We start from the raw sequence: 129,978 nt of genomic DNA, 5'->3' as shown, positions 1-129,978 counted from the left end.
TCTATGAGTGTGTGTGTGTGTGTGTGTGTGTGTGTGTGTGTGTGTATGTGTGTCCCACATCTGTTGCTAGGCGGTAATGAAGTTAGGGACAATATAGGATGAATCACAATAATGGTTTGATAAAATAATAATAGCTTGCCAAAAATGTAATTTTTGTAATGGCAATCCTGGTTATAGGTAACAATCCTTTGCATGAACTGCCTACGTTATTACGCATATTACTAGTTAATTATGGAAATTAAGATACGCAGTATTTTTTATATATATATTTTTAATAGTTATATATATAATGCAAATCGAGATGAGGGCGATGGAAATGCTTTTGACGGTTGATTTGCTTCGAATCTGTGGGTGGCACTGTGTGGTCAGGACGTGGCAGAGGGTATTCATGGATATATTGGAATTAGTGGATATATGGAGGCTTAAATATCCTGACCTAGTGAGGAATATATGGCGGAGGCTCAGTCAAGCTAGTAGTCTTGACTACTTTCTTATGTCATTCTCACTGGCACCAAAAGTTAAAAGAGTGTTGATGGGGACAGAATTCGGTCAGACCATCAGATTATTGGCAAAAACAGTCAATCCCTTGACTTTTTCCACATTTTGTTACGTTACAGCCTTATTCTAAAATTGATTAAATTGTTTTCCCCCTCATCAATCTACACACAATACCCCATAATGACAAAGCAAAAACAGGTTTTTTGAAATTTAAAAAAGCTGAAATATTACATTTACATAAGTATTCAGACCCTCTACTCAGTACTTTGTTGAAGCACCTTTGGCAGCGATTACAGCCTTGAGTCTTCTTGGGTATGAAGCTCACCTGTATTTGGTGAGTTTCTCCCATTCTTCTCTGCAGATCCTCTCAAGCTCTTTTTCAGGTCTCTCCAGAGATGTTCGATCAGGTTCAAGTCCGGGGACTGCCTGTGTAACAGTATTGCTTCCGTCCCTCTCCTCGCCCCAACCTGGGCTTGAACCAGGGACCCTCTGCACACATCAACAACTGACACCCACGAAGCATCGTTACCCATCGCGCCACAAAAGCCATGGCTCTTGCAGAGCAAGGGCAAGAACTACTTCAGGTCTCAGAGCGAGTGACGTCACCCGATTGAAACGCTATTAGCGCACACCACCGCTAACTAACTAGCCATTTCACATCGGTTACACCTGGGCCACTCAAGGACATTCAGAGACTTGTCCCGAAGCCAATCCTGCGTTGTCTTGGTTGTGTGCATAAGGTTGTTGACCTGTTGGAAGGTGAATCACCACCCGAGTCTGAGGTCCTGAGCACTCTGGAGCAGGTTTTCATCAAGGATCTCTCTGTACTTTGCTCCGTTAATCTTTCCCTCGATCCTGACTAGTCTCCCAGTCCCTGCCACTGAAAAACATCCCCACAGCATGATGCTACCACTACCATTCTTCACCGTAGAGATGGTGCCAGGTTTCCTCCAGACGTGACGCTTGGCATTTAGACCAAAGAGTTCAATCTTGGCTTTATCAGACCAGAGAATCTTGTTTCTCATGGTCTGAGAGTCCATTTGGTGCCTTTTGACAAACTCTAAGCGGGCTGTCATGTGCTTTTTACTGGGGAGTGGCTTCCGTCTGGCCACTCTACCATAAAGGTCTTATTAGTGGAGTGCTGCAGAGATGGTCGTCCTTCTGGAAGGTTCTCCCATCTCCACAGAGGAACTCTGGAGATCTGTCAAAGTGACCGTTGGGTTCTTGGTCACCCCTCTGACCAAGGCCCTTTCCCCCCCGATTGCTCAGTTTGGCTGTGAGGCCAGCTCTAGGAAGACATTTGGTGGTTCCAAACTTCTTCCATTTAAGAATGATGGAGGCCACTGTTCTTTGGGACCTTCAATGCTGCGGAACTGTTTTGGTACTCTTCCCCAGATCTGTGCCTCGACACAATCCTGTCTTGGAGCGCTACGGACAATTCCCTCGACCTCATGGCTTAGTTTTTGCTCTGACATGTACTGTCAACTGTGGGACCTTATATAGACAGGTGTGTTCCTTTCCAAATCATGTCCCATCAATTGAATTTACCACAGGTGGACTCCAATCAAGTTGCAGAAACACCTCAAGGATAATCGATGGAAAGAGGATGCACCTGAGCTCAATTTCGAGTCTCATAGCAAAGGGTCTAAATACTTACAGTTGAAGTTGGAAGTTTACATACACTTACGTTGGAGTCATTAAAACTTGTTTTTCAACCACTCCACAAATTTCTTGTTAACAAACTATAGTTTTGGCAAGCCAGTCAGGACATCTACTTTGTGCATGACACAAGTAATTTTTCCAACAATTGTTTACAGACAGATTCATTCACTTATAATTCACTGTATCACAATTCCAGTAGGTCAGAAGTTTACATACACTAAGTTAACTGTGCCTTTAAACAGCTTGGAAAATTCCAGAAATTATGTCATGGTTTTATAAGCTTCTGATAGGCTAATTGACATCATTTGAGTCAATTGGAGGTATACCTGTGGATGTATTTCAAGGCCTACCTTCAAACTCAGTGCCTCTTTGCTTGACATGGGAAAATCAAAAGAAATCAGCCAAGACCTCAGAAAAAAAATTGCAGACCTCCACAAGTCTGGTTCATCCTTGGGAGCAATTTCCAAACACCTGAAGGTACCACGTTCATCTGTACAACCAATAGTACGCAAATATAAACACTATGGGACCACGCAGCCGTCATACCGCTCAGGAGACACGTTCTGTCTCCTAGAAATGAACGTACTTTGGTGCGAAAAGTTCAAATCAATCCCAGAACAACACCAAAGGACCTTGTGAACATGCTAGAGGAAACGGGTACAAAAGTATCTATATCCACAGTAAAATTAGTCCTATATCGACATAACCTGAAAGGCCGCTCAGCTAGGAAGAAGCCACTGCTCCATAACCGCCATTAAAAAAAAGTCAGACTACGGGTTGCATCTGCACATGGGGACAAAGATTGTACTTTTTGAAGAAATGTCTCTGGTCTGATGAAACAAAAATAGAACTGTTTGACCAAAATGACCATCATTATGTTTGGGGGAAAAAGGGGGAGGCTTGCAAGCCGAAGAACACCAACCCAACTGTGAAGCACGGGGGTGGCAGCATCATGTTGTGGGGGTGCTTTGCTGCAGGAGGGACTGGTGCACTTCACAAAATAGATGGCATCATGAGGTAGGGAAATTATGTGGATATATTGAAGCAACATCTCAAGACATCAGTCAGGAAGTTAAAGCTTGGTCGCAAATGGGTCTTCCAAATGGACAATGACCCCAAGCATACTTCCAAAGTTGTGGCAAAATGGCTTAAGGACAACAAAGTCAAGGTATTGGAGTGGCCATTACAAAGCCCTGACCTCAATCCTATGGAACATTTGTGGGCAGAACTGAAAAAGCGTGTGCGAGCAAGGAGGCCTACAAACCTGATTCAGTTACACCAGCTCTGTCAGCAGGAATGGGCCAAAATTTACCCAACTTATTGTGGGAAGCTTATGGAAGGCTACCTGAAACATTTGACCCAAGTTAAACAATTTAAAGGCAATGCTACCAAATACTAATGGAGTGTATGTAAACTTCTGACCCACTGGGAACGTGATGAAAGAAATAAAAGCTGAAATAAATAATTCTCTCTAATATTATTCTGAAATTTCACATTCCTAAAATAAAGTGATGATCCTAACTGACCTGAGACAGGGAATTTTTACTTGGATTAAATGTCAGGAATTGAGAAACTGAGTTTAAATGTATTTGGCTAAGGTGTATGTAAACTTCAGATTTTCAAAACAAGTCATAGAAAGTTGGTTGAAATTTCAGTTTATTCCACCAGAAAAAAACGGAACAAATAATAAAACAAATATTGTGGTTAAACTGAAATATATTGATAAAAAACATAAAAAATAAAAAAAGTATAATCTTTGTAAAATGTATCATAAATAGGACCGGTGGAGTTATGTCACACATGCAGCTAACAAAAATATATGGAAATGTCTGCTCTACCCAAAATTACAACCAACTAATTGCAGCATTACCACAAAAATGGAAGAGGCAAGTGGAAGGGGGGAAAAGTAAGTAATTTGTCTGCTTGCCATGCATTAAAGACCAAAATTGGTTAAAGAAAATTGTGATAAATAAAAAAGTATACCAGTTTCATTTCAGGACCAAAAAAAATGACAGCTGTGCCATATAGATTGCAAAATAGTTGGGAAGAGATTTTTGATGTACCGATTCCATGGCACATGGTTTATGAACTGATATGCAAAACAATGCCAGATTCAAATCTTTGAATTTTTCTATTTGAATTATTATACAAAATTCTTACAACCAATAGAATGTTATATATATATATGGGGGATACAACCATCCCAGCTCTGCAGATTTTGCAGCGAAAAGACAGAATCATTAGATCATTTGTTTTGGTACTGTCCATATGTAGCTTGTTTTTGGTCACCGGTTCAGGAATGGCTAAATAATTGCAACATTTACCTGGAGCGAACTCTGCAAATAGCACTGCTGGGTGATTTGAAAAGTAATGGTCAATCGATCAATAATATAATCATATTTTTAGCAAAAATGTTTATCTTTAATTTACAATCTGTAGAAACTATGAGAATAGAAAGGTTCAGAACTTTTGTGAAACATCACAGCACAGTTTAAAAATAGATGGCAAATAGAAATAAAAATGTATGGTGTTATGAGATAGATGGGAGGGGTTGAATGGAGCTGAAGGGTGGGATTAAAAACAACAAGATAACTAATGTAAAATATACTGTGTCCGTAAAATGTATATAGGTTCAAAACTTTTGTGAAACAGCACAGTTAAAAATATATGGCAAAATAGAAATCAAACTAATGAGCTTCAGAGATAGATGGGAGGGGTTGATGGTAGCTGAAGGATGGGATTAAAAACAAAAAAGATAACTATTGCTAAATACATTGTGTCCGTAAAATGTATATAGTATGTATAAGCTGGAAGTAGAAGCCTAAGTGTTGTTGTCCATTAGTTTACTCCAATAAGGAGAGGGGTGGTAGGGTTAGGGGAAAATAATAAAAGAAAATATATTTTAAAAAGATATATATATATATATATATATATATATATATATTTACAAAAAATATATGGGGGATTAGTAATTATTGCTTCTCGTTCTTAAATTGAGTTTTTGCTTCAAACAGCTGAAAATACAATATTTTTGATTATGGAAAATGTATTTCACAGTGGTTTACATGGTACAATGATTCTCTACACTATACTTGCTTGTTTTGTCACATAAACTGAAATTAGGCAAACTAATGTAATTTTTGCAACTTGGAAATGGCGGAGCGGTTTCTGCATAGATGCCTCTAACATCAATAACGGATCATAGCTTTCACCTGGATTCACAAGGTCAGTCTATGTCATTGAAAGTGCATCATAATGTTTTGTACACAGTGTATATTAACCCTGGATTGCTGTCGCTATGTATTGGCCAATGAGGCTTTGAAGCTTCTGCATTCCTCCATAGGAATTAATGGAATGGAGTATTTCAATGGAGTATTTCAATTTAATGTTTCAAGGACAAAATTACATTTTGTATTTTGTTGTTGTAGTGGGGACAATAACATTTGAACTTAAAAAATATATATACACTACTGATGGTTGAGAGAATGCCAAAAGTGTGCAAAGCTGTCATCAAGGCAAAGGGTGGCTATTTGAAGAATCTCAAATATAAAATATCTTTTGATTTGTTTAACACTTTTTTGGTTACTAAATGATTCCATATGTGTTATTTCATAGTTTTAATGTCTTCACTATTATTCTACAATGTCGAAAAATAGTAAAAATGAAGAAAATCCCTTGGATGAGTAGGTGTCCTAAAACTTTTGACCAGTTGTGTACTTTAAGGAAAATGTTTGAATTAGTCGGCCCACCGGCCAGATAGGACAAGTCGGTCCACCGGCCAGATAGGACAAGTCGGTCCAGCGGCCAGATAGGACAAGTTGGCCCAACGGCCAGATTGAATAAGTTCGATAGGACAAGTCAGTCAGATAGGACAAGTTCCGACGGCCGGACAGACAGGACAAATTGGTCAGATAGGACAAGTTCGGCCAGATAGGATAAGTTCAGCTGGCCAGTCAGATAGGACAAATTCGGCCAGGACGGCCAGATAGGATTAGTCCATCTGGCCGGAAAGATAGGATGGTTGGGCAGACAGGTCAAGTTGGCCACATTGGATAAGTTCGGCCGGCTGCCCAGATAGGACAAGGCGACCAAATAGGGCAAGTTGACCGGACGGACAGATAGGATCAGTTCAGCCGCCTCGCCAGATAGTATAAGTTTGGCCGGCTGCCCAGATAGGATAAGTTCAGCCAGATAGGGCAAGTCAACCGGATGGCCAGGTAGGATAAGTCGGACAGATAGGACAAGTAAACCGGCCAGAAAGATAGGACAAGTTAGGCTGGCCAGTCAGATGACATAAATTAGGCTGGCCAGCCAGAGAGGACAAGTCGGAGAGATAGGACAAGTCTGCCGGACAGATGAAAATAAGTCGGCCAGATAGGATAAGTTTAACAGGCTGGTCAAATAGGACAAGTTCGGCCGGCTGGCCAGATAGAATAAGCCTGTCGGGATGGTAAGAAAGGACGTTTGGCTGGCCGGACAGATAGGATGTTTGGTCAGATAGGACAAGTTGGCCGGACAGATAGGACAAGTCGACCATATAGGACAAGTTCAGCCAGCCGGACAGATAAGACAAGTCGGTCCGATAGGAAAAGTTTGACCGGCTGCCCAAATAGGACAAGTGACCCAGATAGGACAAGTCAGACAGATAGGACAAGTCAGCTGGGAGGCCAGATAAGATAAGTTTGGCCAGGCGGCCAGATAGTACAAGTTGGACAGATAAGATAACAGATTCAGTCCAGATTTTGTATTTAGACTCATTACATCCGATTTTTATGCTTTCAATAAAAAAAAGTGTTGTTGCTCATTTCAAATATGGCCACACTGTACTTATAGATGCACGTTAGCACATATGCTAATGCTAAAAATATTCTTCTCATGAACCATAAATCAGATTGACTCCAGATTTGGTATACACACTATGAATTAGCCTCTAATGAATTTGAGAATGATTAGTTGATGTATAGTGCCACTAGATGGCACCATAGCACACCAGGCCTATAAACACTGAACTGATGGACATGGGGCCATGACATGTGTTATGTAAACCTTATGCACAGTGCCCTCCGTAATTATTGGGGCAGTGAATATTTTTTCTTCTTTTGGCTCTATACTCCAAAAGGTTGGATTTGAAAGAAAAAAAAATACTGTGCAGACTGTCAGCTTTAATTTGGTATTTTCATTCATATCGGGTGAATCGTTTAGAAATTACAGCACTTTGCATTCATTGTGCAAACAAGGGGTAACAGCTACCACATTGGTCCACCTGAAAAAACAAAAGATATGTTAAAAGCTTGTGAACGCCCAGAGATATTCAATGCATCATAGGCAACTCTTTCATAGTGACTACATTTCCTGTACTTCCAAATGCACCTTCTCCTACTGATACTATGTCTACTACTAACAATAATACATTCATAATAACTTACCCCTTTAACACACTGGGCTGCTTATACAGGAGTCTGAAAAGACCATGCCAAAAATTACATTGTAAAATAGCGTACTGCTTTCAAAATGGCTGCAGTTGGTGAGTTTTGCAAAGAGGTGGTATCGGGTGAGATGATTATATTAGAGTAGACCAAAGAAGAGTCTCACCCCTGTGGGGACTACAGTTTTCCCGCCTGAAATTGACAGGGTGTTGCTGACACAACCTTCAGAAGGGGTTCAAAGTTAATACTGTGTTAATACTGAATGATAGCATCAGGAGAGGTTGTGGAGGATTAGGGGTTCACAAAAAAAGTATACAAAAATAAGTTGTTTGTATCCAGTACGGAGAAAAAATGTATGAAATCTATGTATGAAATGTATAAATTCACTACTGTAAGTCGCTCTGGATAAGAGCGTCTGCTAAATGACTAAATGACTAAAATGTAAAATGTAATTATGTCAGTAACTCATTGTCTTACCCCCAAACTTCTAGAATTCTGACGTCCTTATTTTTAATCTCACTGTTGAAGATAAAAAGGAACATTTTAGGTGACTTAACTAGTATGTCAAATCAAACAGAAAGGAAGTGCAAAATGTAATTATTTCCATATTTACAATGGTAATGTAATCAGAAAATGTGATCTCAAATTAGATCTTAATCCCTGGTCCTGACTCTCATTGTCATGAGCCCACGGGGCTTTTTTAGAAGGCTACATTTCAGCAATCACCTATAAAATAAATGATGGCATAGTGTCTTTCTGATGGGATTATATACGGGATGGGATTTCTATCAAGACTGGATTATCTCTTTGAAAAAGTTACAAACAAATGAACACTAAACAAGTTCTGATCTTACCCAAATGATGAGTAACAACATGTTAAAACCAGGACTCTAAATCGGAGATAGAAAGAGGATTGAATAACACCATGTACATCAGCTATGATATCGACAATGCCCAAAAACGTATATGTAAAAAAAGTGGTATTCAGAGAAGCATACATTTTGGTTAAATGCCATTATCAGCTCTGTGCAAACACAAGTGTTGACACACATACAGAAGAACAATGGTGCATAATCAGAGTACATACACAACAAGTGGACGTAATTCAACAATGTGAGCAGAGCTAATAACATAAGTATATTATAATTAAATATCATGAGTATCAAAAGTGGACATCACAATATTCATAAATTGACATAATGAATGATAATATCATCACCGTGGAAAACATCAGTATGACAACACTCATACATTGTATTCTGATGTTGTTTTGGTGTATTCAGAATGAGAACACTTGTATTCTGATGTTGTTCTGATGTATTCAGAATGAGAACACTTGTATTCTGATGTTGTTCTGATGCATTCAGAATGAGAACACTTGTATTCTGATGTTGTTCTAAGACTATGATGAAGTTTTTCCAAAGATCAGATATCCCTAGTTTGACTTAATAAAACACGGAAAAAGCAACATACACCAAAAGTGTGATTCCAAGAACTGGCAGAGTGATGAAAGGACGGATATTTGTGCAAAAACGCATTGTTCCTCCCAAAGTTTGTAATTCTATTCAATCAAACGTTGAGTGTTTGAAGTAATGCAGGACTGTATCCCAAAGCCAGTAGAATCTGTGCCTTTTACGGTTTCACCAGCAAGAATGTAGGCCTACCCAGTGCCAGTGGACCATGTAAATATGTGTGTGACCGATGCTCATATATAAGGTAAGAAAAGCACCATATATCTATAGAACAACAAACACACTATGGAACAGGTTAAGCATGTTGTTTTGATGTTGGATGGCATTGAATGGCAGGTATTCCATAAGCTGTTCCACTTTTTTTTTGTTAAAGTGGCACTCCAGTCTCCCTTTCACCAGATCTGTCACCTGATTTACTTTTTTTTAAACATATTTTGTTCTCTATTGCTTCTATATTGTTCCTCAAGCAAGGTTCGAGGCCGATGACGTCGCTGGAGGAAGTCTTTAAACAACATTGACTTAAAAGAATGAACCGGAAGGTAAGACCACCCATATTTCAACATACAGTGACATCAGACTTATTCCACATTTTGTTGTGTTACAACCTGAATTGAAAATGTTTTAAATAAAAATCTCACCTATCTACACACACTACACCATAATGACAAAGTGATAATATGTTTTTAGGCATTTTTGCAAATTTATTGAAAACGTAATACAGAAATATCTAATTTACATAAGTATTCACACCCCTGAGTCAAACCTTTGTAGAAACACCTTTGGCAGCGATTAAAGCTGTGAGTCTTTCTGGGTACGTCTCTAAGAGATTTGGATTGTCACACTTTGCCCATGATTTTTTAATTTATTCTTCAAGCTCTGTCAAGTTCGTTTTTGATCATTGCTAGACAACCATTTCTAGATCTTGCCATACATTTTCATGTAGATTTAAGTCAATACTGTAACTCGGCCACTCAGGAACATTCACTGTTTTCTTGGTAAGCAACTCCAGTGTAGATTTGGCCTTGTGTTTTTGGCTATTGTCCTGCTGAAAGGTGAATTCATCTCCCATTGTCTGGTGAAAAGCAAACTGAACCAGGTTTTCCTCTAGGATTTTGACTGTGCTTAGCTCCATTCTGTTTCTTTATTCTGAAAAACTCCGCAGTCCTTAACTATTACAAGCATACACATAACATGATGCAGCCACCAGTATGCTTGAAAATAAGGAGAGTGGTACTGAGTAATGTGTTGTATTGGACTTGCCCCAAAATAACACTTTGTATTTTTGCAGGATTACTTTAGTGCCTTGTTGCAAACAGGATGCATGTTTTGGAATATTTGTATTCTGTACAGGCTTCCTTCTTTTGACTCTGTCCATTAGACTAGTTTTGTGGAGTAACTGCAATGTTGTTTTCTCTTATGACTCTCTGCGGTCATTAAAGATCCCATTGCACTTATCGTAAGAGTAGGGGTGTTAACTAAATTCCCAATCTGGCCCTCATACCATCATGGCCACCTAATCATCTCCAGCTTACAATTGTCTCATTCATCCCCCTCCTCTCCCCTGAAACTATTCCCCAGGTCGTTGCTGTAAATGAGAATGTGTTCTCAGTCAACTTACCTGATAAAATAAAGGTAAAATAAAATAAATAAAATTATCATAGCCATTAAACTCTGTTTTGAAGTCACTATTGGCCTCATGGTGAAATCCCTGAGCGGTTAACTTCCTCTCTGGCAAGTGAGTCGGACACCTGTATCTTTATAATGGCTGGGTGTATTGATACACCATCCAAAATGTAATCAATAACTTCACCATTACATTTTTACCCATCAACCAATAGGTGCCCTTCTTTGCGAGGCATTGGAAAACCTCCCCGATCTTTGTGGTTGAATCTGTTGTTAAAATTCACTGCTCGACTGAGGGACCTTACAGATAATTGTATGTGTGGGGTACAGAGATGAGGTAGTCTTTCAAAAATCATGTTAAACACTATTTTTAAACACAGAGAATCTATGGAGAGCTATCCATTTGTTTCCTATTCAGGGTTTTAACCAAGCCCACCCCTTCTTAGCTTTGATATTTGTCACTGACTACTATGTGTTATATTGAGAATGATTATTGAGAGATCTCTTAATAGCTAAATAGATTCACTGTCGCTATTGAAGTCATTTCAAAGGGTAGGTTTAACAGAGCAAATGAAACCTAACCATACTTTATAAGTCATACTGTATAACATCTATGATAGTATTTAGGCCTATATAGCATTTGCGAAATCATCAACAGCTATTTTTGTCTAAAAATAGACAATACATATAGGCATAGGGTTTCAAGCTTTGGTTGATTTCTAATTTAATCTCCAAGTTAATAATTAAAAAGTTGGATTCACGCCTCCATCTCAACCAAAAATCTAAGTTAAAGAATTTGAAATGCACTTTATATAAAGTTGCACAGAAGTTACAATAATTTGCACTATGAACTTTTAATGTAGTCTCAGCTGCACAGTTGTAACACATTAAGTTGTTGTATAAATACAAAATAAATACTGTATGTGTTTCCATTTGTACTTTGTTGAACTTTTACATGGTTGAAAGCGCAGTGAAAACACATTTCCAGCGCCTTCAGAATGTTTTCACACCCCTTGACTTTTTCCACATTTTGTTGTGTTACAGCCTGAATTTAAAATGGATTAAATGTAGATGTTTTTGTCACTGGCCTACACACAATACCCCATAATGATCGAAATTTGTACAAATTAATTAAAAATGAAAAGCTGCAATGTCTTCAGTCAGTAAGTATCCAACCCCTTTGTTATGGCAAGCCTAAATAAGTTCAGGAGCGAAGATATGCTTAACAAGTCACATAGTAAGTTGCATGGACTCACCCTGTGCGCAATAATAGTGTTTAACATGATTTTTGAATGACTACCTCCTCTCTGCACCCCACACATTCAATTATCTGTAAGGTCCCTCAATCGAGCAGTGAATTTCAAACACAGATTCAACCTCAAAGACCAGGGAGGTTTTCCAATGCCTCGCAAAGAGGGGCACCTATTGGTAGATAAAAAATACAAATAAAAAAGCAGACATTGAATATCCCTTTGAACATGGTGAAGTTATTAATTACGCTTTGGATGGGGGATGGTGTATCAATACACCCAGTTACTACAAAGACACAGCCTTTCTTCCTAACTCAGTTGCCAGAGATGAAGGAAAGCACTCAGGGATTTCACCATGAGGCCAATGGTGACTTTAAAACAGTTACAGAGTTTAATGGCTGTGATAGGAGAAAACTGAGGATGGGTCAACAACATTGTAGTTATTAAACAATACTAACCTAATTGACAGAGTGAAAAGAAGGAAGCCTGTAAAAAAATATTCCAAAAACATGCATCCTGTTTGCAACAAGGCACTAAGGTAATCCAGCAATAAATGTGGAAAAGCAAATACATTTTTATCCTGAATACAAAAAGCGTTATGTTTGGGGCAAATCCAATACAACACATTACTGAGTGACACTCTCCATATTTTCAAGCATAGTGGTGGCTGCATCATGTTATGGGTATGCTTGTAATCATTAAGGACTGGGGAGTTTTTCAAGATGAAAAATAAATGTTATGGATCTTAGCATAGGCAAAATCGTAGAGGAAAACCTGGTTCAGTATATTTTCCACCAGACACTGGGATATGAATTCACCTTTCAGCAGGACAATATATATATATATATATTTTAATGTAACCTTTATTTAACTAGGCAAGTCAGTTAAGAACAAATTCATATTTACAATGACGACCTACACCGGCCAAATGCGGACGACGCTGGGCCAATTGTGCGCCGCCCTATGGGACTCCCGGCCGGATGTGATACATCCTAGAATCGACGTCTCTTGCACTGAAATGCAGTGCCTTAGACCGCTGCGCCACTCGGGAGCCCTATACAATAACATAAAACACAAGGCCAAATCTACACTGGAGTTGCTTACCAAGAAGACGGTGAATGTTCCTGAGTGGCTGAGTTACAGTTTAAACTTAAATCTACTTGAAAATCTATGGCAAGACCTGAAAATGGTTGTCTAGCAATAATCAGCAATCAATTTGACAGAGCTTGAAGAATTTTTTTTATAAAAATGGGCAAATGTTGCACAATCCAGGTGTGGAAAACTCTTAGAGCCTTACCCAGAAAGACTCACAGCTGTAATCACTGCCAAAGGTGCTTCTACAAAATATTGACTTCGGGGTGTGAATACTTATGTAAATTACATATTTCTGTATGTAAATTAGACATTTCTGTATTTCATTTTCAATAAATTTGCAAACATTTCTAAAAACATGTTCTCACTTTGTCATAATAGGGTATTGTGTGTACATGGGGGAGAAAAAATTATATTTAATCAATTTTGTATTCAGGCTGTAACACAACAAAATGTGGAATAAGGGGTATGAATACTTTCTGAAGGCACTGTAGATGACAACTAAACCAAAAATCAGACATTGTTTTCTATTGGAATTTGTTTGTGCTTTTAGATGGTTGAAATCATAGTGATAACACTTTGGGAATTCAACAAACTTCTGTATGTCCTTTTTCGAGTGGGTGAATAAAGGTTGAAATCTCTGATCGACATCTCAACCAAATATTACCCACATTTCCATGTGAAAATGTCACCTTTTATTTGAGGGTATTTTCATATATCTGGTTTACCGTTTAGAAATGAAAGCACTTTATGTATCTAGTCCCCCATATGTGAAGAAGAAGTTATACGTATTTGGACAAATTCACCTATAGTGCATCAACGTAGTCAAAAGTGTAGTATTTGGTCTCATATTCTTTGCACACAATGACCTTTGTGCCTCTGTAACCTTTTCACTCAGTATTATTCATGATTATCCATAATCATGGTAGCGTCCACATGAATATAGAAGTGTTCAGAAACATAAAAGCGACTCCAAAACAGTCACAAGACCATTCAGTTACTATTGGGCAAAACATTATCCAAAACACAACCAAAACAAACCGCAAAATGCATCCAACAAGTTTGTAGTCACCAGCTTGATGTAGTCATTGCATGCAAGGAATATGGAAACAAATACTAAATACTTTTGACTACTTAATGCATTATACAGTAAGTGAATTTATCCAAATACATTACTTGTTCAAATGGGGGGAGTAGATACCCAAAGTGCTTTCATTTCGAAACAGGTAAACAGATATGTATGAAAATACTGTTGCCTAATATGAAACATTATGTCTTGAATCTAAAATGCTGGAGTATAGAGCCAAATTAAAAAATGTTGCTTCACTGTCCAAATACATATGCAAGGGAGTGTATTTCATACAGGACATGGCATTAGTTAAATTACAAATGAAGTCACCACAGACGATTACAGAGTGATTATTTTTTACCTTTTTTACCTCTCTTCTTTGATTACACAAGTTCTATCACTTTGCTCCAAAACACATTAATGATTATTGCTGATTATTGAAGGAAGTCAAGTTGCTGTCTCAAAACTTTTTTCACCACTTTGGGTACAGAAGTGTGTACACAAACAATGTGTCATGCCTTCATCATGTTACCCCTACTGTGCTCACAGAGTACAGTACAGTTGGCATTACACTAAGTAAAGCCTCAATGTCATTGTGAAGTGGGCGCCCAAAGTCCTGTGACAAGGAACAACCTATCCCATTGCCAAGGGGAAAATAACTGAAAGGCTACTTAGTCAATCAAATGTGTAAACTTTGCATTATACATTGTCAGGACAATGTTTACTGAACAAAAATATAAATGCTACATACCAACAGTTTCAACAATTTTACTGAGTTACAGTTCATATAAGGAAATCAGTCAATTGAAATACATGAATTGGGCCCTAACCTATAGATTTCACATGGCTGGGACTACAGATATGCATCTGTTGGTCACAGATACCTTAAAAAAAAGGTAGGGGTGTAGATCAGAAAACCAGTCAGTATCTGGTTTGACCACCATTTTTGCCTAATGCAGCATGACACATCTCACTAAAAGTGGCAGTAATAAAGCCTCTCTTGAAAAAGCCAAATCTTGACCCAGAAATTATAAAAAACTATCGGCCTATATCGAATCTTCCATTGCTCTCAAAAATGTTAGAAAAAGCTGTTTCGCAGCAACTCACTGCCTTCCTGAAGACAAACAATGTATACGAAATGCTTCAGTCTGGTTTTAGACCCCATCATAGCACTGAGACTGCACTTGTGAAGGTGGTAAATTACCTTTTAATGGCGTCAGACCGAGGCTCTGCATCTGTCCTCGTGCTCCTAGACCTTAGTGCTGCTTTTGATACCATCGATCACCACATTCTTTTGGAGAGATTGGAAACCCAAATTGGTCTACACGGACAAGTTCTGGCCTGGTTTAGATCTTATCTGTCGGACAGATATCAGTTTGTCTCTGTGAATGGTTTGTCTTCTGACAAATCAACTGTACATTTCGGTGTTCCTTAAGGTTCCGTTTTAGGACCACTATTGTTTTCACTATATATTTTACCTCTTGGGGATGTCATTTGAAAACATAATGTTACATTTCACTGCTATGCGGATGACACACAGCTGTACATTTCAATGAAACATGGTGAAGCCCCAAAATTGCCCTCGCTAGAAGCCTGTCTCAGACATAAGGAAGTGGATGGCTGCAAACGTTCTACTTTTAAACTGGGACAAAACAGAGATGCTTGTTCTAGGTCCCAAGAAACAAAGAGATCTTCTGTTGAATCTGACAATTAATCTGGATGGTTGTACAGTCGTCTCAAATAAAACTGTGAAGGACCTCGGCGTTACTCTGGACCCTGATCTCTCTTTTGAAGAACATATCAAGACTATTTCAAGGACAGCTTTTTTCCGTCTACGTAACATTGCAAAAATCAGAAACTTTCTGTCCAAAAATGATGCAGAAAAATTAATCCATGCCTTTGTTACTTCTAGGTTGGACTACTGCAATGCTCTACTTTCCGGCTACCCGGATAAAGCACTAAATAAACTTCAGTTAGTGCTAAATACGGCTGCTAGAATCCTGACTAGAACCAAAAAATGTGATCATATTACTCCAGTGCTAGCCTCCCTACACTGGCTTCCTGTTAAGGCAAGGGCTGATTTCAAGGTTTTACTGCTAACCTACAAAGCATTACATGGGCTTGCTCCTACCTATCTTTCCGATTTGGTCCTGCCGTACATACCTACACGTACCCTACGGTCACAAGACGCGGGCCTCCTAATCGTCCCTAGAATTTCTAAGCAAACAGCTGGAGGCAGGGCTTTCTCCTATAGAGCTCCATTTTTATGGAATGGTCTGCCTACCCATGTGAGAGACGCAGACTCAGTCTCAATCTTTAAGTCTTTACTGAAGACTCATCTCTTCAGTAGGTCCTATGATTAAGTGTAGTCTGGCCCAGGGGTGTGAAGGTGAACGGAAAGGCTGGAGCAACGAACCGCCCTTGCTGTCTCTGCCTGGCCGGTTCCCCTCTCTCCACTGGGATTCTCTGCCTCTAACCCTATTACAGGGGCTGAGTCACTGGCTTACTGGTGTTCTTCCATGCCGTCCCTAGGAGGGGTGCGTCACTTGAGTGGGTTGAGTCACTGACGTGGTCTTCCTGTCTGGGTTGGCGCCCCCCCCCTTGGGTTGTGCCGTGGCGGAGATCTTTGTGGGCTATACTCGGCCTTGTCTCAGGATGGTAAGTTGGTGGTTGGAGATATTCCTCCAGTGGTGTGGGGGCTGTGCTTTGGCAAAGTGGGTGGGGTTATATCCTACCTGTTTGGCCCTGTCCGGGGATTTCATCGGATGGGGCCACAGTGTCTCCTGACCCCTCCTGTCTCAGCCTCCAGTATTTATGCTGCAGTAGTTTATGTGTCGGGGGGCTAGGGTCAGTCTGTCACATCTGGAGTATTTCTCTTGTCTTATCCGATGTCTTGTGTGAATTTAAATATGCTCTCTAATTTTCTCTCTCTTTCTTTCTTTCTTTCTCTCTCGGAGGACCTGAGCCCTAGGACCATGCCTCAGGGCTACCTGGCATGATGACTCCTTGCTGTCCCCAGTCCACCTGGCCGTGCTGCTGCTCCAGTTTCAACTGTTCTGCCTGCGGCTATGGAACCCTGACCTGTTCACCGGACGTGCTACCTGTCCCAGACCTGCTGGAACCCTGACCTGTTCACGGGACGTGCTACCTGTCCCAGACCTGCTGTTTTCAACTCTCTAGAGACAGCAGGAGCGGTAGAGATACTCTCAAAGATCGGCTTTGAAAAAGCCAACTGACACTTACTCTTGTGTTGCTGACTTGTTGCACCCTCGACAACTACTATGATTATTATTATTTGACCATGCTGGTTATTTATGAACATTTGAACATCTTGGCCATGTGCTGTTATAATCTCCACCCGGCACAGCCAGAAGAGGACTGGCCACCCCTCATAGCCTGGTTCCTCTCTAGGTTTCTTCCTAGGTTTTGGCCTTTCTAGGGAGTTTTTCCTAGCCACCGTGCTTCTACACCTGCATTGCTTGCTGTTTGGGGTTTTAGGCTGGGTGTCTGTACAGCACTTTGAGATATCAGCTGATGTAAGAAGGGCTATATAAATACATTTGATCTCCTTCGCATAAAGTTGATCAGGCAGTTGCCTGCCCATACCATAGCCCGACCGCCACCATGGGGCACTCTGTTCACAATGTTGACATCAGCAAACCACTCACCCACACGACGCCATAGACCTGGTCTGCGTTTGTACATACTGCCAAAATCTCCAAAAGGCATTGGAGGCAGCTTATGGTAGAGAAATGAACATTAAATTAACTGGCAACAGCTCTGGTGGACATTCCTGTATGTCAATTGCACGATCCCTCAAAACTTGAGACATCTGTTGCATTGTGACAAAACATTTTAGAGTGGCCATTTAATGTCCCCAGCACAAGGTGCACCTGTTTAATGATCGTGCTGTTTCATCAGCTTCTTGATATGCTACACATATCTGGTGGATGGATTATCTTGGCAAAAGAGAAATGCTCACTTACAGGGATGTAAACAAATGTGTGCATCAAATTTCAGAGAAATAAGCTTTTGTGCATATGGAAGATTTCTGGGATCTTTTATTTCAGCTCATGAAACCAACACTTGTTGCGTTTATATTTTTGTTCATTGTACATGACCTATAATACAATGAGCTCAAGAAGAAATACTAACACGAATGTAAAAATCACTTTAGTCTGACAAAGATCCAATGAGTTTCTTACGAGTTTTCAAACGTATTCTCATGTTGCTCATCCGAGTAAATTCTTTCCCACATTTAATAAAAAGTGTTTGATGGATAATAAATGTAGCATCATATACATAATGATATACATATATCATACACATGCTGTAGTATTAGTTAATTTACAAATGATTGAGTCACCATACAATTACTGAGTGATTGTAATAAATAATCAGACCTGGGTTTAAATATGTATTTGGATATCTGGTATTTAAAATACGTTTTTCAGTGTATTTGAGTATTTTCAAATACAAAGCCCAAAACAAGTTCTTCTATTTGAATGGCTATTTGTAAAAACCAAATAGTACGAGTATTTTCAAACACTTATTTTAAATACTATTTTCAAATGCCTGGGTTAAATGCATGGGAGTGTATTTTAGTATTTTCAAATACATTAGAATATTCAACTACTTGTCTTTTGAAATAAAATATATCTGAATACTCACTTGGACAACGTAGGTGAAAGTTGAGATATTTGAAATAGTATTTGAACCCAGATCTGATTACAATGGAAAACAAAGTGTACCTAATTGCACTTTAGCCCAGCATGAACCAGAAGGGAATCAGGTGCCTAAAATTTCCTCAGACAAGCACACGTGAACGGGTACCTATGCAGGAGAAAAGGGAGGACTCTGTTTCAACATACATCAGGAGCTTGCCCTAAAACACATGAATTATTATTAAAGGACAACTTGATAGTTGCGGTCAAAACGTTTTTTCATTACTTCAGGTACAGAACGGCCTACACGAACTATGTGTCATGCTTACATCATGTAAACCCTACTGTGCTCACAGAGTACAGTACAGTTGGCAGTGCACTAAGTAAAACCTCAGTGTCATTGTGAAGTCTGTGGCCAAAGTTCCTTAACAACCGATCACATTACCAAGGAGAAAATAACAGAATGGCTACTTAGTCAATAAATGGTGAAAACTTTGTCAGGACGATGTACATTACCGATAACACAATTTCATTTTTTCCTTACTTTTGGCTTTATGAGCTCAAGGAGAAATAAACATTATACTAGTGTAAAAATTCCTTTAGTCTGACAAAGATCCGATGACATTATTTTTTATGAGTTTTCAAATGTATTCTCATGTTGCTCAACTGACTAAATCCTTTCCCACACGTGTGGCAGTAATGGGGCTTCTCCTCAGTATGAATAAACATGTGTCTTTTAAGGCCACCAGTTTCCGCAAAGCCCTTTGAACACAGGGAGCAGGTGAACGGGCGCTCGTTTGAGTGCCATCGCTTATGCGACGTGAGAGCGCATGACGTGCTGAAAGCCTTTCCACACGGTTTACAGCGGTAAGGTCGTTCCCCTGTGTGAAAACGCATGTGCACTAAGAGTTCCCCGGAAACAAAGAAAGCCTTCCCGCATACGCTACACAGGTATGGTCTCTCTCCTTTGTGCATCCGGAGGTGTCTAACTAATGTGTGCTTTTGATTGAACTTCTTCCCACAGACTGAGCAGGAGTAAGGCCGCTCTCCGGTGTGGGTGCGTATGTGTATTTTGAGGACTGCTGCACTAGTGTAACTCTTGCCACAGTGTTGGCAAATAGGCCTGTGCATCGGTTCCAAGTCGTGACTTTTCTTGTGCAGTTGTAGATATCTCTCCGATTTGAATCTCTTCTCACACTGGTTGCAACGGAACGGCTGCACACTGGTGTGAACACTTTGGTGTCGTTTCAGGTCAGTTGTGCATCTGAAACCCTTCCCACACTGTTTGCAGGTGTTCTTATTGATTCTCTTGGCTGAGGAGCTCTTGGCTGAGGAGCTCTTGGCTGAGGAGCTCTTGGCTGTTTGACTGGATGGCAGTGAGTTCTCAGCTCCTCCAGAGTCCAGGCTCCTGCTGTCCTCCTCTGTTAGATGTTCCTTCCTGATGTGCTGGTGAAGATCCACCATCTCCCTGTGGGAGAATGGGCACTGGGGGCAGGAGAAGACCTGGGAGGGCATGCCACTAGCCAGTTCTGTAGGCAGAAAGCAGACATACAACATTTCAGACGCTTTTACATATCCTTCTATGATCCAGATCCTGGAGTGCTTGGTACCATGATCCACATTACAAAACAATGCGAAGGGCAAACAAAGCCTGACCCAAATGAATCCTGGACCTACCCGAGTGGCGGGTCCAAGACCTTAGACCAGAACAGCATGTATTGTGATGCAGCAAATGCGAATCACATTTCGGCCAGTTGTAAATGAGCTAGCGCGCTGCCGTCATGCTGAATGTGCCTGATTTAGGGACAGCTATATTGTTGATACAGCCAGACATTTTTTAAGTACATTAGCTTATTATTTAGCAAGTTTCAGCATGTTCCAGTTAACGTCGCTCGCCAACCAACATCCCATTGAAATGAATGGTTCCGCTAGCGGTGGCAGCCATTGTTGGAAACAGCCTTCAGTGTGGTGTTCACAAAAGCACAAAAATGTCCTTCTCCAAAACAATATACACAGCCCCTCTATATTTGACAGTTTTATAAGTAGGAACTAATATCAACCTCTGTAATTCATTATCATAAGTATAAAATTTGACAGTGGTGTGAAGCAATTCCTGATTTTTCCCCTGAAGGTCAAGGAGCGTAAAAAAAACAATTTGCAAATAATATCTCTAGGTAATGTAACAAGTCAGGCTTTTACAAATCACTTAAAAATACATGGTGGAAATGGACTATCATTATGAATCTCCTTACCACCCGAGTCCTCTGGTTCACTCAGAGGGGAAGTCCAGTTTGTGTCATCCTCATCCTTCAATCCTCTCTCAGTGTCTTCATTTCTCTCACTTCCATCATCCTCCAAGTTCTTTTCAAAATGCAACTCTCCTCCTTCCTCTTGGTCTTCCTCACTGTTGATCTTCCACCCTTCTGTGCTCCCTTTCATGCCTTCATGTCCATCAAGACTTGACTTTAGGCCATGAATTTGAGGAATTGACAATGTGGACAAGATGTTGTCTGCAACCTGGTTGGAGAATTCATCTGAAGGGAGAGAGAATTTTCATCTCAGGAAAGGAAACGGAAAAATGCAACTCCACTAATTTACAGAAGAGCACATGGCTAACATAGGTTGATATCCTCTTATAAAGACTCACTTTTGCTCAAGTGACCCAGATGTCTATGATGCTGCAGCAGTGTCTTCAGGTGCTCGGGGTCAGAAACAGAATGCCAGAACTCCTCCAGGTCAGAGGGGGCAAGGCTGAGACAAGATGCTGTCTGAGAAGATAAAAGGAACATTAAAACATATTAGGTTTTTGTTGTTGTTATTCTTGCCATGCACAAGCCGTAAAACAAAGGCTTTTACATGTTTCCACTACCTGAGAGTGCCTTGATTACTTTTACAGCATTGTTTACTATCCAGTGTCAACATATTTTTGATCTATAATATTTCATCCCATGATCAAAGAGCACCTCATGGATTGTATATTTTAGTCATTTAGCAGAAGCTCATATCCAGAGTGACATACAGTTAGTGGGGTGGGTGGGGGGGGGGGTGTAGTTGGGATGCCAGGACAGAGAAGAGCTTTGACTGGGCTGAGTGGGAGCTGCCCTCCCGTAGGGGTGCGAGGACCAAGAGACCAGAAGTGTCAGAACAGAGGGCTTGGGTTGGGGTGTAGGGTTTGAGCATAGCCTAAAGATAAGGAGGTGCAGTTCCCTTTGCCGCTTCGTAGCGAAGCACCATGGTCTTCAATCAAAGAAGCACTCCTCTCCTTTGTCTCTACATTAATCATATAGGATTCAACTTTAGCTGACAAAAAGGACAGTCATGAACAAGAAACTCTGTTCCCAAAGACTGGACCTTATACAGTGCCATTACTAAAACAGTTACACCTCCAAGCGTGTGATACTTAAGAAACAACATGACAAGCCTGACCATCTCTAAAGATGTCATGCTATTAAGATATTGAGCCTGTACCTCTGTGAGGTCTGGTACAGGCAGCAGCTCCTCCAGTCGGGAGAGAAACTCCCACACCAGTATCTGCAGTGCTGTGTCATACCGAGGGCCGTAACGTATTGGGAACACCACCTGAGAGAGAAAAATAAAACAAGCGTAGTTGAAACCAACACCTTGCTGGATTTTTCATTTTGTACAGCCTTTCATCAGCTACAGTAAAACAAGCAACATTTCACTACTGAGTTTTACATTGCTGGAACATGCTGTCCTATTGACTCTGAAAGCAACAACTACGATTCATTAGGATATTTCCCACCTGGAAGAAGTGCTTCTTCTCAGAAGGGTCTTCGAGCAGGGTTTTGACCAGCTCCACAAAGTTAGACTCTGAAGCCTCCAACTCATTTCTACTCTGTGACTGGGCATGTAAAATGAATGATACAATCAGCTTCAAAAGAAAGACAATATAAGCTCCCTCTATTCAATAGCATCCAGACGACTTTAGACACTGAAAGTTACATACATCCTCATTGACAGCATGTACTGAAGAAGTTTTGATTCTGTCCAAATGAAGTTGGATGGTCTGGGGGTCCGGTGGGTTTTCATTACGAAACAACTCTAAAACCATCTGAAAGTAGATTTTATGAGAATAATAGTCATTGGACTAAAGAGCCTTTCTGAACATCCATGCCTCCACTCCATCTCCACCCTCCCACTTCTCACCCTTGCTCTCAGACCCAGGATGAGCTGGGTCCTCTGCCTAGAGCTCAGCAGCTCTGGAACCATCTCTGTCACCAAAGTCACAAACTCCTCCAGCTTCCCATAGTGCATCACATTACGCTCTTGAGCCACTTGCCACATGAAAGCTGACATCAGTCGTAGAGGTGGAACCAGGAGACGGAAAGAAGATAAAGGGAACAGTGGACCTACAGTAAAATAAAAAAGGAGCCAGTATGGAAACATAAGGATTGTATCTGTAGCCAACTACACAATACCAGTAACCAACTACACAATACCTGTAGCCAACTACACAATACCTGTAACCAACTACACACCACTAATATTGGCTTACCTGCCTGGTCTGAAAACAAGGGAGTCTGATCCAGGTTGTCATTAGGACTCTCAACTCTGTCTGCTGAGATCTATGGAAACCAACAAAACAAGAGACATATTTAAAAGATTAACAGTAAGGCTGGCCTGTTGCAAACAATAAAACAGTACGTTCTCATTTTATGACTAAATTAATCAGTCACTGTCATATGTTCTGATTAAAGCCGGATTGCCATAAACAGTTGACTCAGTGTTTTAATTTTTCAAAAAGAAAATGTTACATTAATCTCCGCAATCTCGTACTGATGTATGTGCGTCCTCTGCTGCTGGTGTTGATATTGCACTCATTTGAATTGCGAACCCAGTGCCAAAAATAGTGGTTTCTTCAGTCGAACTATTAGATAATCTTCTTTGATAATACCGATAATTACTGGTCTATACGTCTATGGTATTACACACATAACTAGTCATGATAGCAGTAGCTAGCTGGCTGGCTGTGAATAACACAGGTCTGGCAACTAGATAAGTTACTGTAACCACACATTTTATGTATCTTCGCTAACTAGCTACCTCGGGAAAGTTTGGGTTGGTTTGCCGATGTTTTATAAAAACGGTGAGCCAACTCAGGCTTCCAGGCCTCGGTACACCCTCTGGCATATCCTTAGACTTTTTCAGTGCTCTCACATGACGGTCCCTCGCAAGTCTCCATTTCTTCCTGCAAGTATCTGGATCGGAGTTTAAATATGTAGCAATTTCGCGCCAACTGTGTTCGAGAGCCTCTTTGTCGAAATGTAAACGCATTGAGGTATCATACAAGTGTGTATGCTCTTTGACAGCTTTTACGAGACGTTCTTCAAACGATTCAGCCATTTCCCCAAAATTCACAAGCTGGTTAGCTATCTAGCTAGCTAGATAAGCAGCAAAATAACCGAACATTCACGGTCGTCGTTTACATATGACGTTTTAGGCCAAAAACGTTCACTTCCGGTATCAACATCTTCTTCTGAGTTTAACAGCGGTTGGCATGCAATATGTTCCATTAACAGCCAGAACTGGACTATAATATAAATTAATTATACTTTACTATAAAATTGAAAATAAATAAATATATACAGTCCCAGTCAAAAGTTTGGACACACCTACTCATCCAAGGGTTTTTCTTAATTTTGACATTTGACATATGAAATAACACATATGGAATCATGTCGTAACCAAAAAAGTGTTAAACAAATATATCAAAATATATTTCAGATTTTTGATTCTTCAAAGTAGCCGCCCTTTGCCTTGATGACAGCTTTGCACACTCTTGCAACCAGCTTCACCTGGAACGCTTTTCCAACAGTCTTGAAGGAGTTCCCACACATGCTGAGCACTTGTTGGCTGCTTTTCCTTCACTCTGCGGTCCAACTCATCCCAAACCATCTCAATTGGGTTGAGGTTGGGTAATTGTGGAGGCCAGGTCATCTGATGCAACATTCTATCACTCTCCTTCTTGTTCTAATAGCCTTTACAGAGCCATGAGGTGTGTTTGGGTCATTGTCCTGTTGAAAAACAAATGATAGTTCCACTAAGTGCAAACCAGATGGGATGGCGTATTGCTGCAGACTGTTGTGGCAGCCATGCTGGTTAAGTGCGCCTTGAATTCTAAATAAATCAGACTGTGCCACCAGCAAAGCACCACCGCACCATCACACCTCCTCCTCCATGCTTCACGGTGGGAACCACACATGCGGAGATCATCCGTTCACCTACTCTGCGTCTCACAAAGACATGGCGGTTGGAAGTAAAAATCTCAAATTTGCACTCATCAGACCAAAAGACAGATTTCCACCAGTCTAATGTCCATTGATCATGTTTCTTGGCCGAAGCAAGTCTCTTCTTATTATTGGTGTCCTTTAGTGGTGGTTTCTTTGCAGCAAATTGACCATGAAGTCCTGATTCACGCAGTCTCCTCTGAACAGTTGGTGTTGAGATGTGTCTGTTGCTCGAACTCTGTGAAGCATTTATTTGGCCTGCAATCTAAGGTGCAGTGAACTCTAATGAACCTATCCTCTGCAGCAGGGGTAACTCTGGGTCTTTCTTTCCAGTTTCATCATAGCGCTTGATGGTTTTTGCGACTGCACTTGAAGAAACTTTCAAAGTTCTTGAAATTTTACAGATTGACTGACCTTCATGTCTTAAAGTAATGATGGACTGTCATTTCTCTTTGCTTATTTGAGCTGTTCTTGCCATAATATGGACTTGGTCTTTTACCAAATAGGTCTATCTTCTGTATACCAGCACTACCTTGTCACAACAACTGACTGGCTCAAACGCATTAAGAAAGAAAGAAATTCCACAAAATAACTTTTAACAAGGCACACCTGTTAATTGAAATGCATTCCAAGTGACTACCTCATGAAGCTGGTTGAGAGAATGCCAAGAGTGTGCAAAGCTGTCATCAAGGCAAAGGATGGCTACTTTGAAGAATCTCAAATATAACATATTTTCATTTGTTTAACACCTTTTTGATTACTACATGATTCCATATCTGTTGCTTCATTGTTTTGATGCCTTTACTATTATTATACAATGTAGAACATTTTAAAAATAAAGAAAAACTCTGGAATGAGCAGGTGTGTCCAAACTTCTGACTGGTACTGTATATATATTTACATACACACACACATACTACCGTTCAAAAGTTTGGGGTCACTCAGAAATATCATTGTTTTTGAAAGAAAAGCCATTTTTTTGTCCATTAAAATAACATCAAATTGATCAGAAATACAGTGTTGACATTGTTAACATTGTAAATGGCTATTGTAGCTGGAAACGGAAGATTTTTTATGGAATATCTACATAGGCAACAGAGGCCCATTATCAGCAACCATCACTTCTGTGTTCCAATGGCACGTTGTGTTAGCTAATCCAAGTTTATAATTTTAAAAGGCTAATTGATCATTAGAAAATCCTTTTGCAATTATGTTACCACAGCTGAAAACTGTTGTGCTGATTAAAGAAGTAATAAAACTGGCCTTCTTTAGACTAGTTGAGTATCTGCAGTATCAGCATTTGTGGATTCGATTACAGGCTCAAAATGGCCAGAAACAAAGAACTTTCTTCTGAAACTTGTCAGTCTATTTTTGTTCTGAGAAATGAAGGCTATTCCATGCGAGAAATTGCCAAGAAACTGAACATCTTAAACAACGCTGTGTACTACTTTCTTCACAGAACAGTGCAAACTGTCTCTAACCAGAATAGAAAGAGGCCCCTATTTCACATGTGTATGCACACCTTTAGGAAGAGCATGTGAGTATCCCTGGAAGTTGACACAAGCATATTGATACAACTATCCAGTGGCACAAAGCTATCTAGAATGTTCAAATGTCTAACAATGCAAGTTAAAATAAAGACTCCTTTATACAAATATCTGCCTTCCCATACACATTTTTCCAGGGTAAGTGCTATCTGGGATACTTGGGACATCCCTACCCTAAACCCTAACCCAAACTTTAACCCCTACCCTAACCCCCACCTTTCCCATTTTAAATTTAAACTTCAATGGGGTAACGTCAGAGTTGGGACATCACAAGGGTCCTGGATTGTATGGTCCATTTCTCCAGGCCAGGGTTTTCAACAATGGACACATCAAAGTTACAAAAAACAAGATTGTGGTTGAGTCCATATTTAAATGAAAAACAACCAAGAACTTAAAAAAGGCTTTGAGAGAGTCAGAGTATGAAAATGAACATCTATGAAGAAATGTTGTGTTCGAACAAGACAACAACCTGAACTATGGCCAATGAGTTTTATTTATGGATTCTCAAATTAAACCGCTTCCCACATAGACACGGATGAGGATTCTCTCCAGTATGAATAAGCATGTCATCTAAGGGCGCTTTTGAGATGAAGCGTTTTTCACAATGAGAGCAGGAGAATGGGAGCTCGACCGTTGCAACATGAGCATCCAAGACATTCTAAACATCTTCCCACAAAGTTGACAGCTGTGGGGGCATTTACCTGTGTGTGTTCATGAGTATACCAACAAGGCCCCTGAGGAATAAAATGTATTTCTACAAACGCTACATACAGTAAGTATGATTGCTCTCCTGTATGCATCCTGAGGTGGTGTGTTAGTAATTGCTGTTGGATAAATCTCCTCCCACATATTGAACAGGTGAATGGTCTCTCCCCAGTATGAGTAAGTATATGGGAAGTTAAAGGTCCCAGATGTCATAAACCCCCTGCCAAAATATACACAAATATATTGTCTTTCTCCTGTGTGGACACGTTCGTGCAGTATTAAAGTGCCCTTTGATTTTTGAATTTCTTCTCACACTGGTCACAATGAAACAGCTTTTCCTCTGTGTGAACATGTTTACGTTCTTTCATGTGCCCTTTGGTGAAACACTGTTTGCAGATGTACTTCTTCGTTGTCTTGGCTGAGGAGTTCTTTACTGTTTCATTGGATGGCAGTGAGTTCTCAGCTCCTCCAGAGTTCAGAGCAACTCAATATTAGGAATGGGTCTTTCATGTTTTATACACTCAGTGTAAGTGAATTTTTCCCAGTACTTTTGGTCCCCTAAATGGGGGTACTATGTACAAAACGTGCTGCAATGTCTAAAAGGTTCACCCGATATGGATGTACAGTTGAAGTTGGAAGTTTACATACACTTATGTTGGAGTCATTAAAACTCATTTTTCAACCACTCCACAAATTTCTTGTTAACAAACTATAGTTTTGGCAAGTCGGTTAGGATATCTACTTTGCGCATGACACAAGTCATTTTTCCAACAATTGTTTACAGACAGACTATTTCACTTATAACTCACTGTATCACAATTCCAGTGGGTCAGAAGTTTACATAAACTAAGTTGACTGTCCCTTTAAACAGCTTGGAAAATTCCAGACAATTATGTCATGGCTTTAGAAGCTTCTGATAGGCTAATTGACATCAGTTGAGTCAATTGGAGGTGTACCTGTGGATGCATTTCAAGGCCTACCTTCAAACTCAGTGCCTCTTTGCTTGACATCATGGGAAAATCAAAAGAAATCAGCCAAGACCTCAGAATTTGTTTTGAGACCTCCACAAGTCTGGTTCATCCTTGGGAGCAATTTCCAAACGCCTGAAGGTACCACATTCATCTGTACAAACAATAGTACGCAAGTATAAACACCATGGGACCATGCAGCCATCATACCGCTCAGGAAGAAGACGCGTTCTGTCTCCTGGAGATGAATGTACTTTGGTGCGAAAAGTGCAAATCAATCCCAGAACAACAGCAAAGGACCCTGTGAAGATGCTGGAGGATACAGGTACAAAAGTATCTATTTCCACAGTAAAATGAGTTCTATATTGACATAACCTGAAAGGCCGCTCAGCAAGGAAGAAGCCATTGCTCCAAAACTGCCATAAAAAAAGTCAGACTACGGTTTGCAACTGCACATGGGGACAAAGATTGTACTTTTTGGAGAAATGTCCTCTGGTCTGATGAAACAAAAATAGAACTGTTTGGCCATAATGACCATTATTATGTTTCGAGGAAAAAGGGGGAGGCTTGCAAGCCGTAGAAAACCATCCCAACTGTGAAGCACGAGGGTGACAGCATAATGTTGTGTGCACTTCACAAAATAGATGGCATCATGAGGCAGGAAAATTATGTGGATATATTGAAGCAACATCTCCAGACATCAGTCAGGAAATCCAATAGAAAATGTGTGGGCAGAACTGAAAAAGCTTGTGCGAGCAAGTAGGCCTACACACTTGACTCAGTTAAACCAGCTGTCAGGAGGAATGGGCCAAAATTCACCCAACTTATTGTGGGAAGCTTGTGGAAGGATACCTGAAGCGTTTGACCCAAGTTAAACAATTTAAAGGCAATGCTACCAAATACTATTTGAGTGTATGTAAACTTCTGACCCACTGGGAATGTGATGGAAGAAATAAAAGCTGAAATAAATCATTATCTCTACTATTATTCTGACATTTCACATTCTTAAAATAAAGTGGTGATCCTAACTGACCTAAGACAGGGAATTTTTACTAGGATTAAATGTCAGGAATTGTGAAACACCTTATCCAAATACATTAAAGTCAGTTCATGTAAACTTCCGACTTCAACTGTAAATACCCTCAAATTAAAGCTGACAGTCTGCGCTTTAACCTCATAGTCATTGTATCATTTCAAATCGAAAGTGCTGGAGTACGTAGCTAAAACAACACAAAATGTGTCACTGTCCCAATACTTTTGGAACTCACCGTAAATTCCATGGAGGAATTAAATGCCACTGGGAGAAAGGCAAAGCTGATAGATGTCCACAAATCACTGGACCCTACACACCACTAGCCAGCTTTGTTAGTACAATAATGGTGCTTTTATTGAATCTGTGTTTACCACCAAATCATCTACAGTGCATTCAGAAAGTATTCAGACCCCTCTACTTTTTCCACATTTTGTTACATTACAGCCTTATTCTAAAATGGATACACATTTTTTTAAACTCAACAATCTACACACAATACCCCATAATGACAAAGCGAAAACAGATAAGGAAAGATAACAATTTAATCCAGTTTAGAATAAGGCTGTAACCTAACAAAATGTGGAAAAAGTCAAGGGGTTTGAATACTTTCCGAAGGCACTGTATATAGTGAAGTTAACGAGTGGAGTGAGCAACAATGGAAAAAGGCTAAATGGAATTGTTCAATAATTTTGAAATAATCTAAATATATTTCGGGTCTATAGGAAACACAATAGATACAAGGTGGTGCCAGGTGTGTAAACACTTTTTATTTGAGGGTATTGTTTAAGAAGTCCTGCTATATTAGAAATGTAGTTTATAATAGTGTTTTTGCCCATTGTTAGTTTTACAACTGGGTAGCATTGAACTCAGGGAATTATTTCAGGGTAAAATCAAATCTGTTCGCATATAACCAGACATAACTTAAAATTTTTACAGAATGGTTACAATATTTTGAACACCAATTTTGCCTATCATCTCTGAAGTTACACCGCCTGGTATGACAAATTAGAAGATCTACGAACATGTCATAATCACCTGAAAATGTAGCAGAGAACTATATAGAGCAGAATCTCCAAATAACATTTCAACAGCTTAGTGTTGGTTTATCAATACATTTGTCGACCTTTTCTCTCTTTTTCATGCATTCGTTGATGTATTCTCATGTTTCCCCTTTCAGAGAATCTTTTGCCACACTTTACACATGGGTAAGGTTTCTCCCCAGTATGAATTCGCATGTGTTTCACTAGTCTGTTGGAGGTGGAGAAGCCTTTGGGGCACTGTGTACAGGGGTATGGGCGTTCGCCTGTATGACTTCGCTGATGCACTTTCAGTTTACTTGCTAGACTAAAAGTATTCCCACATTGTTCACAATGATACGGTCGTTCCCCTGTGTGGATCCTTGAGTGTACCATCAGTTCCCCTGAGCAAGCAAAGGTCTTTCCACAAATGCTACACAAGTATGGTTTCTCTCCACTGTGCATCCTGATGTGTCTTGTTAGTACTTGCCGTTGAATAAATCTCTTCCCACATATTGTACACCCATAAGGTCGCTCCCCAGTATGAATGCGTAAATGAGATTTTAAGATATCTGATGTCCTAAACCCCCTGCCACAATGTGAGCAATCATAAGGCCTTTCTCCTGAGTGAACTCGTTGGTGCTGTTTTAGACTACCCTTCGCTTTGAATCTTTTATCACACTGGTTGCAAAGGAACGGCTGCATGTCTGTGTGAACACCCTTATGTCGTTTCAGGTCCGATGGGCTTCTGAAACCCTTTCCACATTTAAAGCAGATGTACTTCTTGGTTGTCTTGATTGAGGGTCTCTGTATTGTTTGACTGGATGGCAGTGAGTTCTCAGCTCCTCCAGAGTCCAGGCTCCTGCTGTCCTCCTCTGTTAGATGTTCCTTCCTGATGTGCTGCTGAAGATTCACCTCTTCCCTGTGGGAGAATGGGTACTGGGGGCAGGAGAAGACCTGGGAGGGAATGTCACTAACCGGTTCTGCAGGTAAAAAGCACATGGAAGTACACTGAACAAAAATATAAACGCAACATGTAAAGTGTTGGTACCATCTTTCATGAGCTGAAATAAAAGATCCCAGACATTTTCCGTACACACAAAACGCTTATTTCTCTCAAATGTTGTGCACAAATTTGTTTACATCCCTGTTAGTGAGCAATTATCCTTTGCCAAGATAATCCATCCACCTGATAGGGGTGGCATATCAAGAAGCTGATTAAATAGCATGATCATTACACAGGTGCACCTTGTGCTGGGGACAAGAATAGGCCACTCTAAAATGTGCAGTTTTGTCACACAACACAATGCCTCAGATGTCTCAAGTTGAGGGAGCGTGCAATTGGCATGCTGACTGCAGGAATGTCCACCAGAGCTGTGTCCAGAAAATGTCATGTTCATTTTGCTACCATTAGCCACCTCCAATGTCATTTTAGAGAATTTGGCAGTATGTCCAACCGGTCTCACAACCACAGACCACGTGTATGGCATCGTGTGGGCGAGCGGTTTGCTGATGTCAACGTTGTGAACAGAAGTCCCATGGTGGTGGTGGAGTTATGGTATGGGCAGGCATATGCTATGGACAATGAACACAATTGCATTTTATCAATTGCAATTTTAATATCTGTGACCAACAGATGCATATCTGTATTTGCAGTCATGTGAAATCCATAGATAAGGGCCTAATGAATTTCCTGAGGCCAATTGTGAGGCCCATTTATTTTAAAGGTATCTGTGACGAACAGATGCATATCTGTATTCCTAGTCATGTGAAATCCATAGATTAGGGCCCAATGAATGTATTTGAATTGACTGATTTCCTGTAACTCAGTACAATCAATGAAATTATTGCATGTTGCCTTTATATTTTTGTTCAGTATATAATCAGTCCTGCTATTTTAAACATTCTTTTTCCAGATTGTTGTCGATATGTATATAGTATTTGACAAGGCAATGACCTCCAAAAAAAGGCAATCCTTGTCAAAAATGACATTACAATTTTATTAAACCTTTGTTTAACTAAATAACAACAAATTCTTATTTGCAATGACGGCCTAGGAACAGTGCGTTAACTGCCTTGTTCAGGGGCGGAACGACAGATTTATAACTTGTCAGCTCGGGGATTCGATCTAGCAACCTTTTGGTTACTGGCCCAATGCTCTAACCACTAGGCTACCTGCCCCATCAAATGAAAGAGTGGTCAAATTTGAAATGAAGTTGTGGTCGAGTAGAGTTAATACAAGCTCTATGAAAAGCCCTGTTAAGTAAATAATGCATGCAATACGTTCCTAAATGTTTTAAGTCAAACACAGATCTTATCTCGAGTGATATTGTCGCAATAGAAGTTGGATTGCAGTGTGTGAGATATTTTAGGAAATGTTTACACATTTACTTCACAGGCCTCTCCGTCGTGTTTGTACTAAAATTGTAAGACAGACAACTTCTTTCAAGGTAAAAAACGAAACAAAAATCATTAAGATTTCATTACATTTTTGTAAAATTATCCCATTAACGAATTTGGAGTCTCTATGAAGACATTCCCAAGGCAAAATGGGTTTGACAGACATCCCTCCTCTAACCACTACCTTGATAACTCCTAGAAGAATAAACCCTAATTCACACATTGAATTATTCACCAATGTATTCAGAATGCTTTAGTATATTTCCTGCAATCAAAATCCCAAAGAAATCACTATTGTTTTCAAACGTCATATGTGCTGTTTAGCTTTCTTGTTGTTAATTTGTATGTTTGCTATGCTTTTCCTTGAAGACACACTCCAAGAAGGATTGTGCCAAGCACACAATATGAATGTGTAAATGTGATTTTAAGATCTGTGATGTTCTAAACCCCCTGCCACAAGATGAGCAAACATAATGCCCTTCTCCTGTTTGAACTCGTTGGTGGGGGCAGGAGAACACCAGGAAGGGCATGTTGATTTTACAGCAAGGTCAAATGGGTACGGCTACTGTCACGGGCGGGATCTGAACCCGGGTCTCCCACAGGAGAAACCAACACCTTGACAGTGAGACCAAGAGGATACTCTCTGTAAGGCCAAGGGTGAGGCAGGGCTACCTCATCACGAGACCATGAGCCTGACTCATGTCTGCTACATGTACAGTATGTACAGTATAGTGCTTCAGCTGAACAAGCAATATAAGATATACTGAATATTGGTCATCCATGTTGGATTGTGGCCTTCTGTCCCGTAGAGGGTGAAGAAGGCATGGAAGAAATATGTAGGAATTCTACTATTCAAACTCTCCAGTGTTTTCCTTATTTTTTTAGTCAGCTATGTGTAGTGCATGGTCTGCATATAGGGCAAGCTGGCCCTGGACCACGGTCAACTGTTACACTATATTGTCAAACAACTGTCATAACCCTGGCTAGCTAGCAAATTATTATTGTAAATGTACTCCAAAACTATTGTGGTGACTGATTACACAGCATCTTCCCAAATGGTTCTCTATTTCATCTGGTGACTGACACAATTATAATAGGTATTTTCAGCATGCAGTGGCCAGACCACGGTCAACTCATCCATAATAAATACACCCCCATAGAAGAACTCAACGAAGAGCAGCTCAAGCAGATGGGTTTTTCTAGGAGGTCAACTCATTGTTACATCACATCAACATCCCAACAATGTGGTGGTAACATTTTGAAACATGTAGGCTTCTAGGAATTGTGGTAGCAACAGTAACCACTACCCCACCAGTTACAGAAACAGACCTGGTTTCAACTTCAAATAGCCTACTGTTTGAAATCATTTCACAATGGAACCAATAGAGTCACAAAACTGCAAACCCCGCCCATCTGGCACTCCAGGTAGGCTAAAGCAAACGCTAAACATATTTAAAAGATTTCAAATAGTATTTGAACACAGGTCTGATGGGAATATATTATAAAATACTGAATTGTGTAACTTGTTAAAATCTACAATCTGGAATCTTAGTAGCCCATTGGTTACGTAGAATTAGAGCTAAAAATGAATCCATGTCATATGAATTAATGTCTTACTTAATTCAACCATTAAATCCTTGGCTTTAGGGTACCAATAGTCAACGTATTTAACTCTGACCGCTCTTATTAGAATTCCTACATTGCAAACAGTGAAAATGATGTTTCATGCCACGAGAGGTACCGGATTCGGGAAAACAGGTTCCTGTTCCGGCTCAAATAAAGCTCTGTTGGTGGAGTAGCTACAGCCACAATGGAAACAGCAGCTAAAAGAAGCCTGACTTGTCTAATGGAAAAAGTACTGTCGCTTAACTTAATATTGTTCCAACTAGTAATAACAGCCAGTTATCAATAACACAGTTTGGCAACGCCATGAACGGTGCACAGAGGTATGTAATGTACTCTGCTGCAAATGTCCTTACCGTCGACGGCCACTGGACGAGCGTGTAGTGATGATCCTGGTTTCTGCTGTCCAGAACTGGATTCACCAGCCTCTTCAAGTCGTTCAGCGCCCTCATCAGTTCCCATATTGGTTCCATTGTCACTGATTTCTGGTCGCCACTCTTCTCCACCCTCCTGTTCTTTCTTCCTAGTGTCACGACCTCGAGCCTCCACAGAAGTTTGTTTCGAGTTTACCAAGGAAGTGAGGGACAGAGCGGACAGGATGGTGTCAGAGTCGTAGAACAAATGATCTGGAAAAGAGGGAGAACACAAACCAATTTTATTTACTAATACCTTGGAGGTGAATACAGTTTGTGCAACATTGAAGGTGAAGACATCTTTAACAAAACAAGGCACATTTCATTGGTGGAAAATGCAATCAAATCTAAAGAAGTTCAAAGAATTTACCCCAGCGGAAATAGATAACCTGAAGGCTACCTACCTCTGTTTAGGTGTCCAAGGTGTCTTTGATGCTGTAGCAGTGTCTTCAGGTGCTCAGGGTCAGAGACAGACTGAACACACTCCTCCAGGTCAGAGAAGGCAAGGCTGAGACAAGATGCTGTCTGAGGGTGAGAGAGGCAAACTTAAAGTTCAAATGGAAAAGGAGAGTGCAGTCCAATACAAAATCAAGCCCTAGCTCCTACCCACTGGAAACGTGTTGATGTTCAGTCCATTTATTAATCTATTAAAGGGGGTTCATTCATTCATAACAGTAAACGCAACATTTTTCACATTTGAATTGATAGGATGAAGATGCAGTCATATCAGAACCTGTGTAAAGCTGGGCACCGGCAGCAGCTCCTCCAATCTGGAGAAGAACTCCCACACCAGAATCTGCAGTGCTGTGTCATACTTAGTACCGTACTGCACTGGGAACACCTCCTTTAATGAAAATGTAGAGAGCCATTACACAGTGAGGTGAATGGTCTTGCCTATAACACTTGCTACAGTCAATATGCATTACCGTAGATTAATAAAATTCTTGTTTTATCCATTTGCACTAATATTCTTGATATTTGTCACAGTACCCAACTTGACACACAACACACACATACCATGCTTGGGAGCATTACATTGCATTTAATTTCAGGTGCATGTCTGCCTGCTTGCTCTTCAGGCATATCCAACACTTTTGCTTGATTATAACACAGAACTACCCCATTGTGAAAAGTTAGATGTTTGATATTATCTCACCTGAAAAAAGTGTTCCCTCTTTGCTGGGTCTTCCAGCAGGGTTTGGACCAGCTCCACAAAGTTAGACTTTGATGCCTCCACTTTCTTGTTTTTGCTCTGAACATGAAATTACACCCCAAAAAAGTAAGTTAAGAACTAAAATTACAACAACAAAAATGTTGTGATAGAGATTTAACAATCCACATACTCTGTGGTGTATTGCACATAACTTACCGCTTTGTGCTTTACTGTGCATGACTGGATTCTATCCAAGTGGCATTGGATGGTTTGATGGTCCACCATGTCCTCTTTACCACAGCACAACTCAAGAACCAGCTGAAATAGCAGGCACATTTTAATATACAGGAAACATTACAGATTCACAGTCAGAGTGTTTAATGTACAGGGTTGCAGGTGTGATGGCAGGGTTCAGTGAAAATCTTAGGCTCCGAGCTCCAACATGCAGGACTAAGTGAAATAAAATAATTAAAATGGTCATAAAAAAACAACAACAGAAATAGAACTACATACATAATAACAACTGTAGCAGAGATGAATTTATACATTTCCATTGGGGTGGAGGCAGAGTAAAGACTGTAGAGGGGAAAGGGGGAATGACCATATGGGAGCAGCAGGCAGGCTAAATTACCATTGAGCGGGTGTGGGGACCAAGTGAAATAGAAATGATAACAATTATAATAAAAAAGTAATAATATACATATTAACAACTGTAACAGTGATGAATGTATACTGAACAAAAATATAAACACAACATGTAGTGTTGGTCCCATGTTCCATGAGCTGAGATAAAAGAACCCAGAAATGTTCCATATACACAAAAAGCTTATTTCTCTCAAATTTTGTGCACAAATTTGTTTACATCCCGAGCATTTATCCTTTGCCAAGATAATCCATCCACCTGACAGGTGTGACATATCAAGAAGCTAATAAAACAGCATGATCATTACACGCTGTTTAATCTTGTGCTGGGGACAATAAAAGCCCACTCTAAAATGTGCAGTTTTGTCACACAACAAAATGCCACAGATGTCTCATGTTTTGAGGCAGCGCGCAATTGGCATGCTGACTGCAGAAATTGCCAACAAAGCTGTTGCCAGAGAATTGAATGTTCATTTCTCTACCATAAGCCACCTCCAACGTTGATTTAGAGAATTTGGCAGTACATCAAACTGGCCTCACAACCACAGATCACGTGTAACCACGCCAGTCCAGAACCTCCACATCTGGCTTCTTCACCCGTGGGATCATCTGAGACCAGCCACCCGGTCAGCTGATGAAACTTAGGAGTATTTCTGTCTGTAATAAAGCCCTTTTGTGGGGAAAAACTAATTCTGATTGGCTGGGCCTGGCTCCCCAGTGGGTGGGTCTTTGCCCTCCCAGGCCCACCCATGGCTGCGCCCCTGCCCAGTCATGTGAAATCCATAGACTACGGCGTAATGAATTTATTTCAATTGACAAATATATTAAATCGTTGAATGTTGCACATTTATTGTTGGTCAGTATAATTGGGGTGGGGGCAGAGTAAAAGTCATTTGAGGGGGTGGGCGGGTGAAATATCCACAGGAGGAGCAGCAGGTAAGTTAAGTGACCATTGAGGGAGTGGGGAGAAATGTTCATAGGGGGAGTAGTGGGGGGGGGGGGGGGGGGGGAAGCAGGTAGCTGACCATTTAAGACAAAGGGGACACAAACTAAGAAGTCAATGACAACAGAAGACAATGACAACAGAAGTTGATCATGAAAATGTGACGAGAACAATCTTCTGTCCAAATCCCTGGCCTTCAAGATCCAGGGGCTTATGAGGAACTAAGTTCTGAATCTCACCCCACATTGGTCACTTTTACATCCTCCCGACCCTCAACATTTCCACCTCTCTCACCCTTGCTCTCAGTCCTAGAATGAGTTGGGTCCTCTGCCTGGAGCTCAGCAGCTCTGGAACCATCTCTGTCACCAAAGTCACAAATTCCTCCAGCTTCCCATATTGCATCACATTACGCTGCTCAGCCACTTGCCACATGGATGCTGACATCAAGCGTATTGGTGGAACCAGGAGACACAAGGAGGATAGAGGGAGATTAAGACCTGTCATGAAAACGAAAGTGAGGAATTTGTTAACATAACTTACAAATTAATACGGACCCCTGCAACTAGACAGACATTTTATGAGACTCCTGTTTCCATGAATCCAGGACGAATACCGTATAACCAGACTAAGGTTGGTCGGAAATTCTCTGTGCTACACCATAACAGTACCTATCCTGTAACTCCCAGTAATAGATATCAAAGATCTTTGGTTAAATGACATTATCTGGTGTAACAATCTGTAACTAAGTTGAACTAAGCTCATGAGGCATGTATAAGTTATATTGTTCAAGAATAAATAGGCATACATAGACAATTAATTTAAAATGACTGAAAATGGATGAAGGGCGATTCCGCGGTAACAGAATTACTGTACTACACAGAAATGTGTAATTATGGATATTAATGTCATTCTCCTTTTACAAGTTTAGACATCACAGCGCAGCACTGGAGAGCGCAGTAGTGTGCAGTAGAATACAGCACAGCAGAGTAGAATAGAGTTCAGTACAGTGCAGTATAGTATATTTCAGTACAGTACAATATACTGTACTCTACTTTTCTTTACTGTACTATATTGTACTGACTGTACTAGTCTACTCACTGCACAGTACTCAGTATTGTACTGCGCTCTACTCACTGTACTGCTTTACTCACAGTACTGTATTGTACTGTACTCTACTTACTGTACTGTACTCAGTATTGTACTGTGCTCTACACACTGTACTGTGCTATCCATTTGTCTCCGTCTGTGGACGTTAACGTCATGGCCAGGGTGGACTGACCAAATATCAACTACTTTTCAATGTACATGGACGTCCAGTGTTGGTCAGTGCTCAATGGTTGAGGATGCTTGTTACAGTAAATGAAAAAAGAGGGGGCTCATGGGTAGGTGTCAGTAAGCGCTAGGAGAGGTCACATTAACTGGAGAGTGAGAAAAGGAGGGGTGTTGTCCGGAGTCATGACTGTTCTAGGACAACAAAAAATAAAATTAAACTAAAACAGATATCTGAACATAACAGTACGCCAGTGGGAGGTCAGTAGCAGGTGACCAACTGTGCTTTGTGACTATTATGATTTCCCATTGTAGCCAATTCAGTTGCAGTAAGTTTGTTACTGATTTTGGGGTAAGTTCGTAACCAATTTGGTAATAGAATTACAAGTTTTAATCACTTAATAATGAATGAAACATTTTCTATCAGTAAAAATCACTATCACTTATTGGTAAGTCTACCATTACTTGTTACTTCAGTGAACTTTCGTTATTCTCCTCACGCGGGAGAGAAATTAGAAAATATCTTAAATATATGTGGGTTTTTGGTAACAGAATTACAAGGCAATATTTCTTAAACGTACAGAAGGTAAATCATTTATTCAAAACTAAACATAAGTGTTGATATTAGCTGACAGGGGTCTTTACGTCAACATTATTGTGTTTTGATGTATTTCTAATACTTTCATGGTAGGCTAGATATTTTCCAAAACACCTTTTCTTAGACCCCATCAGTTTATCCAGAAAATCAAAGCCTTTACTTATGACTAATTTCAAAGATAGAAGATGGTTGAAAAATGTATCTATCATGATTTAATCTCCTCAAAATATAGACTCTTAGCTTTCATTTGACACTCAAATTGATATGTTCCTATTAACTTAACATGTTGGTGCTCATGGGTCCATTTCGATGGAAATGCCCTAAAGGAATCGCAGACCTTTTTCTGTCGCAACACTTTCATACAGGTGTTGACTCCACTATGTGTTTTACCCTGTTAGTGCACGTCTAGCTGCTAGTCACTAGCTATGTGAATTTAACCAAATATTGTTTTACATACTGTCCATATTTTCCTCCTCTAATCTTGAACAGAAATACATTTTGGGTGAAGCATTTTAGGAAAACATTACTTATAAACGCCAGAGACAAACCTTTTGAATCCATATCGCCAGCAAAACAAGCTGCTAATTCTGCCTCGACGGTATGTTAACGTCAAGCTTGGAGGCTTGAAACGCTAGTTAAAATGTTTGTTGTGACCACAAAGTCTTCAAAATAAAAGTCTCCCGTGTTGAAGCTAAGATCAAATATGTTTTTTATAACTGAGACAGACCACAGCCTGTCGTTTCCTATGGGAACACATTAGTCATAGTAGGCAGAGCCAATCACAAGCTAGCGAGATCCTATTGGCGCGTTATAGCAATATTTGCATATTTCCGATAGGGAACGGCTTCTATGTGAAGTGCGTGTGTAATAACTCAATTCGGTATTATTCACTCCTTCTAAACAACGCACGTTTTAGAAATGGGGTAAAGTCTACAAACCTTAGTCCACTCTGTTCGTAACAGATTATAGTTTTGGGAACAGAAAATTGTATTGAGATCAAATGTTTTTATCGATGAGAAAATGTGAAAAGAATTTCGGCTAAAATCCATCTCGTTCCGTCTTCTCCCACTGACTGTCACTGGGCTTCTTCTAACTACCATATTTGGAAGTGAGTGGAAACGCCAAGCGGATGCTTCACATTTATACACCCGGTGAAATATCTGTCTCGTTGTTCTATCGGTGGCTAGATAAAGAACACGTCACGGAAGTGACGTCTAATCATCGTACCGAGAGCTCTAATCGCAAACATGACTACTCAAGAATACCAAGCCCACTTGCACTTTCCCTTCAATTAAAGTGTTTGAGGTGAATGTGAAAAAAGCTTGAGGAGAAGAAGATGACCAAATTCATCGTTTCATCTAAAGATACAACTTTTGGTCAATAGGTAGCAGAATTCTCAGTCAGGGGGCGTAAACGTTCCGTTTCTGTTCGCTCCTCTTACAAAAACGGAACGTTAATGCCCCCTAACGGAGAATGTTGTTAGATCTAAGTCTGGACAGAGACAGGTCTCAGTAATGTTTGTAACAGACTTCATGATCTACCATGGTTGAGATGTGATTCAAACTCATCTATGCTCAGATTTAGCAAATACTATGAATATGAGTAGGCTATTCTGATCAGATCCATTCCTAAACAATATCTGTATGACATGTATAACTGATACCGTATGACTAGTAACTCTAGTTATTTAACCACTTTATACTTGTTTGGTTCATAAATCTGCTGTATCATATTACTTTAGTGTTTTCTCCAAATCTTGTAAACTATCTAACTTCTACATTTCTATTTAGAGGGCATTTCCAGTTGACTTTATTTTGATGTGTACTTTGCTGAAGATAATCTCTTTCTGTAGCTGTACTTGATGTAGTTACTTAGTTGATGTGTTCTGTTTGTTCCAGGTAACAGTGCCCCCACCCTCACTGTCCTGCCCCCCTCTAGTGAGGAACTGTCCAGTACAGCAACAGCCACACTGACGTGTCTGGCCAACAAGGGCTTCCCCTCAGACTGGACCATGAGCTGGAAAGTGGACGGGACCAGCCAGAAGCAGGAGGCCAGTCCCGGGGTCCTGGAGAAGGACGGTCTATACAGCTGGAGCAGCACCCTGACTCTCACTGCCCAGGAGTGGACCAAGGCAGGAGAGGTGACCTGTGAAGCCCAGCAGAATTCCCAGAGTCCAGACACCAAGACCCTGAGGAGGGCTGACTGTTCTGGGTAGGACCCCGCAGTCACACACCCCTGTGGAGAGAGGCTGCTGGTTCCTCTGCTTTAACACCCCTGCTGATTCCTCTGCTTTGACTCTGTTCTGAGTTCAGATGTTCTCTGTCTTATTAGTCGCTGACATGTAGACTAACAGGGGACTTTGCTTGAGTTCATGTGTCAATCCTCTCTGTAGACTGAGGTTGTATCTATCAGGTATGAAGGGAAGACCCAGATGCAGACCACTTTGAATAAACAATAGTTTAATGTTCCAACAGGGGCAAGCAGTAGACAGGACAATGCAGGCAGGGGTCAGAAAACCAGAGGTTGGGCAACGGTACCAGACAGCAGGCAGACTCAGGGTCTGGGTAAGGCAGAGGACGGTAATCCAGAGGGGGGGTAGAGGTACTGGTCAGCAGGCAGGCTCAGGTTGAGTGGTCAGGCAGGCGGGCTCAGAGTCAGGACAGGCAAGGGTCAAAACCGGGAGGGAAAGAAAAGAGAGACTAGAAAAAGCATGAGCTGAGACACAAAACGCTAGTCGACTCGAACAAACAAGACGAACTGGCAACAGACCAACAGAGAACACAGGTATAAATACACAGGGGATAATGGGGAAGAAGGGCGACACCTGGAGGGGGGTGTAGACAATCACAAAGACGGATGAAACAGATCAGGATGTGACAGTATCAGTGTTAGATGTGATGTGTTCTGTTTTATTACTATTAGATACTGTAGGAATGTTTGCTTTGATGCTTTGATGAATAGATGAAAATAAAGATTTCCCTTTGGAACAAATATTTTTCTTGTTTCTTTCAAAAATGTGACTTTTGATCAATATCTTGGACTCACCAATGTGACCACTCCTGTATTTATCTAAAAAGTTGTCAAAATAATATTACAAGTATCACATCTTCAAGATAGAGTCTTCTCTACCTCCAACCCCCTGGTGACAGGGTGAACATCTGGTGACAGTGCTGCTCTATTCCGGGACAAGCAGAACCACCCAGCCCTGTCTATGTAAATCTCAGTTTCACTCCCACAGCTACCAGTCTAACAGTTGACCACTGCCTGAAATACCCTGGACTGGGACAGATGAGTGAGTGGACTGGTTTGAACCTTTATGGTGGATTCAGGGAGGAAGACATAACAGATATGCCACCATGCAATTAATAACAGATAAAATTGTTATTATACTTTATGTAGATACTGTATATAGCTCCTCCCACCAGTAGAGTACATGTGTCTGATGTTTGAGCCCCGCATCATGTCTCATTCACAGATCTAACAGTCACTAACCTGCTCATCAAACCAGTTAATATAATGCTAGAAGATCACATCCATTTAAATCAGACATTTGGTTGTGAGGTCCACATGAGGACTTGTTTTGGGGCCTGAAGTGAATGTAACTTTTGTAATGTTGAGGCCATAACAACTTTTGTTTTACTTCTGGAGATCTTGCTTTGCAAATTGACAGGTATTGTGTTTCAAAACATCAAATTACTTCTATAGGTTATGATGACAAATACTATAAGTCATAACCATGATGATGATGAGGGTCATGTGATCTGAATGTGTCACGCCCTGATCTGTTTCACCTGTCCCTGTGATTGTCTCCACCCCCTCCAGGTGTCGCTTATTTTCCCCAGTGTATTTATCTCTGTGTTTGCTGCCTCTCTGTGCCAGTTCGTCTTGTATGTTTAGTCAAGTCAACCAGCGTATTTTTCCCCGTACTCCTTTTCTATTCTCTTTTGCCAGTCTTCCTGGTTTTGACCACTGCCTGACTCTGGACTACTTTCTCGCCTGCCTGATCATCCTGCCTGCCCTGACCTTGAATCTGTCTGCCCTTCAGTACCTATTGGACTCTGAACTGGTTTTGGACTCTGCCCCCTGTGTCTGCATCTGGGTCTCGCCTTGTGCCTTGAAAGAATGATTGCTTTCTAACCATATTGTTGTGCCACAGTTGACCTCATCTACTGATCAGTGTTCCATGTCACTGTCTCTTCCCCCTCAGCACCTGCAGTAGGTCCCAGCTGTAGCAGTACAGTCACTGTGCAGTCTGACTGAGGGAGGTTTTTGTACGGCTCTGTATCACTGTGTGAACACATTTACTATTGATGATGTGTAAACTCTGACAGTAGTAATCTCCTGCATCTTCAGCCTGGACTCCAATGATGGTCAGAGTGAAGTCACTCCCAGATCCACTACCACTGAATCTAGATGGAGTCCCAGAGAAGAGGGTGCTTCCATAGTAAACCAATGCTTTAGGAGTTTCTCCAGGTTTCTGTTGATACCAGGCTAAACATGGTTTACCTGAACTCCAACAGTTAGGATACACATCACTGCTGGCTTTACAGTTCAGAGAGACTGTCTGTCCAGGGAGAACAGTTTTCACTGTAGGTGACTGAGTCACAGTGATCTGTCCTCTAGATTCTGCAACAGAGAACAAATATCAACATGTATTAATAACACATTCTTAACAACCTTTAAGTTCACTCATTGACTTTTCATTATACAAACATGGAACTTAATTTTCTTTACCCTTGAAGCAGAAAGCAAGTGTCCAGATGAGGATGGTGATAAAAGTCATGGTTGTTGGTTCTGTTGTCATGGAGGACAGCTCTCAGTCATGAAGTGTTAAACTCACAGGAATATAAACACTCCCAGACCACTGAAGCATGTGCTGTCGATGCAGAGCATCAACACTATGCAAATCATCTTCTGATCTTCTCCCCATCCACCATTAACTTAGACCACTAAGTATCCATCAGATTAGAACTTAGATTCCATTACAATCTGATCTTGCGCCAACAATTGTCACCAAATAATAATAGAAGTCCATATTAATATGTAAATAAGTTAAGTGAATAAAAGGGTAAGAATAGAGAATGGATATTATTGGTTTAAGGGCTATCACATATGATCACATTTACTGTTTAGCAACACAAACCCATAATGAATAAAGGAGAGAATAAAACATACATTCCTACAGTACATCACGTTATCATAGAACATATATAACTTTGTCTGTTGATTCGTTTTATGGTCATATGGTATGGTAACATATCTATGGAAAAGAGGAATAGCAGTCAGTTTACACCTCCCAGTGATTATTGGTCATGTGTCGCCCCCTGCAGGGGGAGTAGTGTTAGTGCAGTGAGCTGTGTGGACTGAGTGGATTGAATAATGTACTACTGTACTATTAGACTGACACTGAGAGAAGAGGGGCTCCACTGTGTATGATGGCTACTCTGTTCCTGACTGAGCTCAGCTCCCTTCCTCCTCTCCTGTGTTTCTGATCAGACACACTTGTACTCTGTAGACCATCATTACAATACATGAAACCCAGCATCTCCTCTACATCTTAATATTTCACTGTATTTATTTATCCTTTATTTAACCAGAGAAGTCACATTGATATTTACATATTGTTCAAGTGAGCCCTGGTCAAGAGAGCAGCATACAGTATACGCATGAGACACAACACCACATAAAACATAACAATGAATGGAAGTTAAAACAGTGCAAAACGCATGACAGTTTAAAATAGCAAATTTTAAAACATATGCAATCATTGGTCAGCAGTCCTCCAATCTAGGATTTAAAAAGATGATGGGTCAGAAAATCTAAAAGCCCTTTTACCAAACTCAGTTCTTGTGTTGGGAACATTATATAAAATACAGTTCTGTGATCTCAGACAGTAATGTCCATGACTCTGTTGGGTGAATAAAGTGCTTAAATATAATGGCAGTGGCCCTAAGATGTCCTCATAGACAAATGTACCACTGAGTCTTTTACCTCACAGTTAAGAATGTGTCACGCCTGCGGCGCCAGGCTCCCCAGCATTACGCACTCCTGCCACCATCATTACGCACTCCTGCCACCATCATTACGCACTCCTGCCACCATCATTACGCACTCCTGCCACCATCAGTACGCACTCCTGCCACCATCAGTACGCACTCCTGCCACCAGCATTATGCACTCCTGCCACCATCCGTACGCACACCTGCCTTTCCCCGTCATGCGCATCAGCGTATTATTGGACTCACCTGGACTCAATCACCTGTTTATTACCTCCTCTATATTTGTCAGTTCCCCAACACTGTTTCCCACTGTTTCATTAATGTTATTATGTCGTTGTTACCCGTGTGCTGACGCTGTTCCTGTCTTGTTACCTGTCTGTTCCGCATTAAATGTTCAACTCCCCGTACCTGCTTCTCATCTCCAGCGTCGGTCCTTATAGGATGGCCATCCTACTAACTGATACAAGGTACAGTGATGTGTTAGAGGTATTGTGTTGGTTACTAATCTAACAGCATCATGGTAGAATGTCTAGTGTGTGCAGGTAAGATCCTGGAACATTCCAGAATATCACCATAGTCCAACAAAGGCTAGAAAGTGGCTGCAACAAGGTCTTTTCTCGTTTTGAAATTAAAAACAAGACTTATTCTTTAAGAAAAAGCCCAGCTTAAGTTTAAACTTTTTAGTGAGCTGTTGAATGTACCAAGTAATTTATGTTCGTAACCAAGCTCATGATCTAACATTGTTGACATGATTAAATGTAATTTATGTTCATATTCTGTAAATACTATAAATATGAGTAGGCTATTCTGATCAGATCCATTCCTAAACAATATCTGTATAACTACCACCATATGAGTAGTAACTCTTATTTAACCACTTTATACTTGTTTGGTTAATAAATATGCTTTGTACTGTATCATATTACATTTTGTGTTTTTTACTACTTTGACCAATGAAACTTTGACATTACATTTAAGTCATTTACATTTACATTTAAGTCATTTAGCAGACGCTCTTATCCAGAGCGACTTACAAATTGGTAGATTCACCTTATGATATCCAGTGGAACAACCACTTTACAATAGTGCATCTAAATCCTTTGGGGGGGGGGGGTTAGAAGGATTACTCTATGCTATCCTAGGTATTCCTTAAAGAGGTGGGGTTTCAGGTGTCTCCGGAAGGTGGTGATTGACTCCGCTGTCCTGGCGTCGTGAGGGAGCTTGTTCCACCATTGTGGTGCCAGAGCAGCGAACAGTTTTGACTGGGCTGAGCGGGAACTGTGCTTCCTCAGAGGTAGGGAGGCGAGCAGGCCAGAGGTGGATGAACGCAGTGCCCTTGTTTGGGTGTAGGGCCTGATCAGAGCCTGAAGGTACGGAGGTGCCGTTCCCCTCACAGCTCCGTAGGCAAGCACCATGGTCTTGTAGCGGATGCGACCTTCAACTGGAAGCCAGTGGAGAGAGCAGAGGAGCGGGGTGACGTGAGAGAACTTGGGAAGGTTGAACACCAGACAGGCTGCGGCGTTCTGGATGAGTTGTAGGGGTTTAATGGCACAGGCAGGGAGCCCAGCCAACAGCGAGTTGCAGTAATCCAGACGGGAGATGACAAGTGCCTGGATTAGGAACTGCGCCGCTTCCTGTGTGAGGCAGGGTCATACTCGGCGAATGTTGTAGAGCATGAACCTACAGGATCCATTCACCGCCTTGATGTTAGTGGAGAACGACAGGGTGTTGTCCAGGGTCACGCCAAGGTTCTTAGCACTCTGGGAGGAGGACACAATGGAGTTGTCAACCGTGATGGCGAGATCATGGAACGGGCAGTCCTTCCCCGGGAGGAAGAGCAGCTCCGTCTTGCTGAGGTTCAGCTTGAGGTGGTGATCCATCATCCACACTGATATGTCTGTCAGACATGCAGAGATGCGATTCGCCACCTGGTTATCAGAAGGGGGAAAGGAGAAGATTAATTGTGTGTCGTCTGCATAGCAATGATAGGAGAGACCATGTGAGGATATGACAGAGCCAAGTGATTTGGTGTATAGCGAGAATAGGAGAGGGCCTAGAACAGAGCCCTGGGGGACACCAGTGGTGAGAGCACGTGGTGCGGAGGCAGATTCTCGCCACACGACCTGTCAGGTAGGACGCAATCCAAGCGTGGGCCGCGCCGGAGATGCCCAACTCGGAGAGGGTGGAGAGGAGGATCTGATGGTTCACAGTATCAAAGGCAGCTGATAGGTCTAGAAGGATAAGAGCAGAGGAGAGAGAGTTAGCTTTAGCAGTGCGGAGAGCCTCCGTGACACAGAGAAGAGCAGTCTCAGTTGAATGACCAGTCTTGAAGCCTGACTGATTTGGATCAAGAAGGTCATTCTGAGAGAGATAGCAGGAGAGCTGGCCAAGGACGGCACGTTCAAGAGTTTCGGAGAGAAAAGAAAGAAGGGATACTGGTCTGTAGTTGTTGACATCGGAGGGATCGAGTGTAGGTTTTTTCAGAAAGGGTGCAACTCTTGCTCTCTTGAAGACGGAAGGGACGTAGCCAGCGGTCAAGGATGAGTTGATGAGCGAGGTGAGGTAAGGGAGAAGGTCTCCGGAAATGGTCTGGAGAAGAGAGGAGGGGATAGGGTCAAGCGGGCAGGTTGTTGTTTGGCCGGCCGTCACAAGACACGAGATTTCATCTGGAGAGAGAGGGGAGAAAGAGGTCAAAGCACAGGGTAGGGCAGTGTGAGCAGGACCAGCGGTGTTGTTTGACTTAGAAAACGAGGATCGAATGTCGTCGACCTTCTTTTCAAAATGGTTGGCGAAGTCATCCGCAGAAAGGGAGGAGGAGGGGGAGGGGGAGGAGGATCCAGGAGGGAGAAGAAGGTGGCAAAGAGCTTCCTAGGGTTAGATGCAGATGCTTGGAATTTAGAGTGGTAGAAAGTGGCTATAGCAGCAGAGACAGAAGAGGAAAATGTAGAGAGGAGGGAGTGAAAGGATGCCAGGTCCGCAGGGAGGCAAGTTTTCCTCCATTTCCGCTCGGCTGCCCGGAGCCCTGTTCTGTGAGCTCGCAATGAGTCGTCGAGCCACGGAGCAGGAGGGGAGGACCGAGCCGGCCTGGAGGATAGGGGACATAGAGAGTCAAAGGATGCAGAAAGGGAGGAGAGGAGGGTTGAGGAGGCAGAATCAGGGGATAGGTTGGAGAAGGTTTGAGCAGAGGGAAGAGATGATAGGATGGAAGAGGAGAGAGTAGCGGGAGAGAGAGAGCGAAGGTTGGGACGGCGCAATACCATCCGAGTAGGGGCAGAGGGAGAAGTGTTGGATGAGAGCGAGAGGGAAAAGGATACAAGGTAGTGGTCGGAGACTTGGAGGGGAGTTGCAATGAGATTAGTGGAAGAACAGCATCTAGTAAAGATGAGTATTGCCTGCCTTGTGAGTAGGGGGGGAAGGTGAGAGGGTGAGGTCAAAAGAGGAGAGGAGTGGGAAGAAGGAGGCAGAGAGGAATGAGTCAAAGGTAGACGTGGGGAGGTTAAAGTCCCCCAGAACTGTGAGAGGTGAGCCATCCTCAGGAAAGGAACTTATCAAGGCGTCAAGCTCATTGATGAACTCTCCAAGGGAACCTGGAGGGCGATAAATGATAAGGATGTTAAGCTTGAAAGGGCTGGTAACTGTGACAGCATGGAATTCAAAGGAGGCGATAGACAGATGGGTCAGGGGAGAAAGAGAGAATGTCCACTTGGGAGAGATGAGGATCCCAGTGCCACCACCCCGCTGACCAGAAGCTCTCGGGGTGTGCGAGAACACGTGGGCAGACGAGGAGAGAGCAGTTGGAGTAGCAGTGTTATCTGTGGTAATCCATGTTTCCGTCAGCGCCAAGAAGTCGAGGGACTGGAGGGTAGCATAGGCTGAGATGAACTCTGCCTTATTGGCCGCAGACCGGCAGTTCCAGAGGCTGCCGGAGACCTGGAACTCCACGTGGGTCGTGCACGCTGGGACCACCAGGTTAGAGTGGCAGCGGCCACGCGGTGTGAAGCGTTTGTATGGCCTGTGCAGAGGGGAGAGAACAGGGATAGACAGACACATAGGTGACAGGCTACAGAAGAGGCTACGCTAATGCAAAGGAGATTGGAATGACAAGTGGACTACACGTCTCGAATGTTCAGAGAGTTAGCTTACGTTGCAAAAATCTTTTGACTAAAATGATTAAAATGATACAGTACTGCTGGCTGGTGAAGTAGGCTAGCTAGCCGTGGCTGCGTTGTTGACTTTGTTTGAAAGTGTAGCTGGCTAGGTAACCTCGATAGTTTCAGTGCTACACCTTATGATACAAAGGCAGCTATGTAGCTAGCTAACATAACACTAATCAAGACGTTCCTTTGTAATGTATTTAGTTTCTACAATGCTGCTCGTTGATAATAGTTGGCTAGGTTTGGAAATGGCGTCGCGGGGGACGAAAATAGCTGGCCAGCTAACCTCGATAATTACTCTAAACTACACAATTATCAAACTATGACAAACTATGACAGAGACAACTTATTGACTAAAATGACTAAAGTGATACAGTACTGCTGGCTGGTAAAGTAGGCTAGCTAGCAGAGGCCGCGTTGTTGACTTTGTTTGAAAGTGTAGCTGGCCAGGTAACCTCGATGGCTTCAGTGCTACACCTTACAAGGCAACTATGTAGCTAGCTAACACAAGCTAACCTGGCTAGCTAACCTCGATAATTACTCTAAACTACACAATTATCTTAGATACAAAGACAGCAAAGACAACTATGTAGCTAGCTAACACTACACTAATCAGATCGTTCCGTTGTAATGTATTAGTTTCTACAGTGCTGCTAGTCGGTAGAAGTTGGCTAGCTCGCTAGCAGTTGTTGACTAAGTAGGAGAACGGTGGCGCGGCGGACGAAGATAGCTGGCTAGCTAACCTCGATAATTACTCTAAACTACACAATTATCTTTGATACAAAGACAGCTAAGTAGCTAGCTAAAAAAATTGCTCAGATCAAACAAATCAAACCGTTGTAATGTAGTGAGATGTAATATTACCTGTGGAGCGGAATGCAGCACGACCACTCGCACCAAACCCGGAAAACATTCACTGGAAGACATTTCCAAGTCACTTTATTTTATGTGTACTTTGCTGAAGATAGCTCTTACTGTAACTTTACTTGATGTAGTTTCTTAGTTGAATGTATTCATGAATGCCAAAGGAAGCCAGGCTTCCCCAAAACATTGACCAGAAACTAAAAGAGTGGAGAAAGCAACCTCGTGAGCAAAACATCTCCCCCCTGTCTCTATGTGAAGCACATCTATCTGAAGCTGTCTGGTCAAAAACATATGACATTGTTGCAGCCCCTAACTTGAATACAAGAGAAGCCAGCAAGGATTTGAGGGAAGCCAGCAAGGACTTGATATCAAATATCTGGTTCTTATTCGCTGTTTGTGCCACTCTCTGCAGCTTGCTGTAAGTCATGCTTCCAATGACACCATCCCCCGTAGTGTGGAGTACTTGGTACGAGAGACATATAACTGGTTTTCAGTGTCTCCAAAGCGCAGGGAGGCCTACAAGGCCATATATGAGACCATCAACTGTGGGGAGAAATCTTTACAGATAACCAAGGTGTGTGCCACACGTTGGCTCTCCATTGAACCCACGGTTTCAAGCATTTTGGACCAGTGGGAGGAGCTTAGGCTGCATTTCACAGTCACCAAGTCCAGTGAACACTGCTACATGGCTGAGGTTTTATACTCCTTGTACAGTGATCCTCAAAACATATTGTACCTGACTTTTTTGAAGTCAGTGCTGGGTGAGGTACAGTTGGCCATCAAGGCTTTTGAGGGAAGCTACTTGACAGCTTGTTTAGCCTGATCAAGTCTGTGAGCAGCAGGATGCTGAATCCACTGGCAAATGTTGATGTACTCAAAGCGCCAATAGATGGATACATCAGTCGCAAATCGTACCTTGGTTACCTTTTTGAGACAAAGGCAGCTGATGTCCACCTTGCACCTGAGGATGAAAACAATGTCCGAAAGTGGTGTGTAGCCTTCACCATCTCCCTCACTAATGAGTTGAGGGTGAGACTGCCAGACTACATTGAAGCATTGCAGTACATGTCAGTTTTCAATGTGGAGGAAACTCTAAAGCACAATAAGAGCCCTGGAGAAATAGAAAAAATAGCCAACCTCCTTGGCTACTCCCCTGCAGAAATAGACAAGATTGTCCAGCAATGGAGTGCCATCCATCTTAGTAAATGGAATGAGACAAAAAAACACACTGGGCTTCTGGAGTGAGATTTGAAAGTTCAGGGATGCAGCTGATATCAACCCATTTCAAGAACTTGCCATGGCTGCTGTGTCTGTGTTGTCCTTGCCACACTCGAATGCTGAAGTCGAGAGAGTATTCAGCCAGATGAGTGTGGTAAAAAGCAAACTTAGAAATCAGATGTCCTTGCAGACCCTTAACTCCATCCTGTACATTCGATATGGACTGAAGCTGTCTGGTGAGGCTTGCTTTGAGCACCAGCTGCCTGATAATGTTTTGCAGCTTTTTGGCACATCAGCTGCTTACTCATTTAAGTCAGCTCCCTCAGTTGCTGAACCTGCCATAGAGAGCCCTGACCAAAATGACGATGACCCACTCTTTGTGTGAGCCAGCATAGCCTTTGTGTGTGTGGAGGGGGGTCTGGAAAAAAAACTATTAACCTGAATTAAGGCCAGACTAGTTACCATAATTTTCTCACATTGCCATTGACAGTTTTTTCTATTGTCTCTTTTTGGTCCATTTAGATTGTTAATGTAGATTGTATACAAATTGTAAAAACTGTTATGGTTAAAAATGTTCATGTTTTACTGTGACTTGTTGTAGGCTCCTAAGGTTAAAAACCAAACCAAATGAAGAAAACTAAACTTTAAAAAAAAAATAATAATAATAAGTAACTCCGCCAGAGTCTCTTTTGGGTCACTTTTGCCAGGCCCAAGCCCGGATAAAGGAGGAGGGTTGGAATTGTGACATTAAAAAAACAAGAATAGACAGAAGAAAGTTCATTTGTAGTTCTAAACATATTTAGGGTGTTTTTTGCTCACTTTTTGTCTCTCCCACGACTTTATTCCTCTCTCCTACAGCGTCCATCAGAATTACATGCACATGGCCAATTATTCAAATTAGGCGATAACGTAATTTAGCGACTTCTAGCAACTTTTAGGACAGCCAATAGCTACTTTCCTTACTGAGGAGTTGGCAACACTGCGCTGACTTGTCATTCTCACTCGCCATCACTTACCGCTGTTATCAAATTGACTCAAGCTAGCCACAAGTTCTGACTGAGCTCAATCGTCATGAAATACAGCGATGAGTTTCTCTCTCTTGGTTTTGTACAAACTTTGAGAAATAACGAGGATCGCCCGCAATGTGTGTTGTGCGGGGAAGTGCTTAGTAATGAGTCTCTCAAAACGAACAAATTAAAATGACACGTCTTGACCAAACATCCACAGCATGACGGTAAACCCAGAACAGGGCAGAATGCTTCAGGAAACAGTGCTTCGACAGTGGAAGAGTAAGTCAATTAGCAAGGCATTGTTGTCATTTTATAACAGGTGATGAGCACCATCTCTCATAGAAGTAGATGTGAGTTTCTCTTTCAAACTATCCCCTCATACTCAGCTAATAGCTAATGTTACCCAAAGCAAGCTAGCAAGATACTGATAGTGCAACCCCAAGTAACAGTACAGATGAAGATGAAAAATGATCAGGCCTATTGTACATCTTACTGTAGAAATTATTGTTGAAAACAAGTCTAGGTTGGAACTGTTGCTGTTAAAATACAAGTCATATTTTTTATTCTAAATAAAATGATTTAACACATCACACAGATGTAGACCCTAACACACACAGCTGATAAGATAAATCAAGAGTAGTTCATATTTAGATTTTAAAAAATGTAAATAGTTTGTTGTAGGTGGTTTTTGATCAGAGGCTTTCTCTGCCCCTCTAACAGGCATTCAAAGAGAACAGAGCTATCCTCAAAGCTTCATACCAGGTGAACCTAAATATAGCCAAGGCAAAGAAGCCCCACATAATAGGAGAGGAGCTCATCAAATCCTCCAGCATGGCAATGACCCAAAACACACAGCCAAGGCAACAAAGGAGTGGCTCAAGAAGAAGCACATTAAGGTCCTGGAGTGGCCTAGCCAGTCTCCAGACCTTAATCCCATAGAAAATCTGTGGAGAGAGCTGAAGGTTTGAGTTGCCAAACATCAGCCTCAAAACCTTAATGACTTGGAAAAGATCTGCAAAGAGGAGTGGGACAAAATCCCTCCTGAGATGTGTGCAAACCTGGTGGCCAACTACAAGAATTGTCTGACCTCTGTGATTGCCAACAAGGGTTTTACCACCAAGTACTAAGTCATGTTTTGCAGAGGGGTCAAATACTTATTTCCCTCATTAAAATGCAAATAATTTTATGACATTTTTGACATGCGGTTTCTGGATTTTGTTGTCGTTATTCTGTCTCTCACTGTTCAAATAAACCTACCATTAAAATTATAGACTGATCATTTCTTTGTCAGTGGGCAAACGTACAAAATCAGCAGGGGATCAAATACATTTTTCCCTCACTGTATCTCTGAGTGAGGAGGCAGCAAAAAAGTGGACTCAGTCCCACTTTCCAATGACACAGTGGGCAAAAGAATAAGAGATGTCAGTTGACATACAAGCATCTGTGATAGATGAGACGAATCAGCACAATAAATTATCTCTTCAATTAGATAAGTCAGTAGATGTGTCTGAAATTCTGCAGTTGATGGTATATGCAAGATGCGGATTTGATGATATCCAGGAGGAATTTCTTTTCTGTGACCATCTACAAACAACAACAAGGGGAGATGACATTTTTAGGGTGGTAGACACTCATTTGAAAGACTTACAAATTGACTTAGCAAATTGGGTTGGGATTTGCACAGATGGTGCAAGATGCATGACTGGGTGCAACTCCGGATTCATAGCTCATGTCCGCAGAGTGGTGTGAAACTGACACATTGTATTCTGCACAGGGAGTCTTTGGCCAGCAAAGCATTACAACCTAACCAAGGGGCTGTTTTTGACTCAGTCTTAAAGATGATGAATCTGATCATGAAGAGACCTCTTCAAACAAGGCTGTTCAGAGAGCTTTGCAAGGAGATGGGAGCAGACCATGAGCACCTGCTCTTTCATTGTGTCCAGGGGGAGGGTCCTGGAGAGGCTGTGGGAACTGAGAGGAGGTTCTGGCCTATCTGCAGAAAGAGGACAGTGACCTTGCAGACCTCTTCCATGACAAACTGTAGTTGGCTAGGCTGGCTTACCTGGTTGACATTTTCAGAAGGCTCAATGAGCTAAACACAAGCCTCCAGGGCAAGGAATCAACCATTTTGGAGCTTGAAGATGGCCTCATAGGATTCACTGCACACCTGGGATTGTGGCAGTCACAGCTGAAGGCTGGCGCATATGGCATGTTCTCTGTTCTGTCAGCTGACATGCAGCAAATAGATTCCCCCCTATGTGAAGCTGTGAAGAAGGATATGGCTGAGCACACGGCCAGCCTGCAGCAGAACTTTGACCGGTACTTTCCTAACCCACAGAGATCTCAAAAACTTTGATGGGTGAGGAATCCCTTTCAAGCAGTGTCCTCATCAGACCTAGGACTAAGTCTGCCAGAGATGGAGGCCTTAGTGACACTACAAGCAAGCAATGGCAGCAAGATGCTTTTTGAGGCAAACACCTTCACACAGTTCTGGGTTGTTCATCTACAGCAGGAAGGGGTTTCCTGCCTGGCTGAGAAAGCAGTAGATGTTCTGATCCAGTTTGGCACCACATACCTATACGAGTCAGGGTTCTCAACTCTGGCGTTCTTAAAAAACAAGTACAGAAACAGACTCAATGCTGAACATGACCTCAGGGTTGCACTGTCAAACTGAGCCCAGAATAGACCTGCTTGTTGAAAACTTCAACCAGCCACACCTCTCATTAGGAGTGTGTGTGTGCTGGTCTACATCTGTGTGATGTGATCAATCAGTTTATTCCAGTTAAGAATACAAGTTATTTATTGTATTTTAACAGCAACAGTTCCAACCTATACTTTTTTTCAACAATCATTTCTACAGTGAGATATACAGTAGGCCTGATCATTTTTTATCTGTACTGTTACTCAGGGTTGCACTATCAAAAACTGAGTCTGTGTGTGTTCTGTTCACAGGAGGTTGGTGGCATCTTAATTGGGGAGGACAGGCTCATGGTAATGGCTGGAGCGGAATTGTATCAAATACATCAATCACATGGTTTCCAGGTGTTTGATGCCATTCCATTTGCTCCGTTCCAGACATTATTTTGAACCTTCCTCCTCAACAGCCTCCTGTGGTTCTGCTATAAATCTGTGATGTGATCAGTCAGTTTATTCCCGTTCAGAATGAATTAAGTTATTGTATTTTAACAGCAACGGTTCCAACATAGACAGTTATTAATGGGGAAAGATAAACATGAAAAGATATTTATGAGTATTTCATTTTTATTTTTATTTCTATATTGCATTTGTTTTAGGCATAAGGGCAATGAAATGTACCGATATGTAGGTATAGTTGCATGTTTTCATAAGCTTGGGTCCCAGGAAAACACAGCATTTCTAATTTGATTCCCAGGCGCATAAGTTTAAGAACCCCTGGACTAGGGGATTCTCTCTACCACATGCAAATGCTTCTGTGGAGCTCAAAAGTGTAGCCATGCAGCCTATTTTGGCGGTTCACAATATCGGCCGTACGGATGTGGAATTCGAGTGGAGGAAGCCAGCCGTGCCCAACCAGGTGCTTTCAGTGGAGGACCTGTACCCGGCCTAAGACTACAACCCTCTGTCCTGAGAGCCCACAGAGGAAGATCTTCAGTGGCTAAGGAACCATCTCCAGGACAGGTTCAGTGGAATAGCATGTCTCCTTGAACCTGTCCCAGAACAACCACTACATTTTCTGTCATCCTTGTCTGTACTAGACAAGGAATAATTTAAACTCAATATCGATATCTTGGACTCTCAACAATGTGATGATCACACCTTCCTTAAGCTACATTTGTTTTAAAAGTTGTCCACATATATTACAAGTATCAGAGATTCAAGATAGTCATATAGCCTTCTCTACCTCTAACCTCCTGGGGACAGAGTGAACATCTGGTGACAGTACTGCTCTATTCTGGGACAAGCAGAACCACCCAGCCCTGTCTGTGTAAATCTCAGTTTCACTCCCACAGCTACCAGTCTAACAGTTGACCACTGCCTGAAATACCCTGGACTGGGACAGATGTGAGTGGACTGATTTGAATCTTCATGGTGGATTCAGGGAGGAAGACATAACAGATATGCCACCATGCAATTAATGACAGATAAAATTGTTATTATACTTTATGTAGATAGTGTATATAGCTCCTCCCACCAGTAGTGTACATGTGTCTGATGGTTGAGTCCTGCATCATGTCTCATTCACAGATCTAACAGTCACTAACCTGCTCATTAAATATCGTGTATGTAATGTTAGAAGGTCACATCAATATTTGGTTGTGAGGTGCATATGGGAACTTGTTTTACAGGGCTAAAATTAAGAAATATTTATGGACTGTAATTGTGGAGTTATGACTGGTATTGTTTTTAAATCTTCAAAAAATGTTATGAACTTCCAGGTCATAACAAATATAACCAGTCACAACCACAGAGATCCTACTAAATTCCTATTATATTAAATAGTTGTAATAGGACATTCTATGATCACAACCATGATGATGAATGTCATATGATCTGAATGATTGTGTCCTAGCCATATTGTCACATGGCACAGTTTAGTGACCACTGTTCCATGTCACTGTCTCTTCCCCCTCAGCACCTGCAGTAGGTCCCAGCTGTAGCAGTACAGTCACTGTGCAGTCTGACTGAGGGAGGTTTTTGTACGACTCTGTACCACTGTGTGAACACTGGACCACTGTGGTAACTCTGACAGTAGTAATATCCTGCATCTTCAGCCTGGACTCCACTGATGGTCAGAGTGAAGTCACTATGAGATCCACTACCACTGAATCTAGATGGAGTCCCAGACTGAAGTCTGTTTGAAGAGTGCATCAGGAGTTTAGGAGCTCCTCCAGGTTTCTGTTGGTACCAGGCCATACAGGTGTAATCCCCAGGACAACCATCATATACCGTCACACTGGTTTTACAGTTTATAACAACTGGCTGTCCTTGGAGAACAACTTTCGCTGCAGGAGTCTGAGTCACAGTGGCCTGTCCTCTGGATTCTGAAACAGAGACATTTAAATACATTTTTATTGAACTGCGTTTGTTTTGTCTACATTTTCATGAATCTGAGTCTGTTGACGCAGAGGTAATTTAGATGTAATATTTCAATAAGAAAATAATTTGAAGATCATGAAATTCAATAGTTTTACCCTGTATTAAGAACATAAATATCCACAAGAATCTCATGATCAAAGTCATTGTTGAAGTTCTGTTGTCATGAAGGACAGCTCTCAGTCATGAAGTGTTCAACTCACAGGGCTATAAACACTCCCAGACCACTGAAGCATGTGCTGCCTATGCAAAGTGTTCTATGTAAATAGTCTTCCTGGTAAGGATGATACTAATTATACAGATTATGTTATCATATTTGCAATACCTAATAATGTAAATATATAATGATTTGCGTTCTTCAATGGATTTACTCATAACCCAGGACTATCAGTCCGTTTTGTATTATACTAGTTACTTCAGTACTACCAGTACATAATGTATTGTACTAGTTACTTCATTACTACCAGTACATAATGTACAGTTGTGGCCAAGAGTTTTGAGACTGACACAAATATACATTCTCACAAAGTGTCAAAGGCTTTTATTGACAATTACATGAAGTTGATGCAAAGAGTCAATATTTGCAGTGTTGACCCTTCTTTTTCAAGACATCTGCAATCCGCCCTGGCATGCTGTCAATTAACTTCTGGGCCACATCCTGACTGATGGCAGCCCATTCTTGCATAATCAATGCTTGGAGTTTGTCAGAATTTGTGGGTTTTTCTTTGTCCACCCGCCTCTTGAGGATTGACCACAAGTTCTCAATGGGATTAAGGTCTGGGGAGTTTCCTGGCCATGGACCCAAAATATCGATGTTTTGTTCCCCAAGCCACTTAGATATCACTTTTTCCTTATGGCAAGGTGCTCCATCATGCTGGAAAAGGCATTGTTCGTCACCAAACTGTTCCTGGATGGTTGGGAGAAGTTGCTCTCGGAGGATGTGTTGGTACCATTCTTTATTCATGGCTGTGTTCTTAGGCAAAATTGTGAGGGAGCCCACTCCCTTGGCTGAGAGGCAACCCCACACATGAATGGTCTCAGAATGCTTTACTGTTGGCATGACACAGGACTGATGGTAGCGCTCACCATGTCTTCTCCGGACAAGCTTTTTTCCGGATGCCCCAAACAATCGGAAAGGGGATTCATCAGAGAAAATGACTTTACCCCAGTCCTCAGCAGTCCAATCCCTGTACCTTTTGCAGAATATCAGTCTGTCCCTGATGTTTTTCCTTCTTGACACCAGGCCATCCTCCAAAAGTCTTCGCCTCACTGTGCATGCAGATGCACTCACACCTGCCTGCTGCCATTCCTGAGCAAGCTCTGTACTGGTGGTGCCCCGATCTCGCAGCTGAATCAACTTTAGGAGACGGTCCTGGCGCTTGCTGGACTTTCTTGAGCGCCCCGAAGCCTTCACAACAATTGAACCGCTCTCCTTGAAGTTCTTGATGATCCGATAAATGGTTGATTTAGGTGCAATCTTACTGGCAGCAATATCCTTGCCTGTGAAGCCCCTTTTGTACAAAACAATGATGACGGCACATGTTTCCTTGCAAGTAACCATGGGTGACAGAGGAAGAACAATGATTCCAAGCACCACCCTCCTTTTGAAGCTTCCAGTCTGTTATTCAAACTCAATCAGCATGACAGAGTGATCTTCCTCGTCAACACTCACACCTGTGTTAATGAGAGAATCACTGACATGATGTCAGCTGGTCCTTTTGTGGCAGGGCTGAAATGGAGTGGAAATGTTTTTTTGGGATTCATTTGCATGGCAAAGAGGGACTTTGCAATTAATTGCAATTAATTGCAATTTATCTGATCACTCTTCATAACATTCTGGAGTATATGCAAATTGCCATCATACAAACTGAGGCAGCAGACTTTGTGAAAATTAATATTTGTGTCATTCTCAAAACTTTTGGCCACAACTGTATTATACTAGTACTTCAGTACTATCAGTCCCTATTGTATTATACAAGTACTTCAATACTATCAGGTTGGTACTGAGAGTGCACTGTGTGTGAAGGTGCTCACTCTTGTGTGAAGGAGGTTCACACAAGAGTGGAAGTGGAAGTGGCACAAAACTGGTGTTGAAAAGTAAGTCAATTTATGTCTTTCTCTCATAAAACTAAATGTAATCATGCTATTGAACAACATTATGAGATGTTATCATCTTCTCCAGAGGAAAGCCTTCTAGGCTATATATTTTTAGAGATTTCTGTGGACAGATTGGTCAATTTTTAGAGGGCAAAGTCACTGAAGTGAGAGAATTATTATTCTAACGTGCGATTTAAAAAGGGCACATTTTGATGTACAGTATTGCATGTTAGGTCATTGTTCTGTCAAGATGTAGCAACTACTATTTCTATAATATAAGCAACACTTTGTATTGTATTCACAGTAGATGTTAACACTGACATGGTTTCTATAGTTTTGAATAGTATTTTGAGGTAATTTGGGGCTTGTATCTCAGAGTAGATTTGACATAAATTGATATTTCATGTCTTATTTAAAATTGTGAATATTAAATGATACTGTACCCAGACTATATGAAAGGGATTTTTAGTCTAGGACTAGGATTCATCTGTTTCCAGGAAACCCCCTCCTAGTGTTTTGTTGCTCTTGGTGTGCTAAACTGTAGAGCATTTATCTGATGGATTGTTTATCTAAAAATCCATCCAGAGTTTTTTTGCCATTATCTTCATAGATTCAGTGTTTCAGTGTTGTCGGTTGTTCTCTGTACTGTAGCTAGTTGTTCATCCTGTGTGGATTGTTGATCTGAAATGGTTTTGTTCACTGATAACAGTTTCCCCTCTCCTAATGTTATAGAGTAGTAGTAGTAGTAGTTACTGACCCTCTCCTAATGTTATAGAGTAGTAGTAGTAACTGACCCTCTCCTCCCCTAATGTTATAGCGTAGTAGTGGTAACTGACCCTCTCCTCTCCTAATGTTATAGAGTAGTAGTAGTAACTGACCCTCTCCTCTTCTAATGTTATAGAGTAGTAGTAGTAACTGACCCTCTCCTCTCCTAATGTTATAGAGTAGTAGTAGTAACTGACCCTCTCCTAATGTTATAGAGTAGTAGTAGTATCTGACCCTCTCCTCTTCTAATGTTATAGAGTAGTAGTAGTAGTAACTGACCCTCTCCTCTCCTAATGTTATAGAGTAGTAGTAGTAACTGACCCTCTCCTCTTCTAATGTCATAGAGTAGTAGTAGTATTAACTGACCCTCTCCTCTCCTAATGTTATAGAGTAGTAGTAGTAGTAGTAGTAGTAACTGACCCTCTCCTCTCCTAATGTTATATAGTAGTAGTAGTAACTGACCCTCTCCTCTCCTAATGTTATAGACTAGTAGTAGTAGTAGTAACTGACCCTCTCCTCTTCTAATGTTATAGAGTAGTAGTAGTAGTAACTGACCCTCTCCTCTCCTAATGTTATAGAGTAGTAGTAGTAACTGACCCTCTCCTCTCCTAATGTTATATAGTAGTAGTAGTAGTAACTGACCCTCTCATCTCCTAATGTTATAGAGTAGTAGTAGTAACTGACCCTCTCCTCTCCTAATGTTATAGAGTAGTAGTAGTAACTGACCCTCTCCTCTTCTAATGTTATAGAGTAGTAGTAGTAACTGACCCTCTCCTCTCCTAATGTTATAGAGTAGTAGTAGTAGTAGTAACTGACTCTCTCCTCTCCTAATGTTATAGAGTAGTAGTAGTAACTGATCCTCTCCTCTCCTAATGTTATATAGTAGTAGTAGTAAATGACCCTCTCCTAATGTTATAGAGTAGTAGTAGTAACGGACCCTCTCCTCTCCTAATGTTATAGAGTAGAAGTAGTATCTGACCCTCTCCTCTCCTAATGTTATAGAGTAGTTGTAGTAACTGACTCTCTCCTCTCCTAATGTTATATAGTAGAAGTAGTAACTGACCCTCTCCTCTTCTAATGTTATATAGTAGTAGTAGTAGTAACTGACCCTCTCCTCTCCTAATGTTATAGAGTAGTAGTAGTAGTAACTGACCCTCTCCTCTCCTAATGTTATATAGTAATAGTAGTAACTGACCCTCTCCTCTCCTAATGTTATAGAGTAGTAGTAGTAACTGACCCTCTCCTCTCCTAATGTTATAGAGTAGTAGTAGTAACTGACCCTCTCCTCTCCTAATGTTATAGAGTAGTAGTAGTAACTGACTCTCTCCTCTCCTAATGTTATAGAGTAGTAGTAGTAACTGACCCTCTCTTCTCCTAATGTTATAGAGTAGTAGTAGTAACTGACCCTCTCCTAATGTTATAGAGTAGTAGTAGTAACTGACCCTCTCCTCTCCTAATGTTATAGAGTAGTAGTAGTAACTGACCCTCTCCTCTCCTAATGTTATAGAGTAGTAGTAGTAACTGACCCTCTCCTCTCCTAATGTTATAGAGTAGTAGTAGTAACTGACCCTCTCCTCTCCTAATGTTATAGTGTAGTAGTAGTAACTGACCCTCTCCTCCCCTAATGTTATAGAGTAGTAGTAGTAACTGACTCTCTCCTCTCCTAATGTTATATAGTAGTAGTAGTAGTAACTGACCCTCTCCTCTCCTAATGTTATATAGTAATAGTAGTAACTGACCCTCTCCTCTCCTAATGTTATAGAGTAGTAGTAGTAACTGACCCTCTCCTCTCCTAATGTTATAGAGTAGTAGTAGTAACTGACCCTCTCCTCTCCTAATGTTATAGAGTAGTAGTAGTAACTGACTCTCTCCTCTCCTAATGTTATAGAGTAGTAGTAGTAACTGACCCTCTCTTCTCCTAATGTTATAGAGTAGTAGTAGTAGTAACTGACCCTCTCCTAATGTTATAGAGTAGTAGTAGTAACTGACCCTCTCCTCTCCTAATGTTATAGAGTAGTAGTAGTAACTGACCCTCTCCTCTCCTAATGTTATAGAGTAGTAGTAGTAACTGACCCTCTCCTCTCCTAATGTTATAGAGTAGTAGTAGTAACTGACCCTCTCTTCTCCTAATGTTATAGAGTAGTAGTAGTAACTGACCCTCTCCTCTCCTAATGTTATAGAGTAGTAGTAGTAGTAACTGACCCTCTCCTCTCCTAATGTTATAGAGTAGTAGTAGTAGTAGTAACTGACTCTCTCCTCTCCTAATGTTATAGAGTAGTAGTAGTAACTGACCCTCTCCTCTTCTAATGTTATAGAGTAGTAGTAGTAACTGACCCTCTCCTCTCCTAATGTTATAGAGTAGTAGTAGTAACTGACCCTCTCCTCTCCTAATGTTATAGAGTAGTAGTAGTAACTGACCCTCTCCTCTCCTAATGTTATAGAGTAGTAGTAGTAACTGACCCTCTCCTCTCCTAATGTTATAGTGTAGTAGTAGTAACTGACCCTCTCCTCCCCTAATGTTATAGAGTAGTAGTAGTAACTGACCCTCTCCTCTTCTAATGTTATATAGTAGTAGTGGTAGCTGACCCTCTCCTCTCTCCTCTTTTCCAGCTGGTCCCTCTGTCAGGCCCACAGTGTCTCTGCTCCCCCCGTCCTCTGAGCAGCTCTCCGGGGGCTCGGCCACACTGGCCTGCCTGCTGAGTGACTATTTCCCCCAGGGGGCGATGGTTAGCTGGGAGGTAGACGGGGTGGAGGTGAAGGAGGGGGTCCTGACCACCACAGCAGAAGAGAAGGGTGGCCGCTACAGTCGCAGCAGCACCCTGACCCTGAGCAAGGCACGCTGGGAAGAGGGAGAGCTGTACACCTGCAGGGTCGCCAACGACGATACCAGTGATTCGGCCGCCTTCCGGAAAAGTCACTGTAGTGTCTAGAAGCCATTGTAGGGGGCTAGAGAGTCCCCACATGGTGCAAGTGAAGGAAACATTAGTGTTTAAGAGCTGAATGTTACAGTAAAATAATGAATAATATCAGTAGTGCTGTGTGCTCAATGAACTATTTTGAGATTTAGTTGTACATGTCTTCTTGCCTCTGAGTTCAAATAAAGCTTGTTTTGATAAAAAAATAACCGCAAGAGTTTATTTAATCATGATTCCAATGATCTCTATCTCATGAATAGGCAGCACATTTCATACTTATTTATATCAATCAGCTTCTTTCATGATTTAGCATATAGCTACTCTCATGTTTTCAAACAGAATTAAAAGTGTATCTGATCCAACAAATACTCTGCATTAATTTCTACAAATGAATCATGCAGTTATAATGTAGCATCAATACCAGTGATAATGATTAGTGATGTTTGATAATAAACCTCTAAGATCTGCTCTCAGAACTCTCCCTTCTAAATAGTTACTTTTCATAACATATGTATATTTACAATGTTTATTAAATTAGATGTTTTAGCAATGGTTTTCAACAATGTGTATTCTACACTTCATTATTTCCCCTGGTCTTCTCTACCTCCAACACTCTGGGGACGGTGAACATCTGGTGACAGTACTGCTCTATTCTGGGACAAGCAGAACCACTCAGCCCTGTCTATGTAAACCTCAGTTTCATTTCCACAGCTACCAGTCTAGCAGTTGAACAGTTTCACAGACTGAAATAGCCTGGACTGGGCCAGATTTGAGGGATTGGCTGGTTTTAACCTCTATGGTGGATGCAGGAAGTGAAACATAACATATTTGCCATAATGTAATTAATGACAGATAAAATGAGTATTATACTTTATGTAGATAGTGTATATACTGTAGATAGTGTATGTGTGTAGTGTAGATAGTGTAGATATTGTAGATAGTGTAGTGTATATGTGTGTCATGGTTCAGTCCAGCATCAGGTCTCAATCACAGGTCTAGCAGTCAGTAACCTACTCAGGACAAAAAGTTTATAATTTGCCGTAGATTAATACATCCACTTACATCAGACATTTGATATGGGAACTTGTTCTGGGGGGCTGAAGTGGTTATAACTTTGAATTCATGTTGAGGTCATAACACCTTTTGTTTGGCTTCTCATGTGGACTGGTAATGGCTCACATTTGATCGATGTACCTACATTGACCAGCAGACAAATGACAACTATCGTCTACACATGACTATGTCTTGTTGACTGTACAGAGCTGGGTAAAAAAGTGTTCCAGTTCTCTGGCTCTTTCACTTGGAAGGAGCTTCAAAGGGACATGAAATTGCAGGAGCTTGTCTCTTTGACTGACTACTGTAGCGAGGGTAAAAACTATGGTGGACAATGAAGTGGGGGGTTGTCAATGTTTTAACCCCTAAATGCACCACATCTCCCCAAATAATGATTGTCTTCTCAATTTGTAAATTGATGTTTTTAATCTGTAGTGCTTTGTGTTTTATGTTGAAATTGTGTGTAAAACTTTGTGATGCTATATTGACCAGGTCTCTCGTAAAATAGATGTTTAATCTCAGAGACTAACCTGAATAAAGGTAAAATTAAATAAAAGATGGGTTTCAAAACATCTAACTTTTATAAGTGAACTTTCAGGTCATGACAAACATAAATAGTCACAACCTTGATAACGATGATGATGATGATGATGATGGGGAACATGTGATCTGAATGATGCTTTCTAAACATATTCAAAGTTGACCTCCTCTACTGATCAGTGTTCCATGTCACTGTCTCTTCCCCCTCAGCACCTGCAGTAGGTCCCAGCTGTAGCAGTACAGTCACTGTGCAGTCTGACTGAGGGAGGTTTTTGTACGGCTCTGTATCACTGTGGACCAAAAGGTGCTACCAAGCCAGTTTGAGTGTACACTCTGACAGTAGTAATCTCCTGCATCTTCAGCCTGGACTCCACTGATGGTCAGAGTGAAGTCACTCCCAGATCCACTACAACTGAATCTAGATGGAGTCCCAGAATGGAGTTTGTTCCCTGGGAGTATCATTAGTTTGGGTTTTTCTCCTGGTTTCTGTTGGTACCAGGATAGACACTGATGGCCCCCTGACTGACCATTGTAACAATCACTATACACATTACTGCTGGTTTTACAGTTCAGAGAGACTGTCTGTCCTGGGAGAACAGCTTTCACTGCAGGAGTCTGGGTCACAGTGATCTGTCCTCTGGATTCTGAAACAGAGAAAACAAGTAATTGTACATTACCTGGAATTAAAAACAGAATCTCAGTCTTTCAGTTCACTCAAAGTGTTTACTTTTCATTGTACAAACACATAATTCTTATTGTTTTTTACCCTTGATGTAGAAAGCAAGTGTCCAGATTAACATGGTGATAAAAGTCATGGTTGTTGTGGGTTCTGTTGTCATGAAGGACAGCTCTCAGTCATGAAGTGTTAAACTCACAAGTCTATAAATGCTCTAAGAGCAGAAGGGCAGATGCATTATGCAAATTAATGTTTCAAATCTATTTCAGTTTCCAAGTAGGCTCCCATTAGAATATATTTTGTCCTGCATGAGCTTTCTTTTATAATAACTAGGTGGTGCTTATATTTGTCCTATTTCACGCATGTGTGAATTAATAATGTTTATTTTTTTTATATCCCAACTCCCCCTGAGACAGCCTCGGAAAGGGGGGTCACGACCAGGATCTGCCATTATCAACTGCGACCCTGGAGCAATTAGGGTTAAATGCCTTGCTAAAGGGAACATCGACAGTTGTTTCACCGTGTCGGCCTGGGGATTTGAACTAGCAACCTTTCGGTTACTGGCCCAACACTCTAACCGCTAGATACATGCCGCCCCTTTAATAACATCAAACAGCAACTGTTTACTTCATTCCTTTTAACTGGCAACTTTTATGTCACACCACCATCATATTTTTATTCTGATGATGATCAGATATAATGAACTGTCTGTTCACTCTTGCTTGGTCTCTCATGTAAGTTCCTCTAATCAGTTAGTGAACACTTCTCTAAACTAAAGCTGGTAGGATTCCTCTGGTAGTGTTGTCTGTCCTCTGTGACTTTACCACCACTGTTAAATCTGAGATCAACATGTTTAATAAAGGAATATACAACATGGATCACTATCACTGCTGCTGCTGCTGTTGTCTTTCATATGGACAATATGGAGGAATACTAGCAACACTGATCTAATGCTGGACTGTACCTACGGACTAGGAAAACACCTGATACACAGAAGAAGGAAAAAATACTAATCTGGATGTCACGTTCTGACCATAGTAAGAGGTTATTTTTATGGTGACAGGGGGTGTTTTTCTATGTTTTGTTTTTCTATGTTTATGTTCTAGTTTTGTATTTATATGTTGGATTTTTTGGGCTGATCTCCAATTAGAGGCAGCTGGTCATCGTTGTCTCTAATTGGAGGTCATATTTAAGTTGGTGTTTGTCCCACCTGGGTTTGTGGGAGATTAATTTTGAGTAGTGTATTTTTCACCTCTGTGTCTCGTTTTGTTGTTTTTGTCATTCAGTTTATTTATGTATTGCATGGTTTCACAGTATAAATAAAATGTGGAACGACACACACGCTGCACTTTGGTCCGCTCCTTCTTCATCCTACGACAACCGTGACAGTGGATTTAAGATACAATTCATATTTGTATTACCTAGAAACAGCTAATATAAAGAGTTTGTTCTACCTGGAAGATGTTAAAGTGTATTTGTGTTGATTATGATTCTGTATGAGTGATCTTCACTGTAACAGCTGCAGCAACACAACACAGAGAGGTTTTTGTACCAGCAGTAATAGGGATTGTATCACTGTGGTGGACTTTTGGTAGTGGCACCAGACTTGACGTTGGAAGTAAGTAAAGAACAAAATTAACTATTTTATTCACCTTTTGATGCCGTGTTTTAATATCTCAATACATTTTGCCTTGATACTGAGGATTTTTCAAATGAACTTTTTTAGATGATTTAAAAAAAATACACTAGGCCTACACATACTATGGCCAATTTGAATATAAATGTTATAAACGTCTAATCAAATTTGACCTGCCTTTAAACTATGAAAGTGATTAGCCTACATTTTAGATTAGTTGTGTGAAAAAACATACTGCACCTACAGTAGTAGGAAATGTACTAGAAAAAGTCAGGTTTGGTCAATGTTAAGGAAATCAAAATGTAAAACACTTTATTTCTAATTGAGTAGATTAAATCATTTCTGAAAAGTATTCATACTATATCAGAGTTAATTATTTGAACCACAGTCTAAAGAAATTAAGCTTGCCAAATCTGCAGGATGTTTTTGTACGAGCAGTAATAGGGATTGTATCACTGTGGTACACTTTTGGTAGCGGCACCAGACTTGATGTTGGAAGTAAGTAACAAGCTCTTTGATATTTCTTTCAGATAATTTTTTGGGGTATTTTACTTTGTAACTCGGTCTCCATGAAAATATTGCGATTTTTACATATTTTAATTTCTAATTTAAAAAAAAATTCTATTACTTTTGACTAAGCCTTCTTTCAAATGAAATGTTACTTAACCAACATGTTCAAATGTAGGTGTTTATTTAAATGTGTGGTTTGATGGATTGCAGAGGATAGTTCTAGTATAACTATTAAATAATATGGAATATAGTTGTTGCATTGTGTATTACTGTTTGTGAGATTTTGAAATATATATTTTTATTGTCTTTAACTCAAATATTTTTGGTTAAATGTGACTTTTGACTGAGCCTTCTTTCAAATAAATATTTATTGAATCAAAATGATAAATTGTAGGTTTATTTGTATGTCTGATTTGTATAATGGCAGAATATCACTCCTAATTCTGGTATAATAACTAATAGTATTGTATATAGTATTAATCATTGCTGCATTGTACTCATGGTAGACTTCACTGTTAGTGTGAAGACAAAGGGTCTCAGTTATGGTTGTAACTGACTTCATAATCTAACATGGATGATATGTGATGAAAATACTATGAATATGACTAGGCTATTCTGATCAGATCCATTCCTAAACAATATCTGTATGACATGTATAACTAATACCGTATGACTAGTAACTGTAGTTATTTTACCACTTTATACTTGTTTGGTTCATAAATCTGCTCTGTATCATGTTACTTTAATGTTTTCTCCACATCTTCTAAACAATCTAACTTCTACATTCATATTTAGAGGGCATTTCCAATTCACTTTATTTTGTTGTGACCTTTGCTGAAGATAATCTCTTACTGTTGCTGAACTTCTTGTAATTACTTAGTTGATGTGTTCTGTTTGTTCCAGGTAACAGTGCCCCCACCCTCACCGTCCTGCCCCCCTCTAGTGAGGAGCTGTCCAGTACAACAACAGCCACACTGACGTGTCTGGCCAACAAGGGCTTCCCCTCAGACTGGACCATGAGCTGGAAAGTGGACGGGACCAGCCAGAAGCAGGAGGCCAGTTCTAGGGTCCTGGAAAAGGACGGCCTGTACAGCTGGAGCAGCACCCTGACTCTCACTGGCCAGGAGTGGACCAAGGCAGGAGAGGTGACCTGTGAAGCCCAGCAGAATTCCCAGACTCCAGTCACCAAGACCCTGAGGAAGGCTGACTGTTCTGGGTAGGACCCCTCAGTCACACACCCCTGTGGAGAGAGGCTGCTGGTTCCTCTGCTTTGACAGATGTTCTCTGTCTTATTGATCACTGACATGTAGACAAACAGAGGGCTTTGCTTGAGTTCATGTGTCAATCCTCTGTAGACTGAGGTTGTATCAGTGTTAGATTTGATGTGTTCTGTTTTATTACTATTAGATACTGTAGGAATGTTTCCTTTGATGCTTTGATGAATAGATGAAAATAAAGATTTCCCTTTGGAACAAATATTTTTTTGTCTCTTTGATAATTACACTGTAATCTTAAATGATGTTGAATGGTATAGACATATATTAATAAAGCCTGATTCACAGTTTCTTTGAAAACTATCAGACCAAAATGTTATTGCTTAGTTATTTATGTTCTCACTTGAAACCACATCATCTTCAACCAGCAAATCAAATCAAATGTTACTAGTCATATGACCTGAATGCAACGTAGACCTTACAGAGAAATGCTTATATATGAGCCCCTAATCAACAATGCAGTTTCAAAATACATATATGAAGAAGAGATAAAAGTAACAAATAATTAAAGAGCAGCAGTAGAATAACAGTAGCGAGACTGTATACAGGGGGGTACCGATACACAGTCAATGTGCGGGGCCACCAGTTAGAGGTAGTACGAACATGTAGGTAGAGTTATTAAAGTGCAATGCAAATATTCTGGGTAGCCATTTGACTAGATGTTCAGGAATCTCATGGCTTGGGGGTAGAAGCTGTTTAGAAGCCTCTTGGACCTAGACATGGTGCTCCGGTACTGCTTGCCATGCGGTACCAGAGGAACAGTCTATGACTAGGGTGGCTGGAGTCTGACAATTTTTAGGGCCTTCCTCTGACACCGCGGTCCTGGATGGCAGGAAGCTTGGCCCCAGTGATGTACTGGGCCGTTCGCACTACCCTCTGTACTACCTTGCGGTCGGAGGCCGAGCAGTTGCCATACCAGGCAGTGAAGCAACCAGTCAGGATGCTCTCGATGTTGTAGCTGTAGAACCTTTTGAGGATCTGAGGACCCATGCCAAATCTTTTCAGTCTCCTGAAGGGGAATAGGTTTGGTCGTGCCCTCTTCACGACTGTCTTGGTGTGCTTGGACCATGTTAGTTTGTTGGTGATGTGAAGCTCTCAACCTGCTCCACTGCAGCGCCATCGATGAGAATGGGGGCGTGCTCGGTCCTCTTTTTCCTGTAGTCCACAACACTCTCCTTAGTCTTGATCACATTGAGGGAGAGGTTGTTGTCCTGGCACCACATGGCCAGGTCTCTGACCTCCTCCCTATAGGCTGTCTCGTCATTGTCGGTGATCAGGCCTACCACTGTTGTGTCGTCGGCAAACTTAATTTATGGTGTTGGAGTCATGCTCGGCCATGCAGTCAAGGGTGAACAGGAAGTACAGGAGGGGACTTAGCACCCCTGAGGGGCCCCCGTGTTGAGGATCAGCATGGCAGATGTGTTCTTACCTACCCTTACCACCTGGGAGCTGCCCGTCAGGAAGTCCAGGATCCAATTGCAGATGGAGAGGTTTAGTCCCAGGGTCCTTAAGTTTATTGATGAGCTTTGAGGGCGCTGTGGTGTTGAATGCTGACCTGTCAATAAATAGCATTCTCACATAGGTGTTCCTTTTGTCCAGGTGGGAAAGAGCAGTGTGGAGTGCAATAGAGATTGCATCATATGTGGATCTGTTGGGGTGGTATGCAAATTGGAGTGCATCTAGAGTTGCTGGGATGATGGTGTAGATGTGAGCCATGACCAGCCTTTCAAAGCACTTCATGTCTACAGAAGTGAGTGCTACGGGTCGGTAGTCATTTAGGCAGGTTACCTTAGTGTTCTTGGGCACAGGCACTATGGTGGTCTGCTTGAAATGTGTTGATATTACAGACTCGGACAGGGAGAGATTGAAAATGCCAGTGAAGACACTTGCCAGTTGGTCAGAGCATGCTCGCAGTACACGCCCTGATAATCCGCCTGGCCCTGCAGCCTTGTGAATGTTGACCTGTTTAAAGGTCTTAGTCACATCGGCTGCGGAGAGCGTGATCACACAGTCTTCCGTGACAGTTGGTGCTCTCATGCATGTTTCAGTGTTATTTGCCTAGAAGAGAGCATAGAAGTAGTTTAGCTCGTCTGGTAGGCTCATTTCACTGTGCAGCTCTTAGCTGTGCTTCCCTTTGTAGTCTGTAATGGTTTGCAAGCCCTGCCACATCTGACTAGCGTCAGAGCTGGTGTAGTACGATTCGATCTTAGTCCTGTATTGATGCTTTGCCTGTTTGATGGTTAGCGGGATTTTTTATAAGCTTCCGGGTTAGAGTCCCGCTCCTTGAAAGCGGCAGCTCTAGTCTTTAACTCAGTGCGGCTGCTGCCTGTAATCCATGGCTTTTGGTTGGGTTTGTACGGTCGGTCGGTCACAAAAAAAAAACTGTGGGGACGACGTCATCGATGCACTTATTGATGAAGCCAATGACTGATGTGATGTGCTCCTCAATGCCATCGGAGGAATAATAAGTAAAAATACAAGTTACAAACAACGCAAAAAAATGACATGTAAAATGTCTGCCTTCTTCTCCGGTGCCATTTTATAGCAGTACATATTAACACAAGATGCTACAACGTTAACAGATTAAAAGGAGAGGTCTAGATACTACAATGTTAACAGATTAACAGGAGAGGTCTAGATAGTACAATGTTTAAAGATTAGCAGGACAGGTCTAGCCACATGTAGTAGGTGATGGTTATTTTGATTCATATCTTTGGAACAGTTTTTGGCCTGCTTGATTTACAGTGGCTTGTGAAAGTATTTGCCCCCCTTGGCATTTTTCCTATTCTGTTGCCTTACAACCTGAAATTAAAATATATTTTTTGTGGGGTTTTATCATTTGATTTACACTACATGCCTACCACTTTGAAGATGCAAAATATTTTTTATTGTGAAACAAACAAGAAATAAGACAAAAAAAACTGAAAACTTGAACATGCAAAACTATTCACCACCCCAAAGTCAATACTTTGTAGAGCCACCTTTTGGACAATTACAGCTGCAAGTCTCTTGGTGTATGTCTCTATAAGCTTGGCACATCTAGCCACTGGGATTTTTGCCCATTCTTCAAGACAAAACTTCTCCAGCTCCTTCAAGTTGGATGGGTTCCACTGATGTACAGCAATCCTTAAATCATATCACAGATTTTCAATTGGATTGAGGTCTGGGCTTTGACTAGGCCATTCCAAGACATTTAAATGTTCCCCTTAAACCACTTGAGTGTTGCTTTATCAGTATGCTTAGGGTCATTGTCCTGCTGGAAGGTGAACCTCCGTCCCAGTCTCAAATCTCTGGAAGACTGAAACAGGTTTCCCTCAAGAATTTCCCAGTATTTAGCGCTATCCATCATTCCTTCAATATTGACCAGTTTCCCAGTCCCTGCCGATGAAAAACATCCCCACAGCATGATGCTGCCACCACCATGGACGTTGTTCCCGGGGTGATGAGAGGTGTTGGGTTTGCGCCGGACATAGCGTTTTCCTTGATGGCCAAAAAGCTCAATTTTAGTCTCATCTGACCAGAGTACCTTCTTCCATATGTTTGGGGAGTCTCCCACATGCCTTTTGGCAAACACCAAACATGTTTGCTTATGTTTTTTCTGGCCACTCTTCCGTAAAGCCCAGCCCTGTGGAGTGTACGGCTTAAAGTGGTCCTATGGACAGATACTCCAATCTCCACTGTGGAGCTTTGCAGCTCCTTCAGGGTTATCTTTGGTCTCTTTGTTGCCTCTCTGATTAGTGCCCTCCTTGCCTGGTCTGTGAGTTTTGGTGGGCGGCCCTCTCTTGGCAGGTTTGTTGTGGTGCCATAGTCTTTACATTTTTTAATAATGGATTTAATGCTGCTCGTGGGATGTTCAAAGTTTTTGATATTTTTTTTTAAAACCAACCCTGATCTGTACTTCTCCACAACTTTGTCCCTGACCTGTTTGGAGAGCTCCTTGGTCTTCATTTTGCCACTTGCTTGGTGGTGCCCCTTGCTTAGTGGTGTTGCAGACTCTGGTGCCTTTCAGAACAGGTGTATATATACTGAGATCATGTGACACTTAGATTGCACAAAGGTGGGCTTTATTTAGCTAATTATGTAAATTCTGAATGTAATTGGTTGCACCAGATCTTATTTAGGGGCTTCATAGCAAAGGGGTCGAATACATATGCGCGCACCACTTTTACGTTTTTGATTTTTTTAGAATTTTCTGAAACAAGTAATTTTTTTAATTTCACTTGACCAATTTGGACTGTTTGTGTATGTCCATTACATGAAATCCAAATAGAAATCTATTTAAATTACAGTTTTTAATGCAACATAATAGGAAAAACGCCAAGGGGGTGAATACTTTTACAAGGCACTGTATAGACTCATAAAGACAGTAAGCTAATGTTAATGAACATTTGATCGATCACACCTGTATTAAGCTACATTTGTTTTACAAGATCCACATCATTCCACCGGTATCACATCTTCAATATAGTCATAGAGTCTTTTCTACCTCCAACCCCCTGGGAACAGAGTGAACATCTGGTGACAGTGCTGTTCTATTCTGGGACAAGCAGAACCACCCAGCCCTGTCTATGTAAATCTCAGTTTCACTCCCACAGCTACCAGTCAAGCAGTTTAACAGTTTCACTGCCTGAAATACCCTGGACTGGGCCAGATGTGAGGGATTGGACTTGTTTTAACCTCTATGGTGGATTCAGGAAGGGAGACATAACAGATATGCCACCATGTAATTCATGACAGATAAAATGGGTATTATACTTCATGATGATAGTTTATGTACAAGTAGTTTACATGTGTCTCATGTTGAATCCAGCATCAGGTCTCATTCACAGAGCTAACAGTCGGTAACCTACTCATGATAAAAGTTAATATGCTGCTGTAGATGATCACATCCATTGAATTTCCACAGTAAGGTCCATTTGGGGATGTTTTGAGGGGTTGGGAGCCTGAAGCGATTGTAACTTTCAAGTAATGTTCAATTGCGTGAATAAAAAGGGCATAAATACAATGCTATTATTGATTTATAGTTTTTTTAGCAAGACAAAAATATAATGAATAATGGATATTTTTTTAAGTGATATATCATGTAACTTCAGAACATATCACTTTATCTGTTTATTAGTGTTATGGTAATATGCTATGGTAACATATTGATATCTATGGAAAAGAGGAATTCCAGTCAGTTTCCACCTTCCAGTGATCATTGGCACGGCCAGCCCGCTCATTAGGCAGGATTAGGCGGCCGCCTATGGCATTAGATTGACAAGGGCGGCATTTTCTGAGCTAAACTGACCAAGACGAACATCCAGCAACACATAAAACCTCACATAATTCTGCCCAAAAACAATGATCATTTCTCTCAACCAGTGGCATATGGGCTTTTTAGGTGAGCGTTGATGCAGCCCTATGATAAGCAGTGCCCGCTTTGACAAAGGCAGGAGCGCAACACATTTTGCTTGTCCATTCCCAGCGCGCCTCTCCAGGGTGCTGTTGGAGAGACACAACTCTGCGGCGTTCCACCTACGTTCCGTCGAAAATAATCATCTAACATAAATCATGTAGCAGATATAGGATATGGTAGAAAGAGTACGTGGTTTTTCTGTAGCCTACAGGACAGAGATCAATGTATGACAGTGTAATGAGACGGACACTTACATCATGCAGGTTTCTCCGATCAATTTCTCTAACCTAAATGGCGCTCAATCAAATAAAGAATGTGCTGTAATGTTAACAAACAACATATCCTAAAAACAGGACAGGTCATAAAAATGGACAATATGGAATGGACAATCACAACTCTCCGGTCTGGACGTATTTTTGGGGTGTTTTACTAACAGTAGGCTTACCCAGTGGTGTAAAGTACTTAAATAAAAATACATGAAAGTACTACTTTAGTAGTTTTTTGGGGTATCTGTACTTTACTATAATATTTCTATTTTTGCCAACTTTTACTTCAGTACATTTCTAAAGAAAATAATGTATTTTTTACTCCATACATTTTCCCTGACACCCAAAAGTACTTTTTCATGCTTAGCAGGACATGAAAATTGTCCAATTCACGCATTATCCCAAGTCATCCCTACTCCCTCTGATCTGCCGGACTCATTAAACACACATGCTTCGTTTGTAAATTATGTCTGGGTGTTGGAGTGTGCCCCTGGCTATCCGTAAATAACTAAAAAAAACAAGAAATAGCGCTGTCTGGTATGCATAAACGGAATTTGAAATGATTTATACTTTTACTTTTGATACTTAAGTATATTTAAAACCACACAGCACCAGTGGACTGCCACTGAATGAAGAGGGGCTCCACTGTACAGGACTGTTAATCTGTTCCTGACTGAGTTCAGCTCCCTCCTCTCCCGTGTCTCTGATCAGACACACTGGGACTCTGTAGGCCATAATTACAATGCATGAAACCCAGCATCCTTTCTACATTTTAAGATTTCATTTTATTTATCCTTTATTTACATGAGAAGTCACATTGAGATCTACATGTTTTTCAAGTGAGCCCTGGCCAAGAGAGCAGCATCCATACAGTATACACATGAGACACAACACCACAACATAACAATGAATGGAAGTTAAAACAGTGCAAACTGCGTAAAAGAGTAGGTTTAAAAACATGTGCAGTCATTGGTCAGCAGTCCTCATATCCAGGATTTAAAATCAATAATCCGAGTTCGATGATCTAATTTGAAGTCCTTTTTCAAAATGTTCCAAGATGATGAGGCAGCAAATCTAAAAACACTCTTACCAAACTCAGTTCTTATGTTGGGGACATTATATAAAATCACTCTTACCAAACTCAGGTCTTATGTTGGGGACATTATATAAAAACACTCTTACCAAACTCAGGTCTTATGTTGGGGACATTATATAAAAACACTCTTACCAAACTCAGGTCTTATGTTGGGGACATTATATAAAAACACTCTTACCAAACTCAGTTCTTATGTTGGGGACATTATATAAAATCACTCTTACCAAACTCAGTTCTTATGTTGGGGACATTATATAAAATATAGTTCTGTGATCTCAGACAGTAATGTCCATGACTGTAGTGTGAATAAAGTTCTTAAATATATTGGCAGCTGTCCTAAAATGTCCTCATAGACAAACATGTACCAGTGAATATGTTGCCTCACAGTTAAGGATGGCCATCCTGCTAACTGATACAAGGTACAGTGATGTGTTAGAGGGCTTGTGTTAGTTACAAATCTAAGATTATCATGGTAGACTGTCTAGTGTGTGCAGGTAAGATCCTGGAACATTCCAGAATATCACCATAGTCCAACAAAGGCTAAAAGGATTTTCTATCTTGAAATGAAAAACAAGACGTATTCCTAAAGAAAATGCCCAGCTTAAGTTTAAGCTTTTAAATTAGCTGTTGAATGTACAAAATAATTTACGTACATAACCGACTTCATGATCTAATGTGGTTGATATGTGATTAAAACTAATTTATGTTCAAATTCTTCAAATACAATATGAGTAGGCTATTCTGATCAGATCAATTCCTAAACAATATCTGTATAACATGTATAACTGACACCGTATGACTAGTAACTCTAGTTATTTAACAACTTTATACTTGTTTGGTTCATAAATCTGCTTTGTATCATATTACTTTAGTGTTTTTATTTGACTTCTTCGACCATTCTAACTTTGACATTCACTGTAAGAAGGCATTTCGAAATCACTTTATTTTGATGTGTACTTTGCTGAAGATAAGCTTTTACTGTAACTTTACTTGTAGTTACTTACCAGTGGCATGTATTCATGGATGCAAAGGGAAGCCAGGCTTCCCCCAAATATTGACCCAAACCCCCATACTCCCTTCACAGTGGGAGGAGGCCCCGTTGCACAACTGAGCAAGAGGACAAGTACATTAGAGTGTCTAGTTTGAGAAACAGACATCACACACGTCCTCTGGCAGCTTCATTAAATAGTACCCGCAAAACACCAGTCTCCACGTCAACAGTGAAGAGGCGACTCCGGGATGCTGGCCTTCTAGGCAGAGTTCCTCTGTCCAGTGTCTGTGTTCTTTTGCCCGTCTTAATCTTTTATTGTTATTGGCTAGTCTGAGATATTGCTTTTTCTTTGCAACTCTGCCTAGAAGGCCAGCATCCTGGAGTCGCCTCTTCACTGTTGACTTTGAGACTGGTTGACGTTGAGACACAGCGTTGTACGAGATCTTCAGCTTCTTGGCAATTTCTCGCATGGAATAGCCTTCATTTCTCAGAACAAGAATAGACTAACGAGTTCAGATGAAAGGACTTTGTTTCTGGCCATTTTGAGCCTATAATTGAACCCACAAATACTAATGCTCCAGATATTCAACTAGTCTAAAGAAGGCCAGTTTTATTGCTTCTTTAATTAGCACAACAGTTTTAAGCTGTTGCTAGCTAATTTGTCCTGGGATATTAACAGTGGGTTGTTATTTTACCTGAAATGCACAAGGTCCTTTTTTTCTGGATCTTTGTAGAATTTTGACCCATTTTGAGTCACACAAAATCATGTGTTCTCTACTCTGACATTTAATCCACAGATAAAAGGGGAAACCTAGTTAGTTTCTAGTAATCTCTCCTCCTTCAGCAGCAGTAGTAGTAGTAGTAGTAGTAGTAGTAGTAGTAGTAATCTTCTTCTTCTTTTGTGGACTTTATATGTCGGTTGGCAACCAAGTTTAAGGTAGATTACCACCCCCAACTGGACTGGAGTGTGGATTTCAGTTCATCTTTTGTGGGTATATACGCCTAAAATCCAATGAAATAATGGGAGAGGCGGGACCTGCAGCGCCTCAAGTGTAAAAAATAGAACCAAGTTCTATTTTAACGCCTGGCTAGCCGCCAGTTTAGAGAGCAATAGATAAAAAAATATAATTTAGTTTTATTTAGCCTAGATAATTGTTTGTACAGTATTGTCACGTCCTGACCAGTATAGGGGTTATTTGTTATTGTAGTTTAGTCAGGACGTGGCAGGGGGTATTTGGTTTATGTGGTTCGGGGTGTGTGTCTATGTAGAGGGGTGTTTGATTTATGTATTCCGGGGTTTTTGGGCACTGTTCTATGTTAGTGTATTTCTATGTTCTGTCTAGTCTAGTCTATTTCTATGTTTAGTTTATTGGGGTTGGACCTTCAATTGGAAGCAGCTGGTTATCATTGCTTCTGATTGAAGGTCCTATAATTAGGAGTTTGTTTTCATGGGTTGTTTGTGGGAGATTGTGCTGTGTATAGCTTTGTGCCTTACTGGCAAATTATTAGTCGTTGTCCTTTGGTTTACATTCTTTGTCCAAATAAAAGAAGATGAGTGCACATATTCCTGCTGCGTTTTGGTCCACTCTACGACAACCGTGACAAGTATGTTGAATTTGGTGTCTATTTCAGAACTTATGTCATTTTTCAAGGATGAGCACAAGAGCATTTAAAGGAGAGAGGATCACTATAATTCTGGCAATGTGGAGAAGTGCAGCTATAGTGAGCGGCAACTAACTGGTTTGGTCAGGGCCAGTAAGCGGGATAAAGTTTATCCAGTGTCGGTGAGTGTAGCTATTAAGTTAAGTTTGAGCGTCTTATATCAATGATATAATCATTAACCAGATTAACCCGGATACCAGATTTTGATGCGTGATAACTCAGTTCTGGAATGTTGTCATTGAGAATGAATCTAAAAGTCTATTTACATCCAGCCTGTATTGTAGTTTCATTACCAGAGACAAATCTTCAAAGGCACAGTATTTATTTATTCAGAGTGGTACATGCATTCAGTCTTGATTTATAGAATCCTTCTAACTATACGATTGATATGTCATATGATAAAATACCAAGTTATCAATTAAAAGTTTAAGGAACAACTGCACTTGGCCTCATGTGAAAATAACAGGTTATTAAATATTCTACAGCTGTAATGTCATCAATCACGTCAAACGTGTGTATATAGCACGTTTACAACATATATATATATATATATATATATATATATATATATAGCACATTTCTCATAACGAATGCATTTCAAGGTGTTCAAAGTCATGCATTGAAAGGCATATGGCACTTCTTCTTGGCAGGTCTCATTAGCTGACTAAGGCAGCCTTTCATAAAGTATGGGTCGAACCCAAAGTGGGTCGCGACGTGTCAGAGTAAACGTATAATTATTTAATTGATTTGGCCAAGTGCAACTGCGCTCACTGTTTAGCAGCAGCATCTCAGCTCAGTTTGGTAGCTGCGCAAGTGGGAGGAAGATGTGTGCCTAGTTTACCGGATCTGTTTTCTGCAGTTTTCTTGAAGACCACTCCGAGACCCACAAGCTACAGCTCTGTTTTCAGCAGCAGATGATGTGCTGTCAGCCGCTGACTTGTCATTCCCGCTCGCCATCACTTACCGCTGTTATCAAATTGACTCAAGCCAGCCACAAGTTCTGACTGAGCTCAATCGTCATGAAATACAGCGATGAGTTTCTCTCTCTTGGTTTTGCACAAACTTTGAGAAATAACGAGGATCGCCCGCAACGTGTTTTGTGCGGGGAAGTGCTTAGTAATGAGTCTCTCAAAACGAACATATTTAAACGACACGTCTTGACCAAACATCCACAGCATGACGGTAAACCCAGAACAGGGCAGAATGCTTCAGGAAACAGTGCTTCGACAGTGGAAGAGTAAGTCAATTAGCAAGGCATTGTTGTCATTTTATAACAGATGATGAGCACCATCTCTCATAGAAGCAGATGTGAGTTTTTCTTTCAAACGATCCCCCTCATACTGTTAAAGTTGCGTCAATTCGATTCTGGTATCAGAACAAAATAGTCAGCTCATAGTAACTTCTGATTTATTTGTACTTTAATTAATGCAAACACGTGTATGGTAAATTAGTTGTTCGTATATATACGGTCTCTCTGTGACACCTCGCAGGGCAGACAGAAGAGAGCGTCACATCCTATTGTTCTCTCTTATATACTCTGACAGTGATGGTTCCCGCTCAATGCTGGCCTGTCAGAGGGAGGAGGAGCGTGGTTTAAACTTGCTCATCCTATCGTCGGCGTGCAGGCTGGTCCCAGCCTCGTGACGCACTTCCTGTCGCCGGGTGTAGTTCTTGTCTTCAGCAGTTGACTTGACCGTAGTTTATATACTTAATATTGTAGCATAGCTTCCCCAGTATATTATATAGGTTATGCAAACAAATAGCCAGTTCAACCCTAACAATACTCAGCTAATAGCTAATGTTACCCAAAGCAAGCTAGCAAGATACTGATAGTGCAACCCTAAGTAACAGTACAGATGAAGATGAAAAATTATCAGGCCTACTGTAGAACTTATTGTTGAAAACAAGTCTAGGTTGGAACTGTTGCTGTTAAAATACAAGTCATCTTTTTTATTCTAAATAAAATGATTTAACACATCACACAGATGTAGACCCTAACACACACAGCTGATAAGATAAATCAAGAGTAGTTCATGTTTAGATTTTTTTTTAAATTAAACAATAGTTTGTTGGTGGTTTTTGACCAGAGGCTTTCTCTTCCCCTCTAACAGGCATTCAAAGGGAACAGAGCTATCCTTAAAGCTTCATACCAGGTGAACCTAAATATAGCCAAGGCAAAGAAGCCCCCCATTATAGGAGAGGATCTCATCAAACCCTGCCTGAGGGATGTCTGTATATCTGAGTGAGGAGGCAGCAAAAAAAGTGGACTCAGTCCCACTTTCCAATGACACAGTGGGCAAAATAATAAGAGATGTCAGTTGACATACAAGCATCTGTGATAGATGAGATGAATCAGCACAATAAATTCTCTTCAATTAGATGAGTCAGTAGATGTGGCTGAAATTCTGCAGTTGATGGTATATGCAAGATGCATATTTGATGATATCCAGGAGGAATTGTTTTTCTGTGACCATCAACAAACAACAAGGGGAGATTACATTTTTAGGGTGGTAGACACTAGTTTGAAAGACTTAGAAATTGACTGGGCAAATTGTGTTGGGATTTGCACAGATTATGCATGACTGGGTGCAACTCCGGATTCATAGCTCATGTCCGCAGAGTGGTGCCCAATGTGAAACTGACACATTGTATTCTGCACAGGGAGTCTTTGGCCAGCGAAGCATTACAACCTAACCTAGGGGCTGTTTTCGACTCAGTCTTAAAGATGGTGAATCTGATCACGAAGAGACCTCTTCAAACAAGGCTGTTCAGAGAGCTTTGCAAGGAGATGGGAGAGCTCCTTGGTCTTCTATGTAAACCTCAGTTTCACTCCCACAGCTACCAGTCTAACAGTTGACCACTGCCTGAAATACTGTGGACTGGGACAGATGAGTGAGTGGACTGGTTTGAATCTTCACGGTGGATTCAGGGAGGAAGACACAACAGATATGCCACCATGCAATTAATGACAGATAAAATGGTTATTATACTTTATGTAGATACTGTATATAGCTCCTCCCACCAGTAATGTACATGTGTCTGATGGTTGAGCCCCGCATCATGTCTCATTCACAGATCTAGCAGTCACTAACCTGCTCATCAAACCAGTTAGTATAATGCTAGATGATCACATCCATTTAAATCAGACATTTGGTTGTGAGGTCCATATGAGGACTTGTTTTGGGGGGCCTGAAGTGAATGTAACTTTTGTAATGTTGAGGCCATAACTTTTTTACTTCTGGAGATCTTGCTTTGCAAATGGACAGGTATTGTGTTTCAAAACATCAAAGAACTTTTATAGGTCATGATGACAAATACTATAAGTCATAACCATGATGATGATGAGGGTCATGTGATCTGAATGTGTCACGCTCTGATCTGTTTCACCTGTCCCTGTGATTGTCTCCACCCCCTCCAGGTGTTTATTTTCCCCAGTGTATTTATCCCTGTGTTTCCTGTCTCTCTGTGCTAGTTCGTCTTGTATGTTTAGTCAAGTTAACCAGCGTGTTTTTCCCCGTACTCCTTTTCTATTCTCTTTTGTCAGTCTTCCTGGTTTTGACCACGGGGCAGGACCATGGCACCAGGCTGGGGAGTACCGGCGACCTGAGGAGCTGGAGGCAGCCAAGGCGGAGCAGCGCCATTACGAGGCATTATACGCGGCGATTGGCAAGTGCGAGAGGCAGCCCCAATACATTTTTTTGGTGGGGCACACAGAGAGTGTGGCTAAGTCAGGTCATAGACATGAGCCAACTCCCCGTGCTTATTATGGGGAGCGTTTGGAGGTGAGAGCGCCGGTCTATGGAAGTGCGCACAATCTCGCCCATGCGCACTCATAGCCCGGTGCGCTACATCCCAGCCCCTCGCAAGTGCCGTGCTAGAGTGGGCATCCAGCCAGGTAGAAGTATGCCTGCGCAGCACATCTGGCCACCAGTGTGTCTCCTAGGCCCAGGCTACCCTGCGCCTGCTCTACGCACGGCAGCCATCAGTCCTCTGCACAGCCCAGTTCGCCCTGTGCCAGCACTCCGCCCGTGCAGGGCTACTGTTACAACCCAGCCAGGAAGGGTGGTGCAGGCCGTGCGCTCCAGACCTCCAATACGTCTTCAGGGTCCTGTTTACCCTGTTCCTGCTCCTCGCACTAGCCCTAAGGTGCGTGTCTCTAGTTTGGCACCTCCAAAGCCAGCACCAGGCCTCCAGTGCGTCCTGCTCCTGCTCCTCGCGCTAGCCCTGTGGTGCGTGTAAATAGTCTGGCGCCTCCAAAGCCAGCCCCATGCATCAGGCCTTCAGTGCGCAGTGCCCGTCCAGAGCTTCCGGCGACAGTTCCCCGTCCAGAGCTTCCGGCGACAGTTCCCCGTCCAGAGCTTCCGGCGACAGTTCCCCGTCCAGAGCTTCCGGCGACAGTTCCCCGTCCAGAGCTTCCGGCGACAGTTCCCCGTCCAGAGCTTCCGGCGACAGTTCCCCGTCCAGAGCTTCCGGCGACAGTTCCCCGTCCAGAGCTTCCGGCGACAGTGCCCACAGTCCGGAGCCTGCAGGGACGGCCCACAGTCCGGAACCGGCGCAGCCAGAGTCTCAGCCCGAGGTCTCCAGCGACGCGCCTCAGCCCGAGGTCTCCAGCCTTAGCCCTGAGCCTTCAGCGGGGGTGGACAGGTTAGGTTGGGGACTAAGGCCGGAGCCTGAGCCACCTCCGTAGTTGGAGGATTGGGGAGGGGGGGTGTAGCACGGGAGCCGTCGGTGACGGTAGCCACCCTCCCTTCCCTCCCTTTAGTTTGGGATTATTTTTGTTTTGGCGTTTATTTTTGTTTTTTGTTTGAGGTGCATCCGGGGTCTGCACCTTTGGGGGGGGTGTACTGTCACGTCCTGACCAGTAAAGGGGTTGTTTGTTGTTGTAGTTTGGTCAGGGCGTGGCAGGGGATGTTTAGTGTGTTTCGGGGGTTTTTGGGCGATGTTCTATGTTGGTATATCTCTGTGTCCATTTAGTCTATTTCTATGTTCAAGGTTTTTGGTTTGGCCTTCAATTAGAAGCAGCTGTTATTCGTTGCTTTTAATTGGAGGCCATATTTAAGTAAGGGGTTTTTGTCACTGTGTTGGTGGGTAGTTGTTCCATGTATAGCGTGTTGCCTTTAAGGACTGTCTTCGTCGGTATTTTGTTCAGTGTTCACATTCCTTCTCAAATAAAGAAGATGAGTATACACATTCCCGCTGCGTTTTGGTCTACTCCATACGACGAACGTGACATTAATAAACATTGTAAGACTCCAACCATCTGCCTCCTGTGTCTGCATCTGGGTCTCGCCTTGATAGAATGATTGCTTTCTAACCATATAGTCGTGCCACAGTTGACCTCATCTACTGATCAGTGTTCCATGTCACTGTCTCTTCCCCCTCAGCACCTGCAGTAGGTCCCATCTGTAGCAGTACAGTCACTGTGCAGTCTGACTGAGGGAGGTTTTTGTACGGCTCTGTATCACTGTGTGAACCATCGAGTGCTACCAGGATAGTGGAAACTCTGACAGTAGTAATCTCCTGCATCTTCAGCCTGGACTCCACTGATGGTCAGAGTGAAGTCACTCCCAGATCCACTGCCACTGAATCTAGATGGAGTCCCAGAGAAGAGGGTGCTTCCATAGTAGACCAGTAGTTTAGGAGTTTCTCCAGGTTTCTGTTGATACCAGGCTAAACATGGTTTACCTGAACTCCAACAGTTAGGATACACATCACTGCTGGCTTTACAGTTCAGAGAGACTGTCTGTCCAGGGAGAACAGTTTTCACTGTAGGTGACTGAGTCACAGTGATCTGTCCTCTAGATTCTGCAACAGAGAACAAATATCAACATGTATTAATAACACATTCTTAAAAACCTTTAAGTTCACTCATTGACTTTTCATTATACAAACATGGAACTTAATTTTCTTTACCCTTGAAGCAGAAAGCAAGTGTCCAGATGAGGATGGTGATAAAAGTCATGGTTGTTGGTTCTGTTGTCATGAAGGACAGCTCTCAGTCATGAAGTGTTAAACTCACAGGGATATAAACACTCCCAGACCACTGAAGCATGTGCTGTCGATGCAGAGCATCAACACTATGCAAATCATCTTCTGATCTTCTCCCCATCCACCATTAACTTAGACCACTAAGTATCCATCAGATTAGAACTGAGATTCCATTACAATCTGATCTTGCGCCAACAATTTTCACCAAATAATAATAGAAGTCCATATTAATATGTAAATAAGTTAAGTGAATAAAAGGGTAAGAATAGAGAATGGATATTATTGGTTTAAGGGCTATCACATATGATCACATTTACTGTTTAACAACACAAACCCATAATGAATAAAGGAGAGAATAAAACATACATTCCTACAGTATATCACGTTATCATAGAACATATATAACTTTGTCTGTTGATTCGTTTTATGGTCATATGGTATGGTAACATATCTATGGAAAAGAGGAATAGCAGTCAGTTTACACCTCCCAGTGATTATTGGTCATGTGTCGCCCCCTGCAGGGGGAGTAGTGTTAGTGCAGTGAGCTGTGTGGACTGAGTGGATTGAATAATGTACTACTGTACTATTAGACTGACACTGAGAGAAGAGGGGCTCCACTGTGTATGACGGCTACTCTGTTCCTGACTGAGCTCAGCTCCCTTCCTCCTCTCCTGTGTTCTGATCAGACACACTTGTACTCTGTAGACCATCATTACAATACATGAAACCCAGCATCTCCTCTGCATCTTAATATTTCACTGTATTTATTTATCCTTTATTTAACCAGAGAAGTCACATTGATATTTATATATTTTTCAAGTGAGCCCTGGTCAAGAGAGCAGCATACAGTATACACATGAGACACAACACCACATAAAACATAACAATGAATGGAAGTTAAAACAGTGCAAAACGCATGACAGTTTAAAAGAGCAAATTTAAAAACATATGCAGTCATTGGTCAGCAGTCCTCCAATATAGGATTTAAAAAGATGATGGGGCAGAAAATCTAAAAGCCCTCTTACCAAACTCTGTTCTTGTGTTGGGAACATTATATAAAATACAGTTCTGTGATCTCAGACAGTAATGTCCATGACTCTGTTGGGTGAATAAAGTGCTTAAATATAATGGCAGTGGCCCTAAGATGTCCTCATAGACAAATTTACCACTGAGTCTTTTACCTCTCAGTTAAGAATGTGTCACGCCTGCGGCGCCAGGCTCCCCAGCATTACGCACTCCTGCCACCATCATTACGCACTCCTGCCACCATCATTACGCACTCCTGCCACCATCATTACGCACTCCTGCCACCATCATTACGCACTCCTGCCACCAGCATTACGCACTCCTGCCACCATCAGTACGCACTCCTGCCACCATCAGTACGCACTCCTGCCTTTCCCCGTCATGCGCATCAGCGTATTATTGGAGTCACCTGGACTCAATCACCTGTTTATTACCTCCTCTATATTTGTCAGTTCCCCAACTCTGTTTCCCGCTGTTTCATTAATGTTATTATGTCGTTGTTACCCGTGTGCTGACGCTGTTCCTGTCTTGTTACCTGTCTGTTCCGCATTAAATGTTCAACTCCCCGTACCTGCTTCTCATCTCCAGCGTCGGTCCTTATAGGATGGCCATCCTGCTAACTGATACAAGGTACAGTGATGTGTTAGAGGTATTGTGTTGGTTACTAATCTAACAGCATCATGGTAGAATGTCTAGTGTGTGCAGGTAAGATCCTGGAACATTCCAGAATATCACCATAGTCCAACAAAGGCTAGAAAGTGGCTGCAACAAGGTCTTTTCTAGTATTGAAATTAAAAACAAGACTTATTCTTTAAGAAAAAGCCCAGCTTAAGTTTAAACTTTTTAGTGAGCTGTTGAATGTACCAAGTAATTTATGTTCGTAACCAAGCTCATGATCTAACATGGTTGACGTGATTAAAAGTAATTTATGTTCATATTCTGTAAATACAATAAATATGAGTAGGCTATTCTGATCAGATCCATTCCTAAACAATATCTGTATAACATGTATAACTGATACCATATGAGTAGTAACTCTAATTTTACCACTTTATACTTGTTTGGTTCATAAATCTGCTTTGTACTGTATCATATTATGTTTTGTGTTTTTTACTACTTTGACCAATGAAACTTTGACATTCACTGGAAGGCATTTCCAAGTCACTTTATTTGATGTGTACTTTGCTGAAGATAGCTCTTACTGTAACTTTCCTTGATGTAGTTTCTTAGTTGAATGTATTCATGAATGCCAAAGGAAGCCAGGCTTCCCCAAAACATTGACCAGAAACTAAAAGAGTGGAGAAAGCAACCTCGTGAGCAAAACATCTCCCCTCTGTCTCTATGTGAAGCACATCTATCTGAAGCTGTCTGGTCAAAAACACATGACATTGTTGCAGCCCCTAACATTGAATACAATGGAAGCCAGTGTAACCGATGTGAAATGGCTAGTAGTTAGCGGTGGTGCGCGCTAATAGCGTTTCAATCAGTGACGTCACTCGCTCTGAGACCTAAAGTAGGGTTTCCCCTTGCGTTGCAAGGGCCGCGGCTTTTGTGGTGCGATGGGTAACGATGCTTCGTGGGGTGTCAGTTGTTGATGTGTGCAAGGGTCCCTGGTTCGAGCCCGGGTTGGGGCGAAGAGAGGGACGGAACCCACACTGTTACATTGGTGCCGTGACCCGGATCATTGGTTGCTGCGGAAAAGGAGGAGGTCAAAAGGGGGGTGAGTGTAACCGATGTGAAATGGCTAGTAGTTAGCGGTGGTGCGCGCTAATAGCGTTTCAATCAGTGACGACATCACTCGCTCTGAGACCTGAAGTAGGGTTTCCCCTTGCGTTGCAAGGGCCGCGGCTTTTGTGGCGCGATGGGTAACGATGCTTCGTGGGGTGTCAGTTGTTGATGTGTGCAAGGGTCCCTGGTTCAAGCCCGGGTTGGGGCGAAGAGAGGGACGGAACCCACACTGTTACACCAGCAAGGATTTGAGGGAAGCCAGCAAGGACTTGATATCAAATATCTGGTTCTTATTCGCTGTGTGTGCCACTCTCTGCAGCTTGCTGTAAGTCATCTTTTTTATTCTAATTAAAATGATTTAACACATCACACAGATGTAGACATAACACACACACAGCTGATAAGATAAATCAAGAGTAGTTCATATTTAGATAAAAAAATGTAAATAGTTTGTTGTAGGTGGTTTTTGACAAGAGGCTTTCTCTGCCCCTCTAACAGGCATTCAAAGGGAACAGAGCTATCCTCAAAGACTCATACCAGGTGAACCTAAATATAGCCAAGGCAAAGAAGCCCCACATTATAGGAGAGGATCTCATCAAACTCTGCCTGAGGGATGTCTGTGTATCTCTGAGTGAGGAGGCAGCAAAAAAAGTGGACTCAGTCCCACTTTCCAATGACACAGTGGGCAAAAGAATAAGAGATGTCAGTTGACATACAAGCATCTGTGATAGATGAGATGAATCAGCACAATAAATTATCTCTTCAATTAGATAAGTCAGTAGATGTGGCTGAAATTCTGCAGTTGATGGTATATGCAAGATGCGTATTTGAGGATAATATCCAGGAGGAATTTATTTTCTGTGACCATCTACAAACAACAACAAGGGGAGATTACATTTTTAGGGTGGTAGTCACTCATTTGAAAGACTTACAAATTGACTGGGCAAATTGTGCTGGGATTTGCACTGATGGTGCAAGATGCATGACTGGGTGCAACTCCGGATTCATAGCTCATGTCCACAGAGTGGTGTGAAACTGACACATTGTATTCTGCACAGGGAGTCTTTGGCCAGCAAAGCATTACAACCTAACCTAGGGGCTGTTTTCGACTCAGTCTTAAAGATGGTGAATCTGACCACGAAGAGACCTCTTCAAACAACGCTGTTCAGAGAGCTTTGCAAGGAGATGGGAGCAGACCATGAGCACCTGCTCTTTCATTGTGTCCAGGGGGAGGGTCCTGGAGAGGCTGTGGGAACTGAGAGGAGGTTCTGGCCTACCTGGAGAAAGAGGACAACGACCTTGCAGACCTCTTCCATGACAAACTGTGGATGGCTAGGCTGGCTTACCTGGTTGACATTTTCAGAAGGCTCAATGAGCTAAACACAAGACTCCAGGGCAAGGAATCAACCATTTTGGAGCTTGAAGATGGCATCAGAGGATTCACTGCACGCCTGGGATTGTGGCAGTCACAGCTGAAGGCTGTTCTCTGTTCTGTCAGCTCACATGCAGCAGATAGATTCCCCCCTATGTGAAGCTGTGAAGAAGGATATGGCTGAGCACATGGCCAGCCTGCAGCAGAACTTTGACCGGTACTTTCCTAACCCACAGAGATCTCAAAAACTTCAATGGGTGAGGTATCCCTTTCAAGCAGTGTCCTCATCAGACCTAGGACTAAGTCTGCCAGAGATGGAGGCCTTAGTGACACTACAAGCAAGCAATGGCAGCAAGATGCTTTTTGAGGCAAACACACTCACACAGTTCTGGGTTGTTCATCTACAGCAGGAAGGGGTTTCCTGCCTGGCTGGGAAAGCAGTAGATGTTCTGATCCAGTTTGGCACCACAGACCTATACGAGTCAGGGTTCTCAACTCTGGCGTTCTTAAAGAACAAGTACAGAAACAGACTCAATGCTGAACATGACCTCAGGGTTGCACTGTCAAACTGAGCCCAGAATAGACCTGCTTGTTGAAAACTTCAACCAGCCACACCTCTCATTAGGAGTGTGTGTGTGCTGGTCTACATCTGTGTGATGTGATCAATCAGTTTATTCCAGTTAAGAATATAAGTTATTTATTGTATTTTAACAGCAACAGTTCCAACCTATACTTTTTTTCAACAATCATTTCTACAGTGAGATGTACAGTAGGCCTGATCATGTTTTATCTGTACTGTTACTCAGGGTTGCACTATCAAAAACTGAGTCTGGGTGTGTTCTGTTCACAGGAGGTTGGTGGCATCTTAATTGGGGAGGACAGGCTCATGGTAATGGCTGGAACGGAATTGTATCAAATACATCAATCACATGGTTTCCAGGTGTTTGATGCCATTCCATTTGCTCCGTTCCAGACATTATTTTGAACCTTCCTCCTCAGCATCCTCCTGTGGTTCTGTTATAAATCTGTGATGTGATCAGTCAGTTTATTCCAGTTCAGAATGAATTAAGTTATTGTATTTTAACAGCAACAGTTCCAACATAGACAGTTATTAATGGGGAAAGATAAACATGAAAAAATATTTGAGTATTTCATTGTTTTTTTTGTTTTTTCTATATTGCATTTGTTTTAGGCATAAGGGCAATGAAATGTACCGATATGTAGGTATAGTTGCATGTTTTCATAAGCTTGGGTCCCAGGAAAACACAGCATTTCTAATTTGAGTCCCAGGCGGATAAGTTTAAGAACCCCTGGACTAGGGGATTCTCTCTACCACATGCGAATGCTTCCGTGGAGCTCAAAAGTGTAGCCATGCAGCCTATTTTGGCGGTTCACAATATCGGCCGTACGGATGTGAAATTTGAGTGGAGGAAGCCAGCCGTGCCCAACCAGGTGCTTTCAGTGGAGGACCTGTACCCGGCCTAAGACTACAACCCTCTGTCCTGAGAGCTCACAGAGGAGGATCTTCAGTGGCTAAGGAACCATCTCCAGGACAGGTTCAGTGGAATGGCATGTCTCCTTGAACCTGTCCCAGAACAACCACTACATTTTCTGTCATCCTTGTCTGTACTAGACAAGGAATAATTTAAACTCAATATCGATATCTTGAACTCTCAACAATGTGATGATCACACCTTCCTTAAGCTACATTTGTTTTAAAAGTTGTCCACATTTAAAAGTTGTCCACATCAAGATAGTCATATAGCCTTCTCTACCTCTAACCTCCTGGGGACAGAGTGAACATCTGGTGACAGTACTGCTCTATTCTGGGACAAGCAGAACCACCCAGCCCTGTCTGTGTAAATCTATGTTTCACTCCCACAGCTACCAGTCTAACAGTTGACCACTGCCTGAAATACCCTGGACTGGGCCAGATGTGAGTGGACTGATTTGAATCTTCATGGTGGATTCAGGGAGGAAGACATGACAGATATGCCACCATGCAATTAATGACAGATACAATTGTTATTATACTTTATGTAGATACTGTATATAGCTCCTCCCACCAGTAGAGTACATGTGTCTGATGGTTGAGTCCTGCATCATGTCTCATTCACAGATCTAGCAGTCACTAACCTGCTCATTAAATATAGTGTATATAAAGTTAGGTCACATCAATATTTGGTTGTGAGGTGCATATGGGAACTTGTTTTACAGGGCTAAAATTAAGAAATATTTATTTACATCCCCTTTTTGTACTTCTTATGGACTGTAATTGTGGAGTTATGACTGGTATTGTTTTTAAATCTTCAAAAAATGTTATGAACTTCCAGGTCATAACAAATATAACCAGTCACAACCACAGAGATCCTACTAAATTCTTATTATATTAAATAGTTATAATAGGACATTCTATGATCACAACCATGATGATGAATGTCATATGATCTGAATGATTGTGTCCTAGCCATATTGTCACATGGCACAGTTTAGTGACCACTGTTCCATGTCACTGTCTCTTCCCCCTCAGCACCTGCAGTAGGTCCCAGCTGTAGCAGTACAGTCACTGTGCAGTCTGACTGAGGGAGGTTTTTGTACGGCTCTGTATCACTGTGTGAACACATTACCACTGTGGTAACTCTGACAGTAGTAATCTCCTGCATCTTCAGCCTGGACTCCACTGATGGTCAGAGTGAAGTCACTCCCAGATCCACTGCCACTGAATCTAGATGGAGTCCCAGAATGGAGTTTGTTCCCTGGGAGCATCATTAGTTTGGGTTTTTCTCCTGGTTTCTGTTGGTACCAGGATAGACACTGATGGCCCCATGACTGACCATTGTAACAGTTACCATGCACATTACTGCTGGTTTTACAGTTCAGAGAGACTGTCTGTCCTGGGAGAACAGCTTTCACTGCAGGAGTCTGGGTCACAGTGACCTGTCCTCTGGATTCTGAAACAGAGAAAACAAGTAATTGTACATTACCTGGAATTAAAAACACAATCTCAGTCTTTCAGTTCACTCAAATTGTTTACTTTTCATTGTACAAACACATAGCTCTTATTGTTTTTTACCCTTGATGTAGAAAGCAAGTGTCCAGATGAACATGGTGATAAAAGTCATGGTTGTTGTGGGTTCTGTTGTCATGAAGGACAGCTCTCAGTAATGAAGTGTTAAACTCACAAGGCTATAAATGCTCTAAGAGCAGAAGGGCAGATGCATTATGCAAATGAATGTTTCAAATCTATTTCAGTTTCCAAGTAGGCTCCCATTAGAATATATTTTGTCCTGCATGAGTTTTCTTTCATAATAACTAGGTGGTGCTTATATTTGTCCTATTTCACACGTGTGAATTAACAATGTTTATTTTTTTTTATATCCCAACTCCCCCTGAGACAGCCTCAGAGAGGGGGGTCATGACCAGGATCTGCCATTATTAACTGCGACCCTGGAGCAATTAGGCTTAAATGCCTTGCTCAAGGGAACATCGACAGTTGTTTCACCGTGTCGGCCTGGGGATTTGAACTAGCAACCTTTCGGTTACTGGCCCAACACTATAACCACTAGATACATGCCGCCCCTTTAATAACATCAAACAGTAACTGTTTACTTCATTCCTTTTAACTGGCAACTTTTATGTCACACCACCATCATATTTTTATTCTGATGATGATCAGATATAATGAACTGTCTGTTCACTCATGCTTGGTCTCTCATGTAAGTTCCTCTAATCAGTTAGTGAACACTTCTCTAAACTAAAGCTGGTAGGATTCCTCTGGTAGTGTTGTCTGTCCTCTGTGACTTTACCGCCACTGTTAAATCTGATATCAACATGTTTAATAAAGGAATATACAACATGGATCACTATCACTACTGCTGCTGCTGTTGTCTTTCATATGGACTGTCACGTCCTGACCAGCAGGTGGAGTAGGTGTTAAGTGTTGGTCAGGGCGTGGCAGAAGAAGTTGGGTTTTCTTTGTTCTGTCACGGAATAAGTCGTGCGGGAGAGAGAAGGACCAAGGCGCAGCGGAAGTGTGGATACTCATATTTTAATGTTCAAAAACAGGAGTAGAGCATCCACTGAAAAAAAAAACAATAAACAAAACAATGAACGGTACTCACAATGTGACAGTGTGGCAGGCTAAACCAAACAAAGCAGTGCTCACAACAATTCCCCACAAACACACAGACAAACACACCCAACTAATATAGGACTTCCAATCAAAGGCAACACCACACAGCTGCCTTCAATTGGAAGTCCACCCCAATTACCTCTACATAGAAACACCCAACCTAGACAGAACAAAGAAAACCCAACTTCTTCTGCCACGCCCTGACCAACACTTAACACCTACTCCACCTGCTGGTCAGGACGTGACATGGACAATATGGAGGAATACTAGCAACACTGATCTAATGCTGGACTGTACCTACAGACTAGGAGAACACCTGATACACAGAAAAAGGAAAAAATACTAATCTGGATGTCACGTCCTGACCATAGTAAGAGGTTATTTTTATGGTAGATTAGGTCAGGGCGTGACAGGAGGTGTTTTTCTATGTTTTGTATTTCTATGTTTATGTTGTAGTTTTGTATTTCTATGTTGGCTTTGTTTGGGATGATCTCCAATTAGAGGCAGCTGGTCATCGTTGTCTCTAATTGGAGGTCATATTTAAGTTGGTGTTTGTCCCACCTGGGTTTGTGGGAGATTCATTTTGAGTAGTGTATGTTTCACCTCTGTGTCCCGTTTTGTTGATTTTGTCATTCAGTTTATTTATGTATTGCATGGTTTCACAGTATAAATAAAATGTGGAACGACACACACGCTGCACTTTGGTCCGCTCCTTCTTCATCCTACGACAACCGTGACACTGGATTTAAGATACAATTCATATTTGTATTACCTAGAAACAGCTTATATGAAGTGTTTGTTCTACCTGGAAGATGTTAAAGTGTATTTGTATTGATTATGATTCTGTATGAGTGATCTTCACTGTAACAGCTGCAGCAACACAACACAGAGAGGTTTTTGTACCAGCAGTAATAGGGATTGTATCACTGTGGTGGACTTTTGGTAGTGGCACCAGAGTTGATGTTGGAAGTAAGTAAACAACTAAATTAACTATTTTATTCACCTTTTGATGCCGTGTTTCAATATCTCAATACATTTTGCCTTGATACTGAGGATTTTTCAAATTAACTTTTTTTGATGATTTTTTAAAAATACACAAGGCCTACACATACTATGGCCAATTTGAATATAAATGTTATAAACGTCTAATCAAATTTGACCTGCCTTTAAACTATGAAAGTACTTAGCCTACATTTTAGATTAGTTGTATGAAAAAACATACTGCACCTAGGAGGAAATGTACAAGAAAAAGTCAGGTTTGGTCAATGTTAAGGAAATCAAAATCAAAAACACTTTATTTCTAATTGAGTAGATTAAATCATTTCTGAAAAGTATTCATACTATATCAGAGTTAATTATTTGAACCACAGTCTAAAGAAATTAAGCTTGCCAAACATGCAGGATGTTTTTGTACGAGCAGTAATAGGGATTGTATCACTGTGGTACACTTTTGGTAGCGGCACCAGACTTGATGTTGGAAGTAAGTAACAAGCTCTTTGATATTTCTTTCAGATAATTTTTTCGGGTATTTTACTTTGAAACTCTGTCTCTATGAAAATATTGCAATTTTAACAGATTAATAGGAGAGGTCTAGATACTACAACGTTAACAGATTAACAGGAGAGGTCTAGATACTACAATGTTAACAGATTAACAGGAGAGGTCTAGACACATGCAGTAGATAGTACTCCTTATTCATCTTTCTTGGATCGTTTTTTTACCTGCTTGATTTATAGACTCATAAAGACAGTAAACTAATGTTATTGAACATTTGATCGATATCTTGGACTCTCACCAATGTGATCACACCTACATGAAGCTACATTTGTTTTACATGATCCACATAATATAACCAGTATCACAGCTTCACTATAGTCAGAGTCTTCTCTACCTCCAACACTCTGGGGACGGTGAACATCTGGTGACAGTGCTGCTCTATTCTGGGACAAGCAGAACAACCCAGCCCTGTCTATGTAAATCTCAGTTTCACTCCCACAGCTACCAGTCTAGCAGTTGAACAGTTTCACAGCCTGAAATACCCTTTACTGGGCCAGATGTGAGGGAGGGACTGGACTTAACCTTTATGGTGGATTCAGGGAAGTTACAATAACAGATATTTCATCATATAATTAATGACAGATAAAATATATATTATTCAAACATGTTTCATGTTTGAGCCCAGCATCATGTCTCATTCACAGATGTAACAGTCAGCAACCTGCTCATCAAAATAGTTCATATAATGCTAGATGATCACATCAATATTTGGTTGAGGTACATATGGGGTGTTTGATTTAGCATCACAATCTTTTTTTTTTCTTCATATATCTGTGGATCAGACTCTGATTATGAACAGGTAATGTATGTTTTAAAACTTCATGTAACTTTTATAAGTGAACTTTACGACCATGACAATAATTATTCACAAGTATGAGGATGATGATGGGGAACATGTGATCTGAATGATGCTTTCTAACATATTCAAAGTTGACCTCCTCTACTGATCAGTGTTCCATGTCACTGTCTCTTCCCCCTCAGCAACTGCAGCATTCATTGGAGAGATCTGTGTGAGCAGCAGCATTTTAAAGGTAGAGGCTGATTGTTCAGCCAATCAGTGTCTTAAGTGGTTAACAAGCCTCAGCTCGGCTCAATTAAAGGCCTGGGAAGGTGCTGAAAGGATCTAGCCAGGTGTGGCAGGAGAGGCGTTTTGCCTTGACAGAACAACAGCACGTTTTAGGGGGTTACAATCATGTTATTTCATCTCAATAAATATTGCTGAATCTTAACTTGCAATTCAATACCTGACTGAGGGACCTGACAGAAGCTGGGTTTTTTATTCTGTAAATGTGAGACATTACTATTGCACATAGATGGAGTCTATTCAATGTATTATGTGACATGCTACGAAAATGTTTGTTTGCCATAGCAACATGGAAAGAATATTTATGTAGTATGGATCTACGGGTGTTGCCACTTCAGGAATGCTTTGACATGAGAGTGTCAGTTGACATATTGTCAGCATCACTGATATATTTAGCTCAGTGTCTTATAGCTTTACAGGGTCGTCCATGACGATACCGGTGATTCAGCCGCCTTCCGGAGAAGTCACTGTAGTGTCTAGAAGCCATTGTAGTGGTCTATAGAGTCCCCACATGGTGCTAGTTCTGGAAACATTAGTGTTTTATAGCTGAATGTTACGGTATAATAGTGAATAATATCAGTAGTGCTGTGTGCTGAAACTATTTTGAGATTAAGTTGTGGATATCTTCTTGCCTCTTAGTTCAAATAAAGATTGTTTTGACAATGCTGCTCTATTCTGGGACAAGCAGAACCACGCAGCCCTGTCTATGTAAATCTCAGTTTCACTCCCACAGCTACCAGTCTAGCATTTGACCAGTTTCATTGCCTGAAACACCATGGACTGGGCCAGATGTGAGGGTTTGAACCTTTATGGTGGATTCAGGGAGGGAGACACAACAGATATGCCACCATGTAATTAATGACAGATATTACTGTATGTCTGTTTGAGCCCAGCAGCATGTCTCATTCACAGATCCAGCCTCATGTCTCAACCATAGATGCAACAGTCAGTAACCTGCTCATGAAAATAGTTAATATAATGCTAGATGGTCAATATTTGGTTGAGGTGGATTATGGGGATTGTATCTAGGGGGGCTGATGCTGATGTAACATCACCTTCTTTTTCTTTACTTCTCTACATCTTATTTTGCATATTGGACTGGTATTGTGGGTATTTCAGAACTTCAAATAACTTTTGAAGGTGCACTACATTGATGATGATGATGATGATGATGATGATGATGATGGGGAACATGTGATCTGAATGATGCTTTCTAAACATATTCTAAGTTGACTTCACTAACCAGTGTTTCATGCCACTGTCTCTTGTATGACAGAACCTCAGGTTGTTATAGTGGGTTATAATCATGTTATATGATCTCAGTAAATATGGTTCAATCTTAACTTGAAATTCACTACCCAATAGAGGGACATAACAGAGACGGGGATATTTATTCTGAAATTATGTGAGACATTATTTCACATAGATAGAGACCATTCAACTTATTGTCTGAAATGTTAATTAAAAGGTTTGCTAGCCACAGCAAAAGGGCCGGCATATTTATGTAGTCTGGACCTACGGGTGTTGTCAGTTCAGGAATGCCTTAACATGAAGGTGGATAAGTTTACATTATAGTCAGCATCACTGATATATTTAGCTCAGTGAATCTTAGTTCCGTCAGTGTTCCATGTCACTGTCTCTTCCCCCTCAGCACCTGCAGTAGGAACAGCTGTAGCAGTACAGTCACTGTGCAGTCTGACTGAGGGAGGTTTTTGTACGGCTCTGTATCACTGTGTGAACCACTGAGTGCTACCAGGATAGTGTAAACTCTGACAGTAGTAATCTCCTGCATCTTCAGCCTGGATTCCACTGATGGTCAGAGCGAAATCACTCCCAGATCCACTGCCGCTGAATCTAGATGGAGTCCCAGACTGAAGTGTTGTAGCACGGTAAATAAGGAGTTTAGGAGCTCCTCCAGGTTTCTGTTGGTACCAGGCTAGGAAGTTATTACCATACACATCACTGCTGGTTTTACAGTTCAGAGAGACTTGCTGTCCTGGGACAACAGTTTTCACTGCAGGAGTCTGTGTCACAACATACTGTCCTCTGGCTTCTGAAAAATAAAAAATAAACATTTATTTAAATGAAATATTACATATTGTAATGAATAGTTCTGAAAATAAATATTAACATTGATATACTGTACATGTATACACCGTAGATTTAATTATATTCAACAATAAGTTCCAAAAACTGTAACCTTGAATGCAGAAAGCAAGTGTCCAGATGAAGATGGTGATAAAAGTCATGGTTGTTGTGGGTTCTGTTGTCATGAAGGACAGCTCTCAGTAATGAAGTGTTAAACTCACAGGGATATAAACACTCTCAGAACACTGAAGCATGTGCTGTCTATGCAAAGTGTCTTCTCTATGCAAACATACTTTATTGTTCCCAGGGAAACTGTAGTTGAAGAGTTTTTCTTCTTCTTCTTTGGGATTGGGTTGACGGATTACATCCAATTTAAAAGGTGCATACACCGCCACCTACTGGTCTAAATTGTGAGGCCAGTCACAGCCTACAGTATCTACATTATATTATCTTTATTATTCCTGTTCCCAAATGGACAAACTTGCACCACCAACTAACCCTACACACACTATTTCATAAAAATAAAATCACCTCCCCAATAACTCTTCTAGAGTAAAACCTTGTACACCAGGTACTTCTCATCATCTACCACCTACACATTAAAACCCACTACCCCATTCCACTACTTTGACCCTATCTGCTTCTGCACCATGCCAACCGCCTGGGAGGACGGAACACTACCACTCCAAAACGCCCTGTAACTCTTCTGAAGTCGGATCTCGTATACCCAAATACTTCTCTGCAGCTGCCACCACAACAGCTATTCTCTGTAATTTACATTCCATTTCTATGGTACAGTTGATAACCATTGCTATGAACGCTAAGAAGACAACCTTTCTGAAGCATAACTCACTCGCTGCCCTATCCCTCTGTGCTGGCACAAATCTACTACTCACTGGGATCCCTCACCCTTGACCCATCCTCTTCCACTTCCTTCACTGCCTCAGCATTTGACATCCTCTGCACTACTCTGGTCACATCAACCTGCCTCTCTCTCACCTGACACTTCCGATCTCCAGCAACAGGAGCACCGCTACAGTTGACACACACAACTTTATCCAGCGAAACTACACAGTCCTCTGTCCCATGACCTCCTGCACACTTCCCACACCGTGGAATCTCCCTCCTACACACTGCTGCAACATGATCATGAACGTTGCAACTGAAACAGAGCAGTGGATTCTGCACAAAAGCTCTAACAGAATAACTAATATATCCTAACATGACTTTGTCAGACTCAAATCAAAAGGACTGACAATGACTCCTCTGTCTCAACACTCTCCCCACCGGGTCTGTGTCTCACCAAACGGTGGGCGTCACAAACACCACGAATTTTAAACTTCAATTGCTCCACCTCCAGACTTAATGCTATCCCAAAATTCACCCCTTACAATTGTGCCCTGTGTCATGAAAAAATCTTCCCAGCATGAAATAGTTCCCAACCGTTCTGATTGTTTTCTGATTGTAAAATCATGCTGTAACATCTCTCCCAGCATGAAAATGTTCCCAATACAATAATTGCATGCCCATTTCTTTATGTGGATGGCTGAGCTCGTGAGGATGTTGCGGTGGCGTGTAGAGTACCACATTCACCATATGGTGTGATGATTTCCACCTTTTAATAGGGTGTTCTCTCACACCTTCCCTTGACCTCTAAAAACGGTTCTGTGGGCACGCACATTTGCTTCACACATCTGACAATCAATGGTGGCCAGGGCTATTGACTCTGACCAATCAGAAGCTTGTTGAGGTGTGAGGTCAGCATATAAACACCCGGACTTGCGCGTCAAAGTGCTGAGGGTTGATGTGAGGAGAGATTTAACAGCGATTGCAAAGACTTTGATGCTACGTTTTCGATTGACAGTGCATATATTTGTTAGTGAGTTAACTATACAAACAAGTTAAAACTGCAGACCTCTGAGAACAAGCTATCTTGACCAGTTTACAGCTAATTATGCTAGTTAGCTAGCTAAGTCAAGGGTGAGGTGGTGTGAGAGAAACATCTGCAGGAGCTCAGGCATCCACACAGACGCACGTGCAACTGACTGGGAACATTTTCACACTGTGTAAAGTTTTACATGACGTCACAATCACAACACAATCGGAACGATTGAGCATTACTTCACACTGGGAGTGTTTTTACATGTACCCTGTTGGTATAAGCAAAGCAAGAAACCGATCTTGACCCAAGTTGAGTGACGCAGAGCGTCCGCTCCCTCTAATCAGGAGAAACAAACATCACAGGTTACCTTCACTGATTCAACTGCACCCAACTCTTTTCTGACCCAACCTGAAACCACAAATGAATCTAACCAAAAGGCAGGGGTCCACCTCCTCAAAAATGTCACTCCTATTATACCAGATTCTTCTTTATCATGTCTGACGCCATTCTTCCTCAACAAACATCTTCCCACTACACTCGGCTCTTCTCCTCCTTCCTCACTGTCCACAATTGCATCTATCTGTTCACCAAGCTCTTGCCACACCTTCATCAGCTACACTGCTTGCAGAGCACTGATGGTGTTTCTCCAAAACCCAACTTCTGTTCCTGACCTCTCCATGCTTCCTTCACCTTCTCACAACCTCCATTCATTGGAGAGATCTGTGTGAGCAGCAGCATTTTAAAGGTAGAGGCTGATTGTTCAGCCAATCAGTGTCTTAAGTGGTTAACAAGCCTCAGCTCGGCTCAATTAAAGGCCTGGGAAGGTGCTGAAAGGATCTAGCCAGGTGTGGCAGGAGAGGCGTTTTGCCTTGACAGAACAACAGCATGTTTTAGGGGGTTACAATCATGTTATTTCATCTCAATAAATATTGCTGAATCTTAACTTGCAATTCAATACCTGACTGAGGGACCTGACAGAAGCTGGGTTTTTTATTCTGTAAATGTGAGACATTACTATTGCACATAGATGGAGTCTATTCAATGTATTATGTGACATGCTACGAAAACGTTTGTTTGCCATAGCAACATGGAAAGAATATTTATGTAGTATGGATCTACGGGTGTTGCCACTTCAGGAATGCTTTGACATGAGAGTGTCAGTTGACATATTGTCAGCATCACTGATATATTTAGCTCAGTGTCTTATAGCTTTACAGGGTCGTCCATGACGATACCGGTGATTCAGCCGCCTTCCGGAGAAGTCACTGTAGTGTCTAGAAGCCATTGTAGTGGTCTATAGAGTCCCCACATGGTGCTAGTTCTGGAAACATTAGTGTTTTATAGCTGAATGTTACGGTATAATAGTGAATAATATCAGTAGTGCTGTGTGCTGAAACTATTTTGAGATTAAGTTGTGGATATCTTCTTGCCTCTTAGTTCAAATAAAGATTGTTCTGACAATGCTGCTCTATTCTGGGACAAGCAGAACCACGCAGCCCTGTCTATGTAAATCTCAGTTTCACTCCCACAGCTACCAGTCTAGCATTTGACCAGTTTCATTGCCTGAAACACCATGGACTGGGCCAGATGTGAGGGTTTGAACCTTTATGGTGGATTCAGGGAGGGAGACACAACAGATATGCCACCATGTAATTAATGACAGATATTACTGTATGTCTGTTTGAGCCCAGCAGCATGTCTCATTCACAGATCCAGCCTCATGTCTCAACCATAGATGCAACAGTCAGTAACCTGCTCATGAAAATAGTTAATATAATGCTAGATGGTCAATATTTGGTTGAGGTGGATTATGGGGATTGTATCTAGGGGGGCTGATGCTGATGTAACATCACCTTCTTTTTCTTTACTTCTCTACATCTTATTTTGCATATTGGACTGGTATTGTGGGTATTTCAGAACTTCAAATAACTTTTGAAGGTGCACTACATTGATGATGATGATGATGATGATGATGATGATGATGATGGGGAACATGTGATCTGAATGATGCTTTCTAAACATATTCTAAGTTGACTTCACTAACCAGTGTTTCATGCCACTGTCTCTTGTATGACAGAACCTCAGGTTGTTATAGTGGGTTATAATCATGTTATATGATCTCAGTAAATATGGTTCAATCTTAACTTGAAATTAACTACCCAATAGAGGGACATAACAGAGACGGGGATATTTATTCTGAAATTATGTGAGACATTATTTCACATAGATAGAGACCATTCAACTTATTGTCTGAAATGTTAATTAAAAGGTTTGCTAGCCACAGCAAAAGGGCCGGCATATTTATGTAGTCTGGACCTACGGGTGTTGTCAGTTCAGGAATGCCTTAACATGAAGGTGGATAAGTTTACATTATAGTCAGCATCACTGATATATTTAGCTCAGTGAATCTTAGTTCAGTCAGTGTTCCATGTCACTGTCTCTTCCCCCTCAGCACCTGCAGTAGGAACAGCTGTAGCAGTACAGTCACTGTGCAGTCTGACTGAGGGAGGTTTTTGTACGGCTCTGTATCACTGTGTGAACACATCACCACTGTGGTAACTCTGACAGTAGTAATCTCCTGCATCTTCAGCCTGGACTCCACTGATGGTCAGAGTGAAGTCACTATGAGATCCACTGCCACTGAATCTAGATGGAGTCCCAGGCTCAAGTTCTTCAGCATCATAAATGAGGAGTTGAGGAGCGCCTCCAGGTTTCTGTTGGTACCAGGCCATACAGCTGTAATCCCCAGAACAAAGATCTGCTACATCTGCACTTGTTTTGCAGTTTATAATAACTTTCTGTTCTGGGAGAACAGTTTTCATAGCAGGAGTCTGAGTCACAGTGACCTGTCCTCTGGATTCTGAAACAGAGAAATTCAATAACTTAATTGAACTGTGTTCGTTTTGTCTAATTTTAATTAATCTCATTCTCTTAAGGCAGAAGTATTATTCAGATTACATATTTAAATTACATATTACATATTTAGATTACATATTACTTGTAAGGAAGTCATTTTAGGAGCAATAAATTGTAAAATCTTACTCTGAATTAAGAATATCAATATCCACAAAAAGCTCACGATAAAAGTCATAATTGTAGTTCTGTTGTCATGAAGGACAGCTCTCAGTCATGAAGTGTTAAACTCACAGGGATATAAATACTCTTAGAGCAGCGGAGCAGATGCATTATGCAAATTAATGTTTCAAATCTATTTCAGTTTCCAAGTAGGCTCCCATCAGAATATATTTTGTCCTGGTTGAGCTTTCTTTTATAATAATTTGGTGGGTGCTTAAATTTGTCCTATTTCACACATGTACACGTGTGTTTTATGCCCATGTGTGAATTGGAAATGTGTTTTTTTGTGTGTATCCCAACTCCCCTTTAGTCATCCTTGGAGAGTGGGTCAAGACCAGGGTCTGCCAGTGCCTTGCTCAATGGTACATCAACGTATTTTTCACCTTGTCGACCTGGATATTGGAAATCGTGACCTTTCAGTTACTGGCCCAACACTCTAACCGATAGCTACCTGCTGCCAATTTCATAAAATCAAATAGCAACTGTTTACTCAGATAACTAATGTATGGCAACTTTTATGTCACACCACCATTATATTGTTATTCTGATGAGGATCAGATATAATGAACTGTCTGTTCACTCATGCTTGGTCTCTCATGTAAGTTCCTCTAATCAGTTAGTGAACACTTCTCTAAACTAAAGCTGGTAGGATTCCTCTGGTAGTGTTGTTTGTCCTCTGTGACTTTACCACCACTGTTAAATCTGATATCAACATGTTTAATAAAGGAATATACAACATGGATCACTATCACTACTGCTGCTGCTGTTGTCTTTCATATGGACAATATGGAGGAATACTAGCAACACTGATCTAATGCTGGACTGTACCTACAGACTAGGAGAACACCTGATACACAGAAGAAGGAAAAAATACTAATATCTGGATTTAAGATACAATTCATATTTGTATTACCTAGAAACAGCTTATATGAAGTGTTTGTTTTACCTGGAAGATGTTAAAGTGTATTTGTATTGATTATGATTCTGTATGAGTGATCTTCACTGTAACAGCTGCAGCAACACAACACAGAGAGGTTTTTGTACCAGCAGTAATAGGGATTGTATCACTGTGGAGGACTTTTGGTAGCGGCACCAGACTTGATGTTGGAAGTAAGTAAACAACAAAATGTACTGTTTTATTCACCTTTGATGTCCTGTTTCAATATCACTGTACATTTTGCCTTGATATTGAGGATTTTTTCAAATTACATTTTTTAGATGATTTAAACAAAATACACACGGCCTACACATACTATGGCCAATTTGAATATACATCTTATTACATCTAATCAAATTTGACCTACCTTTAAACTATGAAAGTGATTAGCCTACATTTTAGATTAGTTGTATGAAAAAACATACTGCACCTAGTAGGAAATGTACAAGAAAAAGTCAGTTTTGATCAATGTTAAGGAAATCAAAATCAAAAACACTTTATTTCTAATTGAGTAGATTAAAACGTTTCTGAAAAGTAATCATACCATAGTAGAGTTAGATATTTGAACCACTGTCTAAATAAATTAAGCTTGCCAAACATGCAGGAGGTTTTTGTACCAGCAGTAATAGGGATTGTATCACTGTGGTACACTTTTGGTAGCGGCACCAGACTTGATGTTGGAAGTAAGTAACACGCTCTTTGATATTTCTTTCAGATAATTTTTGGGGGTATTTTACTTTCTGAAACTCTGTCTCTATGAAAATATTGCGATTTTTACATATATCACTTTCTAAATTAAAAAAAAAATGATATGACTTTTGACTAAGCCTTCTTTCAAATGAAATGTTATTTAACCAACATGTTCAAATGTAGGTGTTTATTTAAATGTGTGGTTTGGTGGATTGCAGAGGATAGTTCTAGTATAACTATTTTATAATATGGAATATAGTTGTTGCATTGCGTATTACTGTTTTTTTTAAAAATATTTAACTCAAATATTTTTGGTTAAATATTTGAGTGAGCCTTCTTTCAAATAAATATTTATTGAATCAAAATGATAAATTGAGGGTTTATTTGTATGTCTAATTTGTATAATTACAGAATATCACTCCTAATTCTGGTATAATAACTAATAGTATTGTATATAGTATTCATCATTGTTGCATTGTATTCATGGTAGACTTCACTGTTAGTGTGAAGACAAAGGCTCTCAGTTATGGTTGTAACTGACTTCATAATCTAACATGGATGATATGTGATGAAAATACTATGAATATGACTAGGCTATTCTGATCAGATCCATTCCTAAACAATATCTGTATAACATGTATAACTGACACCGTATGATTAGTAACTGTAGTTAAGCACTTTATACTTGTTTGGATCATGTTACTTTAGTGTTTTCTCCACATCTTCTAAACAATCTAACTTTAACATTCATATTTAGAGGTCATTTTCAATTCACTTTATTTTGTTGTGTCCTTTGCTGAAGATAATCTCTTACTGTTGCTGTACTTCTTGTAATTACTTAGTTGATGTGTTCTGTTTGTTCCAGGTAACAGTGCCCCCACCCTCACCGTCCTGCCCCCCTCTAGTGAGGAGCTGTCCAGTACAACAACAGCCACACTGACATGTCTGGCCAACAAGGGCTTCCCCTCAGACTGGACCATGAGCTGGAAAGTGGACGGGACCAGCCAGAAGCAGGAGGCCAGTCCCGGGGTCCTGGAGAAGGATGGCCTGTACAGCTGGAGCAGCACCCTGACTCTCACTGGCCAGGAGTGGACCAAGGCAGGAGAGGTGACCTGTGAAGCCCAGCAGAAATCCCAGACTCCAGTCACCAAGACCCTGAGGAAGGCTGACTGTTCTGGGTAGCACCCCTCAGTCACACACCCCTGTGGAGAGAGGCTGCTGGTTCCTCTGCTTTGACTCTGTTCTGAGATCAGATGTTCTCTGTCTGATTGATCACTGACATGTAGACTAACAGAGGGCTTTGCTTGAGTTCATGTGTCAATCGTCTCTGTAGACTGAGGTTGAATCAGTGTTAGATTTGATGTGTTCTGTTTTATTACTATTAGATACTGTAGGAATGTTTCCTTTGATGCTTTGATGAATAGATGAAAATAAAGATTTCCCTTTGGAACAAATATTTTTTTGTCTCTTTGATAATTACACTGTAATCTTAAATGTTGTTGAATGGTATAGACATATATTAATAAAGCCTGATTCACAGTTTCTTTGAAAACTATCAGACCAAAATGTTATTGCTTAGTTATTTATGTTCTCACTTGAAACCACATCATCTTCAACCAGCAAATCAAATCAAATCAAATGTTACTAGTCATATGACCTGAATGCAACGTAGACCTTACAGAGAAATGCTTATATATGAGCCCCTAATCAACAATGCAGTTTCAAAATACATATATGAAGAAGAGATAAAAGTAACAAATAATTAAAGAGCAGCAGTAAAATAACAGTAGCGAGACTGTATACAGGGGGGTACCGATACAGAGTCAATGTGCGGGGCCACCAGTTAGAGGTAGTACGAACATGTAGGTAGAGTTATTAAAGTGACTATGCATAGATGACAACAGAGAGTAGCAGTGGTGTAAAGAGGGAGAGGGGGGGCAATGCAAATAGTCTGGGTAGCCATTTGACTAGATGTTCAGGAATCTCATGGCTTGGGGGTAGAAGCTGTTTAGAAGCCTCTTGGACCTAGACATGGTGCTCCGGTACTGCCTGCCATGCGGTAGCAGAGGAACAGTCTATGACTAGGGTGGCTGGAGTCTTTGACAATATTTAGGGCCTTCCTCTGACACCGCGGTCCTGGATGGCAGGAAGCTTGGCCCCAGTGATGTACTGGGCCGTTCTTACTACCCTCTGTACTACCTTGCGGTCGGAGGCCGAGCAGTTGCCATACCAGGCAGTGAAGCAACCAGTCAGGATGCTCTCGATGTTGCAGCTGTAGAACCTTTTGAGGATCTGAGGACCCATGCCAAATCTTTTCAGTCTCCTGAAGGGGAATAGGTTTGGTCGTGCCCTCTTCACGACTGTCTTGGTGTGCTTGGACCATGTTAGTTTGTTGGTGATGTGAAGCTCTCAACCTGCTCCACTGCAGCGCCATCGATGAGAATGGGGGGCGTGCTCGGTCCTCTTTTTCCTGCAGTCCACAACACTCTCCTTAGTCTTGATCACATTGAGGGAGAGGTTCTTGTCCTGGCACCACATGGCCAGGTCTCTGACCTCCTCCCTATAGGCTGTCTCGTCATTGTCGGTGATCAGGCCTACCACTGTTGTGTTGTCGGCAAACTTAATTTATGGTGTTGGAGTCATGCTCGGCCATGCAGTCATGGGTGAACAGGAAGTACAGGAGGGGACTTAGCACCCCTGAGGGGCCCCCGTGTTGAGGATCAGCGTGGCAGATGTGTTCTTACCTACCCTTACCACCTGGGAGCTGCCCATCAGGAAGTCCAGGATCCAATTGCAGAGGGAGGTGTTTAGTCCCATGAGCTTTGAGGGCGCTGTGGTGTTGAACGCTGACCTGTCAATAAATAGCATTCTCACATAGGTGTCCCTTTTGTCCAGGTGGGAAAGGGCAGTGTGGAGTGCAATGGAGATTGCATCATCTGTGGATCTGTTGGGGTGGTATGCAAATTGGAGTGGGTCTAGAGTTGCTGGGATGATGGTGTAGATGTGAGCCATGACCAGCCTTTCAAAGCACTTCATGTCTACAGACGTGAGTGCTATGGGTCGGTAGTCATTTAGGCAGGTTACCTTAGTGTTCTTGGGCACAGGCACTATGGTGGTCTGCTTGAAATGTGTTGATATTACAGACTCGGACAGGGAGAGATTGAAAATGCCAGTGAACACACTTGACAGTTGGTCAGGGCATGCTCGCAGTACACGCCCTGATAATCCGCCTGGCCCTGCAGCCTTGTGAATGTTGACCTGTTTAAAGGTCTTAGTCACATTGGCTGCGAAGAGCGTGATCACACAGTCTTCCGTGACAGTTGGTGCTCTCATGCATGTTTCAGTGTTATTTGCCTCGAAGAGAGCATAGAAGTAGTTTTGCTCGTTTGGTAGGCTCGTGTCACTGTGCAGCTCTTAGCTGTGCTTCCCTTTGTAGTCTGTAATGGTTTGCAAGCCCTGCCACATCTGACTAGCGTCAGAGCTGGTGTAGTACGATTCGATCTTAGTCCTGTATTGACGCTTTGCCTGTTTGATGGTTAGCGGGATTTTTTATAAGCATCCGGGTTAGAGTCCCGCTCCTTGAAAGCGGCAGCTCTAGTCTTTAACTCAGTGCGGCTGCTGCCTGTAATCCATGGCTTTTGGTTGGGTTTGTACGGTCGGTCGGTCACAAAAAAAAAAATTAAATGTGGGGACGACGTCATCGATGCACTTATATATGAAGCCAATGACTGATGTGATGTGCTCCTCAATGCCATCGGAGGAATACCGGAACATATTCCAGTCTGTGCTAGCAAAACAGTCCTGTAGCTTAACATCTGCTTCATCTGACCACTTTATTATTGATCTAGTCACAGGTGCTTCCTGCTTTAATTTTAGCTTGTGAGCAGGAATCAGGAGGATAGATTTATGGTCAGATTTGACAAATGGAGGGCGAGGGAGAGCTTTGTATGCGTCTCTGTGTGTGGAGTATAGGTGGTCCAGAGTTATTTTTCCTCTGGTTGCACATTTAACATGCTGATAGAAATTTGGTAAAACGGATTTAAGTTTCCCTGCATTAAAGTCCCCGGCTACTAGGAGCGCCGCCTCTGGGTGAACATTTTCTTGTTTGCTTATGGTGGAATACAGCTCATTCAATGCTGTCTTAGTGCCAGCCTCTGACTGTGGTGGTATGTAAACAGCTACGAAGAATACAGATGGAAACTCTCTCGGTAGGTACTGTGGTCTACAGCTCATCATGAGATACTCTACCGAAGGTGAGCAATAGCTCGAGACTTCCTTAGATATCGTGCACCAGCTGTTATTTACAAAAATACATAGTCCACTGCCCCTTGTCTTACCAGATGCCGCTGTTCTATCCTCCCGGTACATCGTACAACCAGCCAACTGTATGTTGATATTGTCGTCGTTCAGCCACGAGTCCATGAAACATAAGATGTTACAGTTTTTAATGTCCCGTTGGCAGTTTAATCTTCCGCGTAACTCGTCGATTTTATTCTCCAAAGATTGCACGTTTGCAAGCAGAATGGAGGCAAGTGTTTTTTTTTTCCGATCGCCTACGAATTATCAGAAGTAAGCCCGCCCTTTCGGCCCCTCTTTCTCTGCCGCCTCTTCACGCAGATCACGGGGATTGGTGCCTGTTCCCAGGGAAGCAGTATTTCCTTCGCGTTGGGCTCATCAGAGTCGTGAAAGGAAATGAAGGACTCTGCTAGTCCGTGGTTTTTGCAGTCCTGATGCCTAGAAATAATTTCCGGTCATAAGAGACGTTAGCGACAACATTATGTACAAAATAAGTAAAAATAAGTAAAAAGTTACAAACAAAGCAAAAAAAGTACATGTAAAGTGTCTGCCTTCTTCTCCGGTGCCATTTTATAGCAGTACATATTAACACAAGATGCTACAATGTTAACATATTAAAAGGAGAGGTCTAGATACTACAATGTTAACAGATTAACAGGTGAGGTCTAGATAGTACAATGTTTAAAGATTAGCAGGACAGGTCTAGCCACATGTAGTAGGTGATGGTTATTTTGATTCATATCTTTGGAACAGTTTTTGGCCTGCTTGATTTACAGTGGCTCGTGAAAGTATTTACCCCCTTGGCATTTTTCCTATTCTGTTGCCTTACAACCTGAAATTAAAATAGATTTTTTGGGGGTTTATATGATTTGATTTACACGACATGCCTACCACTTTGAAGATGCAAAATATTTTTTATTGTGAAACAAACAAGAAATAAGACAAAAAAAATAGAAAACTTGAACATGCAAAACTATTCACCACCCCAAAGTCAATACTTTGTAGAAGCACCTTTTGCACAATTACAACTGCAAGTCTCTTGGTGCATGTCTCTATAAGCTTGGCACATCTAGCCACTGGGATTTTTGCCCATTCTTCAAGACGAAACTGCTCCAGCTCCTTCAAGTTGGATGGTTTCCACTGATGTACAGCAATCCGTAAGTCATATCACAGATTTTCAATTGGATTGAGGTCTGGGCTTTGACTAGGCCATTCCAAGACATTTAAATGTTCCCCTTAAACCACTTGAGTGTTGCTTTATCAGTATGCTTAGGGTCATTGTCCTGCTGGAAGGTGAACCTCCGTCCCAGTCTCAAATATCTGGAAGACTGAAACAGGTTTCCCTCAAGAATTTCCCAGTATTTAGCGCCATCCATCATTCCTTCAATATTGACCAGTTTCCCAGTCCCTGCCGATGAAAAACATCCCCACAGCATGATGCTGCCACCACCATGGACGTTGTTCCCGGGGTGATGAGAGGTGTTGGGTTTGCGCCGGACATAGCGTTTTCCTTGATGGCCAAAAAGCTCAATTTTAGTCTCATCTGACCAGAGTACCTTCTTCCATATGTTTGGGGAGTCTCCCACATGCCTTTTGGCAAACACCAAACATGTTTGCTTATGTTTTTTCTGGCTACTCTTCCGTAAAGCCCAGCCCAGTGTAGTGTACGGCTTAAAGTGGTCCTATGGACAGATACTCCAATCTCCACTGTGGAGCTTTGCAGCTCCTTCAGGGTTATCTTTTGTCTCTTTGTTGCCTCTCTGATTAGTGCCCTCCTTGCCTGGTCTGTGAGTTTTGGTGGGCGGCCCTCTCTTGGCAGGTTTGTTGTGGTGCCATAGTCTTTACATTTTTTAATAATGGATTTAGCCTGTTGGGGATAGGGGGCAGTATTTGCACGGCCGGATAAAAAACGTACCCGATTTAATCTGGTTACTACTCCTGCCCAGTAACTAGAATATGCATATAATTATTGGCTTTGGATAGAAAACACCCTAAAGTTTCTAAAACTGTTTGAATGGTGTCTGTGAATATAACAGAACTCATATGGCAGGCAAAAACCTGAGAAGATTCCTTACAGGAAGTAGCCTGTCTGACCATTCCTTGAGCTTCTTGACTCTGTTTATTGAAGACTGAGGATCTTTGCTGTAACGTGACACTTCCTACGGCTCCCATAGGCTCTCAGAAGGCGGGAAAAAGCTGAATTTTGTAATTCCAGCCCCAGGCTGAAACACAGAGCTTTTGGCAAGTGCTCTATCAGAGGACAATGGGCTGAGGCACGTGCACGAGTCGACCCTGTGCTTTTATTTTCTTTCGTCTTTTAACCTAAACACAGATTCCCTGTCGGAATATTATCGCTTTTTTACGAGAAAAATGGCATAAAAATTGATTTTAAACAGCGGTTGACATGCTTCGAAGTACGGTAATGGAATATTTATAAATTATTTGTCACGAAATGCGTCGTGCTCGTCACCCTTCTTTACCATTTGGATAGTGTCTTGAACGCACGAACAAAACAGAGGATATTTGGATATAACTATGGATTATTTGGGACCAAACCAACATTTGTTATTGAAGTAGAAGTCCTGGGAGTGCATTCTGACGAAGAACACCAAAGGTAATAACATTTTTCTTATAGTAAATCTGACTTTGGTGAGTGCTAAACTTGCTGGGTGTCTAAATAGCTAGCCCTGTGATGCCGGGCTATCTACTCAGAATATTGCAAAATGTGCTTTCACCGAAAAGCTATTTTAAAATCGGACATATCGAGTGCATAGAGGAGTTCTGTATCTATAATTCTTAAAATAATTGTTATGCTTTTTGTGAACGTTTATCGTGAGTAATTTAGTAATTTTTTTGTAAATTCACCGGAAGTTTGCGGGGGGTATGCTAGTTCTGAACGTCACATGCTAATGTAAAAAGATGGTTTTTGATATAAATATGAACTTGATTGAACAAAACATGCATGCATTGTATAACATAATGTCCTAGGTGTGTCATCTGATGAAGATCATCAAAGGTTAGTGCTGCATTTAGCTGTGGTTTGGGTTTTTGTGACATTATATGCTAGCTTGAAAAATGGGTGTCTGATTATTTCTGGCTGGGTACTCTGCTGACATAATCTAATGTTTTGCTTTCGTTGTAAGGCCTTTTTGAAATCGGACAGTGTGGTTAGATTAATGAGAGTCTTGTCTTTAAAATGGTGTAAAATAGTCATATGTTTGAGAAATTGAAGTAATAGCATTTCTAAGGTATTTGAATAACGCGCCACAGGATTCCACTGGCTGTTACGTAGGTGGGACGATTTCGTCCCGCCGACCCTAGAGAGGTTAATGCTGCTCGTGGGATGTTCAAAGTTTTGAATATTTTTTTTTATAACCAACCCTGATCTGTACTTCTCCACAACTTTGTCCCTGACCTGTTTGGAGAGCTCCTTGGTCTTAATTTTGCCACTTGCTTGGTGGTGCCCCTTGCTTAGTGGTGTTGCAGACTCTGGTGCCTTTCAGAACAGGTGTATATATACTGAGATCATGTGACACTTAGATTGCACACAGGTGGACTTTATTTAGCTAATTATGTAAATTATGAATGTAATTGGTTGCACCAGGTCTTATTTAGGGGCTTCAGAGCAAAGGGGTCGAATACATATGCGCGCACCACTTTTCCGTTTTTGATTTTTTAGAATTTTCTGAAACAAGTATTTTTTTTCATTTCACTTGACCAATTTGGACTGTTTGTGTATGTCCAGTACATGAAATCCAAATAAAAATCTATTTAAATTACAGTTTTTAATGCAACATAATAGGAAAAACACCAAGGGGGTGAATACTTTTACAAGGCACTGTATAGACTCATAAAGACAGTAAGCTAATGTTAATGAACATTTGATCGATCACACCTGTATTAAGCTGCATTTGTTTTACAAGATCCACATCATGCCACCGGTATCACATCTTCAATATAGTCATAGAGTCTTTTCTACCTCCAACCCCCTGGGAACAGAGTGAACATCTGGTGACAGTGCTGTTCTATTCTGGGACAAGCAGAACCACCCAGCCCTGTCTATGTAAATCTCAGTTTCACTCCCACAGCTACCAGTCTAGCAGTTTAACAGTTTCACAGCCTGAAATACCCTGGACTGGGCCAGATGTGAGGGATTGGACTGGTTTTAACCTCTATGGTGGATTCAGGAAGGGAGACATAACAGATATGCCACCATGTAATTAATGACAGATAAAATGGGTATTATACTTCATGATGATAGTTTATGTACAAGTAGTTTACATGTGTCTCATGTTGAATCCAGCATCAGGTCTCATTCACAGAGCTAACAGTCGGTGACCTACTCATGAAAAAAGTTAATATGCTGCTGTAGATGATCACATCCATTGAATTTCCACAGTTGGTTGTAAGGTCCATTTGGGGATGTTTTGAGGGGTTGGGAGCCTGAAGCGATTGTAACTTTCAAGTAATGTTCAATTACGTGAATAAAAAGGGCATAAATACAATGCTATTATTGATTTATAGTTTTTTTTAGCAAGACAAAAATATAATGAATAATGGATATTTTTTTAAGTGATATATCATGTAACTTCAGAACATATCACTTTATCTGTTTATTAGTGTTATGGTAATATGCTATGGTAACATATTGATATCTATGGAAAAGAGGAATTCCAGTCAGTTTCCACCTTTCAGTGATCATTGGCACGGCCAGCCCGCTCATTAGGCAGGATTAGGCGGCCGCCTATGGCGTTAGATTGACAAGGGCGGCATTTTCTGAGCTAAACTGACCAAGACGAACATCCAGCCACACATAAAACCTCACATAATTCTGCCCAAAAACAATGATCATTTCTCTCAACCAGTGGCATTTGGGCTTTTTAGGTGAGCGCTGATGCAGCCCTATGATAAGCAGTGCCCGCTTTGACAAAGGCAGGGGCGCAAAACATTTTGCTTGTCCATTCCCAGTGCTCCTCTCCAGGGTGCTGTTGGAGAGACACAACTCTGCGGCGTTCCACCTACGTTCCGTCGAAAATAATCTTGTAACATAAATCATGTAGCAGATATAGGATATGGTAGAAAGAGTATGTGGTTTTTCTGTAGCCTACAGGACAGAGATCAATGTATGACAGTGTAATGAGACGGACACTTACATCATGCAGGTTTCTCCGATCAATTTCTCTAACCTAAATGGCGCTCAATCAAATAAAGAATGTGCTGTAATGTTAACAAACAACATATCCTAAAAACAGGACAGGTCATAAAAATGGACAATATGGAATGGACAATCACAACTCTCAATCACAACGTATTTTTGGGGTGTTTTACTAACAGTAGGCTTACCCAGTGGTGTAAAGTACGTAAATAAAATTACATGAAAGTACAACTTTAGTCGTTTTTTGGGGTATCTGTACTTTACTATAATATTTCTATTTTTGCCAACTTTTACTTCAGTACATTTCTAAAGAAAATAATGTATTTTTTACTCCATACATTTTCCCTGACACCCAAAAGTACTTTTTCATGCTTAGCAGGACATGAAAATTGTCCAATTCACGCATTATCCCAAGTCATCCCTACTCCCTCTGATCTGCCGGACTCATTAAACACACATGCTTCGTTTGTAAATTATGTCTGGGTGTTGGAGTGTGCCCCTGGCTATCCGTAAATAAATACAAAAACAAGAAATGGCGCTGTCTGGTTTGCATAAACGGAATTTGAAATGATTTATACTTTTACTTTTGATACTTAAGTATATTTAAAACCACACAGCACCAGTGGACTGCCACTGAATGAAGAGGTGCTCCACTGTACAGGACTGTTAATCTGTTCCTGACTGAGTTCAGCTCCCTCCTCTCCCGTGTCTCTGATCAGACACACTGGGACTCTGTAGGCCATAATTACAATGCATGAAACCCAACATCCTTTCTACATTTTAAGATTTCATTTTATTTATCCTTTATTTACATGAGAAGTCACATTGAGATCTACATGTTTTTCAAGTGAGCCCTGGCCAAGAGAGCAGCATCCATACAGTGTACACATGAGACACAACACCACAACATAACAATGAATGGAAGTTAAAACAGTGCAAAAATGTGTAAGAGAGTAGGTTCAAAAACATGTGCAGTCATTGGTCAGCAGTCCACAAATCCAGGATTAGAAATCATCAATCCGAATACGATGGTCTAATTTGAAGTCCTTCTTCAAAGTGTTCCAAGATGATGGGGCAGCAAATCTAAAAGCACTCTTACCAAACTCAGGTCTTATGTTGGGGACATTATATAAAATCACTCTTACCAAACTCAGTTCTTATGTTGGGGACATCATATAAAAACACTCTTACCAAACTCAGTTCTTATGTTGGGGACATTATATAAAAACACTCTTACCAAACTCAGGTCTTATGTTGGGGACATTATATAAAATCACTCTTACCAAACTCAGTTCTTATGTTGGTAACATTATATAAAATACAGTTCTGTGATCTCAGACAGTAATGTCCATGACTAAAGAATAAAGTTCTTAAATATATTGGCAGCTGTCCTAAGATGTCCTCATAGACAAACATGTACCAGTGAATATGTTGCCTCACAGTTAAGGATGGCCATCCTGCTAACTGATATAAGGTACAGTGATGTGTTAGAGGTCTTGTGTTGGTTACACATCTAAGATTATCATGGTAGACTGTCTAGTGTGTGCAGGTAAGATCCTGGAACATTCCAGAATATCACCATAGTCCAAGTTTAAGCTTTTAAGTGAGCTGTTAAATGTACAAAATAATTTATGTACATAACCGACTTCATGATCTAACGTGGTTGATATGTGATTAAATCTAATTTATGTTCATATTCTTCAAATATTCTGATCAGAATATTCTGATCAGATCAATTCCTAAACAATATCTGTATAACATGTATAACTGACACCGTATGACTAGTAACTCTAGTTATTTTACTGCTTTATACTTGTTAGGTTCATAAATCTGCTTTGTATCATATTACTTTAGTGTTTTTATTTGACTTCATTGACCAATCTAACTTTGACATTCACTGTAAGAAGGCATTTCCAAATCACTTTATTTTGATGTGTACTTTGCTGAAGATAAGCTCTTACTGTAACTTTACTTGATGTAGTTACTTAGTTGATGTGCAGTGGCGTGTATTCATGGGTGCAAAGGGAAGCCAGGCTTCCCCCAAATATTGACCCAAACCCCCATACTCCCTTCACAGTGGGAGGAGGCCCCGGTGTACAACTGAGCAAGAGGACAAGTACATTAGAGTGTCTAGTTTGAGAAACAGACGCCTCACAAGTCCTCAACTGGTAGCTTCAAGAAATAGTACCCGCAAAACACCAGTCTCAACGTCAACAGTGAAGAGGCGACTCCGGGATGCTGGCCTTTCTAGGCAGAGTTCCTCTGTCCAATGTCTGTGTTCTTTTGCCCGCCTCAATATTTTATTTTTATTGGCCAGTCTGAGATATTGCCTTTTCTTTGTAACTCTGCCTAGAAGGTCAGCATCCCGGAGTCGCCTGGTTTACGTTGAGACAGAGTTGTACGAGATCTTTCGTTTCTTGGCAATTTCTCGCATGGAATAGCCTACATTTCTCAGAACAAGAATAGACTGATGAGTTTCAGAAGAAAGGTCTTTGTGTCACGGTAGTCGTCTGTAATGGAGGACCAAGGCGCAGCAGAAGTGTGGATACTCATATTTTATTTCCCCAAAAAAAGGAGTAAAGCATCCACCGGAAAACAAAAAAACCACGACAGCAGCAGCAACAGTTTGCAGGCTTAAAAAACACAGTGCAAAACAATTCCCCACAACCCCAAAGACAAACACACACACCTATATAGGACTTCCAATCAAAGGCAACTATACACACCTGCCTTCAATTGGAAGTCCCAATCATCAACCCAACATTTAACAAACACAAACCTGCCACGTCCTGACCCCAAAACTAAAACACTAGCTCCATCTGCTGGTCAGGACGTGACAGTACCCCCCCCTCAAGGTGCAGTCCCCGGAATGCACCTATCAACAGAAAAACACCAACAAAAAACCCATAAACAATAACCCCTAAACAATAAGAGAGGGAAGGGAGGGTGGCTGCCGTCACTGACGGCACTGTGCTACACCCTCCCTCCCCAACCCACCTATCCTGGAGGTGGCTCCGGTTCTGGCCGTTCCAGGCAGTCGGGCCACTCTGGCAGTTCGGGGCAGTCGGGCCACTCTGGCAGTTCGGGGCAGTCTGGCCAGTCTGGCAGCTCGGGGCAGTCTGGCAGCTCGGGGCAGTCTGGGCAGTCTGGCAACTCGGGACAGTCTGGGCAGTCTGGCAACTCGGGACAGTCTGGGCAGTCTGGCAACTCGGGACGTTCAGGGCAGTCTGGCCACTCCGGCAGTTCAGCGCAGTCTGGCCACTCCGGCAGTTCAGCACAGTCTGGCCACTCCGGCAGTTCAGCGCAGTCTGGCCACTCCGGCAGTGCAGCGCAGTCTGGCCACTCCGGCAGTTCAGCGCAGTCTGGCCACTCCGGCAGTTCAGCGCAGTCTGGCCGCTCCGGCAGTTCAGCGCAGTCTGGCCGCTCCGGCAGTTCAGCGCAGTCGGGCAGCTCCGACGACTGTTGACTGGTGGGCAGCTCCGACGACTGTTGACTGGGGGGCAGCTCCGACGACTGTTGACTGGCGGGCAGCTCCGACGACTGTTGACTGGCGGGCAGCTCCGACGACTGTTGACTGGCGGGCAGCTCTGACGACTGTTGACTGGCGGGCAGCTCTGACGACTGTTGACTGGCGGGCAGCTCCGACAACTGTTGACTGGCGGGCAGCTCCGACGACTGTTGACTGGCGGGCAGCTCTGACGATGGTTGACTGTCGGGCAGCTCTGGTGATGGTTGACTGGTGGGCAGCTCCGACGACTGTTGACTGGCGGGCAGCTCCGACGACTGTTGACTGGCGGGCAGGTCTGGCGACTGTTGACTGGCGGGCAGCTCCTGCCCCGTCACACAGCCCTTGTGCCCCCCCCTAAAAAATTATTGGGGGTGCCTCTCGGTCTCCCAGTCCTTGCCAGCCTTCTTCCGCTGCTTGGTCCTGTGAAGGTGGGGAATTCTGTCACGGTAGTCGTCTGTAATGGAGGACCAAGGCGCAGCGGAAGTGTGGATACTCATATTTTATTTCCCCAACAAAAGGAGTAAAGCTTCCACCGGAAAACAAAAAAACCACGACAGCAGCAGCAACAGTTTGCAGGCTTAAAAAACACAGTGCAAAACAATTCCCCACAACCCCAAAGACAAACACACACACCTATATAGGACTTCCAATCAAAGGCAACTATACACACCTGCCTTCAATTGGAAGTCCCAATCATCAACCCAACTTTTAACAAACACAAACCTGCCACGTCCTGACCCCAAAACTAAAACACTAGCTCCATCTGCTGGTCAGGACGTGACACTTTGTTTCTGGACATTTTGAGCCTGTAATTGAACCCACAAATGCTAATGCTCCAGATACTCAACTAGTCTAAAGAAGGCCAGTTTTATTGCATCTTTAATTAGCACAACAGTTTTCAGCTGTGCTAACATAATTGCAAAAGGGTTTTCTAATAATCAATTAGCCTTTTAAAATGATAAACTTGGATTAGCTAACACAACGTGCCATTGGAACACAGGAGTGATGGTTGATGATAATGGGCCTCTGTACGCCTATGTAGATATTCCATTAAAAATCAGCCGTTTCCAGCTACAATAGTAATATACAACATTAACAAGGTCTACACTGTATTTCTGATCAATTTGTGCTTTTCTTTCAAAAACAAGGGCATTTCTAAGTGACCCCAAACTTTTGAACGGTAGTGTAGCTAGCTGGCTTGCTGTTGCTAGCTAATTTGTCCTGGGATATAAACATTTGCTTGTTATTTTACTTGAAATGCACAATGTCCTTTTTTTCTGGATCTTGGCAGAATTTGGACCCATTTTGAGTCACACAAAATCATGTGTTCTCTACTCTGACATTTAATCCACAGATAAAAGGGGAAACCTAGTTAGTTTCTAGTAATCTCTCCTCCTTCAGTAGTAGTAGTATTAGTAGTAGTGGTCTTTTCCTTCTGTGGACTTTATATGTCGGTTGGCAACCAACTTTAAGATAGATTACCACCACCAACTGGACTGGAGTGTGGATTTCAGTTCATCTTTTGTGGGTATATGCGCCTAAAAACCAATAAAAAAATGGGAGAGGCGGGACCTGCAGCGCGTCAAGTGTAAAAAATAGAACCAAGTTCTATTTTAACGCCTGGCTAGCCGCCAGTTTAGAGCGCAATAGATCAAAAAATAATGTTTGATTTAGCCTAGATGGTTTGTACAGTATATCGAATTTGGTGTCTATTTCAGAACATTACATTTAAGGATGAGCACAAGAGCATTAAAAGGAGAGAAGACCACTATAATTCTCGCAATGTGGAGAAGTGCAGCTATAGTGAGGGGCAACTTACTGGTTTGGTCAGGGCCAGCATGAGGGATCAAGTTTGTCTAGTGTCGGTGAATGTAGCTATTAAGTTAAGTTTGAGCATCTTAGCAATACAATGTGTTTTATACAGCTGTCAACATTCTACAAGGAAAGAGACACTTAATCAAATATATTATATTTAACCAGATAACCCGGATACCAGACTTTGATGAGTGATAACTCAGTTCTAGAATGTTGTCATTGACGAGAATGAATCTAAAAGTCTATTGACATTCTGTCATTGACGTGTGTGTAGGTGGCAAGGAAGTCAGGCGCAGGAGAAACCAACTTAATATAATTGGAGTAGTTTAATAATTTAAAAACAAACTCCAACATCTGCGTACATAAAATAAACATGGGTAAACATACCCTTCGCACACCTATACAAAATACACGAACATAATAACACCAAACAATCTCCGACAAAGACATGAGGGGAAACAGAGGGTTAAATACACAGCATGTAATTAATGGGATTGGAACCAGGTGTGTAGGAAGACAAGACAATACCAATGGAAAATGAAAAATAGATCAATGATGGCTAGAAGACCGGTGATGTCGACCGCCGAGCACCACCCGAACAAGGAGGGGCATCGACTTCGGAAGAAGTCGTGACACATTCAGACTTGACTTTGTTTAGACATCCAGCCTGTATTCTACTTTCATGACCAGAGACAAATCTTCAAAGGCACAGTATTTACATTTACATTACATTTAAGTCATTTAGCAGACGCTCTTATCCAGAGCGACTTACAAATTGGTGCGTTCACCTTAAGATATCCAGTGGAAAAACCACTTTACAATAGTGCATCTAAATCTTTTTTTTGGGGGGGGGGGGGGGTAGAAGGAATACTTTATCCTATCCCAGGTATTCCTTAAAGAGGTGGGGTTTCAGGTGTCTCCGGAAGGTGGTGATTGACTCCGCTGTCCTGGCGTCGTGAGGGAGCTTGTTCCACCATTGGGGTGCCAGAGCAGCGAACAGTTTTGACTGGGCTGAGCGGGAGCTGTGCTTCCTCAGAGGTAGGGAGGCGAGCAGGCCAGAGGTGGATGAACGCAGTGCCCTATTTATTTATTCAGAGTGGTACATGCATTCACACAGTCTTGATTTATAGGATCCTTCCAACTATACGATTGATATGTCAAGTGATAAAAGTTATCAATTAAAAGTTTATGGAAAAACTGCACTTGTACTCATGAGAAAATTACAGTTTATTAAATATTCTACAGCTGTAATGTCATCAATCAAATGCAACTTTATTTATATAGCACATTTCTTACAGGAAATGCATTTTAAGGTGTTTAAAGTCATGCATTGAAAGGCATGTGGCACTTAACATCCTTCTTCTTGGCAGGTCTCTATAGATGATCAGGGGATGCTCTCTACCACATACAAATGCCTCTGTGGTGCTCATAAGTGTAGCCATGCAGCAGATTTTGGCTATTCACAATATCGGCCGTATGGATATGGAATGTGATTGGAGGAAGCAAGCCGTGCCCAACCAGGTGCAGTCAGTGGAGGACCTGTACCCGGCCGAAGACTACAACCCTCTGTCCCTAGGAGGATCTTCAGTGGCTAAGAAACCGTCTCCGAGACAGGTTCAGTGGAATGGCATGTCTCCTTAAACCTGTCCCAGAACAACCACTACCCTCCCTGTCATCCCTGTCTGTACCGGACATTGTTAAACAACAAGGGGAACTGGGGCTTGCAGGCATCCTGGCTGGCATGGCTCTGTCGGTGGAGCAGCAGGAGGATATACGGCAGGCAACTGTTGGACAGCGCGCCAACACCAACTGGCACACCATGAGGAGGAGGAGGTTGACGGCCAGCAATTATGGAGCAGTGGTTAGGGCCAAGCGCTTTACTTCGTCGCAGCTAAAATGGGTCCTCAGATCACAGTCGTTGGATGGGGTGTTGTCTATAAAGTAGGTCACAGATAACGAAGAGGAGGGCATCAAGGCATTCAAATGCCTACAGGGATGGATGTGCAGGAGTCAGGGCCTTGGGTCACGGGGTCTGGGGTCCTGGATGCCTTACCAGATGGCTGGTGGGCACCACAGCAGTGGTTGAGGTCAACTGTCTTTATGGTGCAAGGGACCTTACCATTGACGGACAGTGATGTTCGAAGGATTTCTATATCAAGTAAGCAGGGTCTTACAGCCTCTGTGAAGACTATCCTTACTGGCACCAGGTCCAAGCTCAACTCCACATCACTAGAAGTGACACCTGCTTCTTTGGTGTGTGGATCATAAAAAACTTCCATCAACATCCCCATCGAGTGTGACGACCTCTGAGACTCATATTGCTCCTCCTGTCAATGGTCCAAAAATATTCCACATAGTTCATACACACAAACTAGGTTATATTACATACAAGTTCTCAAAGCAGCCAACTAAAGGCATGTACTGTAGCTAACTTAATCATGGGCACAGTGGGAATTATCTATCTGTGATGTTCAAATGATTTCTTATCCCCTATGTCTTACTTGCTGAAGGCCCCAGTCATCCCTGCCTGTACCTGATGCTGTTGAAAAACAAGTGAACAATGAATAAAGATCATACACAAACAATAGGCTCCTAGAATAGGTTACATTACAAAGGCTGGTCTGAGTCCATGTCCTCAGTTTCATTCAGTAGTACAACACAATTCACATTGCAGTTTATCATGGGCACAGTGGGAACTTATATCTGTGATGTTTAAATGAGGTCTTATCCCCAGAGTGAGAGAGTACGTCACTTCTAGCAGATCTCCTTGCTGAGGGTGGTGTTGATCATGCACTGCTTCTCGTGGGGTGAGCCTGATGTTCCGCATGTCACGCTCCATGTCCAAAACATGGGGAAAAGGGGACATAAAGTCAACGTCTCCATATGTCTACAAGTTCAATGTTTTACACAATATTGTATCATATTTGATGAGTACTGACCTGGCCGTTCACAGGCTTGATGTGCTGCAGTCTCCACAACTGGACGCTCACTCTCGATCACACTGGCACAGGATGTCCATGCACCGGATGGTCTGAAGGATGCATTCCTGTTGGACTGGAAAACAAAGAGACATTTGGTCAGTGGTGGGTCTTTTTCAATGCTGTATCACAATCTTTATATGGACAGAAAACACATTGTTTATCATAACACAAACACACCTTGGACAATGTGACAAGTGGTCCCTCAACACGCCAAAATATTGCAAAGTTGCTTAGGAGCAATCAAGTCTATCGGAGCCATCTTAAAACACATGATGGTGATGGTGATGGTGATGATGATGATGATGACGATGGAGAACGTGTTCTGAATGATGCTTTCTAACATATTCAAAGTTGACCTCCTCTACTGATCAGTGTTCCATGTTACTGTCTCTTCCCCCTCAGCACCTGCAGTAGGTCCCAGCTGTAGCAGTACAGTTACTGTGCAGTCTGACAGAGAGGTTTTTGTACGGCTCTGTATCACTGTGTGAACACATATTTACTATTGATGATGTGTACACTCTAACAGTAGTAATCTCCTGCATCTTCAGCCTGGACTCCACTGATGGTCAGAGTGAAGTCACTCCCAGATCCACTACCACTGAATCTAGATGGAGTCCCAGAGAAAAGGGTGCTTCCGTAGAAAACCAATGCTTTATGAGTTTCTCCAGGTTTCTGTTCGCGCCAGGTTAAACATGGTTTACCTGACCTAAAACAGTTAGGATGCACATCAATACTGGCTTTACAGTTCAGAGAGACAGGCTGTCCTGGGAGAAAAAGTTGAATAAAATATTACACTATTATTCACAGTTACACCACATTAGAAATTGACTTGAGTTACAGCCATTATGACCTCTAAATCCATTAAACCAAGCAATAAAGCATCGGTTTGGTTCTTAAATGGTAAACGGTTTCTGTAGTGAATACACACCCCCAGAGGTGTATTCACTAGGAACCTAACGGAACCTAACGGAAGCAAACAGTAGCCAAAGGAACAAAACGGGTAGAAACCTAGCGGAATTTGTCCAATAGAAACTCTCATATTGATTTCAAATCTTTGCAAAAGTTTTGCTACAGTGTACAACTAATAAATACACCCCAGACATTTTTAGTCCCACAGAGACAGTGTAATTGAAGAGATCTATCTGAGAAGGAGCATTGTTAAGAGGTGGGGCTGATTGCCCAGCCAATCATGGTCTTGATTGGTAAACGAGTCTCAGCTGGGCTCAGTTAAAGGCTGCGAAGGTGCTGGAAGGTTCCAGCAGGGTGTGGCAGGAGAGAGGTTTCGTGTTGACTGCACCACAGGTAATTTCAGGACAGTGTTTCCCAAACCTCTCTTCAAGTCCCCCCAGACAGTCCACTTACAGTATTTGATGTGTTCCAGAATTAGCACAGCTGATTCAAATGGTCCTCTAATCAGCAAGCCCCTCAATAGGTAAATCCTCTGTACCAATTATGGAATAAAATCAAATATGTGGGCTTCCTCAAGTACTTAAGGAGAGGTTTGGGAAACACTGTTTTAGGGATTAGGGGTTATAATCATGTTATAACATCTCAATAAATACAGTAGATTTTTCTCTTGAAATTAAAACCTGACAGAAGAATCTCACAGAGACTGGAGGTTTTATTCCGAAATGCTGTGAGACATTATTAGTGTACATAGATGGATTCTTTCAACATATTATGTGACATGTTGAAACAATGTTTGCATTTGAACTATTTCAGGTTGGCCGTATAAAAATGGGAGGAATATGTATGTCATCAAATCACATACACATGGTTAGCAGGTGTTAATGCAAGTGTAGCGAAATGCTTGTGCTTCTAGTTCCGACCATACAGTAATATCTAACAAGTAATATAACCTAACAATTTCACAACAACAATTTCACAACAAATACCTTATACACACAAGTGTAAAGGAATCTGTATATATGGGTGTTATCACTTAAGGAATGATGGGGGATGAGTTGACATTATAGTCAGCATCACTGATATATTTAGCTCAGTGTGTTTTAGTTCAGTCAGTGTTCCATGTCACTGTCTCTTCCCCCTCAGCACCTACAGTAGGTCCCAGCTGTAGCAGTACAGTCACTGTGCAGTCTGACTGAGGGAGGTTTTTGTACGGCTCTGTATCACTGTGTGAACACATTACCACTGTGGTAACTCTGACAGTAGTAATCTCCTGCATCTTAAGCCTGGACTCCACTGATGGTCAGAGTGAAGTCACTCCCAGATCCACTACCACTGAATCTAGATGGAGTCCCAGACTGAAGGGTTTTAGCCCAGTATATTAAGAGTTTAGGAGCTCCTCCAGGTTTCTGTTGATACCAGGCTACACAAGGGGGACTACAAGCAGGAGGTTTGTTAAATCTACATCCTAAATTGACTGTGTCTCCATGGTGGAAAGCTTTCATTTCAGGAGTTTGAGTCACAGTGATCTGTCCTCTGGATTCTGAAAAACAGAATACAAATATTTGAATGAATGAAATTGTACATATAGTAATGAATAATTCTGAATATAAATAGTAACATTGATATACAAGTGGATGGTATAGATTTAATTCTTTTTCAACAATAAATCCTGAAAATTATAACCTTGAAAGCAGAGAGCAAGTGTCCAGATGAAGATGGTGATAAAAGTCATGGTTGTTGTGGGTTCTGTTGTCATGAAGGACAGCTCTCAGTCATGAAGTGTTCAACTCACAGGGATATAAACACTCCCAGAGCACTGAAGCATGTGCTGCTAATGCAAAGTGTCCAGATGCATTATGCAAATTAATTGGTAAAATCTATTTCGGTTTCCAAGTCGCTTCCCATCATTCAAATATATTTTGTCCTGCATGAGCTAGCTTTAATAACATCAAACAGCAACTTTTTACTCAGATAACTGATGTTTAGTCATTTTTATGTCACACCACCATCATGTTTTTATTCTGATGATGATCAGATATAATGAACTGTCTGTTCACTCATGCTTGGTCTCTCATGTAAGTTCCTCTAATCAGTTAGTGAACACTTCTCTAAACTAAAGCTGGTAGGATTCCTCTGGTAGTGTTTTCTGTCCTCTGTGACTTTACCACCACTGTTAAATCTGAGATCAACATGTTTAATAAAGGAATATACAACATGGATCACTATCACTACTGCTGCTGCTGTTGTCTTTCATATGGACAATATGGAGGAATACTAGCAACACTGATCTAATGCTGGACTGTACCTCCAGACTAGGAGAACACCTGATACACAGAGGAAGGAAAAAATACAAATATCTGGATTTAAGATACAATTCATATTTGTATTATCTAGAAACAGCTAAAATGAAGTGTTTCTTCTACCTGGAAGACTTTAATGTGTATTTGTGTTGATTATGATTCTGTTTGAGTGATCTTCACCGTATGATTAGTAACTCTAGTTATTTAAACACTTTATACTTGTTTGGTTCATAAATCTGCTTTATATTATATTACTTCAGGGTTTTCTCCACATCTTCTAAACAATCTAACTTTAACATTCATATTTAGAGGGCATTTTCAATTCACTTTATTTTGATGTGTACCTTGCTGAAGATAATCTCTTACTGTAGCTGTACTTGATGTAGTTACTTAGTTGAGTTGTTCTGTTTGTTCCAAGTAACACCCTCACCGTCCTGCCCCCCTCTAGTGAGGAACTATCCAGTACAACAACAGCCACACTGATGTGTCTGGCCAACAAGGGCTTCCCCTCAGACTGGACCATGAGCTGGAAAGTGGACGGGACCAGCAAGAACCAGGAGACCAGTCTCGGGGTACTGGAGAAGGACGGCCTGTACAGTTGGAGCAGCACTCTGACTCTCACTGCCCAGGAGTGGACCAAGGCAGGAGAGGTGACCTGTGAAGCCCAGCAGAATTCCCAGATTCCAGTCATCAAGACCCTGAGGAAGGCTGACTGTTCTGGGTAGGACCCCTCAGTCACACACCCCTGTGGAGAGAGGCTGCTGGTTCCTCTGCTTTGACTCTGTTCTGAGATCAGATGTTTTCTGTCTTATTGATCACTGACATGTAGACTAACAGAGGGCTTTGCTTGAGTTCATGTGTCAATCCTCTCTGTAGACTGAGGTTGTATCAGTGTTAGATTTGATGTGTTCTGTTTTACTACTATTTACTACTATTAGATACTGTAGGAATGTTTGCTTTGATGATTTGATAAATTTATGAAAATAAAGATTTCCCTTTGGAACACATATTTTTGTTGTCTCTACGAATAATTCGACTTTAGTTGTAAATGTTGAATGGTATAGAAATATATTCATAAAGCCTGATTCACAGTTTCTTTTAAAACTATCAGACCTAAATGTCATTGCTTAGTTATTTATGTTCTCACTGCATTGTCATCAGTTCATTGTAAGGGATGGATCGAAATGTACAGAATGGGTACCTGGAGGAAAATCGTGGAGCATCATGCTTTTTCAATGTAACTCAAGGGGAGGGTCTAGTATTTTTTTACATTTTATTTAGTACAGGGGAGGGTCATGTAATTTATATTTCATGAAATGTGTGTATTTGTCAGTATTTTAGAATGAGTTGCTTATTAGGCTATACAGTATATCGATGTGTGTCCGATGCCGCCCCTCATAATCAAGTGCGCTTATAGGCTATTTAGTGTGGTCTCAATCAAATGATCCCTAGCCTAGAGGCTTTAGGCTACGAAGTGAATGCTCAGAGAAGCACAGAGCAGTTATATTTCTAAGATAGCTGTTGGGATGGTGTAAATAAAACTAGGCTGCATTACACATCGCAATGGATATTTCAAACCTGAGCCCCGGCCTTCTCTATGCTTGCTGATCAAAAACGTTTTGTGTGCTGCCTTACCAATGGCTGTGCTGTGTAGGCCTATGGTTACAGTTAAGAAGGAGAGTCAAAGGCTTCTTCTGAAAGCAATTTTTCATTAGGCCTAGTCAGTGGTATAAAGAACTTAAGTAAAAATACTTGAAAGTACTAATTAAGTAGTTTTTTGGGGTATCTGTACTTTACTTTACTATTTATATTTATGGCAACTTACTTTTACTTCACTACATTCCTAAAGAAAATAATATCATTTTCCCTGACACAAAAAGTACTCCAATTCACACACTTATCAAGATAATATCTCTTGTCATCCCTACTGCCTCTGACCAGGCGGTGTCACATTTGTGTGTAGAGAAGGACCAAGGCGCAGCGTGAGTATCGTTCCACATCTTTATTAATATTTGAAACTTAACAAGACATACAATAAACTATAAACAAAACAACAAACTGTGACGACAGCGGTGCCACATGCACTAACTCAAAATAAGATCCCACAAACAACAGTTTAGAAAAGGCTGCCTAAATATGATCCCCAATCAGAGAACGATAGACAGCTGCCTCTGATTGGGAACCATATCAGGCCAACATAGAAATACATAACATAGATTTCCCACCCTAGTCACACCCTGACCTAACCAAATAGAGAATAAAAGGGATCTCTTAGGTCAGGGCGTGACAGGCGGATCAAAAAAATAAATAAGTAAAAGTGAAAGTCACCCAGTAAAATATTATATTGCGTGCAGACTAGCCTATTGCCTATGTTCTGTTCAGTTTGAGAAGGACAGCGCAAAGATGAGAAGGAGGACCGGAAGTCAACTTTGTGTTGTCTACCTCATGTCAGTGAAGGGCTGTTAAGTTAAAACCCAGACTGGAATTGAGGGGGCATGAGAGGGTATGCCATATGCCTACCTTTTATTAAAGTAAATGGCAAAAAGCACAGGCCTACCAATTGTTAGTTTAAGCTTTGATGAAAATAAAAAATTGATAAAGTGGTCTATAACAGCTCTTTGGTCGGCGATGCTTTATGCTAGAAACAAGCTGAGAAATGGACTTTGCTTTGGAAGTAATCCAATACTGTCACTATCAATTGATTAAACTATTAACATTCTGTACATTAGAAGATGTTTAAACTCAGCCAGCTTTTAGGGAAACACTTGTAACCTTCTTTCATTGAGTTAAGTCATGGAAGAATAGTAGCCAGCAGTTAAAGCTTATACTTCACTGCGTCGGAAGGCCTACTCAGTCTGGGATGGAAAGGCTAACTTTTGAAAGTACCCGTGCTCAGATTCCTACATCTCAGATTGAATTATTTGCATTACAGGGACAGTTTTGTTGCAAACAAGATGTAATTTTGCATTAGAGAGAAATGATAAGATGCACATATGTATGGTATTAAAAAAACCTTCTACTGATATGTAAAATTATGTAGAATTGCATGACATTTTTATAAAAGGCTATTTTTTCTCTGACCTGCAAATACCATGCAATGCTTTTATTATAAAGGAGATCTTTCTGCCCCTACTCTTGTCCACAACCTTCTGGCCTTCAGCCCTGTGCGTTATCAACATTCCAGTGTTGCCATGGAGGCCTGATGCTTACAGGGCGAAGAGCACTTTATAAAACTGCATATCTAAAGCTCTGGTCTGTTCAAGAAATTAAGGTAAATGGTAGGCGTGTTCCCTGCTATCCATTTTATGTTTTAATTATTATTTTGGGTAAAGGGGAGGGTCACTTGTTTCATTTTTAAGCGTTCAGGGAGGGCCATCCATTTTCGTTTTACAGACGTCCGATTTTCTCAATGTAAGCATAACTTTCCCTCCCTAACACAAGATAATAACATGTTCACAGTTTAACAGGTGAGGTATAGCAACATGTAATAGATCATAGTCCTTGTTCAGTTTTGACCCAGTTGACTTCTAGACGTTTACAGACAGTGAGCTAATACTATTGAATATTTGATTTATATCTTGGACTCTTACCAATGTGATGATCACACCTGCATTATTAAGCTACATTTGTTTGAAAAGTTGTCCACATAACATTAATGGTATCACATCTTCAAGATAGTCATAGAGTCTTCTCTACCTCCAACCCTCTGGGAACAGAGTGAACATCTGGTGACAGTGCTGTTCTATTCTGGGACAAGCAGAACCACCCAGCCCTGTCTATGTAAATCTCAGTTTCACTCCCACCGCTACCAGTCTAGCAGTTGACCACTGCGTGAAATACCCTGGACTGGGTCAGATGTGAGGGAGTGGACTGGTTTTAACCTCTATGGTGGATTCAGGGAGAAAGACATAACAGATATCCCACCATATTGATGACAGAAACAATGGGTATTATACTTTATGTAAACTCAGCAAAAAAAGAAACGTCCCTTTTTCAGGACCCTGACTTTCAAAGATAATTCATAAAAATCTAAATAACTTCACAGATCTTCATTGTAAAGGGTTTAAACACTGTTTCCCATGCTTGTTCAATGAACCGTAAACAAATAATGAACGTGCACCTGTGGAATGGTCGCTAAGACACTAACAGCTTACAGACGGTAGGCAATTAGGGTCACAGTTATGAAAACTTAGGACACTAAAGAGGCCTTTCTACTGACTCTGAAAAACACCAAAAGAAAGATGCCCAGGGTCCCTGCTCATCTGCGTGAACGTGCCTTAGGCATGCTGCAAGGAGGCATGAGTATGTGGCCAGGGCAAAAAATTGCAATGTCCGTACTGTGAGACGCTTAAGACAGCACTACAGGGAGACAGGACGGACAGCTGATCATCCTCACAGTGGCAGACCACGTGTAACAACACCTGCACAGGATCGGTACATCCGAACATCACAACTGCGGGACTGGTACAGGATGGCAACAACAACTGCCTGAGTTACACCAGGAATGCACAATCCCTCCATCAGTGCTCAGACTGTCCGCAATAGGCTGAGAGAGGCTGGACTGAAGGCTTGTAGGCCTGTTGTAAGGCAGGTTGTCACCAGACATCACCAGCAACAATGTCGCCTATGGGCACAAACCCACCGTCGCTGGACCAGACAGGACTGGCAAAAAGTGCTCTTACTGACGAGTCGTGGTTTTGTCTCACCAGGGGTGATGGTCGGATTCACGTTTAATGTCGAAGGAATGAGCGTTACACAGAGGCCTGTACTCTGGAGCGGGATCGATTTGGAGGTGAAGGGTCTGTCACGGTCTGGGGCGATGTGTCACAGCATCATCGGACTGAGCTTGTTGTCATTGCAAGCAATCTCAACGCTTTGCGATACATGGAAGACATCCTCCTCCCTCATGTGGTACCCTTCCTGCAGGCTCATCCTGACATGATC

General features: G+C 41.5%; 1 protein-coding gene, 4 long non-coding RNA genes and 7 gene segments (V, D, J or C); 5 read left to right on the top strand and 7 right to left on the bottom strand.

Annotated features, from left to right (window-relative positions):
- Positions 1-18,135: 18,135 nt before the first annotated feature.
- LOC115180034 (zinc finger protein 773) lies at positions 18,136-39,930 on the bottom strand. Of its 4 annotated transcripts, none has more exons than XM_029741922.1 (9): positions 34,653-34,888; positions 23,273-23,342; positions 22,924-23,126; positions 22,724-22,828; positions 22,520-22,618; positions 22,225-22,335; positions 21,404-21,524; positions 21,009-21,290; positions 18,136-20,285 (listed from the first exon to the last, which is right to left on the bottom strand). In XM_029741922.1, the coding sequence occupies exons 1-9, from the start codon at positions 34,767-34,769 to the stop codon at positions 19,381-19,383; spliced, it is 2,013 nt and encodes a 670-aa protein (XP_029597782.1). In that variant the 5' UTR covers positions 34,770-34,888; the 3' UTR covers positions 18,136-19,380. The 4 variants fall into 4 exon arrangements, with proteins under 4 accessions (XP_029597782.1, XP_029597781.1, XP_029597783.1 ...); XM_029741921.1 differs by lacking the exon at positions 34,653-34,888 and adding an exon at positions 23,821-24,204; XM_029741923.1 differs by lacking the exon at positions 34,653-34,888 and adding an exon at positions 23,554-23,810.
- Positions 39,931-41,193: 1,263 nt separating this feature from the next.
- On the top strand, positions 41,194-41,769 carry LOC115180399 (Ig kappa-b4 chain C region-like; the record flags this gene model as incomplete). The annotated part of the segment is given in 1 exon segment: positions 41,194-41,769. A coding segment is annotated over 1 exon segment (336 nt), but the record flags the coding sequence as incomplete, so codon positions are not given.
- A 40-nt stretch (positions 41,770-41,809) lies between these two features.
- Positions 41,810-63,615, top strand: LOC115180133 (immunoglobulin lambda constant 1-like). The segment is given in 4 exon segments: positions 41,810-41,878; positions 50,744-50,918; positions 59,679-59,729; positions 63,105-63,615. Coding segments are annotated over 4 exon segments (615 nt in total).
- A 1,254-nt stretch (positions 63,616-64,869) lies between these two features.
- Positions 64,870-66,591, bottom strand: LOC115180097 (uncharacterized). The gene is made up of 2 exons (XR_003873036.1): positions 65,769-66,591; positions 64,870-65,646 (listed from the first exon to the last, which is right to left on the bottom strand). It is a non-coding gene; the product is annotated as an uncharacterized LOC115180097 (long non-coding RNA).
- Positions 66,592-66,696: 105 nt separating this feature from the next.
- On the top strand, positions 66,697-69,300 carry LOC115180132 (Ig kappa-b4 chain C region-like). The segment is given in 3 exon segments: positions 66,697-66,715; positions 67,180-67,296; positions 68,728-69,300. Coding segments are annotated over 3 exon segments (453 nt in total).
- A 14,562-nt stretch (positions 69,301-83,862) lies between these two features.
- On the bottom strand, positions 83,863-84,576 carry LOC115180095 (Ig kappa chain V region 3547-like). The segment is given in 2 exon segments: positions 83,863-84,316; positions 84,425-84,576. Coding segments are annotated over 2 exon segments (414 nt in total).
- Positions 84,577-89,798: 5,222 nt separating this feature from the next.
- LOC115180094 (Ig kappa chain V region K29-213-like) lies at positions 89,799-91,903 on the bottom strand. The segment is given in 2 exon segments: positions 89,799-91,576; positions 91,699-91,903. Coding segments are annotated over 2 exon segments (417 nt in total).
- Positions 91,904-101,541: 9,638 nt separating this feature from the next.
- On the bottom strand, positions 101,542-102,585 carry LOC115180099 (uncharacterized). Its single transcript, XR_003873038.1, has 2 exons — positions 102,411-102,585; positions 101,542-102,228 (listed from the first exon to the last, which is right to left on the bottom strand). It is a non-coding gene; the product is annotated as an uncharacterized LOC115180099 (long non-coding RNA).
- Positions 102,586-103,025: 440 nt separating this feature from the next.
- On the top strand, positions 103,026-105,524 carry LOC115180131 (Ig kappa-b4 chain C region-like). The segment is given in 3 exon segments: positions 103,026-103,041; positions 103,437-103,553; positions 104,936-105,524. Coding segments are annotated over 3 exon segments (450 nt in total).
- Positions 105,525-120,053: 14,529 nt separating this feature from the next.
- LOC115180098 (uncharacterized) lies at positions 120,054-122,505 on the bottom strand. The gene is made up of 3 exons (XR_003873037.1): positions 122,003-122,505; positions 121,784-121,898; positions 120,054-121,383 (listed from the first exon to the last, which is right to left on the bottom strand). It is a non-coding gene; the product is annotated as an uncharacterized LOC115180098 (long non-coding RNA).
- A 923-nt stretch (positions 122,506-123,428) lies between these two features.
- LOC115180096 (uncharacterized) lies at positions 123,429-124,527 on the bottom strand. Its single transcript, XR_003873035.1, has 2 exons — positions 124,418-124,527; positions 123,429-124,274 (listed from the first exon to the last, which is right to left on the bottom strand). It is a non-coding gene; the product is annotated as an uncharacterized LOC115180096 (long non-coding RNA).
- A 266-nt stretch (positions 124,528-124,793) lies between these two features.
- LOC115180130 (Ig kappa-b4 chain C region-like) lies at positions 124,794-126,041 on the top strand. The segment is given in 2 exon segments: positions 124,794-124,809; positions 125,434-126,041. Coding segments are annotated over 2 exon segments (342 nt in total).
- Positions 126,042-129,978: the final 3,937 nt, after the last annotated feature.

This window comes from Salmo trutta, chromosome 40 (genome assembly GCF_901001165.1).
Source record: "Salmo trutta chromosome 40, fSalTru1.1, whole genome shotgun sequence".
NCBI lineage: Eukaryota > Metazoa > Chordata > Actinopteri > Salmoniformes > Salmonidae > Salmo > Salmo trutta.
Note: the sequence above shows the minus strand (reverse complement) of the source record. Positions and strands in the feature narration are given on the sequence as shown.

Coding starts and splice junctions, on each gene's coding strand:
- LOC115180034 (XM_029741921.1), bottom strand. CDS start 24,120: ATGGCTGAATCGTTTGAAGAACGTCTCGTAAAAGCTGTCAAAGAGCAT. Junction 23,343..23,820: donor CCAACCCAAACTTTCCCGAG/GTAGCTAGTTAG, acceptor TGGTTTCCATAG/ATCTCAGCAGACAGAGTTGA. Junction 21,525..22,224: donor CTGTACCAGACCTCACAGAG/GTACAGGCTCAA, acceptor TTATCTTCTCAG/ACAGCATCTTGTCTCAGCCT.